This window comes from Acomys minous, assembly GCF_964271855.1.
Source record: "Acomys minous genome assembly, chromosome: 5".
NCBI lineage: Eukaryota > Metazoa > Chordata > Mammalia > Rodentia > Muridae > Acomys > Acomys minous.
The window spans coordinates 111,727,464-111,871,642 of NC_140494.1; the positions used below are offsets into that span (position 1 = coordinate 111,727,464).

A 144,179-nucleotide genomic window follows, 5' to 3' on the forward strand; every position below is an offset into this window, starting at 1 on the left:
TCTTTTAAAATGAGCTTTATTGAATAGTTAAACCTCACCTTTCACATCTACAAATTAATTCACTTCAAAACTGAAGGGTTCTAAGGCATTTGTAGACCACAAAGTGGCAACACCGTGTGATTCTTGAATTCCAAATTTGATGCTGTTTTTTCCTCTTTAGGTGTCCTTTTATCTTTTAGACATATAACCTACCTGGCAGTAAAGCCTGTGTAGATGATAGAAATACATGTATCAAACATTGATAGTGACTTACTTGGTTTGTGCTAAAGACCACGTTGTGCCTTTCAAGAATGCTGGGAAGAAACGTGGATTCAGGGGCTTCGGGCATTGCTCATTGGTTGGGATGCTTACTTAGATGTATGAGGCCCTCAGTTTGGTTCTTAGTACCACACATATGACCTCCTGCATTATACTGAAGATTGTTTAAAGAATGAAAATTTGATAGTAAAGATTGATTCATAGGACTTTTAAATTTATGTAACTCTTTTGAGAGAATAGCTACTTATTGAATTTTCAATCTCATTTATTTAGGATGTATAATAAAGGTTTTAATGGTTTACATACAGAACTACTCAAAGAAGCACTGAAGAGTATAAGGGACATAGAGCATAAAGAACATAGAGCACCTTTTTCAAGACAGTTGCAATCAGTCATCCTAAGGCAAAGGACATCTAGTGTATTTGTTGTTTTTCTAATAAAGCTCTCCCAGGCTGTCCTAAAACCTACATGATTGTCTTGTAATTTGTCCTAAGTTCTCATTCAAGAATTTGTCATGATATTTAACCTGTAATGTTTTGGGGGGTTGTTTTTTTTAGGAAAAATTTCTATTTCATTATCATTTTCTTTCTTTTAATGTTTATTGATGCTATTGTTTCAAAGGACTCATTATATAGAACGTAAAAGGTAGAAGCAGGTGTTCTAGAACATCTTGGAAGGATTGGATACCTGAAAGATGCAGTTACCAGACTTACCATTCATTTGCTACTCTAATAAATATCAAAATGAGTTTGGCTTCCGTAGAACAGAGTATGGAAGGGAGTTGTGGCCTAGTGATTTTATTAATTGTGGCCACATGGTAAGCACTGGGTACACTATACTGGATAGATGTGGTCCCTGCTTTGATGCTGCATACACCTTATTGGAAGATGGAGCAGTACAAATCACTTCATGTAGTTTGAATTTCTGTGGAGGGGCAGTCAGTCAACATGATACTGTTGTATTAGAATCAGTGTTTACAATCAGGAGCAAAGCAGAATTCTGTCATTAAGTCAGAGTGTGACCATGAGTGCATCATATTAACATCTTAGTTCTTAGGTTCCTAAGTTCTGTAATGGAAATAATCCTTAATTTAGCATTCTGGAATTGTTTTTAAGTAGTTTTAATTTCTGAAAACCTAAACATGATCTCAGTGAAGTACCAACAGAGAGGTCTGTGTGTGCCTGTTAGGAGGAAGCCTCAGTAGTTGGTTTCAGGGAAGTTTATCCCTATACCATGTAAACTGTACACACTATTGTAGCTTTCCAGAGCCAGATAATGAACAATACAGCATTCTTCCTTGTTTACTACTTCCTAGTCATTTGTCATCCCTATATAGAATTGCTTTCATTCTGATTTTTGAGATCTTAGATTTTAGTCTTACTTTTTTTCCTCATAGTTTTGTTGAGATACAATTGACATGCTATAAAATTACACTTAAATTGCACAGTTTAACACTGTTTTAATATGTTCAGAGTGTCCAGCTATCACCCCAGCCAATTTATTAAATCTGTCATCTCTAAGAAGAAATTCCATACCTACCAAGTAGTCACCTATTTCCTCCCAGTAATCCTTGCAGCCTTGGGCAACTGTTAATCCTTTCACTGTGGCTACAGATTGGCCTTTTCTGGACACATGACCGATTCTCTTTCTTAGCCTTGTATTTCCTTCCTTTCCTTTCCTTTCTTTCTTTCTTGTTTGTTTTTCGAGACAGGGTTTCTCTGTGTAGCCTTGGCTATCCTGGACTTGCTATTGTAGACCAGGCTGGTCTCAAACTTGCCTGCCTCTGCTGGGATTAAATCCACCTGCCTCTGCTGGGATTAAAGGCGTGCGCCACCAGGTCCAGCTTAGCCTTGTATTTTGAAAGTGCATCTGTGTTGTAACATACACTAACATTTCATTCATTTTAAATTGTTCAGTGGCATCTTTTTTATTCATCAATTCTTGGGTATTTGCCTTGTTTCTGCTACTTTGCTGTGTTATGTATAAGTTATGAACATACATGTATAGGTTTATTTTTATGTTTTCATATTACTGGCCACTTTGACATATTTTGAGACACTGCCCAATTAATTTGAAAGTGATGTATGTTCCCATAGCAATGTGTGAATTCTCTCTTATCTTCACCAGGATGTGTTAGTGCTTGTTTTCCTAAATGATTTACAGTGCTGTGTTACGGTTTGATTTAGATACCTCAGTGCCTGTTGATGTTGAATATCTTTTCAGGTGCTTCTTAGCTATTTCTATATTTTGAGGGTGATGGTATTAAATTTTTCTGCCCTCTGGTCAATGGAGTTTCTTTGTTGTTGTTGTTGTTGTTGTTGTTGTAAGGATTCTTACATGTCTAGGGTGTAAATTCTTTATTAAATAAATGATTTGCAGATATTTTCTTCTACTGAAGCGAGAACCTAGATGATGACCAGGGCTTGTCTGTGTCGGCGTCAAGTGCTGCCATGTGACAAGAGACTGTGCTTGCTCTCCCTACACTAGTGCTACGTGCTTCCTGGTGTCTCACTTATGTGTACGTTTGGGGAATTGGCAAATATATTGAAGGAAAATAGCATATAGGTTTTATGAGGCTGCTTTCCTTGTTTGCCCCTATGAGGAACTTTCCTCCTAGTTCCTGAAGAGTTCTTCAATCCCAGGCTCAACATCTTTGTCTTCCTGGCCCATTTAGAACGCTAATCCCAAGCTGGGGTGTTGCTTTGCCATTATTCCACTATTGGGGAAAGCAGATACTTTTTTCTTTACAAAATATATACACAGCACACATGAAAATGTTTTCTTATTTGTCACACAGAGGCAATTGACATATATCCTGGGGTGTTTTGTTTTAAGAGGAGATACTGCATATTTTCCAGGCTGGCCATGAATTCAAGCCAACTGACCATTCTGCTTTCACCTCCGAAAGTACTCAGGACTACAGGTGTACACCACTGTGCCTGGCTCCGTGTGTGTGGTGTGTGTGTGTGTGTGTGTGTATGTGTGTGTGTGCGTGCGCCTACTGTTTTATTTAAAATATCTCCATATACTCTTCACAGAAATCTTCACTTTTTTATGGTGACATATAATAATTTTATCATTGCTTAGGTATACTGTAGAAAATTAATTTTTTTTCATTCAGTAATGCACAACCATACTGTTCTATGAGTTCTAAAAATTGTGATTATTGAACTGTTATTTTTTCTTCTTAGATTGTATGCTTTCCCCAGGAAACCAATAATGTAGTTGTTGACAAACCGTTGCTTTAGAAAAGAGAAAGAAATGCTTAATATTTTGGCCTAATTTGTCAATAAGACATGTAGGGTTTTTTGTTTGTTTGTTGTTTTTTGTTTTTATGTTGTTACTGCAATATGAAAGCTTCTAAACTTAGTAAGAAAGTATTTGGGTTGCAAAATCATGTAATGCAGAGTTTCAAATATGAATGAGAACGAGAAGCTTGTGCAACTTTTACTAGTTTGAGTTTACATTAATTCTCCCTGTCGCCTCCCAATTACATAGTATAACTAGCCACACTAGGCTGACACGAGTAGGGACAAAAAACAGTTTGTCTTTGTGACTTTCAGTAGTTGTCTTGGAAGTGTTGATTTTAAATAAGCCAGGCCACATCCTTTGCCGTTATGCTACACCGCTAACATGGAAAGTTCTAGATTGTGTATGAACCAGATGGGGGGGAATTGATGTTTATTTTTTTATCAACTCCTTCACCAGTTTTGACTCATTTAGTAAATATTTTAGATGTGTGCATGATCCAAATTTCCTTCAAGTGGCTGTTGTGTGAAAGTAGTCATCTGTAACTTGTGCGTGGGCGCGCTGGTGACGTCTCAAAGGATGAAGAGACTAGTCCTGGGCTTGGCCCGTGGCCGAGGCTTGTTCATTCTTGTTCTAGTGCCCTCTGCAGACAGCTTCTCCACGTAAGGGCATGTGACTCCTCAAGTCTCTCTTTATAGGTGAGGCTAGAATACTGTTCACTTTAACTTTTAAGATTGCACTTGTGATAGACTTAAGAATTACACAAAAATCTACTAAATCTACCATTTTAAAAAAATGGATAATGCAGAAAGCTGATAGAAAATAACATTAGGGAGTATTTATATTAAAATTTAACTTGTAATCCAAACTTGTAAGAATTTTGTTATGAGATAAAACTTTTTTTTTTTTTAAACTATGGCAAACATAAAAAATTAGTGTTCTGCTGATTTTGGAGAGCATGGTTTGAGGACATGAGGAGTTGCTGGTATAACACTTTCAGCCTGCAGTGCCAACCTCTGCCTGCTAAGCTGTAGCTCCCCAGTCACTTATGTGCCCTTCCCTGTCAAGGGTCTAAGCTGTTTTGGATAGTGAGGAGAGTCATGGAGTATCTTCTTGTGATTGGCTTCTGCACTTAGTGTAATACCTACAGGACTCATCCATATTAGGACATATTTTAGAATCTCCTCCCTTTGGGGCTGAGCATGTGTTGATGGGCACATGTCTCTTTGAAATCCTGCTTGCAGTTTTTTACTCACTTGTGTAGGCGAATGATAGAGCTGTGAGGTTTGTGGGCTCTGTCAGCCAAGTAGGATAAGGGGAGCTTACTCTAGGTTAATTTGACCAAATTTTAAATGAAAATTCAAAACGAGCCATCATATAACTAAGCTGTGATAACATTCTGTACTGGGTACTTTTATAATTTGTAGCCAGATAGCTACATAGAATTTGTATGCTGTTTTGTCAAGAATTTAAAGCTTAGCCAGACTTACTTTTCTTCTCTAATCCTCAAAATCTGCCAGATCTCTAAATGAAATTCCTCATACTTGTTGTGACCAAAACAAATAAAATTGAGAATGTTAACTAAAATTTTGTCATCGCAGTTGCTTTCACATCTCTCTAAAGGACACTTAGACTCAGTATCTTAGGACATTACACTCCGTTCTCTCACAGAATTCTTAGTAAGCATTTGCCAAAATAATGCTTAAATTTAATGTTTTAAAGCCATCTAGTTTTTTTTAAAATGATTTTTTGTGTTAGTAATTTCCTTTCTTACTCAGTTTACTGTGATAAGAAAAACTTATGCTGGATACACGCACAGATTATAGTGCTTGCCAATCGCTTCCTTGTATATATATATGTGTGTGATGTAGAGATAGATAGATATAAGTGATATGTCACCTAAGGGCTTTTGTGTCCAGGTGTTTTTTCAAACTTAATATCTACAATCAGAATTGCCAATGGGTTATCAAAAAATAACAAAATAAACATCTCAATACCCCCAAATCTAAATGTTTTAAACTTACATAATGTCCCAAATGAAAATTGCACATTTGAGGTCATGCGACCGGTCTCAGTCATTGCAGAGGCACACTGAAAGCACTGCATCAGATTATGTTCAGGTTCTGCACGAAAGGTGCATATAAAACAAATGAATGTCATGTTAAAATGAGTCTTAGCTTTAAATTCTTTCACTGTGTACATTAAATATTGAAAATCCCCACAAACCTGAAATCCAAAACACTTTGAATCCCCATGAATTTCAGATGAGGGTTACTCGACCTGTGCTTAGTTTAGGTAAGTAAGACAACATATTTTAAACATAGGTTATCTTATGTACTAGACAAAGGTTGTGCCACTAGCTAGCCCCATAGGTCTTCAAATGCATTAATTTATAGATTTCTGCTAAGGCAAGCAGCGCAGTCTTGTCTTTTGGACAGCTCTAGTGATGGTACCCTGGGCCTGTACATCCAGGCAAGTGCGCTCCTGAGTTATTCCACCCAGGTTCCGAGCTTTTCTAATTCCCTTCGGTCAAAACTTAACAGTAGATTTTCAGAAAATTAACTATGTGCTTCTATTGTTTTGACACAGCTTGAATTGTCAGGGGCTTTCATGTCCTTGCAGTTTTGAGTTGCATCATTTGTAGAACTATTAGTCTTTACCAGGTTAGACTTGAAGTGTTCGTGTGTTTAGACCCATGTTGATCTTTAGACACTGCACATTTTGGCATGTTGCTGTAATGAGGATGATGAACTTAACCCGTGTTTGTGGGCTGGGTGAAATGTTCAACAGAACTAGAAGAACAGACCCGGAAAGCTCTGGAACTGGAGCAGGAGCGCCAGCGAGCGAAAGAGGAGGCAGAGCGGCTCGAGAAGGAGCGCCAGGCCGCGGAGGAGGCTAAGTCGGCGATAGCCAAGCAGGCTGCTGACCAGATGAAGAACCAGGAGCAGCTGGTAAGGCCTGTGCGTTCCCTGGAAAAGCAAGCCCAGGTGTATAGTGCCGTCTAAAAGCACGCCATAGGAAAAGTAGCAAAGCGACAGAAAGAAACTGAACATGTTATGTCTATGTGAAAAAAGTTAAAGAACCAAACCTTAGGACCAGGACAAGATATGATAAACGGGTCCATGTGTTTTATTTCTTATGGTTACTTTTTTTAAAAAATGAAAATAGATTTTCTTTCATATAATAGATTTTAGTTATAGCTTCCTTTTAAGTATAGACAATGGCCCACGAAGGATTTTCATTCATTTAGACCACTGGTTCCATTCTTCCTAATGCTGTGAACCTTTAATACAGTCCCTCATGTTGTGGTGATCCCTACCATAAACTTATTTTTTGTTACCTACTTTATAACTAACTTTGCTACTTTGTGAAATGTAGCATAGACATCTGTTTCCTAATGGTCTTAGGTGATCCTCGGAAAGGTCATTCAGAGGGATTGCAACCCACAAGTTGAAGCATTGACTCTGAATAGTCCCTGCAGTGGGACGTGCAGCAGTTTGTGCTTTAGATACATGGGCACAGCACGTTTGGTTTCTGGATGACAGCCATAAGCCATAATTGGTTGGAGTTTTGTTTATCTAATTAATATACTTCCAAAAAATGAAACTATTCATGACACAGATGAGATTCTGAGTATATGTATTAGTTCAAGTGTTTATTTACTGCATGTCTTTGAATCCTGTTTGTAAATAGAGTTTTGCTACTAACCCAGGCTGGCTTTGAACTCTTGTTCTTCCCTGCCCGACCTAAGTACCAAGAAAGCTTGGATTCCAGGTGTATGATAGCATACCTGGCCTTTGCTTTTTGAGCTTTTCAGTTTTTTTTCCTCTTTGAAAAGAGGACTGATGAGGAATCAGATGAGAGCCTTGATAAAATACCTTTAACATTACAGAAAATTACATAAATTTTATCTGTTTAATGATACAAGTTTAAAGTATAGCTTTTACACGTTGTAAGTTCTTACTGCTGAAGCATAAGTAATTGCCCATCTATACAATAAAAATGTTTTAACTTTGCCTTATATTTTTTCACTATCTCAAGAGACCATTGGAAACAAGCAGTAGACCCTCAGGAAATGCTGCCTTTTTAAAGTGGAAGACTAAGAGACTTAAGAGAGCCCACATATGTACCTGAAAAGTTTTTGACTGACTGATTGAACATAAAAGAATTATTAAAAATACTGTCTATAGTATTGGTAATATATAAACATTTCAATTTTAGGCAGCAGAACTTGCCGAATTCACTGCCAAGATTGCACTTTTAGAAGAAGCCAAGAAGAAAAAGGAAGAGGAAGCTACTGAGTGGCAGCACAAAGTAATCACTGTTCTGTTGTGTGCAGCTCTTTACTGAATAACTGCTCTGTTAGCGCGCCAGCAGTGTGCTTGGGACTGTACAGGGCTGATGGGAGACGAGCATATATGCTCCGCCACTGGCAGATGCGTGCGAGAGGTGATCAGTGTGTGTGAGAGTTAGACAGACATCTGGGAGATTCATAGGGTCTTGAGAAGTAAATAGATTTTTTGGGAGTCAGATTAAGGCTTGATGTGTTGTTGGTTGTTCCAGATAGAAAAAAACCTGGATGACTACAAGAAGTAGGAGTGAGCTGGGCGCAGTGGCGCACGCCTTTAATCCCAGCGCTCAGAGCCAGAGGCAGGTGGATCGCTGTGAGTTCGAGGCCAGTCTGGACTACAAAGTGAGCCAAGGCTATACAGAGAAACCCTGTCTTGAAAAAACAAAAACAAAAAGCTAGGAGTGAATATAACAGATTTGAGGATAGTCAGTAAATAGCTAACAGTCAAGTGTGAGTTCACAAAAGCTAGAATGTGTGGTGACAAGTTATAGAAAATCGAGTTATGAGGGCTTCAAATAAATGCTCTACTGATGCAAATTGGTGGGATGTATGTGTAGACATCAGGTTCTGAAGATTTCAGAACACAATTAGCACATTCAAGTAGGATTTCATAAAAACAACAACAACAAAAATCTTACCAGCTTGAAGTATGGATTGGAATTTTGGGTCCTTAAATTTCCAAAAGCTGTAGCAATGAAATAAGAATGAAAAGAAAGAGTTAAACATTTTGTGATAGACTGAAAAAGTCATGACAACTAATTACCCGACATGAGGGTGAGTTGGGGGCTGTAGGTTTATTTATTTATTTATTATGTTTGTGTATGCCTGACCAGCAGAAGAGGGTACAAGATCTCATTATAGATGGTTGTGGTTGCTGGGAATTGAATTCAGGACCTCTGGAAGAGCAGCCAGTGCTCTTAACCGCTGAGCCATCTCTCCAGCCCCGGGGTTGTAGTTTTTTGCTACTAGTAATATTTTTTCTTTTTTTTTTGTTTGTTTGTTTGCATGCTTTAATTATACATGGGCATTATGTATATCTTATGGACTGACATGCAAACATATATATTATATAGTCTGACCATATTTTCCCAGTGCTGTTCCCACTGACCCCCTTGCTCTTCTCACCTGATATCTCCTCTTCTACTTTTCCTGGGTTGTTTTCTTTTTAGTGGACCAATGAGTCTGTTAGGATGAAATATTATTTACAGGAATATGGACAGCTGCTTGCCAGTGGCTACACCACTGAGGAACCATCTCACTCAGCAACCATTAATTCCCTGCTGCATAGCGAGAGGTGGGCCTCCTGGATTCCTTTCCCCAGCAACCTTTAACTGCCTCCAGCTCTTAAGGGAGCACTGGATACTGTTGAGCTTTCTAAAGAGAATTCACAAGTTCAAAATCAAGCTTGTAATTAGAGGGATGAGTTTAATTCAGTAACATCAGCTAGTAAATACAGTTACAATTTTTATATCTAAGGAAGGTACATGAAATGCAGTGGTTTTTCTATAATAAAGTACTTTTACTTGTTTTGTTCTACTTTTAAACTTCTTTGTAGAAGTGTGATTTTTGGTGGGACATTTTTGATATGTGTGTGTATGCAAAAAATATACATATAAATATAAAAAGGGTAAGATGTCTAGTCTCCTGGTTATACTGATTTTGTTGTGAGAATTTTATAGATCCAGTTTAAAGAAGGATTTATGAACTTTAGAGACGAAAACTATTTTATTTTATTTTATTTTAGAGACAAAAACTTAAAACATTAGAGCTACATCCCATGAGCAATATAAAAATGCACAAAGTCAATAAAAATTAATATAAAAAGAAAATTACATTCTTAACAAGCTAGGCTATTATTTAAAAAACATTAGTATATATCTTTTCCTATTCCTGCTATGTATATAGTTATATTAGAAATGAAATCTTTCTGTTCATATAATTCAATTTTATTGAATATTCATCTCACTTAATGTTAGATTATATTTAGATTTCAAAATTTAACCAATAAATTTGGGAACTTGTAGGTAGGCTGCTATGCCATGTGCAAAGCAGGAGCAATAGACTCTTTGTTTGCTCTAAATCTTAACACCCTTAAGACCCTCAACTGATACTGGTTTGCTGGAGGTGTCTGTGCACTGCTCTTCTCTGTGTGTGTGTGTCTGTTGCTTCCTCGTGGTGTCATTCATTTTATCTTCGTATCCTGAGTATTTCCTGTAAACTGAAATGCGGCTCTAAAAGCTTAAGGAATTCTCCTAGGAGACCTCCATCGTTTAGAAGACCTTAGAGAGTCAGATAGTGTGTTCTTAATGAGACATAGGACAAGACTGGGAAGTGGGACTTCTCCAGGCCATCCAGGAAGTACTATCCTCCAAGTCATCAGTGATTTGGCCAGTTTGAGTTGTCGCTTGTGAGATGACACTCATCTTAACTCATCGTTAGGTTAGTGATTTTAATTGACCATTGTATTAGAGTAATGTCAGTCTGATTACGCCATTGACCGGATTATTTTTCTGCTTGTTGCCCAGATGTTGTCTATTAGTGTGACATTCTTCAGCAGTGTACAGATTAAGTTGTTTTCCACCAAGCATTTGCACGGCAGTTACAGAAACAAAGAATAAACCTGTTGGTTTTTTGAGACAGAGTTTCTCTGTGTAGCCCTGGCTGTCCTGGACTCGCTTTCTAGACCAGGCTGGGCTCGGACTCCCAGAGATCTGCCTGCCTCTGCCTCCCTGAGTGCTGGAATTACAGGCGTGTGCCACCGCACTGTTTTGTAGTAATAATATTTTTAATCAAGAGATTTTTTTTTTAAATTCTGTGCCTCCTACCTGCTGGACTTCTATAAAAATGGAGTTTTTACTAAAAGGACTGATTATTACTTTGAAATATAGTTTTTGTCACTAAGACAGAATAAATCATTTTTTATTACCAGTTTCACAAACTTATTTTCAATGTTCAGGCTTTTGCAGCTCAGGAAGACTTGGAAAAGACCAAAGAAGAGTTAAAAACTGTGATGTCTGCGCCGCCTCCCCCGCCGCCCCCCGTCATCCCTCCCACGGAGAACGAGCACGACGAGCATGATGAGAACAGTGCGGAGGCCAGTGCGGAGCTGTCCAGCGAGGGCGTGATGGACCACAGGAGTGAGGAGGAGCGCGTGACGGAGACCCAGAAGAACGAGCGGGTGAAGAAGCAGCTCCAGGTACTCAGAGCGCGAAGCTGCCTGCACAGTGAAATCCTTTGCATCTCCATCTAAATCAGCCTCATGAGCACTGCAGTTCTTAACATGGTCCAAGCTTGTGAGTGGCTTGTGTTTGTCCTGCAGTGTGATGGTCCTTTACTGTTTCCATTATACAACCCTGTTAGCAAGGGGCTTTGCTAACTTGTGAGTTTTCAATTATAGATTGGCTCATTTTCCAAGGAAGTGTGGTAGTACTTTGTCAAATGAAATTAGTCTTTAAAACAGTGATGTAGGACTGGATACATGGCTCAGAGGTTAAGAGCACTGCCTGCTCTTCTAGAGGCCCTGAGTTCAATTCCCAGCAACCACACAGTGGCTCACAACCATCTATAATGAGATCTGGTGCCCTCTTCTGGCCTGCAGGTGTACAAGTGGGCAGAACACGGCGTAAATAATAAATAAATAAATCTTTAAAATCAAAACAAAACAGTGATGTAATACTTGATACCCCATCCTTGATCTAAAATATTCTGTCATTATTCATAGTTTATAATAAAAGTTCAGTTTATTAAATGTACATTTTTATGTCAGAATAGAAAAAGTTAGCAATATTTAATAGTTTATAAATTATCTAATTTTTAAGTTGGTAAAATCTTAATAAAAAAAAGATAGTTACCTTAGCTGTATTAAGATTTCTAGAGAAAAAGACCATTAAAAAAAAATCTTATAGTAACTCCTTTAAAATGACTGCCTTGAACTTGATCAGTTGTTTCAGTATTGGATTAGAAAGTTAAAGTAGTTCAGACTAAATAAACAAAGGCTGCTGGGCAGTAGTGGTGCACACCTGTAATCCCAGCACTCTGGAGGCAGAGGCAGGTGGATTCCTGTGAGTTGGAGGCCAGCCTGGTCTACAAAGAGAGGCCAGGGCTACACAGAGAAACCCTGTCTCGAAAAACCAAAAAAGAAAGAAAGAAAGGCTTTGGGCATTCCTAGCATCATATCACAATTACTAAAAAAAGAAACTTGCAAGGCTGGAAAGATGGCTCAGCAGTAAGAACACCAGCTGCCCTTGCAGAGATGGCTCAGCAGTGAGAACACCAGCTGCCCTTGCAGAGGCTCCGAGTTCAATTCCCAGACCCACATGGCAGCTGCCAACGATTTGTAACCCCCATTCCAGGGGATCTCATACCTTCAGACACACTTGAAAATTAAAAAACAAAAAAAGCTTGCATACCACCCAGAAAACGATCCCACAGTGGAAAGATTAATATATTAAAAAGTCAGATTCTTTAGTCTGTTGTCACAATTTTATAACTTTATGTAATGTAATAATGTTTTTAAATGCAGGCATTAAGTTCAGAATTAGCCCAAGCCAGAGATGAAACCAAGAAGACACAGAATGATGTTCTTCATGCTGAAAATGTCAAAGCAGGCCGTGACAAGTACAAGACTCTCCGACAGATTCGGCAAGGCAATACAAAGCAGCGCATCGATGAGTTTGAAGCAATGTGAGAGCTGTTCTTGTGATACATGTCCTTCATAAGCTGAACCACCACCAGAGAAAAGCAGGCCTGTGCAGATGCGATGGAACGCATCCCACCTTGCCAAAGCACACCAGTTGACTGTGCTCCAAAGCAGAACACTGAAGGGCGCGCTTCAGCATTAAGGCAGTGTGATGTCATGTCTGGTCATTTTTCTTTTGTCCAGGGAATAGATAATGGATTTTGTCATCTCTTTGTACATTTTTCATGTTTTCTTTGTTTCATCATTTTTTCAGTTGAATATTAACACTAATGACCATGTCTGACAAATGTGTATGTGTGCTTTGAGCACTGTGTACATTTTAGGATAATGGTGGACATTTCAATGCATGTTTAGTTAATGAGCTCAGTTTTATTTGCCCTTTCCATGTTTACCCTGCATATATCTCCATGTTCACTCTCATGTTTTGTCAGTGTGGCCTTCTCATGCCCTGTCATGACAGCCATAATTCTGGTGTCATACAAAGTACCTACTGGAGCTGCTTAAATGAGGTGTTGGGGTGGACAGACACAGGGTAGAGGAGACATGAGTCATTGTGTAGAAGACTGCATCACAAGCCGATGAGAACACGGAGAGCATGGGATGCAGCAGGTGCATAGTTATTACAGAAATCCCTTATGTGGTTGGGTGTTTGCTTTTCATTTACTTAAGTACAGTCATCTTTAACAGATGGGGTGATGAGTGTTTAATGTCCCATAAGCCTTTAGTGGTTTTCCTTGCCTGCCACTTCAGAGATGTAGCCAGTAGGCAGTCGCTCCTAGGAAAATTTATTGGTGAAGCACTGCCTGTGATTAAGCTGTCTCTGAAATAAATTCAGGTTTTGTTCTTAGGTTGATTTAGAAACACAAATGTCCAGTCAGAGATACTGCTGATGACAGCTGATTTTAATTGTAGTAAAAACAAACTTGAACCTTGAAATGAAAACATCAGTTCCAAGAAAGTACTACTACCTCACTCTACACCCGTGGTGACCGATTACATGCAGTGTGTGTGTGCTACATGTCTGTTACCATAGACAGTCTCCATCATGTCCTTCATTGAATACACTTTGGAGATTCCAGCGCTAATGTTGTAACTGCCTTTCTGTTGAATTGTTGAGATTGCATGTTCTCACTGGTATGTTAGTCCCGGAGGGGTGTTCTGTGTCTGAGGAAGTGGAGTAGCCCTTTGTGAGAAAGACACTGCCCTTGCACATGTGGAGCAGTCTCATCCTTATTTTTTGATGGGATAGGTACATCGTTTTCGCACATTTGGTTTCTAAATCATTGCTAATTTTATTTGCAATCTCTAAAAACAAATTTCATTTCAATTACGTCTTACTGAAGAAGTCTTTCCAGCCAGAAAGATGCTCTTATATTCTTTGATCATGAAGCACCTGAGGTCAAGATAATAGAAAGCCTTGTTTTCTCTGTGTGGTTCAGCTACTTCCCATTTGGTATTATGCCTCAAACTTCCATTTCTCTATTACAGTTGCCATTTTATTAAGCAAGTTTCATGCACAGTAGATTCAACTTGTGTCTGAAAATATCTCTTGTGCTGTTTTTTGATTTTTGCTGACCTAAAAAGGATTAATTTGGACAGACATTATGAAAAGGAAAGGTTTAATATATTTTTTGGACTCTGTAGGACAAATGACAACTGGTTAACCTTGAAGTGACTGTTGTACAGTGGTTGTGCACATACTGCAAAATCATTTGTCAGGGAGAGGGAGAGACGGTAAGCCTTACAGCTCATACTTTAAGCATGAGCATTCACTTTTCCAAAGCGTTAGAGCAATAGTCTGTATTGCTAAAACAACTGAATTCCCTTGGATTTTCGCTGATTTTTTTTTTCTATTTGCATTGTGTACATTATCATTGCTACACCAGTTGTTACAGTGTTGAGAGGCTACCAGTTATATTTGCTGTTAATAGTCTATTTGTAGATTAGGATTAAAGTGGGTTTAATCCATTTTTAAAGCTGTATGATTTTTTTCTAAACAGGAACAGCCATTTGCAAAATGGGTTTTCATAGTGAGTGCATCAAGTAACATTTATCATTAGCAGTTGAGAGCACATGTTCATATAGCAATGTAAAAACACACTAATGACTTTTTGGTAATTTCCCACTAGCATAATTTCATGTTGTACAAGTAAATTACAATTACATCTCTAATTTTGGATAATATTCATTGGTTAACAATAAAGTGACAAAAGCTCATGCCTTTCAGGTTCACTGTTGTTATTTAACATGGTTTTCTCATATATTTCCTGAAATTATAATTTGAGCCATGAACTATAGTGATAACGTAGGAAAAAAGCTTGAATCCTTGTAGACTTACTCTTTATCCCCCTTTTACTATGGAGGTCACAGTGACTCTTAAACTCTTGACATCCAAAGGGTAATTTGGAATTTCCAGGCATTGCTTCATTTCACCCTGCCCAGTGTCTCTTTCCGGAAGAAGGGCAGGGTGCTCTCACTAGTAAGGCTCAGCTGTTCTTTACACTCTGTGCGAGGTGCCTTTATCTGGACTTACCAAGGCTGTTTCGGAACAGGCACCATAACATAGTGTAGGATTGCCTTTCAGATGGCCTCTCACTAACACCTAGCAGACATTGTTACGTGAAGATTAACAGCTCTCCTCCAGAACACTTTAAAAGCCAACAATTGATACTTTAGTTGTTCTCCAAGAGTAGGTAGTGATTTCATTGATGTTGAAAAGCAGACATTTTTATAGAATGTTTCATATTTTATCCTAGAGAGTTTTGTTTTTAGAGCTAGAACCTTAAACTGCAGCCATTATTGGAGTTTTTCTTTATTATGCGTAGAAAAGTGGTGTGATACTACTCTTGTGGTTTAGAATAATTTCCATCCCCACCCCCCAATTTTCATCACTTGATGCTTTAAGAAACAAAAGAATAAACATTAAATCCACAAGTATATGTGCCCTTTGAAATCTCATCTTTTAAAAGTTAAAACTTGAACTAAAATATAAGGATTATTAATTTTTTTTTAACTTGTTAACTGACCAGTGAGGCAAACGTGGCTCGTCAGGTAGACTGATTGTCTACACACACTTTTTGAAAGTTGAATGGACTTTATGTGTGTTTGTGTTACATCATAAACGTGCCTAAAAGCCAGATATGGTGGCCAACACCTGTGATCACAGAATTCAGGAGGTGGAAGCAAGAGAATCAAGAGTTCAAGGTCATCCTTGGGCACACACTGAGTTCACGGGCAGTGTAGGCTAAATGCAGCCTTGTCTCTTCCCCCTGCTAGGTAAACAAATAGGCCATGCAGTCACATTCCTTGCTTTCTATACAGTAGAAAAGCCAAAACATGTACAAACTTAACCATTTTTTTCAACCCTGGCTTTCCAGTTAAATACTATTAACTTCTATTTTTCCTTAGTAGTAGACTTAACTGTTAGTAATGAGTCCACCTTTGAGGAACTGAAGAGCTGCCGTTTCCTGATGGGAAAGGCTGTGACTGAGCTCTTTGACCCTTTGAGCTCTGTGAGTCAAGTGTTCTGACTCACGCTTATCAACACTGCCTTGAGTGTGACATTTTTCTTCTTATACACGCTGCCCTTGGGGTTGAAGTGTTTTCTTCATGCATATACACACCGCCTTAAACATCGAAGCGTTTATCTCCTATAGAACTTGAAGGGAAAGCCCATGACTAAGAAAGCCCCTGGTCACTTCTGTCTATATGTGGAGCTCCTGAGCTCACACTGGTTCCACATTCTTCTTTAGTAACCTTCATTGAATAAAAAAAAAATGTTATTAATTGCTTGCTCTGTTTGAGAACTTGAAGCAAGATGAGAATGGCCATGGTCCTTCAAATACGAGACTTCAAACATTAATTTATCTTAGCTCTTACATCAGCTTGCCTTTCTCAATTACAGTATCAGTTTGCTTTTAAAATGTCAGTACCCTACTACTGCTTCCTGCTCTTTTGTATGCACAGATTCCCCCATGATTACAGCTAACCTGTTACTCCCATCTTTGAAGTTTACTTTTGTTTCCAGATTCTAATTGTTCATTTTTATTTAACCATTTTAACATTGGGGGTTTATATTGATATTTATACACGTCATCAGGTTTGGTCCCCCTCAAAATGATGACACTGGCATTCTTCAGCCTTTTTGTTTTACAGCTAAATGCCCAGTGGCTAACGTGCTGTGAGGATTTGGGCATGCTCAGATGACTTGGACCCTTTTCACACGGTCACAATGCATACAACCTTTCCATTTCCTCAGGCTATGTGTCATCTTAGACCTGGAAACACATGCGTTTCTTAGGCTCCTCAGGCAGCCTCCCCCTCCTCCCATTTATTTTATTCATACTGAAAACCTATGAAACTCAAATGTAGCATTTGAATCTTCTATGCTGTTGCTCCATTTATAGAATCAGCTAAGCTCTAAATGCATTAGCTAAAAGAAAGTAGTGTGGTGATGAAAACTAGCCGAGCAGCCAAGAGGATAAGTCCTGGGTGTGGCCCCCAGGGGTGCTTGGTCTCCTGCACATTACAATGTCCATCTCGTGGGTCAAGCTTTAGACGATGGTTGATAAAGATACCCTAAGGGATGAATCTCTGGGTGTAAGTGTGTAAGGTTTATACCATACCCAGCTGAGAAGCCAGGTAAATAGCATAATCAGCAGTACGTGGATTAAGTGGGAGCTTTATGGAGGTAGAGCTTTCAGTTGAATATTTGCAGGTTGGTTTTGCATTTTTTGAGCCTTGTGTAAGATGAAGCTTTCATTTTAATCATTTCAAAGGTGCAGTGTAGTAGTAGTGCCAGCCTGTCATTGCTGTGCATGCATCACCACACAGAACATCACCGTCCACACTGAAGCTGTACCCACTACATTGATAGCTCTTCCTAGTCCTTGGTAGCTACTGTCTCTGAAGATTGTGGTGTTCCTCGGCACCGCATCAAAGCAAACCATATTTGCCCATTTGTGTCTGGCATACTTCACTTAGTACATTTCAGTTAAGATGATATTCATATTTTAATGTGTTTTAGTTTTTGTTGAGGTTGAATAAATGATTCATGGTTTATACCACATGTTGCCTATTTATTGGTCAGTTGGCATTTGGGTTGTTTCCACATTTTTTTTTTTAAACCGTTGTACCATTTGATCATTTCCACAATTTTATCATTGTTATTAGTGGTACTGAAAATAACGTTAGACTCTCTAAATGGAATTGCTGGTTCAGCTGGCAATTTTATGGTTAATTTTTTGAAAAACTGTCATACTGTCTTTCACAGGAAGCAACAAAGGTTTGGATATTTTGTTTATTAAGACAGGCTCTCACCTCTTGAACCCTTGTCAGTACTCCTCCCAGTGCTGGGATTATAGGTCACTGTGCCTGACTTAGGAAAAGTGAGCTTTGGTGAAGACATTACTAAAGAAGAAGAAGGGGGAGGGGAAGGCAAGATGGAAGTTAGTCTGTAGACAGGAAAAAGTAAATGGGAAATGTGAGTCACCATGCACTGACTATAGGGTACAGAGCTAGGAAAGTTGTGCCAAGAGTATGTGCGTCTGGGAAACGTGTGCCAAGGGGACGTTGGTTTGATTCAAGGACAGCAAGTGGCTTTGATAGTTCGTGTTGCAATGTGCTGCATGACTAAAAAGTGCAGAGGTTAAAAAAGCCTAGAATTGCATTCTGAAGCTAGGCTGCAGGAAGGCTGTGGCCCTGAGGAGGACAGTGTCCCCTCCTGGACAAGTCTGTCTCAGCCTCGCTGAATGCAGCAGTACTCTCCTGCTCGTTCTCTTAATGACCTGTCTGGGGACTCACAAGACCCTTCTCTGTCTGTGACTGCTTGTGGGAGGATTCCTAGTGAACTAGATAGAACTAAGGACTCTGGGTTTTAACTCCTAGTCTAACTCTGTTCTGTACTGCTGTTCTGCTTACTGAGTTCATAATTTTGAATCCGATCGCCGTGCCAGAGCATTTCTCCAGAATCATATATGGATAAAGTTGACTTCCAGTGTATTTTTTTAAAAATGTATCGGCTAGCTTTGGCTAATCTCCATGTACTTTTCAATTCTTGCTTATAGTTGAAAAGCTATTACTTCAATATGGTGCATATTACAGTAATTTTGTGCTCTCAGATGACCCTAATGGTCATCAAATACGTTTCTAGGGACAGAAAGGTAGCTTTTGCAGGTCATTATGAAGAGTCATAATCAAGGCATGATCCAGTGGTGATTATCTTGGGGCACACAACTATAGTTATTTATTGGGTGCAATGTCTTTGGGCAATCCATTCTGGAAATTTCTATAAGCACAAGAGATCAAATAATATGCAAATATATCAAGACACAGACAGACGTGGAGTGTTGCAACTGCCTGTTCATATGGAAGCATTCGAGGCTGAGATTCAGAAAGCAACGTAACAGAAAAGTCATGAGTGGAAGCAGATTGGATGTGCGGTGTGGGCTGCTGATGGAATCCAGGGGAAATGCAGGAACTGGGGAGCACCAGCAGCTGCCAATCAGGGGAACCTGGCCTGAAGGGGGTTGACTCCCCTGAAGTTCCAGGGCCACAAGGCAGGGCACTGTCACAGTTGGGATCACACTAGCATGGGGACAGTGGCTAGAAAGGGCATGTGAAGTTACCATGTAGCTGAAGTGTACAGAGTTCTGGAAGGTGTCTCTCATAACCTCTATGTGATCCTTAAGCCTCACAGAACAGGGGAGTGCTCTTTGTAGCAGAGTCCTCTGCCATCTCCATGGGCCTAAAGTTGACACTCCAACATGAACTCCACCTGGCACATTTGCCCCAAATCCGCAGGCTTATCTCTAGTAAAGTGGCAGTTACCGTGTGAGGTAAAAATACTCCCTGTGCAACTTAACTTGATTCAGTGTGTCACCCAATCTTGCCAAGGCCCAGAGGATCCACAGATGAGTTACCACAGCACAGTCAGAGGAGGAAGCGGAAGTGTTGATACGCGGCGAGCAGATAGATTCATTCGGCTTCTGGCTCCTGTCAGCCAGGACTATGGGTGTCAGTGTGGTCACTCCTGATCCTCTGCCCTTAGGCCAGGCAACGCTGGTGGCTATGGAGAGCTGGTCTCCATGGGAGTTTGCACGGAGGCGTCAGAGTGTGACACTTGTGCACAGTCTCCATGCTGGATCCAAGGGCGTCAACTGAGCGTCATTGAATTTGGGGACAGAGGCCAGCTCTAGGTAAAGGACAGTGCTGAGTGGTAGTGGGCTGCTGTGGGTCGTGGCTAGTAAAGTTCGAGGTGGTACCTGTTTGCAGAGGCCTTGGAGAGATTAAGATAGGTCATTTATGGACTGCTAAAGGTCTTTGGTGGGAAGAGAACTTGCCTGCATTCATCCAAATATTTTAGTGCTTAGAGCCTTCCAGACACTGCATGCTAGCCCTTCAGGACATCTTGGGACATAAGGCCCTTTCCCTAAAGAGCTCACTTTCTGGAGGAAAAGCAAAAGGCTTCAGCGAGCAAAATTAAAATGCTGCACATTTCAGTACTAGGTTTAGTTGTGTGAAATGGCCAACAATCCTTGACCTATAAAAGCAAGTTTATTTCCACTTAAGCTATGAACTCACAGGGCCGAATTAGTGAAAACTTTGGGGCTGATAATCAGGATTCAGATGGTCATAAGCATCCCCACGAAGAGGGGGGATCGTAAGACAGGCCCGTCACTTAGGTCATCCAACCAGCATGTCTGGAAAAAATGCTAATGCCCATTATTTCATATAATTTTTAAAAAGCTTATCAAGCCCAGCAAGATACACCTACTTACCTGAAGGATTTCACTGGCTAGCAGTTGACAGTCTTTGCTTCAAGTGTTCCAGAAAGAATAGCACGCAGACGATCTTTAGGTGAGAAAGGGTTGGGCTGGCTTCAGGCAAAGAAGGGAAGGGTTATGACCAACGGCCGAACAAAGTCAGAGATCAGTGTACTATGAGTTGGAAGGGCCCAGACCATGTCTTTCCTGGTTCATGGTATTTAGGCCACATGTCCCCTGAGCAGTTTTGCCTTAGAGGCCACATCATTCCCAGAGTTAGGCCCAAAGCAGTAGAAGTTTGAGGGACAGAAGGGCAAGACAAGTGGTGTTGGTCCAGTAATTAGTGAGCCATGCACAGGGATGCGATTCCATGGAGGAAGGGCTCCTCTGCCTGATGCACAGAACTCTGTCAGGAAGGCTGCAGCTGGCCTTGAAGGTAGGTGGGTCGTTGTACTTAGTAGTACATAGTTTGTCCAAAGACAACCATCACGCCAGAGTCTGTATTTGGACTTTTGTTTGCACTGAATTGTATTTGTCCAAATCTACATCTATATGTTCTATGTCTGTATATGTCATGACTGTTCTATATTAAAATGACAAGACATGCTTGAATGCTTCTGTAGGCCTAGCTTGTCTGCATATCCTTGAGTGAGTATCCATCAATGTAGAGGCTAAAGCTGTGAATGCATTTCAACCCCATCCCCCACCCCCTGTAACAGAGAATTGTAGTGACTGGGAATTAAAACCGTCAGTGGATGGCTAGGTTTATCCAGCTGCTTCATCATCAAGATGAGAAGAACATGGCTTCGATTCACACTGAGACAGGTCATTGGTCCCACAGGGGGGAGAAGGCATCTTTTCATTGCCCTTTAAAACTCCCTAAATCAAAAGAAGCGCATGGCCCCAAGAGGTGGTCTTAATCTAGGTAAAGAGCTATAAGGCTATTAATTATAGGCTGTGGAGAGCTGGAGACTCAGTTTCTTCTAAGGATGAACCCTCTGGTAGGTTATCTTCCCAAATGGTCAGGCCTAAACAAACAAATACACACACACACACACACACACACACACACACACACACACACACACAGAGAGAGAGAGAGAGAGAGAACATTAAATGTACTCAGCAGATTATGTATATTACATATATATGAGCAGGACATGAGAGAAGCCCCCAGGAGAGGGAGGAATAGAAATGATGTAAATAAAATATTTACTTATGAAATCCCTCTTAAAGTTAAAAATCTATAGAAGAATACAGTTGGAGAAGTGAAGATGGAGACTAAACACAGGCTCATGCACATTCCCACCCCGTTCTGAGAAATGTTGCAGGGTTAGCAGAATTGGAGCATAGGGACTAAATTCCTGCTGGGGAAAATTCAAGAGGTTGAGGTTGGACGGAAGAGATGAGGGAGGAAGGAAGCCCAGGGGCCAATCTGAGAAGTGAGGTCAACCACAGCTTGAACAGGACGGTGCTTCCTGTAGCTGTGCAGTGAAGGTCTGTGGGTAACAACAGAATGCTAAATTAGCTCTCAGAATGGAGTGTGATTATTTTATTAAGAGTCAAGTTGTTTGTGCCTTACTAGAATATTTGAAAAGAGAAAAATAGCATAGTAACATTTTACAGATGTTCTGTGTCTACAGATAAACATGGACTGAATTTGCCTTTGTGTACCTATTAGACTAGAGCATTTATACTTGTGGGGTTGAAATGAAAAGCACACTCTTAAGGGAAAATCAGTAGAGATGTGGTTAGATTTTTAGATGTTAGTTATCAAATTAGAGCAAACATTGGCAAATGATCTTTTGTTTGAGACAAGGGCTCACTGTGTAGCCAAGGCTGGTAGTGCTCTTACTTTGCTTTCCTGGGTGCTGGGATTACAGGTGGGAGCCACCACACCTGGTATGGCCCATACTGTAAGTTTTTGCCTTTGTGAGCCAATTAGTAGTGACTGTCCCATGTGCGGCTGTGGCTTCTCTATAGCCAGCACGAGCTGTGTATGAAGGAGCAAGCCTAGGTTTCAGCATGGTTTATATTCACATCCAGATTTCGTGTCGTTTTCATTGTTGGGGAGGCTTTAGATTTGCAAGCAACAGGGCGAAAAGCTTAAGTCACCCTTAGAACAAAACTGCTAGGAAGACAGTGGACAGATTCACTTCGTCCACAGGCTGGCTTGCTGGATTTAAGAATCCTTGGCCAGGCAGCTTGCTCACACCTCTTATCCCACAGTTGGGGGGGCGGAACGGAGTAATTAGGGGGAAAGGAGGGGGGTGGGAGTGATAGGGGGTGGGAAGGTGGACGTTGGAGGTTGGAAGAGCTCCTTAAGTTTGAGGCTAATCTGTTTTACATAATAAATTCCTGGCTAGCCAAGGCCACACAGTGAGACCCTGCTCCTAAACACAACAAAACCACAAATGGCCAGTGGTGTGCAATTTCTTAGCTGTCTCAGGGGCTTGATGTGGTCACAGTGGAGGTTTGTTGTATTAAAGGGCACACCCTGCCCTTTGAAAACCTTTTAACATCGACTTAAACCAACATGCCCTCTGAGTCAACCTGGAGGTCGCTGACCTCTGCTCAGTACTCACTCTCTCTCTCTCTCTCTCTCTCTCTCTCTCTCTCTCTCTCTCTCTCTCTCTCTCTCTCTCTCTCCTGGTTCTGTTTACCACGCCATCCATTCTCCTGGTGAGGCTCTCCACTGAGCTTTGCGTTTGAGTTCTTGAATTCTTTTTTTTCCAGCACCATTTAAGTGTTTAAGTTGAGTCGTCTTCAGTGCTTCTCTTCTGCTTGTCTCCTATTTTTGTATCTTGGACTGATTTCCCTATCCCCTGCCCCTTCCTCTCCCCCTTCTCTCCTCTTGGTGTGTATTCATGTCTTGAGTAACTGTAACAGCTATAATCAGTCTTTGGAATTCTTCGGTAGTTCTTCCACGTCATGTTTGTCAGGCGTCATTATTATGGGGTTAGGGACTTGTCTGAGAGCCACATTGTCTTAGGTTTTCGGATGTTTGCACATCTGGAGTCGTTTGTTGGCTGTTCCCTCTTGTGTCCTTCAGGGGACGTGGCTTGCAGTACCCAGGAGAGGGCTGAGTCACGGTAGGGTTGAAAGCTATCCCCTTCCCCGCCGGGCTGCTGCAGCAAGTCCTGGAGTGACGTGGGCAGCTTCCAGGGAGGGGAGCTCAGGTAGGCTTGGTGGAGGAGGCCATGGCTGCTTAGGCCTCCCAGCGTAGGCAGGGATGCCCAGTCCCTTCCTCACCACAGGAGGCTCTCTTTGCAAGCTCCGTTCTGGTTGACACTGCTGCGCCTTTCAGATCTCACTGTGTCAGATCTCACTGTGTGGCTCAGTAATCAACAAGCTGCCATTACTCCATCCTGTCTTAGTTTGACAGGTCTTTATCCCTGACAGAGTTTACTTCTGAAGTTTCTCCTCTTCATTCCGATGCGAACTTGCTATGCTGGACTCCGCTCTTTTATGTTAATCTTGCAATTAGTGTAAGTTTTATGGTGAAAAAGTGTTTGATGAGAAATGTTTGGATTAGATTAGTCTGGGAAGAGATTGCATTGGTACAATATGAACGACTCCTAAGAACAATGACATCATCTTAGCTCATTAGCATCTTCATCGTGTGGTTAGGTGAAGTTGCTTAAATGTTTAACAATGGGACCGTGTATCTCTTTTGTTGGGCTTATTATTAATAGTCTTATCACACAATCATTTAAAGGTTGTGACTGAAAACATTCCGGGCTAGGGGAGAGAAATGAAACTAGTTTTGTCTGCTGGCTTTAGCGTTCCTGAATCCCTATTGTTTTTTGTTTTTGTTTTTTGTTTTTTTTTTAATAATTTGCAAATCCTTTTTGCAGTAATGATGGTTTTCAGTTGTTTTCCAGCATTCATAATTTCTGTCCTTTTGCTTATTGGATAAATTTTCCAATTTAGTCCTGAGAATGTTGGTGGCATCTCGTTCCTCTTGAGATCAGTATTTCTAACATTTTGCCACTCTGTGTCCCAGGGGTGGGAACATGACCTTTACCAGGTGAATGAAAATTCCTTTTATAGGCCTATTCATGCTTTGCTAAAAGGTTTGCTTACAAAAGAGGGTTTCAAACTCATGTCATGTAATTTGTGTGCATATTGAGATAACTGTGTCCAAGAATTTTTGGTTAATCTTCCGAACTAGATGAACATATATTTAATGTTAAAGTAAATGTATGTGTTTGGAATAACGCACTATAACATATGTCCTAGCTATGGCCAGTGCTCTCCACATGTTTCGAGTCACCTGCCCTGGGACTATCCTGCCAGTCTGGTCAGTATGTGCCTCCCTCTCTTCCCCTTCCAGGAGCTGGTCTTTTAAAGTAGTGTAATGTATTAGCGCCACCTACTGGCCGTCTTGGGAGTTTCTGCTCTCTTCACTCTGGGCTTGCTTTATTGGCTTAGTCTTCGTCCAGTAGCTCCTTTTTCTCTTTGCTCCTCATTCTCCTTTGTCTAAACGGTAACATACATATTAAATCATTCTTTTCCTTCCTTTGCTTTCCTTCTCTTTCTGTTTCTGCACCAGTCTGAGCCTCCTTCAACAGTGATTAATGATGAGACCATAAGAACTGACAACCAAAGGAAAAAGTACATTGGAAAGAGTGAAAAGGTCCTCAGTACCACAGGGTGCCAGCTCAGTACCACAGGATGCCAGCTCAGTACCACAGAGTGCCAGCTTCACTCAGCTAACCAGCAGCATCCTCCATGGGCTTGAAATCCCCTTAAAATGTCTTCAAGTTTAGTTGTTAATCGTTTTCTAATTAATTCTGCTCAGTATTAAAGAAAAAAATGTTAAACTGTTAGTAACTTTCATTATTTCTATTCTTGTATTACCAGATTTGACAAATTTGGAGTTTCTTCTGTGTTTTACTATAAGGGCTCAGGTTTTCGTTATGGGTTCAACGACCTGCCTGCAGAACCACCATCCACAGTAGCTTTTAGGGAGACAGCCCCCCCCCCCCCAACAGGTGTCTTTTGGAATCCAACCCACTTATAAGATAGAGACTTCTCTTTCTAGTTGCTTAACTCTCTACTGCAGAAAATGCCATTAGCACCAGTTTTGGGAGCTGGCTGGTGAGTAGGCGTGGCCAGTGAATGGGCGTGGCCGTTCAGTGGCCATGGCCGTTCAGTGGGCGTGGTTGGTGAGTGGGCGTGGCTTCACCTTGCTTTTGGTCCACACCTGAGAATGTCAGTTGAGTCCAATAAGGAAGGCACTGCGGCCAACAATGATCTCTGTAGCTAATGCCAGTGCAGCTGTGAGGACATCTTGTTGCTTCTCTTCACACACACACACACACACACACACACACACACACACACACACACACCAGCCTGCTGGGGGACAGTGAGAGTACATTGAGAATTATGGCTCATTCGGAGCCAGCAAGTCTTCAATTCTCAGTAGGCACCACAAAATCCTTTAGGCCCGTTAGGCTAGTTGTTCCCTGACAGATATGAACAGTTCTCTCCAATCACGGGGGAGAGTGTCACGGGCTGAGGATGTAGCTCACTTGGTATGAGTGCTTGACTAACTTGCAGAAAGCCCCGGGTTTCCATCCCCAGTGCCACATGAAACCAGATAGTGGCGTACACCTATAGCCCCAGCTCTTAAGAGGTGGATCAGGAAGAACAGAAGGTCAAGGTCACCCTCAGCTACACAGTAAGCCAAGGACGCCCTCCGTTAGAGTTCTGATGTGAATGGCCTTAGAGCGGTGATGGTTGTGGGCCCTGTCCGTGGGTGGCTGCTGAGGTCGTTAGAGACCCTCCAGCGCCTGCCTCAGAAGGACCCTCTGTCATTCTTATTTCTATGTAGAGTTTCAAAAGTGATTTTTAAGGAGAGTTAGAAAGGAGATCAGATTGGCAGTTGAGTTCCCCAGTTGGTCCTCTGATATCCAAGCTAAAAACAAAACAAAACAAAACAAAACAAAACAAAACCCAAGATTTTCCTTGCTTCGAAATGGCTGAGCATTCTGCATCGACCCCACCCCGCCTATCCTGTGCCCCCTCTGCATTCGTATTTTCTAACCTCTTGATGTCTCTCTCAAAAGGTGGGGACCCAAACTGTACGCACTGTTCCAGATGCGTTCTTGCCAAAGCAGCATAAAGCAGATGTAACAGGGCGAAGCCTCCCTCCTCCTGAGGTAAGTCTCGCTGGCAGCTGCTGCTGGAGCCCACGCTCCCAGGAGACGTGCACGGATCCTGGGGGAATGCCCCATGTCTGCTCACCTGCTGGCCAGAGGTTTTAGCTGCAGGAGCGGAGCCTGAGTGCACCGCAGCGTCCCATCCGGTCCCATCCCGCCCCGCCTGGACCTTCTCCACAATCTCCATCTTGCAGGTTCTGCACCAGCTATTCGTATTTTTTTTTAATTAATTCATTCGTTTTTATATCTCAATAGTTATCCAACCCTTGTATCCTCCCATTCTTCCCTCCCTCCCGCTTTCCCCTTACTCCCCTCCCCTATGACTGTGACTGAGGGGGGGCCTCCTCCCCCTGTATATGCTCATAGGATATCAAGTCTCTTCTTGGTAGCCTGCTATCCTTCCTCTGAGTGCCACCAGGTCTCCCCATCTAGAGGACGTGGTCAAATATGGGGTACCAGGAAAACCCAGGTATTCTTACTCCTGGTATTTGAACAAAGCTTTCTGCTGGGAACAAGTCCTAAACATTCGCAGATTGCAAGCAATAGTACCCTCCATAATTTTTTTACCTTGAAGTCCTGGCTCCTGGCATAGAAATTCCTTCATCCTATTTTGTTTGGTTAGTAAAAATTCCCAGATTCAAATAGGCTGGATGGTCTCCTACCTTCTCAGTGGCTCCTCCCACCTGTTAGTCCTGTGCCCTTCAGAGCGACCCCTCAGAAGGAGGCTGTCACCAAGCTACTGTAGTCAAGAGCAGAAAAAGAAAAGGTATCTGTGTGACCCCGCCCCCAGAAAAACCAAGCTCAAAGGATAGATTTTTGAATTATCCAGAGATGAATTCATGAAGTGAACAAGGGAGCTGGCAGTCACCGCGTCTTTCAGCCTGAAATGTCAGGTAGCTGTCAGCCTTGGGAGGGCTGCGGCCTCCACTGCCACTTGTCACTGGAAAAGGACTGAGCTGTCCTTTTGGCCTTCGTCCTTCTTCTCTTTTTAGGGCTTTTCTCCAGAACTGTCATCCTGCCCACCTGTGGGATTCTGCAGGCAGGAATTTAAAGGTGACATCCAAATCACAAACAGGAACTAGCTGGCCGGGGTGCCGAGTGGTAGACTCCGCCCTACAGTCTCAGAACCAGATTATAACCTCTGCAAGGCTCTGGACTGTTTGTTTAAAAGGCCAGGTCAGATGTAATCTCAGGTTTCTCTCTGCGGGGTACTTGAAATATGAAGTGACTTGAGGCGTGTGCAACACAGAGCTGCTGTCAGTGAGGTGAACTCACTGCTCAGGCTGTTCTCCTACCCACTCCTCCTTCCTGTCAGCAGTGTCTGTGCCTGTGACGTGACGAGCAGTGTTTAGATCGTTTTACTTCTGTAACGTGACGCTGGGGTCAGAATGTTCCCAAACCTGCCTTTCTGATTTCCTTTGAGGCCCCAAACAATTCCTGCCTCCCTGAGGTCAGGGGGCAGTGCCTCCTGGTATTTTCCTCAGCAGCATCCCACCCATGAACAGCCCCCAAACATTCTCAGAGTGCTGAACACGAGTCTTCAGGCCTGTGCCTTTTGCAACCCATCCTGCTAATATTTATGTCAAAATTTCTTCTTTCTCTCCTGACTGTCCCATCATCTTTCCATACAGGACCCTGGTGGCTGACCCGTGATGAGCTTTAAGTTAAGGATGTACTGAGGCAGCCCTGTGTCTTGGACGCATACACCCCCAAACTCTGGATTCTCCGTCAGCCAGGGCATTTGCTGACGCTTCTCTCCTCACCCCTGTTTGCTATTGGTTTTCTTCTCGCTGTTGTTATCTTCTTCACTGCCTTCCCTAGTACCAGACCTCAGGTGATGGACCAGGACTTGGGATGCCGCAGCCCTACAGTCCTGAGCTAGCATCTGCGGAGCTCAGCTCTAAGATGCCATTTTCTCAAACAGATGCTGGAAGGCATGAGCTTCTGGAAATCTGCCAGCTGTCCCTCCCCTTTTTGTTTCTGCATGCCTAGCTCCTAAGATGGAATATATGGGAAGAATTTGCAAGACTTGAAAACTTTTTCTTTTTCTTTTTTTCTTTTTTGAAAAGTATGCGACTTCATCTTTGGCTTTTCTCTGAGAACAAACCTGGTGGCGTGCATCTCCTTCTGTGTGTCCTCCCATGGAATCTGCAGAAACCGATGTGACATACCCGCTCCTGTCTGGGCTGTTTGTATAATTGTATATAAAATGTAGCAATAAATATATTCTAACAGTGTCTGGAGCCTGGATTCCCACTTCATTTTGCCCGTCGGTGGCAGGCAGTGGCTGTCACACTCACAAAGAGGTCCTGCTGACCATGGGGACCTCACCAGTCCATGTCTATTTCTCATCTTCTCTGATTTCACTGAGTGTGTGCTACTAAGAAACAGGCCGGTGTTTGGAGAAAGAAAGATGAGTGGGGTTCAGTGGCAGAGCTGGAGTGTAGCGCGGCGGCATTAGTAATCCATGCAGTGGCACCGGCCCAGCTGAGGGCGCTTTGCATTTGCAAGGACTGAAGCGCTGGGTGACGGGTTTGCAGTGTGACTCAGCCGTCTGACATGAGGGTGACTGTTCACATAGCTGAGTCACACTGCAGAGTGTCACCTTAAGAACGTGCTGTGCTGCAGAGATCTGTTGAGTGTGACAGGTACTTGCCAGGCACAAAGGTAGACTTTAAGAATTTTCATAAAAGTCGTGCAAAATATGTCACGATAGGATTCTTCACTGGTCTTCACATAGAAGCCACACGTATGATGAGTGCTCAGCCCCAGGCCTAGGATGTACTCTGCATTCCTTTCAGGAAGATGCAGGCATTGACTGGAGCCTTTGTGGATGACTCTGTTTTCTCATGTTTTCTTTTGGGAGAGCTGACTGGCTGCACAAAGCCCACAGTTACCCCCACCTCTTGCCTCACAGAGGTGACCACAGGGAGGGTGAGCCTGACTTCTTGGGATTCAGTGGTAGAGAGGAGATCCATCTCGCTGCCCCAGACTAGGTCTGCACACTCTGGCAAGGCACTTCAGTCAGGCTCAACGTGATGCTCCAGCCCTACCTAATTAATCCTTCGCTTTATTGCTCAGTCCTGTGTTTCTCATTAAACGGACATCTGACTCACCTGGACGGTTTGCTAGGCAACATGCTGTAATCATTTCTCAGACTTTCGGACAGTACAGACCACAGCCTTGCCTTGAGCATCTCCATTTACAGAGTCTGCCTAGGTGAGACCAAGGCTCCTTCACCAGGAACCACACGGAAGGCCCAGAAGCACTTGTCCAAGAGGAGGAGTTGGATTTATTGTTCTCCTCAGACACCACAGGGACCAAATGTTCTCAAGGCTGAGTCAGCTGGGTGGCATTTGCTAAGCGGGGGCCAGTGAACATTCCTTGGTCAGCATGAGTAAGCCTTACAAATCAATATCCTCTTCTAGCCATGGCCTTGGGGACAAACAAGTGGTTATGCATTACACTGGCTTCAGACTGAGTAGGACACTAAATGGAAGCCAGCTGGACTTCTACACTGACATCACAATTTAAGGACAGAATCCCATTTTCTCTCAATAAAACCAAAGCCATGGCCCTGTGCATGGATACACAAATACAAAACCAGGTTTTAAGCCAGGATGGGAGAAGTGGGTTGTATAATTCAGCTTTTCACTGAGTTATAAAAGCCAGACCGTCACATTCACAGATCAGGAGACAGCATGACAAGTGCTCACAATGGGGATGCATCTGAGGAGTCAGTTGAAGAGGTGACACCCAACTGTGCACTTACCAGACCCCAAGCCTTTCCCGAAAGGGGTATCAGCCCCGGGTTGCTGATTACACTTACTGGAGCTAATGTGTGTACACTCTGCAGTGTCTAATTTTACTCAACAAACACACTAAAGAATTCCTTCAAATGCCTTTCACCCCTTTGGCTGCAGTGACAGCCATATAAATGGTTCTCCAGTGTTTTCTTTCCATCAAGGCTGCTAGATGCCAAGCCAGAGAGGCCTTCCAATGTCACAGCCGAGCATGGCTTTTGAGTCAAGCCTCTGTAGGTTTCTATGCCTAGACCCCCCCAGTTTCTAGTCTTCCTGCAATCTGGTCCACTCCAGTGGAAATGCCTTCTTTGCTAGCCACTCCATTTGTATTATGGAAAGGCTCCACACGTTGCCTGCGGTGGTCCACCCACAGCCTCAGATACCCTTTTTGGGGGGGCCTTTTTCAGGGCATTTTGCCCCTCACCATTTCCATTGGAGTAGCACTTTCCTCTCCCAACTAATGCAGTGCTCAGAAATAGCCAGAGAACCTCTTCTAGGGTACACACAGGAAAAGAGTGAGCATGGGCACTGTTTGGTGAGGGTATGCTGGCTAGTTTTGTCAACTTGACACAGCTAGAGTCATCTGAAATGGAGGAGCAATTCAGAAAAATGCCTCCATAAGATCAATCTGTAGGCAAGTCTGTAGGGCATTTGATTGAGGTGGGAGGGTCCAGCCATCCACCATCCTGGTGGTCCTGGGTTCTATTAAGAAAGCAGGCTGAGCAAGCCATGGAGAGCAAGCCAGCAAGCAGCACCCCTCCATGGCCTCTGCATCAGCTCCTGCCTCCAGGTTCCTGCCTGGTTTAAGTTCCTGTCCTGACCTGTCCTTCGAGGATGGGCTATGATGTAAAAGTGTAAGCCAAGTTGCTTTTGGTAATGGTGTTTCATCACAGCAATAGAAACCCTACCTGAAACAGAGGGCCTTAGCCTATCTATTCTGCTAGACTATAGGACACAGATACTCGACAAAAGACATTTGACTTGTGAGTCTGATCATCCAAACGTCCTGGCTCTGTGGTCCTCATGAGGCCTGGGGTGCCCATCACTCCACCAGTGAAGAGACAGAAAGGGACTTGGCTGAGTGCGGAAGGGCTGAGAGCATCCCTCCGAAGCTTCCTGAGCTTATGAGAACTAAAACAACCCTTCTCAGGGTGGTACCCCGGGACTTAATCACTTTCCATGAAGTCCCACCTCTTAAAGGGTACACTGCCTTCACAATGCCAATTAGGAACTAAAGTTCCATCATCAGAAACCTACCATCACCAAACCACAGCGTGCTCATCTGATTGTCCCGGTATTTAGACTTGAGCTCTTGAGGGCCTCCATGTGATGGTCATGTCTGTGCTGTCATGCCTCTAGGTTGCATGTTCTATACACCCACTAGCACCAGGGGATATGTCTGGAGACACCCTTGATTGTTACGACTGGGTGGAACTGACATCTAGGAGGGAAACCAGGAGTGCCACAAAGCATCCCGCAACGTGTAAGGGACTTCTGTAGCCTTCAATATCCACCCATCATAGCTGTCACCTATGCTTTCCCTCCCCCGGTCTCTGTGCATGAAGGTTGAAATGGTAAGGAAAGCACTCAGCATGGACTGAGGCCAGGCTGGGCAGCAGGCTGTGGCCTACATGCCTGGCTCCTTCAATGGGGCCAGGACCAAAGTAAAGAAGAGATCAGGATAGGAAGGACAATTTGATACTCAAAATTGTCTCAAAACTACAGAAGACCTATCAGCGGGGCTCCTCACCCCAGGAGTCCTCCCTTCCTCCTTCCATGGTGGCCCCACTCTGAGCCAGAGGATGCCCCCGAGAGGAACGAGCAGTCCCAAGCATGTACACCAGGCTTCTTGGACCCTGAGCCACACATGTGCTGCCATCACTGAGTTGGACATCTGTGAGGTAGGAAATTATTCCATCTACAGTGGAGGGCATAGCCAAGCTTCATGATCAAAGATCAAAGTCTTGTTCACATGGGAGCACTGCTCCAAAGCTCACACTCCTGTCACCGTGTCCTTGCTCCAGTCTCTTCCCAGGGAGTCTGTCACAGTCTCTGTGCTAAGGTCTTGTAAGAGGAGATGGAGAAACTTTCAAAGCTGGTCTTCCTACAATTCCTGGCAGCTACCCTATCCCAATATCTGTTACAACTTTGGTTGGGTTGTTTCCCAGATGCAAAGTTGAGAATGCTTTCACCTTTGTCTCAGAACGAGGGGAAGACAGGAGTGTGGCAAAGGCCCAGGTCCAGGCATTTTGTTTTGAATAAACTCAGCATTACAGTTGCTTTTTGCGACATTCCTCTTTCACGTGTGTGTGTGTGTGTGTGTGTGTGTGTGTGTGTGTGTGTGTGTGTGTGTTAACTTTCCTCTTCAAACAAGAAGACTGGATCTGAAAGAAATAGAGTACTATATGCAGTTAACACTGTAGTAGTCTCCTGTTCCGGGCTCAGGTAGTCCTGGGAAGACTGGAAGTCTCTCCCACTAAATGTTGCTTTTGGATATGTTGAAGTCTCTGACAACTATGACAGCACCAATATTCAAATGCGCATGTGCGGCTTGAGCCAAACACAGTAAGTCGGCCAGGAAGTTCTTAGCTCAAGCTGTTAAGTGGATTGGCCAATGCAAAGTACCAATTTTAGGGATGTCAGCTGGAAAGCAAAGGTCTGCGAAGTGAGAGAGGAGGAAAATCCCACTAGAATTTAATCAAAACACCATCAGAACATCTTGTTATAATGACCACAATGGAAGTAGAATATTTCCACTGAGCAAAATAAAATTGGGTCAGGAAGACACAACTCTGCAGAACAGCAGGGATCAAGAGACGTTTCCTGTCTCAAGGCTCAAAAGCAGGGCCAGTCAGCAGTGGACTTACTTGCTCCTACCCTTGAGCTCCCCTCCTCATCGCGTCCTGGAAACAGGAACCCGTGAATCTCATTTTACAAGGGAGTTTGGGAACGACTAGAGCTGATTTCCTTGACTTGGCAGACTGTGTGTGTGGTGTCTCTTACTATTACTAACATGTGCAAGATGGATTCAAGCACATGAGTTTCACATGTTAACCTCTGCCTGCTGTCTCTTCTAATCTCTGGAAGAAATGAAACGTTTATCTACAGTGATCTAGGTTTTTGAGCCTCAACTATCAACAAAATAAACTTATTATTTGTTTGGTCTGGTTTTTTCTTTTAAAGAACTTACTCATGTTGACTGTATTGCTTTTAGACTCCAGCTTAACTTACAAGAAAGAGACCCTGAAGGATGCATGTGGAGCCCGTTTGGGGTTCACATGCATCAGTTACCCCCCTTGGTTTACCATCCCAGTCCATACCTCCCACCAAGAGAAGCCTTCTCAGCACCTTTTAATTCCATGCTGGCCTTCATGAGAACAAGGACACCTACAGCAGTCAGCCTTTCTGTAAACTCAGCGGACAAGGTCCCGATCCACAACCACATTGTCTTAGCCACACGAACAGACACTTCAGAATCACCAGACTTAGAGACAAACAGAAAGAAAACACTCACCGTGTTTTGAGTCATGACTAGTTGTTTTTGATATTTAATTGCAGTTTAATAGGGATTAATTGTGGTTCTAACAATTACATCAATGCTTAACATGTGCACCACTTACAGCGGAGCCCAATGTCATTAACCACAGAATTCGGGAAAGCCAGGAGAACAGAGAAGGAAGTGCTTTGTTTATTTAGCATCTATGGTGTTATATGAGACCTTTTTTTTTTCATGAAACAACAGCCTACCATAGGAAAAATGAATATTTTAGTATTTACCCCTCCACGGCAGAATCATATATAGCTGTTTCCACTGCTTTTGAGATTGTAAAAATCCCATTACAGAAAAACACAGAACAGACAGATACTGTTTATCTGTTAACATAACAGAACAATATGTTTATAAAATGGTTGCTCTAAACATATTCATTACCTTATTTTTTCCTATAAGAAAAGCTTGAAGGATCAATAAGGAAATTTTCTACCAGCATACAACTATAGTTGGGAGGAAAAGGAAACTTGACAGAAGGGTACACCATGTCTGTAGTATTTAACAGAAGGTTGAAATTGATAATTTAAAAAAAACCCAGAGGAAATATATATATACACACACATACATATACAGATGTATGTGTATATACCTTATAAAACAACCGTTGTACTTTGTTTTCTTGTGAGATATGAGCTGCTCTAGAGAGAAGTGGGGTAAGCTTGGCTGGGAAACACCTTGTTCACCTGAAATACCTGGACAGAAAGTTCAGTATGTAGATTAAGAAATGAACGTCTCAGGTTTATAAAGATTGAAAACATGCATAGACATTTCCTACTGCCAAATGGTCAAAACCTGAAATTGTTTAAATCTGAAGGATTGAGGATCCTCGGGAAAAAAAAGCCATATATATAAATATGTCAGTATTGTCATTACATGAGTAACAGGCAAGGAGGTGAGAGTATTATGGAAAAAAAAAACTGTTAAAACCAGAGTTGCATTCCAATTTTAAAAGAGAGTGAGACCACTTAAGTAGGTGGTGGTTTCCGTTTTATTTAACGATCCTATGGAGACAGTGTTATTGCTGTGACACCATGAAAGAAGTGCTGTGGTGAGCATGCTCAGTGTGCTGTACCTCAAGTCAACCAGACTTCCAGCTGATCATAAGAATGTCACCCCCGTGGCAGTCCCTAAGGTATCTAAAACCTCCACCGTGACATTTAGACAGAGAAGACATACGTGTTTCTTACTGAGAGAGAGACAATGTAACAAACACACTCATTATAGCTATTAGACTAGTCAGCTTTAAATATTACAGAGCAGTCCCAAACTGTTAAATTGTAATCTTTAGACCCACTGATAAAGGAGGGTAGGCCTGCCAAGTATCAGAAGACAAACATTCCCAGAAAAATGGAACTGACAAACGCCATTTTTGAAAAATTTGTGGCTGAGTTTTAAAACAGACTGGTTTTTGGTCCATGGGCCCACTGAGAAACAAAAGATGAAGGATTCTTATTCATAAATAGAAACTCAAGCAAAAATTCCAATTCTCATATCATCTTTACAATTTTTTTTTAGTGGTTAGACAAGTAACACCTCAAATGATGGGTATGATTTAACAAGTGCATTAAGGAGCTTTGATATGCTGTCACACAATCATCTTCTGAGGGACCCCAGTGACTACCTCTAGATGGTGGCTAAGATGCAGTTATTGTTTGTTATATTAACATACACCAGGATTCACTGCTAAATATGTCTGGCTTTCTACCTCAGGAACAGGGCTGGGGAACGGCCCACAGCTAAAAACTGGCCTGTTGCTTTGTGTCTGTAAATAAAATTTTATTTTAAAAAAGTCACATTTATATCTGTATGTTGCCTGTGGCTTCTATACTTGTAAAGGCAAAGGTGAGCAGTTAAGAGCCTGTATGATTCTCTGAGGAGCCTCAGTCATTTACTACCAGGTCCGACACAGAAAGAGCTGCTGGCACATCACCTAGGGCTTTCTTCCCAGGGCATCGAGAACAACACATGCTTCTTTGCTTTCAGAGGTACCTGGCTTCCTGCGTCCTGGGATGGGTGGGACTCCATCGTTATGCTTATTTTGTTCATTGGTGTGTATTCTGAAACTTTTCCATCACAGCTGGGGTTTTTCACTTTTAATATATTTGGAACATAATCATCATCTCTAGCCATAATCTGCTTGATGTCAGGCATTCTCTAAGAACTAGACATTAATAAAATGGAAGAACCATCCAGCAACTGAGACTAGAAAACTGTACCTCTTATTTTATCTTGAATAAGGAATAAGGATAGTAAAAGGAGGAGGAAAAAAAAATCAAATACACTTTAAATACCAGTAAGTCAGGGAAAAAGGGTTTCAACTTTCAAACACAGAAAGGCAGGCAGCAGATAGACACATATAGATACACGTGTGACCACGTGCATATATACACACACAGTCATACATCTAATACAAACTAAAAAATACAACATAAAGTATATTTGTTTTATAAATATATTACTGTCTATATACATATAGATACATCCATAAAAGACATGTTAAATAATCATTTGTATAATCAATACTACTTTTTGTGTATTTAAAAATTACACATTCTATTAAAATTATCAAAATAATCTTTAAAAATACCAAGAATATAACCAAGTGTTTGCTTCCACGTAAGTGGCTCTGAATCTCATCATTGGTCAAATCGACCCTAGACTTGGTCATTCACAACTCAAAGAAATAGTTCAGTCAGGAAAATGTTGCCATTAAAGGACAATCCCTCATTTTTAATACTTCATAACAAACATGTGTATATATAAAACACCCTCTTTAGGTATATTATATATTCTCATAAGTGTATTTTCATAAAAACAAAAATTCAAGTTTCCACCAGTGTCAAATGTTTCACACTGGTGACCATTACTTGCACTGTTTAGGCCAGTGACAAACTCCCATTAGGATAATGAGACTGAAAATGTCTGTATTACATGCAAGAGAAGAGGAAATTCTAAGGGCCATTTTGGCCAGTTAGGTACTATTCCCTCTGGACTAAGACACAGGGACAACGAACTGCTAATTACTGCATAAAGTACAGTCAACTGTCTATTATTCAGGGGCAGAATATTCCAGTCTGGGTCCTTTTTAACCAGCTGACCAATTCTGACATTTTTACTACTTATTGGCACATCATTTTCAGGTTATTTATTCTAGCAAGTCTGGTAAATAGAATTAGCAATTGGGAAGACAGATTTTTAGCTAAAATTAAGGTTTATGATCAGCTAGGAATTTGATAATGGACTCCTTTGTTTGTAACTTGAGATATTTGAGAATTTAATGTAGCTAAAGCCTGCCAATTGTCTTATTCTTTCTTAAACTAGGCAAGCAATGTTGGTGCTTCATTAAAGGGGGCAGACAGACTGCCCTCCTGTCATAAGAATGCTTTTCCTTAGCACACAGCTAATGGCACTGAGAATGTAGGTGGGGGTGGGGCAGAGCTACCCACTCCATGACACACACTGCAAGGATTATATTAAAGATGAAAAAGAGGGCAACTAGTCAGCTAAAACATAAGAAGGCCGAATTTTAAGACATGTCCTTTTTTTTTTTTTAAACATAAGATCTCACTTAAATAATATTGGTCATTTTGCCCATTTCCAAACAATCACAGTGCTAAAATGAAGCAAAAGTGATACGTTCATTTGAGGTGACTTCCTACTCTGGCCTCACGGTACAACTGCGTAGGCTGGGTAAGAGGAACCCCACATTTGCAACCTTGTTTTTGGCATTCATTTATCCTCCACATTTCAACCTGTCCTGCAGATAACCACAAGATTGAGGACAGTTTCACAAGTTGGCAGTGTCACTCTCAGACAGACACTGCTTGGGATGGCTGGTATGGCACCCTCTGTATCACACTCTGGGTAAAGATGTGTGCCACCCTCACTCAAACACAACAGCAGTAACTGTAGAGCATCACTTTCCTGAATTAAGTTTGCTGAACATGGTTCAGATTATTGGATATGCTAATATGCACAATGCCATTTAGAAGCATTTACTGTGTACCCAAATCCTACTCCATGCAACACACAGTGTCACACAAGTAGTGAAAATGTTATCCTAGTCGAAGATGCTTGGACGTTATTTTCAGGCAGCATTTTACCTTTATTTTAAGTTCACACTAGGTAAGTTTTAGGAGAAAGAAAATGCCAATAAATTTATTTAATATATTTTAATATATAAAACTAAGACAGACACCTTTATTTACCTTAATTGTTACTTTTATTTTCTACCCTATTCTAGACTTCAATTTTTCTTTAAAATTTTGTATTTAAATAAGGGATAAAATGTTGCCCAAAAGTCTAATTATAGTTACACATCTGTGTTTTTCACTAGATCTACAAATCAAAATAGCTCTTATTGTTAAAAAGATACAATTTGTATCAACAGTAAAAGGTACTTTCTGGTTTTCAGGGCTTTGCCTCTCTCAGACTGCAGGACCATCCAGACCAGAGCATCCAGGCTAACTACCGGAGCAGAGCTGGCCTTGTCCTTCACGACAAGCAAAATCAGAGGCAACTTCTGCCCATCACAAGACTGTCTGCACTGATCATAAATCAGTCTCCCAATCCTCAGGTCACTACAGCAAGCAAAACCCATGACTTTGCAACCAGAAATATCCCTTACTAATACTAGAACAGACTTTAGTCTGTATCTAAACTACACTATTTGTGGCAAGAGTCTGGCCTTAATAATATAACAGGCCCCCCCCCCAAAAAAAAACTACCTGCAGGAAAATGGAAAATATACAATATCTTACAAAAAAATTAAGTTACCATTTACAAGTCCTTTGTTGCCATTTCTATAGTGCAGTATCAGTAAATGTTGCATATCCTCAACACATCAGACCATCTCAGGTCAGCCTCGATAAATAGCAGGAAAGCTAAGTGTATTAAATATAAAAGTTGCATTGAGAATACCTAAATTCATTAAAAACAGGCAAGTACTGTGAATGGGTTATTCATCCAGCATTGTGCCTCCCACAAAAAGACAGACATTAAAAATACATGTTAATGGAAATCTAGGACTTCAATCCCATTTCTACTGTCAAAAAGCACATTTTAGCTGGAAAACAAAGCTTTAACCTGTAATAGTTACGGCTTTTGCCTTATTCATTAAAAAAAAGAAAGAAAGAAAGAAAGAAAATGGAAACATTTTTCCCGTTGATTGCATCTGCTTTCTTTTAAAATGACCACTTAAAGTAACTAATTTTATTAACAGGAAATATTCAAAACAAAAATAAAATAATAAAAAGTGCCACACTGGAAATCATTCTAATATATACTCTTACCCATTTTAACATAACTGGTAACTTGCATTTTGTTTAAAATATAAAGTCAGTGCTGTAGTATATCTTTGTTCCTATAAATAAGGATTATAGCACAAAGAAGCCCACTTCCCCCAAATAAAAATAACTTAGGAAGCTGTGAAGGATTCTAGTTAAGCTTGGCTTGAGGAAATAGTTTGCTAGGTCTAGTCCAGTACCTCCACCTCCTGAAGGTACTGCAATTGCTTGCAGTTGACAGACAAACACCAAGTTAATAAGACAGGAAACAAGGATAAAAAGTGCTGCATATAAACCCCTGATGCACCAAAGAGGAATATCAAAGATCACAGATACATCTATTAAATCAAACTGGAGAAATTTCCAGCCAAGTGTATAGCTTTAAAAAGAAAAGGTTAAAAAAAAAAAAAAGTTTGAATGTAAAACAATCCCGTGATATGTCCACCAAGTGGGGTTCCATACAGATTCCATGATGCAGTATTTCACATAAATGGATACTATATAACCTCCCCGCTGAGAAGGAGATCACGTGTGCTATTGTAGCAAACCTCCCTCAGCATCTGAGCTGAACAAAAAACTACTCAACACCACAAAGATGCATCATCTTTTCAATAACCCAGCTGTGACTTCTCCACTAAGATGGCTGCGGCCAGCTGCTGGGCGTCTGTCATGTGAGGATTCCTCTTCATGACCAGCCTCACAAGGTCAGGGGGGAAGATGTTGCACAAATTGATATAGATCTTCTCTCGGTTGTCCTGGTACCTCGGAGGATCTTGCGGCATCCCACAGTACGGGATTCGCCAGGTGGGCTCCTGCTGCTCAGGCAGGCTCTGGAAGGTGATCGACTCATAGCAGGGGGGTGTGGAATTGTCGGGTAAGGAGTAAGTCTGCCGATAGCCGTAGGCGTCCACACCATAGCTTGGCCTGTCCCAGCTTCCTAGGCCTTCCTGGCGAGAGTAAGGCTTTCTCTGTCTTGAAGGAGAGCTATCATAGAGGCGAGAGTCAGAAATGCTGTCTATTCTCGTGGCCACTAAGGACCTCCCTAGGTGTGGTGCCTTAGCGTGTGCTGAACTTGGAGGAGAGGGGTAATCTCCAGGACAGCTGGACCGGGCGCCCACAGCGGGGTGCTGCAGATGCATAGCCAAGTGAGGGAGAGGACGCTTGTGATGGAACTTTGGTTCTTCGTGACTGTAGCTCTGCACTCTGGTCAGAGGATCGTGTAAATTCTGCAGGAAGGGCTGGGAATTAAGGCGGCCATGAGGGTGCAGGTGCTGAGCCTTCAGACTCTCTTCCAGCTGCGGGTCAGGGGAGCTGACATAGGACCGGTCATTGTACCCCACATAGGAGTCGCTGCTCCCACAGCTCATGCTCCCTTCGCTGCTGCAGTCTGACGCTACAGAATTTACCCTATAGTCAGTGTCTAACGAGAAACGCCTTTCAGGACTTCGGGGGCCTGAGATACTCAGATTTGAATATGCGTTCAACATGGAATAATACCCAACGTCAACCGGGGAGTCGCATTTTGGATACTGTTCATAAGGCATTGGCGTTCCATGATTTTTGGTTGCCATCATCATTGGAGGGTATTGTCCCTGTGGTCTTTGATCCTGAGGTGGGAAATGAACTCCAGATGGAAGGCCATTGCTTAAAGATGTAGTGCTTTGGGGTTTTGCAGTAGAAGTGGCTGGGATGCTAACTAAGGAAGGTACAGACCTGGTTTCCAATTTGTTTTTGGTGGGAAGCTTTTCCTCTACGTCTTGGTAGACGTGAGTCCTTATGCTTGGGTCTGACTGCCTCTTTGGAGCACCTCGTTTAACGTCCGAAGTGCTGTCAGCCTTGGTGCTGCAAGGAACACTGTTGCTTTTCACCAGCCCTCCTTCGTTTGTGGTTTTGGCTGCTGTGTTCCTAGACATGGCACGGAGTTCATCGGCCACTGAGCGCTGAGGCTGGCTGCCCCTTTCTGGGTGGTAGTACTTGCACTTGTGCCCGTAGGTGCACTTCTTTCCTGTGAAGACAGAGTCAGTTAGGCCAAGGCGCACACCCCGAGACCCCGCCCGGTCGACGAGGCTGCCTATCTGAACTGGTCAAACAGGCAGGAATGGGAGCTGGGCTATGCCCTAGTCTGCCCTCGCTCTCCCCAGGCTTCTTGCTTACTAGGGAGGGCGCTGAGGAAGGTCTCAGCGGATATCTCTGATCACAGCTGCCTCTTCTTTCCCAGGCCTGTACAACTGGGTGGGGAGCTCTGCTAAGAAGAGCAACTGCACTGCTGCAACACCGTAAAGCTCCGCTGAGCTGAGTCGGACTGAGACGGAACGACTCCTCATTTTCATTCCCATAAACGCTAACTTCAAACAGAATTAACACTATTTTCACTCAGAGAAATTTCTGTATTGAACCCAAATAGGTAAAAACAATTTTGAAGGCTAACATACTTTCTTAAATTTAATTATAATCAAAAGAAGCACATAGTATACCATGTAAGATTTTCAATGTTTATTTATAGTAGCCAAACTTTAACCATATATAGTGCTGTAAAGGTACATGTTAAGTATTTGTAAAGGCAGTTACCATATGGACAAGGCTGCTTTTTGTGCTCAGGGACAATGGGTTTCTTCCTCAGAAAGTTATCCAGACTTGGGCCGTGTCTGCCAAGAGGGTCATCAGGGGGCATGAACCTGTCACAGAGATAACAATAAAAAAGAACACATAAAAAGAAGGTTAATTTAATACTAAAGATATAAACATTCACTCGCTCTGTTTTATTGAGACTTTAATCCAAATGTCTTGAATAGTACTTATAAGATAAAAAGAACCCTACTTTAAGCCAAGGTCTCCTGGCAAGCTCAGCTCTCACCTTAACTGTATTTGATTTAGTTTAAGTAAGTTTTGAGGTAGCATCTCCTGACACATTATTTTCCCCTCTCTGTCTTGGGATGCTTGTAAGGATCTGAATAATACTAGGGTATTTTAGGAGAGCTCTGTCAGCAGCAGTCTTGCAAGGGTGTGCAGGCCAGGTGGGGAGTCACTAGGAGCAGTTGAGAAGGGAAAGGCGGGAGAGGGGCAGCAGTGAGGACGGAGACTTGATCGACACCATATGTGGCAGATGTGCCTCACACACCTCTGCATTTCCAAGCACAAGCTCCATCTTATACATCAAGAAATAAATCTAATTTAGGTTCAGATGAATTAATGCACTTTGTATCTAACATCCAATGACAAAGCCAAGATGCAATTGTACATGACTCTGAAGTCTGTTTTCTTCTCATAGTTAAATGGCTTCTCACCTGAGAGGAAAACAGAGCCAAGGAGGCAAGCACACCTGTGGTCCCAGTTGCCTGAGGCTGAGGCAGGAGGACAGGACTCTGAGACTTGGCAAGCAGAGGAGGTTAAGGCAAGAGGATTGCAAGTCCAGGCTTCCTGGGCTACAGAACGAGTTCAAGGCCAGGCTGCATGAGTTAAGAGACCCTGCTTCACAAAGACTAAGGAGCAAGGCCGTTGAGGCTGTGCTTCACTGTGGCAGAGCGCTTGCCCAGCATGCACATGTGACGTCCTGGCTTTGACCCCTACTACTAAAAGAAGGAACTAAATCTAAGGACGAACACTAATCATTGGATTGACTATCAAATGGACAAAAGAAAAATTCGTATCATGCACAGAAATAGATAATGCTGTTCTACTTGAAATAAGCCCAAGTGTTTACCTGCAATAAGAATGTGAGCAATATAAAAACTCAAAGAGGACCAATCAAAATGGCTAAAGAAATCACTTAACAACAGCATTACTGTGACAAAAGCAAGATACAGAAAACAAAACAGAACAAAAACCCTAGAGCTGAGGGGTGTGGGTCAGCAGATGACCGGCCTGGCCTGAGTGCAACCGTACGTTCCATCCCCAGCATTGCTAAAGAAAAATACTTTCCATGTTTACTCCCTCCTTTGCTGTCCTTTTTATGTCCAGGTGGCTTTGAACTTGTGATTATCCTGCCTCAGCCTCTGCAGTGCCGAGATCACAGGTGTGTGCCCACACCCATTTCCCACATTTCTCAGGAGTCTTCGTAACAACCGAGCAACTGAGCAACACCGCAGCAGGTGTGCATTATAACCTGTCGGATTTTTCTATTGCATGCTTAGTCATCTTATAAGTCTTGTAGTTCTAAATACAGAAATTAGCTTATTTGGGTTTTCTTTTTTCCTCGTTAATATATTCTAAGAAATAATATAAAGCCGGGCATGTAAACATATTTTTGAAGCTTTTGCTAACTTTTGCTAATTATACAATAGTTTTCATACATTTAAAATTTTTAATTAAAATTTTTAAAAATTATTTATTTCTATGTGTATAGGTGTTTTGCCTGCATGTATGCTTGTGCAGCATATGTGTGAGTGCTCAAGGAGGCCAGAAGAAGGTGTTGGATCCTCTGGTCCTGGAGTTACAGTTGGCTGTGAACTGCCGTGTGGGTGCTGAGAACTCAGCTTAGGTTCTCTGGAAAAGCAGCCAGTGTTCTCAAGTGCCGAGCCAACTCTCCTGGCCTAGTTTTTATGCATCCTTAACAGAAAGCATTCATATTTTTGTGAATTAATCAGGTGAGAAAATAAACTCATTTCGGGTTTAGATTAACAATAGGTAAATTTCTTCCACGTGCTTTAAGTATATTTACTTCTTGTAACTTGTGTGTGTTTATGTCATATGCCCTTTCAGCAGCTTGAAGTCTGCAATCATGACCACAGTCTTCCTTGATGAAACAACTATTTAGATGTGTGTGCTTAGTAAGCTATTGTGCTCTAAGTGGACTTGACAGGAATTTTTGGCGGGACAGGGGAGGGATGTTTCTGTCAGCCAGGTCCCTCAGACAGTCTAAGAAGGGCACCACGTTTACGCTGGCCCTCTTACAGCACAAGTGTTCAGTTTTCGGCTCCCATGAGGATTAGTGGGAAGCTGGTGGTCAAAAGGAACCTGTGTCAGGTCAGGGCAGCGGCAAGCGGGAGGGGTACCACTGCAGCATCGAGGGACAGCTGGCTTGCTTACTTGTCATTGACAAAGGAATACATCAATAACCGCTCATCTATGAACTTCTTCCATTCCGGCTTCTCATTTGCCAAATCTCGGTAGTTGTCATTGGACACAATGATGCCGTCGGACTCAAAAGCCAGCTTCACGATGAACCGGTCGTCGTAGCACACCACCCGCCTGCCCTGGACGCGCCGCGACGGGGTGAATACCAGGATTTTCTCCTTCTCTAGCTTCCGTAAAATTTCCTGATCTGCAATAAGAACAGGGTGAACGTTCAGGAGTAAATACATAATTAAATACATGATGGATTTCGTATGATGAGAGCTTTTCTAATTAGCACACATTTACTTTATGGATAGGAGGGTTTTGCTTGATGTAGGTCTCTGTGGCCCATGTGTGTCTAGTGCCACAAGCGTTTGTTAGATCCCATGGGACTGTAGTTAGAAATGGTTGTGAGCACCATCCGGGTGCTGGGAATCAAACCTGTGCTCTTTGCAAGGACAAGTGGTCTGAAGCACTGAGCTATCTCTACAGCCTCACGCTCAGCGCTTTTAAAAATAGGAACTGGAATGCAGACAGTATGAGTCACAGTTGACAGACATAGCACAATCTATAACTCTCAACAACACTTTTAGAAATTCCAGTCTTAAAAGCTGTAGAGCTAAAGCCACAAGCTCTAGGGTGGCGACACAGCTTCTCAGGCGTTGCGCCACAGGGACAAGCCCACTCAGCTCTGCGCTGGTCCGCTTCTGAGCAGCAGGCACTTCCTCTCATCTGTGGGTGTATTTTGTAGGTTCCCTCCCCCCCCCTAAATAGAAGATGTGATGGTGAGAGTCTGAAGCTGTAGTAATGAAAGAAGCAAAGAAAACTCTGAGTAACCCATTTACTCCTCACAGCCTGCCCACTGCAGTTCAGAAACAAAGAAGCAGGCACAGCGAGACCGATTTCCCCGCGTGGACAGAAGCAGAACTTGAGTTTTATGCATAGATTTCCTTATTCTGACACCCACATTTCTTCCCCTAGTTCAGTCTTAACTTTAATAGCCACTGAACCCTTCACAAACACCACAAGGTGTGTTTCTCAAAACACAGGCTCACTAAGATGAAGCCAGCTGGTCAGAGTGCTGGGACAGACATCATACATTCTGCATCCTGTCCTCTGAAACGTGGTGGCACATGTCAGTTAACAACTTTCAAAAACCGCATTTCTTCAACAGACAGTTACCACCTGTTACCTTGTGGTATTTGTGATGAGTTCAGTGGCTTTGTAGACCAGGCTGGCCTCGAACACACAGCGATCTGTCTGCCTCTGCCTCTGGAGTGTTGGGATTAAAGGCATGTGCCACCAGCCCGGCTTTGCATTGCCTCTTAAGCAGCTTCCCTTTCCTCTCTCTTCTCGTGAGAGTTGGGCATATCCTAGTCTGTCAAATCTTCTCTGATTCATCACCTTTTCTGCCACTCAATTAGACATCACTTTCAAACATGGGTGCTTTCTTCTACAAACTAACTTTACCTTCATTTGTGATTAAAGGCATGTATCACTACACCTGGGCCTAAGCTTTTCTTTACCTGAAGCTTGCTCTATACCAGGCTGGCCTTGAACTCAGATCTGCTTGCCTCTGTCTCCTGGATTAAAGGCGTGTTTGTATTCCAGCCAGATCACACAGACCTAGAAGGTCTTTGGATGTGATCTCTTGCCAGAGCAGCCATGTTCTGAATTAAAATTCCTCTACGGACTGTGTTCTTCAACCTAACTTGAATGTATTTCAATCATATGTAATTGTTGATCTCTATAAAATTCACAGAAAACCAGGGCAAAGCCCAAAGCCCAGAGTCAATAACAAAACCCCAACATGTTATAATTATTCTACGTGTTATCTTCAACAACATTTGGAGGGCAGCAGGGTACCTCTGTCTCCATCAGTACCTAACCCATGAAGCACATGAGTAGACACTCAGTGAATGTCTATGGATGAACGAATAAAGGGAACATTAAATGATGCATACTATGCTGTTTCCAGCTTATTCCCTGTATCATGCCCCTGAGTAACTCACATCTGAAGAAACCATCAGAGCAAGCAACCTCAAAGTCACCATTTTTGTTTAATGTGTACTTAGGAAACAGCTTGTGAGGTAGAAAAAATTTATTGGAATGACACATAGATAATTCCAGCTTAAAAAGATACAGGTTTAGTATATAGCTAGTAAGTTAATATAGCCAGTACATGTTAAATATTTAAGTGAATATTAGATTAAAAAAAGTGCTAGTCTGAACATATGACTGAAAAATGTGGTGCATCTTTATTTATTTATTTACACCTAGTGAAAGAGACTGAACTATTCCATTCACCAGGGGTTACGTGGTTGAGGGCATTAGTCAGGAAAAATATTATGAGGGCAAGGAGAACCCTTGAAAGCTTATCATTCCTGGAGTTTACAAAGTAAGCTGTGTCCTGATGTCATCCAGGGCCTGGCACGCTGGACTAGCCATGCCCCCACTGGTAAATTATTATTTTCCTTCTTGATCTCACACTTTTCCTTCATCAAGAAGCACAAAGGTCACATGTGTACAATGGAGCATCATTTTTTTTTACCTCTATTTTCCAGACAGAGTCTTGCTAAGCAGCTCAGATTAACACGACATCTTGTATTTATCAAAATATTTTAAGGTACTTACAAAAAAATTAGGAAAGTAAAAGTACAAAGACATAGGGAAAAATGAACATCCCGTAAGAACACAACTGAAGGTTATTTAACTTCTTGGTATTTTTCCTTAAATCATTTTATATAAAATTTTCTACTGTTGATACACACACACACACACACACACACACACACACACACACACCACCTCCATTTTAATTTATTATTATTTATTTAATTTATACATGTAAATACACAATAAAAAACCATTAGTTCTATATAATACTATATTCTCTTTTAAAAATTCTGCCTATGGGAAGGGGAGATGGCTAAGTGGGTAAAGTGGTTGGTGCACAAGCATAAGGACCTGAGTTAACTGGCAGCCTCTAGACAAGAATGTGAGGCAGAAAACAATAGGGGAGGACACCCACAGTTGACCTCTGGCCACCAGATGGGCATGCATAGATGAGAACACTTACACACAAAGACACTCAAAAAACATTCTCAATTCTCCCTAAACACTGTAGCATTGAGGAATGTTCTAATTTATTGGCTTTCTTTCTTTCTTTTTTTTTTTTCTATTGAAAATAATACTACACTGAGTTTTTGGTTGTAGACCTTCACCTACACCCTGCTTATTTTCTTGGGATTTATTTCTTAAGAGGAACTAAAAAAATCTAAGAGCATAGTAATTCCTCCCACTTATTCACTGGGAAAGACTCCAGGACACCCCACCTCAGTTACAAGTGAAAACAGAGACAGTACAGATTCATATGTGTGTGTGTGTGTGATATATATATATATATATATATATATATATATATATATATATATGTATATCTTTGCATTCATACACACACACATACACACACACATATATATTTTTACATCATATCCATGATAAACCCAATTTGTAAATTAGGCACAGCAGAATTAACATAATAAAATATGTCTTAGTTAGGTTTTCTATTGCTGATAAACACCATGAACAAAAGCAATTTGGGGAGAAAGGTTTTAATTCATCTTACAGTTTATAGTCTATCATCCAGAGAAGTCATGGAGGAATGCTTATTAGTTTGCTCCTTGTTCCTCACAGCTTGCTCAGCACACTTGCTTATAGCACCCACAGGTCCTAAGTGAGCCCGGAGGCCAGGTGTTGGTGCTAAGAGACACCACAAACAGACAGCCTTTTGTCCCCAGTTCCTTTTGGACCAGACAGAGTCCATGGCTTTAGGCTCCACCAACACTTACCTACTCACCTTATGCTATTTTAACATAGCATTATGTTAATGGCCATGCCTTAATGGTCTTAGATTGAAAAAAACCCCTTGAAATAATTTTTCTCATTGGAAGCATGTAGTCTGCATGTCTGTCTATCTGTTTTATTCCCTCCACCCCCCCCCACCCCCGTCCCTCTCTGAAGTTCTGTAGTTCTGCTAACATAGATCCTCATGGTTTTGGTGATACGAGAAGGAGGCAGAAGACTGGATGCTGCCAACCAAATGTTAAAGAGGACATGTTTGCCCTAAACTCATTCCCCTAAAAGTGACAAAATAATGTGAAAAATAAGTATATTCCTGGGATCTGGTAATTTCTTCTTTTTGGCTGGATCATATATATCAGGGTCTGAACAGGCCTTTTATGTCCTGTGGTCATTACAACTTGACAGCTACCTGGGCTAATTTCATAGAGATATGATAACAGTGGTTTCTGAGGAGCTTAAGTGTGTTTTTCCAAATACTGTAGAGCAAATGTCTAAGCTAAAACGGATCTACTGCGTATATCTCAGAAAGTCAGCATTTTATAAAAGTTGATGTTAACATTTCTGCATAAATAAAAAAATATCTGACTTGTATAGCTTTGGTGGTTTAAATAAGAACGGTCCCCATAAGCTCACAGGTTTGAATTACTTCCCCCAGTTGGTGGACAACTGTGTGTGAAGGGTTAAAGAGGTGTGGCTTTCTGGAGGAAGTGTGTCCTTGGAAGTAGGCTTTGGGGTTTCAAAGACTCAAGCGGTTCCCACTGTGCTCTTTGCTTTCTGCTTCTGGTTTGAGATGTGAGCTCAGCTGTTTCTGCTGCAGTCACATTCCATCCTCATGTTTTTATCACAGCAAGAGAAAAGTAACTAATACAAAACAGTGTTCAGTTAACATAATTAGATCATTTTTAAACTGGCAAATAAAAACAATGTTTCATCCAAGACAACAGTAGTCCCATAGATTGAGTAAAGAGAAACAGATCAGGAGCCCCAGGGTGGAAGGCACCTGCGTGGGCGGCTCCGGGCACAGACAGCCATTTAGAGGGGCTTACCTGTGATAAGGGCATCAGGGCGGGATTGCTCTTTTCTCCAAGCAGGAACAAAAACTGTAATATCTTTGTGGCCTCTTTCCAAAAACCAATCCACTGCCAATTTTATTCCTCGGCAGGAGAACACTTCTTTGTTTCCATGGCTGAAAAATTATTTTATAATACTTAAAGCACACCAAAACTTAAATTCCAGTTTATACACAGAAACAGTTAAATAACTGTAATAGTAAGAAACTTGAAATTTAATGTAAAGCTACACAACTGAGAAAAATTAAAGCAGTTTACTTCAATTAACTTAGTTAAAAATAAGGATCTGTAGGAAAAAAAGAAAATTGAAATATTGTAGTCAATAAAGTAAGTTTTTAAACGTTAAGTTATAAAGGCTAACTAATCAAAAAGATACAACTTCTTTTTGTTGATGATAGGGTAAATAGAAAGCATTCAACAGGAAGAATGTCAATAAGAGAAATATCACACATAGACAAACATACATATACACAGACATACAAAGATATATACACATAAACACATAGACATAGACACAGAAAGACACACAAACATACTCACACTCAAATCAGCAAAAACCAGTGGAAAACACTATCATCTTCTAAAATAATTGTCTTTTCAAGGAATTTTAAGTATATATTTCATCTGATGGCTAAGTAATACATAAAGCTTATTAGGTGGGGGACATAAAATAATATTACATGCTTACCAAAAAGGAAAATATTCAAACACTTCCTATTCCACCCTGAATTCTGCTCAACACTACTATGTTGGACAAGATTAATGATGACTGCAGTGTATTCAAAACTGGACTAGCAGTGTCAGCGAGGCCAGTGTTAGCTTTTACCTGGCACCAGCTCAGCTTGTCCCTATTGTCCTAGTAATTAAACATGACACATTCTAATGTTTTTAAAGGAAAAGTTTCCTGCACTCTATTCCCTTCTTTTCTAGTACGAACACTGTAGGCTTCATTTCTCACATAGTTTTTCCCTTGGAACAAAGGAAGGCATAATAAAAGAGGTAAATGCTTTGCTGGCTTTTAGCGTGTATCAGATATTAGGCATGTTAATATAGTGTCCTAGTTGGAAGCGCTAGAACCTTCTAACAAATGGAGATCAATTTAGGATAAAATAGAAACAAAATCTACTTGTTTTGAAGATGTTGAAGGCTATGCTGAAGCGCAGATGTAGACTGTGTACAGTCCATGGCCTATGTTCATGGTCCAGGACAAAGCTAGAGGTGAAATCAGATGTCCTGACATGTTCAGAGGATGAAATAAGGCAGAGTCTGCGGTCACATTTCCTAAGTAAGCTGGGCTGCCAGACAGCCTACTAATACAATACCAAAAGCTGCAATGTGATGTTAGGTTTCGTGGGAAACACTGACTGAAATTTCATCATTCTTCTGAAAAAAAAAAAAAACTCGAAAAATTGCTGGAGAGAATATATACAGTAAGTATTTCTAAACACACCCACATGCTTAAGTAACTATAGGAAGTGTTCTGCTATTTGCACTTGAACATGTCCTTACCTTCCACTAGGCATACACAAACTAAAGAAAACTAGCATCACTATTAATTTTAGAAGAAAATGTACTTATAGGGGAAAAAAAGGATTTTAAAAAGCTATTACAAAGAACATACATAGAAAACTACAGTATTTCTGGATTCTGTCTCTGGATTTGTAAGCAGAAGAAGACAGGATTACTAGAAGAAATGAGGAAATCCACGTGCACAGTAAATGACACTTAGGAGACACAGAAGAAAGCCAGACGCAGTGGCGCATGCCTGTAATCCTAGGCTGTGAGTTCGAGGCCAGTCTGGTCTACAAAACGAGTCCAGGACAGCCATGGTTACACAGAAACCCTGTCTCAAAAACAGAGAGAGAGAGAGAGAGAGAGAGAGAGAGAGAGAGAGAGAAGAAAGGAGCAGCTATTTGAGTGCAGATCTAATGGACACACAACCCTGCAAAGACTAAACAGGAGAGCACCTCATCAAGAGCAAATGAGAGCTACTTGAACAGTCTCTTTATAGAAGAGGAAACCCAAATGACCAATAAACATGAAATGCTCAATAGTAAAAATGCAAATTAAAGCCAAAATGAGACATCACTTCACACCCATCAGATGGGTAAAAATAAAATCTGCAAACACCAGATGTTGCCAAGAATGTGTGAAAATAGGAACTCATACATTACAGGTGGGAGTGTAAATTGATGTAACTATTTGGGAGAACAATTTGGCAATGTTATAAAGTTGAAGGCGCACTTTCTTTAAAACATAGTAAATTCTACATCTAGGTACACTAAAGCCCTACCGTCTCTAAAGCTGAGTTTAATGCAGTTAGCCATTAGTTCCCTTCCTCTGACCAGTATTATAGTTCAAGCAGATATGAGCTAATACTCCAACCTCCGCAAGGAGACGTACAAGTTAAAGTCAAGTGGGGCTGTGCAGGTTAAGTCTCTGAGTGTCCAAGTTCTGCTGATCCAAACTCCATCTCATCAGGTCAAAAGATGAGTGTTGTCAGTAGAGCGCTGAGATACAGACAGCGCACCCATACCCTCCTGCATCCTAAGAACTAGGGACCACTGTACAAGATGGAGAGAAAAGATGGAACCAGCTAGAGGGCCAGTGGGGAGCACAACAGAACACAACAGGGCCTGCAGACTCACAGCAGCTACTTTTGCCTGCACAAGACCAAGCCGGGCAACACTCTAGCAATAAGGAGGAGGAGAGGGCCCACAAGTTCCCATCCCCGGGGAGCTGCTGACAGCTGATGGCTTCTGTGGGGAGAAGAGTCGGTTTGCCTTAAGGCTGTGGCCCCTGGTAGGTCAACCATGCTCCAGTGCATGCTTCTACACTCATGAGTACACGAGAAGCACAAATTGGACTCACTGGGTTAGTATAAGCAAAAAAGGACAAGACATTGGAAGTGGGTAAGGAGATGGGGTTGCCCCTTCGAGGAGGGGAGTGAATGTAATAAAAGTATGTAGGGAGTGAAGGAAGCCCCGAGTGAGTGAAATCCTGAGCGCATGTGAGAAGCTGACACGGGCACAGCATGTGAAGGACGCCATAGCCTCAGACCCATGAAATATGCTAAAGCCTTCCTTGGTGGTGGTTGTGGTGGTGATCTGGGTGCTGATACTGATAGTCTATGCAGAAAATTCCTGAGGACTGCTCCCCAACAAAGACTGCTCTTACTGAGGTTCGCTAAACTTGCCTCCTTGTTTGTCTGTATGTGATAAGCCCACCTCCTTATTCAGCTGTATGCAATAACCCTGCCTCTCTGTTCAACTCTACAACAAACATGCCGAGCTTCTGGGTAATAGGGTTTCTCTGTCAGAGCTCAGTCTACCCGAATCTAGCTTTTCTATGCCTATCTTTTCTTCAATCTTTTGTAGCCACTGGTCAAACCCATCCCTGGAGCAGTGATAGATATGACAAAAATATATTGTAGAAAATTGTCAAAGAATTAAAAAATACATGATTAAAAATGAATGGTCACAGCCAGGCGTGGTGGTGCACACCTTTAATCCCAGCACTCGGGAGGCAGAGGCAGGTGGATCACTGTGAGTTCGAGGCCAGCCTGGTCTACTGGTCTACAAAGTGAGTCCAGGACATTCAAGGATACACAGAGAAACCCTGTCTCAAAAAACCAAAAAAAAAAAAAAAAAAAAAAAAAAGGAAAAATAAAAAAACTAATGGTCATTAAGAAGTCCACAAAAATGACCTTAGGTAAGAGTCCCTATCAGAATTATCCCTAGTAACACACAAGTCTGAGCAGAAAGTGGTCAGGTGGCTCCAAACTGCAGAAGGACTTGAGCGGTGAGGAGAGTGTGGGCAGAATCCACTAAGTTTCTCTTCACTAAGGCATGTGGCAAGGTATGACAGCTCACATGCAATAGGTATGAGGGCAGCCGAGTGATTGCTGATGGAGAACCCAATAGAAGAATTCTGCCAAAACATTACAAAAATCAGGATCTAAAAGTGTGCTGCAGCCACAGATACAAACCAATTGTCTGTTGACTACTAAAAAAGCACTACATTTCCAATTCTACATATAAAGAACAGAAAACTTACAACAGCTTTGTAAGCCTTTATGAACTCTATTGTGTGTTCAGAGTGTCTTCCCTCTCAATTAAAAAAGAGCTGATCCTGTATTTATAATTTAATACATTCCTTTAGATATCAATTTATTATTTCACGTCTCAGTAATAAGTATAGTTGACATCTCTTATGCAAACCTTATATTAGGTGACTATGTTCAAAGATTTATAGTCATCTTGGATTAAGTAACAGCATGACTAGCTGCTCAGAGTGCACCCCTCCCCAACTATTTGGTTTAGTGGGATTGGATTTCCAGAGAAAATGTGAGTACTGAGTTTCTGTGGAGCAAAATGGGTAGATCTTGAGGGTCCTATTGGACTCGCCACTTGTTGATGGTTGGTACGAGAAATCCAGGCCTCATTCTTATAAACAGAAGGCTCATTTTACTCTATTCTGTTTGGAGTTGTATACGTAAGAGAATCCTACTGTGCAGTGGCCATAACTCATTTAAAGTAAACAAACTAATGTATTTGCAGAGAGTCTTAGAAAAACTCCACTCAAAATAAAAACAGTGATTTATATCTCTGGAAATTATTGTATTTCCCAAAGTAGAAAGGATGAACTGGACAGCCAGAGACTGAGTGAAGAAGGCAGGGAGGGTACTAGGCTCTTGGCCTCCTCTGCATTTGCTTCTCCTGATTCTACTCCCTGTTGCCTCTATTTGCCTCATTACCAGACCTAGAAGCGTGGGATGGACGGATGGATAGTTGCGCAGGCTGTGTGGATAATGAGCCTTTCAAAGGGGAAGAACTGTAACCTTAGATTATTCTAATATGGATTCATTTTCTCAAACTCCCCTAAACTGAACATTCACAGCACAGCTAGGAAAGAAACAATGAAGAGGAAGGAATGTGGAGTTTGACACTGTAAATCAGAGTCTGTTCTAGAATAAAGATGCTGGTTAGCATGTGGTTTCCCTGGTAACCTAAATAAGAGGACCCAGAAGGAGCCAGAACACCAACAAGCCTACCAGCCTGGAGCTCCAGTGACTCAGATGCTTTCTTTCGTTTTGAGACAGTCTATTTTGTAGCTCTGGCTGTACTGGAACTCACTATGTAGATCAGGCTGCCCTTCAACTCACAGAGATTAGCCTGCCTTTGTCTCCTGATTACAGGTGTGTGCCATCATGTCAGGCTCTCAAATATCTTTATAATGATCCAGGACTACCAGGAACTTATTCTATGTACGTTAAGCGTTCACAGGCCTTACTTCTTTTTTTTGAATATTTTATTAATTTATTCATATTACATCTCAATTGTTTTCCCATCCCTTGTATCCTCCCATTCCTCCCTCCCTCCCGCTTTCCCCCTATTCCCCTCCCTTATGACTGTGACCGAGGGGGACTTCCTCCCCCTGTATATGCTCATAGGGTATCGAGTCTCTTCTTGGTAGCATGCTATCCATCCTCTGAGTGCCATCAGGCCTCCTCATCCAGGGGACGTGGTCAAATATGGGGCACCAGAGTTCTTATGAAAGTCAAACCCCACTCTCCACTCAACTGTGGAGAATGTCCTGTCCGTTGCCTAGATCTGGGTAGGGGTTTGAAGTTTACTGCACGGATCGTCCTTGGCTGGTGCCATAGTTTGAGCAGGACCCCTGGGCCCAGATCTGCCCATCATAATGTTCTTCTTGTAGGTTTCCAAGATCCTCTGGATCCTTCTATTTCCCCATTCTCCCATGCTTCTCTCACCTAAAGTCCCAATAGGATGTCCTCCTCTCTGACCCACTTTCCTGGTAAGTGAAGACCTTCATGGGACATGCCCCTTGGGCTAGTGTCCACTGATACTACTCATCTTAAAAGTTAGTTTCCAGTGCTCTGGAAAACCTTGTAAAAACAAGGTGCGTTGAGGCATGTTTTCATGCCTATGTGTGAAGATGCTGCACGCAGTGACTTTGCCTGACTAAGAAGCTCTCCCCCAACAGCTCTGGCTGTCCCTGTGCTAGCAGCAGCCCATGAAATTCTCCTGTAGGAGACAATCTGGGAGACGCTGCAGTAGTGCTGCCCTGTCCCTCAAAGAGCTTAATCAGCAGACCACTGGAAATGGTTTCAAATTAATGAGGATGTGCTCAAGAGCAGATTGAAACACACACACTTTTTTACTCTTGGGCCACCATGTTACTGGAAATTCAAACAAAAGTAAGAGGAGAGGGAAACATGGAACAATAAAAAAAAAGGTAAAGGAACCATAATAATCGCCTTGTCTGGTCAGGTAAAAGTCTGCACAGGGGCTGGGAGTGGAGGCTCACGCCATTAATCCCAGCACTTGGGAGGCAGAGGCAGGATCAATGTGAATTCAAGGCTGGCCTGGTTTACAAAGAGAGTTTCAAGTCATCTAAGGCTACATAGAGAAACTGTGTCTCAAAAAGCCAAAAACCAAAAGTCTGCACAAGGGATGGTGGGGAAACAGATGCAGAATACTTGCCTAGCACAAATGAAGCCCTAGTTTGATCCTCAGCACCCCTTAACACCAGGAAAGAAACACACACACACACACACACACACACACACACACACACACACACACACACACACACACGGAAACCCGTTTTCTAGGGCCACTGTCGAGTAAGAGACTTTTAATAAAAAGTCCATAGGCCAAGATGAAGATGGAAAGAAGCCGGGGCACCGATAAGAGGAATCCCAAGGGAGACTGAAGACACAGGGCTGCAGCCCAGCTCCACAGCTCGGCTGCTCCAGACGACTCAGACCCTCAGGAAATAGGCAGAAAGCAACTGGCAAGTGAGCAATGCAACAAAACAGGCACAATGGCGGACCCTCAGGGTTGGCAGGGGAACCATCACATGCATGCTTGTGCTTTTTGCTTTCATCTTCCCTGTCTGTCTCATGAACACTGGGGGTAAAGTTCACCTTCTCCGGATAGTCTGCTTTCTTCTGGGATCCCTGAGTAACTAAGTCCTGTGGAAAACTCGCCATGCTCCACTCTTGTCTCTTATGAGAAATAGATCTGCTGTGCCCCAGCAAGAGCATCCACACTCTGAGGCTTCTGGGAGACAAGTCACCTGAGCTGCTGAGTATGTGCTCAGTTCAATGACAGTCTGCCATGCATGGGGTAACTATGCCAACAGAGGACCAGGGTTCCTACATTAATGGCCACAACACTATCACATGGGAAGTGAACCACTCATTTATTAGGGTTAATGACTCCCAAGCAAGTACAGTAGGATACATTATAGACCTTGCGCAGAAAGGAAGGTGAAATTAGTTTGCAGATGGGGACCACTGACTGCTGGGTTGCTTAATTTGAGTCTTATTTTCACAAGGGCCACCAAATCAGTTTCAGACATATGCAACTCCCTACACCTAGTAAATTGAAAATCAGCAGAAGATACAGTAGATACAAATTATCTTGACTAAAAAATGTATTCTTTATAAGACTTTCACTACTTTTTAATTATTCTGCAAGATCACATTTTCTTATAGATGTAAAAGGATTATCTGTAATTTGTTCACACGTACCACTGCAGTGTATCTGAAAAACACATCAATTCTATTTTTCTGTCCTCAACAAGGAGGCAATTTCATGAGAAGTCAAAAGAGGTTATTTATAATATTTTATATCATAATTACCATTAGAGAATTAAAGAATACTTGCTTGTTAATGCAATTAAAGTACTTATGAGGGTTAATAGATTATAAATGTCCATTTAAAAATATAGAGCAAAGTTCAGGGAACCACTTATTTAATTATTTGTGTAATTCAGAAAGGGAGATGACAGACCAACCATTATCTGCCTTATCTAGTTAATGCAATTCCCTATATTACATTATCTTCAGTCTTAACATTAACTAGGCTAGTCCAAGGAAAAGAAATCTTATTTTAGAATCATAATTCTCATTTTCCAATGAGACACAAGCAGTGATGAAGAAGAACTAAAATAGGATCAAGTCATCCACTGAGGAGGCTGCTGCTGCTTAATGATTTATACGGCAGGCACAGACAAGAAAGAACCAAGTGTCACTTTCCAATTATAGGTGACTTTTTATTACATAAAATCATTAAAATACACTAACTATATGATCAACGGAAAGCTATTCTTAAAAATCATTTACATAGGCCGGGTGTGGTAACACACGCCTTTAATCTCAGCACTCGGGAGGCAGAAGCAGGCGGATCGCTGTGAGTTCGAGGGCAGCCTGGTCTACAAAGCAAGTTCAGGACCGTCAAGGCTAACACAGAGAAACCCTGTCTCAAAAAACCAAAACAACACACAAAGCAAAAATAAACAAATAATTTACATAATATCTACAACCTAATTATAAAAATTGTACCCAGAATGGCATGGTTTAATACCTAAAATAGGGCAGGATTTTCATGAGTAAGCTAATTTACTAAAAAATAACAATAGTCTCTGGAATTAAACATGTCTTTGTTTTTAAACCACTTTTCTGTATGATCTTGGGCAAAATCTTATTCTAAGCTTCCCATATTTGAAACATTATACGATTGCGAGAATCACAAAAAGTAATGTACATGAAAAGCCTGTCTGGGTGCTCAGCAGACTCCGGTTCCCTTGGCGTCTCGTGAGCCCTGGGTCCTCAGGTTTGGAGAAGACATTTGGTTTAAAATGGCAAAGCAAACCCACAACTTCAATAGCTTCAGCGTCACCATACAGTACAGTGATTCTTAGATACCTTGGTCTGAGGACATCATTAAATAGTTTTACTTTTCAGAAGAAAGGAAAAAGGATCAAGAAGAAATCAACTGCTTTTTATAATCCTCTATTTCTTTTATTTAAGTAAAAACCTTGACCTACACATTTTCCGTATTCTAAAATGTGCGTTTATACGATACTCTTGCTGGGAAGAGTAAGTATGAACACACACGATGCCTCAGACTTTAATGGATCCTCATATCAAACTAGTGGTCAGCAAAGTGTCCAGGATCAAAGACAGAAGGGAGTAAAACGTTTTTAATGCGTGGAACCATGTTCAAATCTCTAGTGCTAAAAGTTCTTCATGTTGTAGATCTATATTATAGAAAGTTAAGATTTAGCGGAATAATCGCAGGGCAATAGCAACATAATAATATTAACTATTTGATGAACACTAAATTATTTAGATAAATCCTAGGTGTTATCCAAATTCATTTTATTTTTCTTCCATTTTAGACCTTATATATGAGCCATCTTAGACATATAAAAATAAATTAACAAATTTTTTTTAATTTAAAAAGATTTTTAAAAAAGCAACCTAAAAATGTCTTGAAAACCTTCACTGAGGCATCTTTCAATGTTTAATAAGTTTTAAAGGAGAATGCATTTCATTTATCCTGTGGCTTAGGTAGTAGGGATCACTAGCCCTTCAACATAGAGCAAAAGAACATTTTAGCTTCTGTTTTTGTAGCCCAGTTAAATGTCACACTGTACTTGAGACCCTACAATTAACTTCGGGGTGTAGCCTGGAAAGCATCTGGAGACTGTTTCCTTGCAGGGTCATATGCATGTGTTTTCTTATCTAGGCACGCTCACTCTGTTGCTGCTCTTAGAGCTAACACCACGTTATGTCCTTTCATCTCTTTTCCAACAGCAGCACATCACTGTGAAGCTCACACCAGTTTTCTGGCTGCTGCCCCTGACCATGACACCAAGACTCTAAACCCACGCTGTTACAGGTCATTCAGATCTATGTTCACACATTGTGCTCCAGACAGAAACTCCACAGCAGGGCCCAGAGGAGCTTTTGGGGAGAGGAGAAAGGACATTTTTGAAGTGGGCAACAAAGCCCCACATGTATGCCTCAAGTCGCACAGAATTCCATTTTGCTTCCAAGCAAGTTTTCGCAAGATTGTACTGCTTCCGAGGAAAAGAAGAGGTTGAAAGATCGCTGGCTTAGGAAAATAAAAATATTCAACCAAAACTGATTATGAATACCGCAAGAGAGCTGGTGCTGAGACTCGGGAAGTAGAGGAAGAGAAGGAAGATGTTCCTTATCTTACAAGGTCCATGACTTGAGGTGAGAGTAACATGGAAGCACACATCACTAGTCTAGATCTAAGGGGGCCGTGGGTCTAAAGATGACAAAACATATCCCCTAAGGAAAAATAAACATGCAAATTAGTAAAAGTAGATCATGTGTTTGACAGTAACGCGAGCTAAGTGAAAGTCTGTGGTTAACTTTTGCTAGCTTGCTATGCTTTAGGTTATGGTTTAAATAAACACACATACATCTTTTATAATGTGTGACAGCAATGACAAGTAGAATTATGCAGTTAAGGTGACAGGGGTATTATGGGGAACACTTAGGCCTTGTCTCTGTCAGGCTCTCCATACTGCTACAGTTAAACAGCAAAAACACATCCCACTTCTGATTCTTTCCATACTTTATAAAAACAGAAAGAGGAATGGGCACTGTCAACTGACTTGCATGTAATACCTGTGAAATACCAGAGGGAAATTATGTTGCCCTTGAGCCCATGGACTAAGTTGTACTTACAAGCATCTTACCGAGAGCCTGTCCAACAGAAACATGGGAATCACATATGTAATTTTAAGTAACCTAGCATGCCATATTACAAAAAGTAAGATCACTTAAAATACATTTTATGTATTTCAGTTAACATAATTATATCAACATATAATCAATATGATATAATTTACATATTATTTGTAATAAGCTTTGAAAATCTGTATGTGTTTCACATTTTGGCTTCTCAAGTCCAACTAGAGGTATTTTGAGTTCAGTAGCCACCAGCTGCTAGTGCTACTGTAGTGGATCAGGAAGGTCTCCTATTCACAATTTTGATAAAGTTTTGCTGAGGGAGCCAAAGATATCTAAATGAATTCTAGCCAGTTATTGTTTCTCCTGGAATCTAGTCAAAGCATCATGATTTTAATAACTGTAGGACACTACTATACTTAAATAGTAAACAGGCAACAAGAGAGAAAACTAACCCATGAGTAAAGGTAAATTTTAGCTTGAGCAAGATGGTGTTCACTACTGAAATGTGAGAGTTCTCAAGTTTGTGTGATTTTATAGAGCAGATTGCGTTCACAATTTTTAAAAAGTGTATTTAGAAATGATTCAGAAGCTTCAATCCTGGGTGTACAAACTGCTAAACTCTGCGTGTATTTTAGGAGTGCATGGCTTGGGTGACTTTTCGTGTAAAGGGTAGTCATCATGATTTCTGCATACCATTGTTCATATTAAAAATCTGTTTCTGATTTCTGCTCAGGCTTTAAGAAACTAAGATGATGATTCACCGGGAATACTTTTTTATAGGCCAGCTTTGTAGTAATAGCACTTGCTTTCCAAAGGAAGTCTTTGGGGGGGGGGTAGATAGAATATAAAATGTTAAGCAAACAGATTATTTTTTGTTTCATGCCATTTCATTGGCATATAAAATACTGATATTATCAGTGCATCTTTCTCTCCAGTTGTCCACGGTCTGTCCATATTGTTATCTCTTGTCTTAGTTCTCAAATACGTTCTCTAAATTTCTCTTTTTTCCCAAAGGCAGATGTACTGTATCACTCCTCCCTGGGGAGACTCATCTCGTGGTCCTTCAGCACTCACGGAGGTAACAGAAGACAAATCCTATCGGCAACAAGAAGCTATGTGGGAGGATTAGCCAACAAAATATTGATTCTGATGCTTGGCATAGACATGTACTAGGAACTTCTGGTCTACCTATCAGTCAGGAGATTTAGCCCAACCCAAAAACTTGAGTTCACTGACCAAGTCAGACTTACAATGATGGAGCAGAGTTCAATAATTTAATCATATTAAAAAGAGGACAGATGTCCCAGCTTTCTACTATATAACAGGAAAATATGTGCTATAGTGTTTTCTAGAAATAATGACAAGGTTCTTGGCTTTTTAAAATTTGTCACTCTTACTTTCTTAACAATATGACAAGCCTTCTAAACCTGAAAGATTTAAAATATTGGATTTGCTTAAAGAAACACACTGAACCAATGGGTGTATGGAGAGAGACTAATCTTATATTCCACTGCTGAGCTATCCTAAATTTAATGGAATCACAAATTTTGAAAACCCAGGAATCATTAACAACAGCTCTAGCAGTTATGGTAAATGTTATATTTTGATTTCATGTCTGTAAATGGGGTATACTCTTCATGACTATGAGATATTACTATTAAGGAAAGAGGCCTATTTGCTGAATGAATTTAATATATGAAATAACTTAGCTGTTTTTTTTAACAGTTGATATTAGCTACAGCCATTTGTCAGAGCTTCTCAGACTAACTCCACTAAATACAAATTCAATTCTGTTTGATACTCAGAAAGCAAGCACTTCTTTGGTTTCCATCACTTTACAGGAAAGTTTAGGGATTTCTCTAAAAATAGTTCACCCTTTTCTAGTTTTGCATACTAGGTCCTTGAAGGTCCTATACCTGCTTTGTAGTGAAGTGGCTATCACAGATTGCAGTAGACAAAGTGAATATTCACCTGTCAGTTTGTAGCAAACTGTATTCAACAGACTATTCAATTCCTATCATTGTAGTGCATTAAAAACAACAATAACAGCCTCCATCACTACTGAAAGAAAACCATTAGCCAAGCTCAAGGAAGAAATGTGCTCTATAAAGCAACAGAAAAGCTCTACAATTTTGGGACTCTAGAGGCTCCCTTATGACTCTGTGGAAACACATTGAAGGCATGGTATCAAAAGCAACACACTATTAAAATATATCATGCATGGCTCATAAGAACAAAACAGCTTATTAAGTTACTATGGTTATGACCTGCACAAGACTATACAAGATGGCATGTCAACATAGGTGGAAAAAGGTTCACGAGGCCACACCCCTAGCAGAAGAGCTATAGGCAACAGCTTCTGAGAAAAGGAAAAAGTTTTCTTCAGGAACAAGTTCCTTGATAGGTTACCTAAATAGTCATCACAAAACCCATGTACATAGGGTAACAATATTTACCTTGTGCATGCATATGTAAGTATATAAAACAATAATAATTATAGAATAAGGGAATATGAGTTTGAGATGAGAATGCAACTGGTGAAAATGACAGAAGTTGAAGGGGAGAAGAACAGGTAGAAATTATGCAACTATAGTATACTTATGTACAAAATTCTCAAAAAATAGTTCATGAATAAAAATAAATAAAACTTGGATAATAACTAACTTTAAGCTCTCTCTCTCTCTTACACACACACATACACATACACACACACACACACACACACACACATACACACACACACAGACACAGAGTATTTCTAATTGAACCTAGGCCCTCATTTATGGGAGTCAAACACTCTACCACTGAGCTACAGCCAGCCCCAGCCCAAATTCTTACTTTGTTTGCTACAATATTTTTGGTTAAGAGGTTGGTTCTTGAAGGCAAGAGTATCTGGAATTTACTGATTGTCTATAACACGTCAAGCACTAGTAACAATTTTTTCTCATCCTAATAAACACATAAGAATCCCCCTCGAGAACCTGAGCACAGAGTCTGAGGACCACACAAGCGGAGGAGCATCGGAGGGCACACACAGCTAAGGACTGAGAGGCCCACAGGGAGCTGGGGAAGTTTAGAGGCAGTTTGCCTAGCATGCATCAGGTGCTGTGTTCAATCCTCAGCCCATTTTGTATTTTTAATAAAAATAGTATTGCTCTTTTACTTTAAATTTGCATATAAATTGACTGGATATCAAGTCTGTGGTGAGCATTTAACTGAGAATAAAAAAAGTTTTATTTATGGAATCTGTTGGGAGATAAGATAGGAAAATAAGATCCATATTTACTTATTACATGTAATCTATTATATGTGCATATACATTAGCTACAAAACAGACTTGCTAAACTTAGCATGAGTAGATCATCTTAAAAGTGAAAATATATGACATTTAAACAGCATGAAATGGAGGCAGTCTCCCTGTACTTTTGTTAGAGAAAAAGTTTGGACCTGAAGTAAATATGTATTTATAAATGATTTTGAAGCTGAAGGTAGATTTTATAAATGGCACAATGTATGTTTCCTATAAATTTTCATGAGTTCTGGCACTTCCAAAATTATAGACATGATGAAAAATTTTATTGTGACTGACAGAATAATATTGCTATAATAAAAATTTCCTGTCAACTTGTTCTTTCCTGAAATGCCTGGAGCATTTCAGTTTAGGTATCACATTAAAATATGTGATGAGGAAAAGAAATGGATCTGCATGGTCCCATTTTTATAGCAAGGGCTACAGGATGGTGCCCGAATTAGGCGTAGGCAGAGGTTTGTTTGTATAATTATATAAAGCGATTGTTTGAAATGTTTTAATTATGCCATGTCTTGCATTAAAACTTTTCTGTAAGCAATTCTCACCATGTCAGATTAAAACTCAACAGAATCTTTCCCCAACTTTTCCTCCTTGCCTGTCCTTTGTCCTTTCCTGTTAACTTCTAGTGCAGTGGTTCTAACTTTTCTAATACTGTGACCCTTTAACATCACTCTTCATGTTACGGTGACCCCAACCATAAAATTACTTCATTGCTACTTCATAACTGTAATTTTGCTATGTTATGAATAGTAAAGTAAATATTTGATATGCAGGATATTGGATATGTGAACCCTGTGAAAAGGTCATCTGACACCCCCAAAGGGCTGAGAACCAGTATTCTAGCATACTTGATCAATTTCTTAACATTCAGTAGTTGAGTCTCTGGCTTCAATACTGTATGGCATTCTTGAAGACGATTTACTGCCTGTAATGTCCTGTGACTTTCTTTTTTTTAAGCACAACAGGATAATCTTCACTGAAACCCTTCCCCTTTGCTTTGTTTGATGACTTTTTTCTTTGTCTCTTGGTTCTTCCAATACTAGGATTAGCACTGAGTGTCCTTCACATCACCAACCCTGGGTCACCCTTTCCATCTATGCACCAGTCTCTAGATATCAATACTTTTAGTGATGATTCTCAGAAATGAACATCCATCAAAATAACAGCACCAAAAGTGAAGGGCGTTGGGCTTTCACTTAACTGCATCATCAGGCTCTGTAGGTGTAGAATACTAGAAGACGCATTTTTAAAGAACTACGGTAATTCTAGCAGGACGGCCATGACAGCAGGTGCTTCCCTAAGGATCTACAACTGCCCTTACTCCTTTCATCCTGGCAACTTCATGGCTTTTGGAACTATATATTATCACTAAGGTAATCATTTAGCACTTCTTGTTATTATAAGAAAAACCATCATTCTGCCACCAAGTTTGGCAAAGATCAAACAGCAGAGGGTTCTTACTGAAAGGCTTCTCAGAGTCACGTGCATGCTGCATACCTCTGTGGTACTTGTCAAGGTACTTCACCCATTAGAAGGTGCTGCTTACATAAAACCATCTCCTGCTTGCTACGCACCACTGACAAGTTGATGTGAACCATTCTTCTATTTGAAACCCTTCAGATATCTTTGGATTGCAAAGCATTTAAGGCCTTGCTGCAGTGTTGGAGGAAAACTCATGGAATTATAAATACTGGGCAAGTACACTACCACTGAACAACATTTCCAACCCCATTTAAGCCCTGTAAGATATGGCTAGAGCCTTTGTCACGTTTCCTCTTCTACTATATGATGAAAGGTATAAGTTTTGGAGTCAGACATATTCAGTTTTGAATAACACTTATCTATGGTAAGTATTTTAGATCTTGTAAGTTCAATTTGCTGATAAATGAAAGATCCTGTTGCCCCATCGGGAAGGGCTATCCAGAAGAGTGCAGGCTGGTTTTCTTCAAGCATTATGTGGCCTGCAGGAAACAGTTGCTTTAAGGTTTAAGTATAGATCATTGCCAAATAAACAGTTCTCATAAGTGAATGTCTAAGCTATCTTGAACTTTGGTTTGTTATATAGATCTGAGATGTTCTGGAATACTACCTACTACTGTAGTCAATGACCCTGTGCTACCGAGCACTTAAGTACAGCAGCTCCAAAATGAGATGCTCTGCACTACATTTGAAAACATTATCACACAAATAGTGCTGAGTGTCTTAGTAACTTTAAAAAACTGACTATATGTTGGAATGTAAGACGTAAAATAACATATAGTTTGCATTGTATTGCCACTGAAAACACTGCTAGAAAACAAACATTTCAACAATTGCTCTTGGCTAAGTGTCTCTAAGAAATCCTTTTGATACACAATAGATGAGGCTCTAAACTCTTGAAGATCTGATGTCTTTTTATCCTCATATACACTCCACAGTTTGGGCAGTTAACTAGGGTGACTGAATTTAGATTCACTTCAAACTTAGGGCATCAAATTCACCTAAGTAAAATGTTTTCCTTTCCTCAGATCCTAAAGAATTATGTTTGAATTGCAGTTCTTGAATAAAGCATAGAGCTAAAAAGAATACCTATGATTTGTTCTCAAACCAACAGAACAGATTTCTATCTTCTAGAAGAACTGAGTTTTCCTAAATTATTTTCATATAAAAATAGACTGTTTGATTCAGACTCCAGCATTGGCGAACACCATCACACTTGAGTTCTTTTAAACTCATGATCAACACTAAGCTGGTATCATACACTAATTTTTTTAAGCCATCACAATTTAGTCAGAGGAAGAAAAAAAAAAGAGACAGAGATGTGAAAAAAGAGTGTCTACTCAAGCACAGAGAGCAAATGTTTTCTAAAAGCTAGTGCTGAGACATTTAGTAATACTGCTGTTAATGACTATGAATAAGAAAACAGCCACAGAACTAGAACTAACTTTCAACGGTTTAGTAATAAGGATGTTAAAAAACTTACCTCATTGCCACATTGCTGCCGTCAATCACCACTGGTCTCAGATTTTCACCATCATCTGTCACAACCTCTTGCATTGGAGATTCAGACCTCTGAGATTCCAGGGATGAGGTTTCCCGCATTACACTGTTAACAGTACTGACTGACTGATCAGCTTCACTCTTATTTCCAAGTTTGACAAGTTCTCCCAATATATCGTTGATTAAAGCATCAGTACCAAGCTTGTTTAGCACGAGCTGGACCTGTTCTTCAGAATAACCTAACTTAAGTGCAAACTCCAGCTTTGTTTGGTATTCTCGGACTACATCAGGAGGTTTCTTCACTTCCCTGGACGGAGTCTGGGACTCTTCTGGTTTAAAGTCTTGCAAAATGTCACTGTGTTTGAGTGGGTGAGGCTCCAGGCAGGGAGACCGACACAACTGTCTGTGAGTCTTGGGCAATAAGCACGGCTCTGCTGAAATGCTACGCCGCTGTTCTGACTCATGCTCAGAACTCGTGCTTTCTTCAGAGTCACCAGAGCTCACATTCTCCTCCGACACCTCTTTTTCTCCCGTTGCTGCACCGGCTATATCCATTGTTGGCTTCTCTCCCATAGGCCAAGGCAAAGCTGCACTTACCTGTGGGTCAGTGCTCTCCATATAAAGGTGGCCAAGGTCATGCCCCAGGTGATCCTTTAAGCCCATGAAGCTGTTCCGTGCACCTGACTCCACTTTGCTGCTCTTCCTGTATTCTTGAATGCAAAGCACCCCGTATTCCTAGGGGAAAAAAAAAGTAAAATATGTAACATATTTGCTGTTTGACTCTTGTCTCAGTGAACAAGTCAGAACTGCCAAACCACTGGATGCCTACTTTGTATTTTGTCTGCAGCCTCTCCTCAGTCATAGCAAATTTGCCAAAACCCTTTCACACGAGTTACTCCAAGGCAACAAAGGAAACACAAAAATCAAACTCTAGTATTTACAAAGATTTGTTGGTTTTTTCTCTGTCTGTCTGTCTGTCTCTCTCTCTCTCTCTGTTGTGTATGCAGATTTGCAACAAAGAATAAGAGTTCATGAACTTGGGCAGGAAGGAGGCACATGGGAGGAGTTGGGCAGAGGCGGGGAGAAGTGACAGAAATATAGTACTCATGAGAAAGTCTCAAAGAATAAGTTAATTTAGATATTGAAGGGAAGGGGTACACATTCTAAAATGGTCAATAAGGAGTTGAGTAATAGCAAAGCTAATCCCATCCTTTGCCCAGGCATGTTGCTGTATGCCCAGGACACCGAGACATGAAGAAGGTGTGTTTCAGATCAGCTTGGACTACACAGTGACTTCTAAGTCAGCTGTGCTACAGAGACCCTGTTCAAGAAGAAAAGAAAAAAGGCTAATCACCTTCCATGTTGGGAAGAATATAATTTTTCATTAATAATTATGATGTTGCGAATACTGAACATTTAACAAAAGGATACTTTTAAATATTATGATCCTTTATTAAGTGGCAGACGTTGTCTATTTCATTAACGAAAAAAAGGTCTTGTCCATATACATTTATTGAGAGCAGTGAAATTAAATACTCTGTATAAAATTTGAGGCAAACAGGTACACTGTCCTTTCAGCATCTTAGTTCTTATGACGACGGGAAGTGTTTTTGTATAGCATCAGGCTATGTAACGACTGTGGCCATGCCACCCTGAGTGTGCCTGGTCTCAGGTTAACAACACACCTACATGTTGCTAAAACCTCAGCTTTCCTTCAATCCCCCTGCAGGAATATTTTTGCTATTTAAAATGGTTCTGTCGTAATACTATTTTTCCTTAAGACCTAGTGGAATTTATTTCTCTACTAGGGATAGGTCAGAAAAGCAGTGTTATTTCACTTTACACTATATTATGAGGACTCAATCAACAGCAGGAGTTTGTTGATTAAGGCAATAATTCTGGTATTCTACCATTAATTAACAAGTCAGGGATAGCTAAATACAAGGCTGTCATAAAACACCTAATAATGTAATAAAGAAAATTAGAGAAACACTTTCTTTTACACTGAAGCTCTTCAACAAAATATATCCCAGAAGAAAGGTATTATGTAAACATTAAAATAAAATGCTGGTTTTCTGTGAAATTTGAATAAACCCACTACAGGATCAAATATTTCTACACAGTGTAATGAACGTTATTAACTATGATAAATACAACAGGCAATCTTTAAAAACACAAAACTTCAATATTTCCTTGGGGTAGAGGTCCTACACATTTCTTTAGGAGTTTCTTCAGGGTTTGTTCTTTGAGAATGGCGTGAATAGCGCTGTTCTAACACAGCACTTGCTGAAGAAACACCCAATTTCCGAGACCCTGGGTACCCCACTGATAAAGAGCATCTGCTTCATTACGAAGCTGTGTCCATTTTAACTTCTTCTATTACTATGGATACGCATGGCCCAATTACTTAGAATTATGGGACTTTGAAAGTAAAACTGCACACCCTGTAATTTATTAACTACAGTAATGTACTAACACCATAATGCAAGTAACAGATCACAACAGCATCCTAATAATGGGATACAGTTAAAAGAGAGTCTACACTGTGGCCTTAGTAGAGCTCCCACCAAAAGTATCTTAAACAAGAAAAATCTATTGGAAGCTGGGCTGCCTGGCAACCAGAAGATGGTTGCTAAGCTGCACTCCTTTAACATGCCATCATGAATGCTAGCACAGTGAAAGAATAATTTGGTATGAACAAAAGCCCATAAAAGAGACTGGGACTTAAGTGCGTCTGGTTTACCCCCAGAGAACAATGCAGCTGCCAAACCAATCTGGAAGCTCCGGCATCATTGTTCTGGAAACCCCACAATCTGTTCTGACTGCAGGAAGTGCATTTAATGGGAAATATTTTTGATCTCCCCTGAAAAGTTTGGGTTCTGCAGTAGTGCTGTTGTGAGATAGTTCATGATAATGACTTGCTGACCAAATTGCTGAGTTGAACTAGGGACTATTACTTTAATACTGAGCAGTTTTATATTTTTGAGCTAGGGGATCTGTATCAGACATGATAAATACCCATGGAAAAGAACATTAGGTTGAAATTTTCTGATCGAAGGATATGTAGATTTTCTTATTTTTCACTTTTCAAAGTGACAAACCCAGATACTGTAAAGTTTGAAACAAAGAGCATTTCAATCAATTCTAGCCCCCTCTCAGTCTAGTATTTCCTGCTAGTCCCAGTAGTAGTTCCTGAATCTGTTTCCTATGTACTTTACCACATAACTATAGTTACAAGGTAGGGGAAACGGAAGTTTGGTTGTTTTTATAATATTAAATCATTTAACAGTTTTTATAGTAACATAAGTAGCTAACACTAATATTCAATTTGAGACAATTCATGTCATTTGTACATAATATTTAAATAACACTGTACAATAGTTTTTCAATAATATTCAATAACGTTTTTCAATGTTAAAAATAAATGCAGGCATGGCCTAGAGTTTAGATTAGCATTTGAAATAACTTGATTTGTATTGATTGAAATGGTAATGATTTGAATTTTAAAACTTCAATCTGTAGAACACTTCTGATCAAGTTGTAGCTAATAAAAAATTGCCTTGACTTAATATGGCACTTAAAAACAATGCAGAACTTGACACTATCTTAAAGTTATTCATTAAAAGTGTAAATATTAGCCCAAAGATTTAAAAAGAGATACAATAGTAGTAGTAGAATATACAAAGCTTACAAGGAGTTAACATACAGAGCTTTACAGAATAAAGAACTCCATGGTGTTTACATCTGTTTAGCATTTTAACAATGGCTACTAAGTTTTCAAAAGAAAAGGACTTCACAGAATGTGTTACTTATCATATGCAATAATATTTTTTTCTTCATGGTTTAGACTTGTTAAGTTTTGTATTATTCAGTCAAATCCAAGCTTACGTAAATAGTCATAAAACTCAAATAAATATCAACTAGTAGGGTAATTTTCCTCCCTTCATGCAGAAGCGGAGTCAAAGCATCACACACAAAGTAGAGCAGGTTGTACTCCCAGGGTTACTGGAAAACTCCGAGAAGAAACTGTAAACTTTGTATCACAAAGTCATTTTACATGGGGGCTTGTACATTACACAAGAATATAGTAAACATAGGTATTGGGTAAAAGTCATCCCCAGTTTTAAAAATCCATAGATTACTTCTGGATATTATATCAGAAACTCACTTTCTTCTTGATAAAAACTATCTAAAATTTAAACAATAGTATTTGTTGAAAAAGAATGAATTGGGCTAATTTTATAGATGATAATAAAGAGTAACAGCTTCAGCTGTCAAAAAATAACTCTGTAGTGGCTACACGCAGCTTTCAGGACATGAAGGGTACTGATCTGAAACATTGCATATACTGGAATTCCTCTATTTAGTGAAAAGATTTTTTTTTGAAAGTTTTCAATCGATAACTTGGCTAACAACTCACCTCAAACCAGGTAAAGCTTGTTTTTAGCATTCGAAAACATTACAGTAATCAGGAATATTAGATCATAAATGTGTTACATCAAATTATTTGGCTGTAAAGTTACAAAGACATGAAGTAGGTTCTGGTTATAGAATGAGAACAATGAAAATAAAATAATGACTATGTAATAAATACCTACTGTCATGGTCTTTGCGGATTTAATTACCATTGTATTTGAGCAAGCACTGTTTGCATCCCTCTAGCTAACAAAGGAAGGATGGTCCTTTGAACAGATTGGTTAATGTTCTGGGGCAACAGATGTCTACTGGAACTGCAGGAGACCAGCAACTGGTGGCCTGCCTATCTTCTAAAAACTTTCAATAGACTTATGCATATGTTCACACAATAGGGCGTGTGGGAGGAACGAAAACTTCGCTTTAACCCTTTAGGTTCTTTCTTTCCCTCCCAGCTGAGGGATGGAGCCTTTGTCTGCTCCTCACTTGCCCATTACAGAACTCTTGGTAGTAACTGCAATGGTATCTTCAATCTAACATCTGAAATTAACACAAGAGGAACAGAAGGGGAGAGGAAATCAGTTTTATGCCTATACTGAAGTTGATGACAAGGCAACCGAATGCTTAATCATCATCTTTAAAATGAGCTGCTGGAAATATCTATCAGTATCAATCCATGCCTGCAAAGTAGACTCTTAACACATAGAAAAATCTACTGAATCTGAGCATCATTTCACAGGAACTAGCCGTGGCAGTGATGCCCTCAGAAACAAGCATTTGACAAGATAAAAATCTAAATTTGTTTAGCATATTAGAACTTTTTTTTTAATAACTTGTCTTAAGCTCCAAATGATTGCGTGTAATGCCCATGGCTTACGAGCACTCACTGAACTACAAGTTAATTATTTGCAAAATACTCAGACACAGAAGTATAAAACTCCGTTTCACCGAGAAAGTCTTACAGAAAGAACTGGACCCACTTAGTATACTGGCACTAACATTTTCCTTTTCTTTTGTGGTGCTTCCATCCTTCGGAGCTGAAATTATAGCCTTCAGAGCACAGCCAACTTCCAAAAGCACCAAGTAGCCCAGATACTTACGTTAGCAGGAAAATACAAAGACATTGGTTTCTGTGGCAGCTTCGGCAGGAACAGCGCAGTCTTAGCTGCAGACTTGCAGGCAGGCAAGAACAACAATGAGTGGCTGAACAGATGGAATGGCAGTGTCTTTGCTTAACCTATTACCGAGTGGCACGGCAGCCAATCACAGGCCAGAAAGCTCACAATTAGGCAGGCAGGCAGATGCAAGGCAACCTCAGCACCCTGCGTCAGGTTGGTAGGTCTCTAAGATAAGCAAGTTGATGTCACTCTTGGGCCTGCCCCGGGCAGCATGTGCATTAACCGAGGGGTGTGCGGCAACAATGGGCCATAGAAAGCTGACTAGTAGGCAGCTGCTTTATGAACGCAGTCATTAGGGAGCAGGCTGCCAACAAGAAACACCTGGCTTGGGCAGGCTTCAGCCTTTCCTCCTTGTTTTTAATGCACGAAAACAAAGAAACCAATTATATTTCAAAGTTGTTCTAGAAGTTGCATGTTTCCTAAAAAGTTGAAGCTATATATTAGTCTATTAGCGTTTCATTTTTCTTTGAGAGAGAAAGAAAATGAGGTGTGTCAAAGTAACAATTAACTATTGCATCGCTTTTTAATAAATGAGTTACTGGTGAAATGAGGCAGAAGGTTATAGTTCATCTATTTCTCTGGCTATAGAGGGAAATCTGTGCTTTAAAGGATTTGTGAGCTGGGCAGTGCTGGTGCTCGCCTTTAATGCCAGCACTCGAGAGGCAGAGGCAAGTGAATCTCTGAGTTCAAGGTCAGCCTGGTCTACAAAGTGAGTCCAGGACAGCCAGAGCTACACAGAGAAACCCTCTCTTGAAAAAAAACCAAACCAAGCCAAACAAACAAACAAACAAACAAAAAAATTGTTAATGTGTTACAAAATAATAAAACTTATGAGTTTACAAATAGAATTAATTTTTTAAAGTTCTCTAGATATGTGGTAAAATAAAATATTAGTTTGGTCTAAGTTTATGAAAATGAGTAACAAAAAGTATACATTTAAACAAAACTAACTTCTACCGAAAATAATTGCACCAGACCAGCTGAGCTATGTCAAATAGCAACGTAAAACTCTCTTCTTATAGATACTGGTTAGCCATCCAATTAAGTAAAAACAAAACCTTTCATAACATACTTGCTAAAAATGTATTTCATAAAATTTGAAAGTTGTAATACTCAAATTTAAGTTCAGAATATGTTAATACTAAAAAGAACTACTGGGATACTTTTGAAGGGCATCTAAAGTATACTAAGTACCCTTAATCTACTCTCTGTTCCACAGAACGGTGTTGATGGTCCCACGGCCTAATTGCTTCTAAGTACTGCACTGGCTATTATCTTGAGTGAGCTGGGATTATGAAAACATTTAATCCAAATGTTAACACCATAAGACAGTGTGGTATTTCCTTACTGAGAAAACTTTGTGATGTAGACTACACTTTTGTGTACTACAGAAGCAATGCATACACGTGTATGCGCACACATGTACAGCCACACGTGCGCGCTCCTTTTTCACTAAAGTACAAATAAAATTCCAGTGTAGGCCATGAACTATTGACTTACACAGAGACTTTTAAAAAATTTGTATGATCTTAGACTTGAAAGATACAAAACTAAAGTATCCCAAACAACGTAAGTTGGCTTCTCGTTTCACACATAAATAGCAGTAATTCACAGTGGGACCATTTGCAAGGACTTAAGAAAAGAAAGTTCTGGTTTAGAACTTCTGCCCTTGTCCTTTTCACATTCACTCAAGCACAAATCAGATTTTTCTCTATTTGCAAAATGAAAAATCTATTTCATACACTTAAGAATTTCAGCTATCTCACCAAAAACATTGACCATGCTCACTAAAAACTTGAAATTTGTTTCCAGCAGGAAAAGAGATAGTAGGATATTGTAGGCCATCATGTCTATGGATATTTTCCCTCAGTAGAACCTAATCTTTTACTGAATTGTGTGTGTGTGTGTGTGTGTGTGTGTGTGTGAGAGAGAGAGAGAGAGAGAGAGAGAGAGAGAGAGAGAGAGAGAGAGAGAGAGAGGGAGGGGCTGTGTGAGTGTGGAGGTCAGAGGATAGGCTAAGTTTGCTCTTTCCTTCTGCTGTGGAGTTCCCAGTGATCAAATCCGGGTTGTCAGGCTTTGCAAGCTCCTTTATCCACTACGCCCAGTTTCAATATTTTTGAAGAAAACATAACTGCTAGGTTCCGGATGTCCCATTAATATCTGAAGAGAGAGCTATAATTTTTCTGCCAAGCATTGTAGTGATGTAGCAGAAGCAGTTAAACCTCTGGTCTGATTTCATTAGTCAAGTGAAAATCAAGATAAAATGTCTCTATCCTTGTCACAGTTTATTGCACATTACTATGTCAAGTATGCAGAATGCAAAGCCTCACTTTGGGGTGAGCACATGTGTATCACAGAAATGACAAAAAATTAGAATTTATCTGTCTGCATCCATTCCCACAGCTTTTTAAAAAATTCTGAAAGCAGTAAGGCCTACTAGATCAGATAAAAACGATGAACAGGGCATATATCTATGCAAAATAATTACAACCACAACCAAAACCCAAGTAGTAAAGCCCTGGCTAGAAGCCATGGTGAGAACAGTACTTAAGTACTTGTATTACGGCCTTTCCTTTTGTTTGTAAAAGAAAACTACCTAAACTACCTAGCATGAATGGACAGCCACTCTCCCCTTTGTCTTCTCCTTTTCTTTATCACTTGCTACCATAGTTACTACTTTAAAGCTTTATCTCTAGAGGAGGAGGAACCACAAAGAAGGGAAACTACCCAGAGCGCAGCAGGCGCCTGATCTACAGCACTGGATTAAGCTTTTTGCAAGCAGCAAATAAAGGCAGTGATCTGAAAAAGCTAATCAGATCCTGCTGCGATATTTAGACCCTCTGGGCTGCTAGTATTGGATAATGTTAAGCACATTAAAACATCTGTAGGTGAAAAGGGCCCAGTCTGGCATTTTTAGTCACATAGGCTGCCTCCTCCACCTCCCACTGCAGGAAAAATACAAACAGTGGTACCTCATGAGTTCTGTTTGGGTCACTGCAGAAAACAACTAGAAACAAAACAAAATAACCAAAGGAAAAGGAGCCAGCATAGCTTTTGGTGTTCCCTACAATTTGTCAATGCAAAGGATGGATCTAACATCTGAAAATCAGGCCTTGTACCGGTTCTGAGGCAGGGAAGTGAAACAAATGTGCTGTGAGGCTGTTTGGCACCGAGGCTCTTGGCCAGAGGTGATTCAAATTGACTTTGTTATCTTTCCCTTAATGCGTTACTTTTCTCTTTTAACACACAAGCACTCTTGATCCTCCACAGCAGTATCGTGGGAGACTATTATATCAAAATTCCCCAATTGTGCCTCCAAAGGTTACGAGATAAAGTTTTAGCCAAAACTTGTTATTTCTCAGGGTTTAAATAAATGAACTAACCAGCCAAAAAAAAAAAAAAAAAAAAAAAAAAAAAAAAAAAGATAACATTAATGGTGTACAAACAGAAACTGGGCATTAATAGCCACATCTGAGTTTTTCTACTAGGAAGGCATGAGATTGTCCATATATAAAACTATTTTTCTGAGTGTTATTTGAACTGTTGAGCCACAACACTAAGCATACTGACTATATGAACTAACTAGAAACTACCATACAGTATATCAGTTAAAAGAAAGGCACAGGACCAACTGTGTCAAGAGCTGATAAATATCACTTTTTGTATGCTGATTCTAAAACGTTCTGAAGAAATGTATGCTTTCCTAAGCTCTTTTGCCCAGTGAAAACCAGAAGAGGAGGCAGACCACGAAAATGTCAAACACGTTTGGATCTGGCCCTGAGTATAATACATCCAAAAATATAACAAAGTATATCTTTGTATTCAACATCAACTGTGAGAAGAAAATGAACTGTAATGAGACCCTCCTGTTAAAGTAAATCTTCAAATATAAGTGATTTTGTATTAATAATAAATACTGTGCTGTTTTAATAATAAAAACATCTTTCCCAATCCATACCAAGAATGAAATATCAAAAATCTTTAGTATAAGACTTATTTGCTCCTAAAAAGACCACAATATACCAACAGTAAATAAAAGTAGAAAAAAAAAGGAATAACAAACAAGGTGTGGTGACTTACACCTGTTGTTATAGCACTCAGAAGGTAAAATGCTGAGTTCTAGGCTGACCTGTGCTTTGCAATGAGATGTTTCAACACATAAGCAGACAACACAATAAGAAATAATGTATATTAATTTAATCTTTATCCACAGGAAAAACAGACTTAAAAGAAAATTTCAAAAGCTTACAGGCTTATACTGGCTAGTTTTATGTCACCTTGATACAGGCAAGAGTCATTTGAGAGATGGGAGTCTTTTGAGAAAATGCCTCCATAAGATCAGGCTGTAGGCCTGCAGGGCATTTTCTCAATTAGTGGCTGATAGGGGAGTGCCCAGACCACTGTGGGTGGTGCCATCCCTGGGCTGGTGGCCTTGGGTTAAGAACGCTTGTTGAGCAAGTCATGGAGTAAACCAGTAAGCAGCACCCCTCCATGGCTCTGCGTCAGGTCCTGCCTCCAGGCTCCTGCCTTGACTTCCTTCAATGCACTGTGGATTGGGCTATGTGAACCAAACAAACCTCCTCCTCCCCAAGTTGCTTTGGTCGTACCATTTCATCACAGCAATAGTAACCCTGACGAAAGCAAGGATCAATGAAAGAACTCAACATTTAAACGTTTTGGAAGGCCAAAGATCAGGACAGAACGCAGGGTTCAATTTGTCAGATTTCTAGAACGCTTTCATCTGATGATTTTGGGCTGGCTATCCAAATTCCTGAGACAGTCTCACAAGTGCAGTTTTGGGTCATATGTTCATCCTTTCACCAAATTAGTCTGGCCAGGGGTGTGTGGGGCCGTGACTGGCAGTTCCCTCAGAACTACAGGGCATGGGCTGAGAGTTATCCAACGAGGTGTTAGTGATAATATTAAATCAAAATGATAACCCATGGTTCAGGTTAATTTTTGTATTTCTAAAACAAAAATAAACATGTAACACATGTTCAGCCTTGGAAAACAGCACTGGTTTGCTTTCCCATCTGAGCTGTGTCATGGCTCCCACCTGATTAAAGGACTCTGAAATGCCGCAATAGTGCAGCCTAGAACGGTGGGCTCATGTCCACTTCTCAGCTGCTTCATTCATTTAAGTTCATTTAAGTTAAGTTCTAGTTAATCAAATCCCTCTTCTCAACTCCGTCCTCCTCACAAACATGAATAATCTCCAGGCAGGCAAAGCACACCCTCCCCTCAGGCTCTGAAGATTTGTCTCTTAGCTTATCTCCTTAGTTACCCCTAGGTGTCTTCCTGACAAAGCGTTTCCAATGACATCATTCTCAGGCTAAACAGGTAAACAGCTTCTAATCACAAGTTGCTAACTGTCTTTGTTTTCAAGACTCTATGACTTGGGCTTCCTCTGGCCCATAATCTTATTTCTCACTTTACTTATATAGGAAAGAGACAGCAAAAACAAACGTAAATATGCTTAAGGAGCTGCCTAATGTGTTCTCTTGATTTATCCTGATCACATCTGTCATTCTACATCAAATCCAAGGCTCACTTTTCCATAAGATCATAGACTAATGCTTAGTGATCCCCAGTTCCGTTGAACTTCTATAATGTGAGTGGTCTACACTGTACTTATTTATGGATCAGATGAGCTTCCTGAGAGCAGGATTATTCTTTCTTCAGTTACTCTTTTGTACAAATGACTTAGCATGTAGCAGTGTGCTTACACCTGAAGACCCCTCAGTAGAAATGCAATCACAAAAAAATAGGCCCTTGCCAATTTGAATACAAAATGCTACCCTGTAAGAGTTTCTCTCTATATGACAGAGTGAACATGTCAAAGTAGAGTTTCTGATGATGCTGACACCCAAGGAAGCCACGACTCCAAGTCCCGCATGCTCCCCTGGCTTCACAGTTATGCAGCCTCCAATGGCATAATAATGCAGCCTGTTTTGTTTGTGGAGTACAACTTACCTGATCATTAAGTCTAGGAGGAGGTCTTGGAGAGGCAAAGTCCAGTTTCCTATGCTACATGCATGTCTCTTATTCTTTTGTGTTAATTAATTCCACGTGGCAAACTAATTAAAGCTGCTTGGTGAAATAGGCTACAAAGAACAATCATAGCTATATCATAATTAAAGGAGGTTCCATCATTAGATCAATCTTTTAGATCTAATGACGTCTGCTCATAGCACGCATACAATCTAGAATCCACCAGGGTCTTAGAAAGTATCTTCCACAGACAATGGGACAGGACTGTATTTCCTGTGGGAGAAAATGGTTCAGCATTCTCTAATTGTTTGCAGGAACTTTTTATGACAAAGCGACAATGAATCACAAGAATCCACTTCATTTCCTTCTTGAAAATTCTTTTAGCCCTATAATTTGTAACACCAGCTTTCCTCTAAACTGAGTATGTCCTAGGTGTCTTGCACTAGGATACTGCAGCCTCAGAGTGTACCCTGCTACAGCATAGTGTGTATGGAGGGACAGGCAGGGGAGGTGACAAGGAACTGAACTAAAGCCAGAGAAACTATTATTAAAGGGCAGTGCCTCTGAGAACTTGACACTGCATTTGAATCAAACAAGGATCCTGAAGATTCTGAGTTAGGAAGTCCACATTTTAACACACTCATAGAGGCCCTGGGTCACCAGGTTGTAGGTCACAGAAAGAATTTGACCTTTATTCTGAGGTAAGAAACCCTGGGAGGGGTTTGATAGAGGGGGATGAGGCCAGTCCCATATGCTGTCTTATAGACGTGGGCTGACTTCTTTACTCCAGGTTCTGTTGATCTCTATTTCTGTACCTGGACTATAAATGAAGAACTGTAGGTTATAACAGGCCGGGCACACTGTAAGAGCAAGCCCTTCACGGCTACACTTTCCCTGGGTTCCACATTCAGAGCCCGGCCACAGTTTTATGTACATTCTTCCAGATATGTATTAGTTATTTTGACAGAATTTTCAGCCAAACGCTGTTGAGACTTTGCTGGGGACCTTGCAGCAGCACCTCTTTAGGGAGCCCGCTGGTGTCACTGACTCCTGTGGTGCGGAGCAGCATCACTGATGAGAGTCCACTCCAGCTCACTTCCGAGTCTTTTATGAGGTCATAGATTGCTCAAGAAATAGTGTCTTAAAATAATGTTTCTGTTTTGTTTTTTGCTACTGGGATACTGAAATATAAGAGAATATTTCTTTCCCTTTTATTTTCTGACTAGCTATTGCTGAGTCTTAGTAGACATGAAGCTTTAGCGAACTGCGAGTCAACTTGTCCTTTAGCATTGCCCCAGGACTCTTGAATGTTCTTGGTCTATATGAGAATGTAAAGGAATCACAGTGCCCTTCCCAACCAACTTTTATATCTGCACCATAACTTTTAACTAGTCATAGTAGTATTAAAGAACAGTGTGTGTGTGTGTGTGTGTGTGTGTGTGTGTGTGTGTGTGTGTGTGTGTGAGCACTTGTGCACATGCATGAGTACGTCCTGACCCATATATACTGTAAGAGGAATGACTGGGTTTTTAAATGCTACATACGATATGAAAATATGGCCACAAATATGCACACATTTGGTGGAAGATTACATTTACTAATAATTCACCAAGAGAGAACACGTGTGTGTTTGTCTGTCTGCTTACTCACGTAAAAATAAAGGCATATATTAGGGTTATTTTAAAAATTAATGATCAAACCCATAGAATAGTGTCAGGTGCATAATATCCAGTCAGTATTAATTGTATTTTTCATCTCGCATGTGCACCATACCACGTACAGCCTTGCAAAAGTCAGTTACAGAAATATATTCTCTCTTTTACCAAAGGTTTAGGAGAAAACCAGGAATGCTGATTGCATTAAAACGATCACATACTAGAGATGGGAGTAAGAGTGTCACGAGTTCCAGTACCCTAGACTACAGAGTGACCTCCTACCTCAGCACCAAACACGACCCTGTATGTTCTTACTTAAATCATTAATATGAAGGTTACTAGGCTACCTAATGTATAAACATGAGGGGAGGACTTGTCGTCTTCTGTAACTTACCCATTTGATATGAGCAGGCCCCAGGGTTTGGTGACTTAAAAGAGACGTGGTTTTATTTCATTCAACAGTATCTGTCAATGGCCAATATCACAAAAAGCAAATGGAATCCCTTGTTCCTATTCAGGTGCCTCTATTTCTAGAGATGATTCATGGGTTTTTGTCTCTGAATATACAGGTAACTACAGCATGAAATCTAATGAGCATGAACAAGGTGAGAATAAATTATATATTTATAATTTATTGATGTGCCCAGAGAGGCTCCCTATTCTCTTCCAGTTCCTCAGCATGACTTCTAGAATAGGGTTGTTACAAGATCAGTGGACTTAATACGTGTAACAACCTGTAACAGAGCCTGCCACCCAGGAGAGGCAGAGCACATATTTTACACTGTTTGTAAATGAAATACATTACAAAAAAGAAGAAAGCTTGACTTATAGTATTTATTTTATATTGCCAGTAAGATTAACTATAAAAGTTCTCTCTATTAATACAGAAAATAGCATGCAGACAAAAGTTCTCATTGGGCCCCACTCACCACTTTTTTAAAGAGCCAAGAAAAAAAAAAAGCTTATACTATTTACTTATATTCACGTGGATATAATTCTAGAGTTTTCTCCATATTAATACAGAAAAAGAAATCATTCAGGAAAAGCCTAATATTGCACCTCAGTAGCTGTTCTTACCACATTTACAAAATTGCAAAATCAAATACCTTCAGAGTTCACATGCCCTACTATATTCCTTTGTTTGTGATGTAGTACATGAACTTATAAAACAAAAATAATCTAGAATGATGTTTTTCAAGGGGAAAAGATAACATTTAGTTCACAAAAGCTAAAGATACAGTGTATTGTTTTGTAAGAAAAGCTGAGATTACATTGCCAGAAAAGACTTCAGCTAGAGAGGTTAATTAGAAAATGTTAGTAACTGGTAGAAAAAAAGGTTTAAAAATTGTTGACAAAGGGGCTGGAGAGATGGCTCAGAGGTTAAGAGCACTGACTACTCCTCTGGAGCTCCTGAGTTCAACTCCCAGCAACCACATGGTGGCTCACAACCATATATGATGAAATCTGATGCCCTCTTCTGGCCTGCAGGTGCACATACAGACAGAGCATTGTATACATAACAATAAATAAATCCTTTTTTAAAATGTTGACAACCAGTAATTTAGAAGAAATACATTGATTTACTGGTGATCAGGAGTAAGGGAGGTAATAACTGGACCAAGTGTGGTGGTGCACACTTTTAATCTCAGCACTAAGGAGGCAGAGGCAGGTGGATCTCTGGGAGTTTGGGGCCAGGCAGGTCTATACAGTGAGTTCCAGGACAGCCAAAGCCCACAGTGAGATCTTTTCAGAGACAGGGGGAGTAGGAATGAAATTACAATTACAAGACAGTAAAACAAGTGCCTAAAGAGAGACTGGTGTTCCCTTTTAAACTCTATCATTTGTTTCAGTTTATGATACAGATGGGAGATGTTAAACTACATGGCTGTGGACAGACTAAGAGCGGCCATCCCCTCCTGCAGTAACATCTCATTAACCTTGTCATCTCCACCTGCAGAAGTTTCCTAAAGCAATAAACTGCCACTCGCCATACTTTTCAGCTAGCTTTCTTCATAGCCTGACAAACTTACTATTGAAAAGTTAGAGCCATAATCATTTCCTCAAGATATCACTACTGGATAAAATCATGAATTTAAAAAATATCCCTAAGGAATTGTTTTGATTCGCAAGAAATCAAACAGTAACTAAAGCGTTTATTTTATCGATAGTCATTTAGCTGACATCCAGAACATATAAATTATATATGTTAGCTAGTTAACTAAACTTTATTGCAAGTCTGTACAAGTAATAATTTTAAAGGAATACTTTGAGGAAAAGTGAGAAAATAACATGGGTCACAATTAGCACCTCAGAGCAAGTGAGAGTTTAAGCCAGTATCCAATAAATTCATCAGTTCACTTATTTTCTTGCCTGTCATGAGAAAGAGATATGCTAAGTGACTGAGACAGGTTACATAGTTGAATACAGCTGCTGTAACTCTTTTAAAAATTTTATTCCCCCCTCTCTGTGTGTGATGTGAATAGAATTAGTTTATCTCAGTCTCTTGTGGAAGAAACTTGAACCTATCATATAAAAAATTAATGTGTGTTTACAAAGGCATGCAGGGCTAGAGTTTGCTAACCCCATTTCTCACTCTTAGAGGTTTTTAGCCCATTGGGCTCAGTAAACAATGGCTAAGGCTATGGGGGAAGCAGACTTAGTAAACGAGTGCATCTGTAAGGAGCCAGTATTAGTAAAGTACTAAGGGAGCACTTTAAAGAGGCAACAAAACCAACGTGGTAAGCTGAGGAAGAGGCCGTTACCTGTTGCACACAGAGTCACTTGCATCCCATTCCAATCACGCCATCAAGTGGTTCAGCAAGCACATTTTCACTGCATGCGATTTTTTTTTTTTACTTAGGGCATCATATTAATACTCAAAAGTGTTGCATTTCAGAGCAGTTCTGATGTCATATTATGGGATGGCCACATTACCACATTATGCATAACGAGAAGCTGTTCATAATAAATAATGATAGCTAGGGACTGCAGTGACCGATGGACCATATCATCAGTCCTTCCCGACAATCACTACAAGTGTTACTGTCACTGGTTTTCAGGCGTGAAAACTCGGACAATGGCGGGCACGTAGAGCCCGACAGTCACAGGCTGCTGATAGGAACACTAACTAGTGTAACGTGTCTAGAGGTCAGCCGCTGTGTCCACAGGTCAGAAAATGGGTTCACAATGCGGGCCAGAGAGACGCCTCAGCAGTTCAGAGACCTCAGTGCAGTCTCCAGCCCTCACTTCAGGTGACTCACGGCTGCCTCTGCGCCAGCTCTCAGACATCCGGCACTCCCCTCTGCTCTCGGAGGACACCTGTACACGTGTGTGGGTACACTCAAACACACACACGTAACAGTAATAACACACATGAAAAAATAACAAATATAAAAATAAATTCATATGTAACACTCTCTGGGCACAAATCTCTATACAAAGACATTCGTCCCTCAATTGCTTATTACAGGGAAAAACCTGGTCAAAATCTATGTGTCCAGAGATGTATCTATTTCTTAGGCTTTCCTAGTTGGTCACACAGCTTTTCATAATAGGTCACAGTAATCTCTTTTTGTTTGGGATATCGGTTGTAATGTTTATACATTTTTAAAGGTTGTATTTATAATGATTAAAATAACTTTAAAATGAAAACAAGGAAATTAAGATTTTAAATTATCTTTATATGAAAATTATAGACAGTTTTCATTATTATTTAAAACCTTTTCTATGTTTTATAAATGTGATAAAAATGCCAAAATATTAAACTTCAAATTGAAATTTAAAATATAGGTTTAAGTACTAGAAAAAAAATTGAAATGGCATTCAGAAAACATCCCATTTTATTTGAGACGATCTTCCCTTTGTGCAGCATTGCTAACTCTGACTGACTTTCCACTCATGACTCCTGCTACTCAAGGCAGGAGTTTTGTCTCAGCAAAAACAGGAATAACATATTTTATCTAAATATGTTTACTTAGATTTATTGTACATTTCAAGTTCTTTTATCTGTACTAGTCATCTTAAATATTATAACTAAAATCCCAGAAAGTAATACATACCTAAGATCAACTCAATCAAGCCAAAGAAAATGACATAAATATTTAAGAGGGTAGGTTACAATGAGACGACTTCAATTATAGGAGCAAGCCATTCAATGTAAGTCTATGAAACAATGAAAATAAATTATGAAGTAAAAGCCAAGATCTGAAACCGACTAAATTACAGAATAGGATAAAATTAAGCCCACATAATTTTGAATAGGAAATGAGTACCAGATGACTAAGAATAAAAAGTAATTTTAGCTTCATCCTAAAAGACATAAAGCAATAGATTGAAAGGACTTTTGAAAAGTCTAAAAATATAAGCTTAAAAATTTGTAACAATAAAAGCTTGATTTAATGGCACATACCTTTAGTCCCAGCACTCAGAGAGGCAGAGGCAGGCAGATCTCTGTGAGTTCAAGGCCAGCCTGATCTAAAAGCAAGGTCAGAATAGCCAAAGCTGTCTTGATACAGAGAAATACTGTCTCAAAAAACAAAAACAAAAACAAAACAAAAACAAAAAAAAACAAAACAAAAACAAAAACCCACAACAAACAAACAAACACCCTTGGTTTTACAGCTGGCAACTTCAGTCATTCTTAAAACAACTAAAAGCCAGGGATCAAGTAAAAACCAAAATGTATAAATAAAACCACCTAGTCAATCAAACCAGTAATACCGTTAAATGTTTTTTCTTATTAATTTAATGCCTTGTGTCTAACATTTTTCATTCATTAAAAATTTTTATTACATTTAGTGTGTGTGTGTGTGTGTGTGTGTGTGTGTGCACAAGGCATGAGGTGCTTGGAAGGTCAGAGGATAACCTGTGAGAGCTGGTTTGTAGGTTGTCATCTCGTCTTAGGACACCACGATTGGAAGCAAGCACCTTCACACACTGAGCCACCTTACCAGCCTTCAGTTATTATTTTGGAGCAGTAAAAGCAAGGCCACAAAGCAGATAGTGTCTGGTGGGTAGGAACAGAAGTTAAAAATAAGACTCTTACTTAGGATGAGAGCCAGAAAATGACAGGGCTAGGGCCAGCCTGCTGTCAGAGACCTCACTGGCCTTTTCCGTACAATACAGCCCCTCATTCTTCAGCTTTTACTCTCTGAGCATCCTCCACCAGATGTGTCAAAGCCTCTGACACACTGACAGCCTTATTTGCAGAGCTTGAAAACCACACAACTGAATTACCAAAAACAATCCAAAACAAACAAAAACAGAACCCCTCATGTTTGAGGCAATGCTACAATGTTGTGTTGGGCTCCGTTCTAAGCCGTCCTGGATCTCATACGGGTAGCATCAGGCCCTGACTTTTTAGGCATAAGGCTAACCCTGTCATTTAGTTTCACAAGGCAGAGTGAATATCATCTGCAAATTAGAGAAAGTGAGCGACAGCATCACTGAGGAGCAGCTACTGACAGAGACCATGACGTCACTGATGTGAGTCAACACAATCAACTCCTCATACTTCCCACACCTAACACAAACAAAACTCTGCAGAGCTACCTGAGAGTAAATCTCAGTCACCTGGATCAAACTCCTTATCGCCTCTGGTTATCTATTTCCATGTGCACATGTGCTCCCGGGAGGTCACAGGACAACCTGTGGGAGCTGGTTCTCTCCTTCCACCTTGTTGGCCCTGTCAATCAAAGTCAGGTCATCAGGCTTGGCAGCAAGCACAACCAGCTGAGCCATCTCACCAGGCCAACTGTCAAAGGCTTTTAAAGTTAATCTTTAATTCAAACCATGATGAAACTGGCCTTCTTACTCTTTGCTAATGGCTTTACATATCAATACAACTTAGGGTAAAAATGTATTCTTTTCCTTCACTATGTTTATAAATACACTCTCAAGTCACAGACACAAAATAAGTGTCTATTGGAATATTCAATAAAAGCATATTGATATCAGGAAACACAAATGTCTAAGGGCAGGAGGATTATTACATAAAACAACATTAGTAAAAAGAAACTATTTGAAGTATTGTCAATACCACAAGTGAATCCTTGATGCACAACCGGAAGGAGGGACCCAACTCTTTTTTTTTTTTTTAATTTTTTTTTACCATTTTTTAAATTAATTTGTTCATATTACATCTTGATTGTTAGCCTTCCCTTGTTTCCTCCCATTCTTCCCTCCCTCCCGCTTCCCCCCTTCTCCTCTCCCCTATGTCTGTGATTGAGGGAGACCTCCTCCCCCTATATATGCTCTAAGATTATCGAGTCTCTTCTTGGTAACTTGCTATCCTTCCTCTGAGTGCCGCCAGGCCTCCCCATCCAGGGGAGGGACCCAACTCTTTAAACAAGATAACTCCAAATATATGGGAAAGTGTTCTGCCTTCTTAAAAAAACGACTGTCTCCGCCTTCCCACTGGCAGGCAAATCCATGATGAAGTTGCAGAGACTTTAATACTGCCACACAGGGATATAGCATGGCTAAGTTTGAAACCCTCATCCTATCACCGTTAACTGTAGTTGGATGTTGCAGGCCTATGAGGCTTATTAGTCCTTAAAAAAAAAACAATGAGCTTTTTTTGGAGTATTTGTTACATTGCAGGACAAACTTCAGGCTAACCCCAGAGTCTTCCTTCAGTGAATGTTCACAGCTCTTCATGCACTCTTTTCTTCCGAATACTAACAATACCGTATGACCACCACATGCCCTGCACACTGGCCCACCCACTCTGCCTTCCCTCCAGAGTGAGGACACAACTCTCACTCACCATTATCTACTTGAACCCAATGCTGAAGCCTTACACAGAATCTGAATCTTTCACTTCCTCGATCACAGGATGAGCATTATGCTCTATCCATTAAGTAAGAAGTCCTCCAGAGGTTAGGGCCCTTACTCTAGACCTAAATAATTATTTAACAATAGAACATTAGTATACCAACTTCAAATGAACAATAACTGGCAGATCAGCATATAATTTTATAGTCTAACATTAAAACTATTTTTATAAACAATTCAATCAACATCTTGTTTCTTTAAAACTTCAAGTCAGAATGAAAGAACTCCTCTAAGCTTAGATAAAAAGTAAATCACAAAGCAGATACTGACAGCAACACTTTTAGATATATATAGTAGTTAACTGTAAGAACCATAGAACTCTGCTAGAGTAACAAGGTAATTCAATTTTAGACTAGAAAAAATGTTTTAAAGACGCATTTTATATTAACCACTTCGGGTCCTATTCGGCACTTGTTGTAACTCATGAAAGCGTCTCTACAGAAGCCAAAAATATAAAAGAGGATACTTTTATTGTGCTCATTTTGTTTAATGGTAAAAGGAAGTGACTAATAAAAGCTCCCCTCAGCACATAAACATCCCAAGTTTCTATTTTCCAGTATACCAAAATAGTTCTATTAGACTTTCATTATTAAACAGAAAAAAAGCATTGCTCTCTTTGTTGTCATTCAGCTTGGGTTATGGGATACAAATCCATGGCAGAAAACCTAGCATGCAGAAGGTCCCAAAGTCAACCCCAAATATCAAAGACAAAAGAAAATACTCATTATTTTGTTTATAACGTTTCCTCTTTCTGTTTTGTTGTCTGTTTGGAGACAAGGATGAATACTTTATAGCCCTGGCTAGCCTAGAACTTGCTATGTAGACCAGGCGGGCCTAGAACTCAGAGATCTACCTGCTTCTGCCTCCCAAACGCTGGGATTAAAGGCATGTTTACTCTTCTTAATGGTCAGATAATAGAAGAGTTACAACTTACTTTGAAAGTAAAAGCAATTCTGAAAGAAAAATACTCAAATATTTTAAATCATGAATTCAGATTCAATTAAGCAGATCATTTTATGTCTTTATGGTACCTTCAAGTAGACAGATTTACAATGGTGAGCTTCAAGAACAGAAGGAAATGTCTGAAAGATGGATGGTCCTGGCCATGGACCAATCTTTTCAGAGGTCAGAGAATACCCAGATTAAGAAACTGTAAACAGCTTGCATGGTGGCGCATACCTAATCCCAACACTCGGGAGGCAGAGGCAGGAGGATCTCTGTGAGTTCGAGGCCAGCCTGGTCTACAAAGCGAGTCCAGGACAGCCAAGGCTGTTTCAAAGAGAAACCCTGTCTTGGGAGTGAGGTTAGGGGTGGGGGAGACTATATTCAAAACTAGTTAATTATACAATGTACGAGACTAAATAAGTCATACCCTTGTACCCATAGTTTTCTTTGATAAATCCTCTATACAGCCATGGATAGCCTCGAACTTGAGATCCTGTTTTTTAAGTTGAGTGCTGGATCACAGGCATGGGTCCCACTGCTTCTAGCTGTGGTCTTTTATAATGGGTCTTGGAAAAACAAAAACCAGAAAACCAACACACACACACACACACACACACACACACACACACACACACAAAACGTGTTTAAGGCATGCCTCCTATTTTCTGCTCATATCTTAAGTAGAGACGAAAATCTCAATAAGAAAATGAGTGAAGAACTGTACAACTTTCTCAGATTTCTAAATATACGCTTAGGCCCAATTATCTCTTCATCTATTCTAAGGCGGTTTAAAAAAAAATCTGAATCAATAAGCGCCTGATGGAGCTGGAGATACTCCAAGACATTCCTGCAACCAATAGGAGAACTTTCCCTAAATGTGGATTACGGCTTCATCTCTTTATCACAAAACTGAGAACACAAACCCCCAGTGTTAACGGATACCCAAAGCAGCAGGAAACCCAGTTAGAGTAATCAGTGCTTGGAAGCAACCGCTGTTTGTAAGGACTTTAAAAGACAATAAAGGATAAAACAGTTTAGGGAGGAAAAGCGGGATCCATGTCTTCAAGTTAAGTAACACCTTGTGTCAGGGAGTTTAAAAAAAAGCTGAAATGGGCGCGGGCTTTGGGCAGGAGGCTGAGGAAGGGGACCAGGCGAGGGGTGAAGGGTTTCCCTAGGACCGCCAGAGGACGAGTGGAAGGATGGCTAATGGGAGCGAATGGCGGGGGCAGGATGGAGATGCCGGGTGATGCCTCACCCCACCGGAGCGCGAGGGTCTGAGCGGCAGGATCACAGTCATGGGTCCGTTTCCCTCGGCGGCGCCCGGGCCCGCCTCCATGTTCGCTGGCCCTGGCCCTCGGGCGGGCGGGAGCTACTGGACCGGCGTTCTAGGCCGCCGGGCCCGGCCTCCCCTCGCCGAATTCCCCGCGGGGCCGGCGCCGCCCGCGGGCGGGATGCGCTCAGGATTCCCGCTCGGCGTTCCGGAGCGGCGGGAGCTGGGCCACTCGACCTCGGGGGTCGGAGCCGCCTGGGCCTGGAGTTCCCGGAGCGCGGCCGCTCCGACCCGGGCGGATCCGGAGGAGCTCGGCGCTCGGGCGCGGCCTCCCGGCCCCGCGGGCCTCCCCACGCCGCTCGCCCGGGAGCACACCGCACCGAAGGGGCGGCGAGGAAGGCGAGCGCGGCCACCCCGGCCCACCTCACAGCCCGCGGGCCGCCGCCGCGCCACCCACCTGCAGTGTCTTCTCCGCAGCCATCACGGCATGCTCTGGAAGCCGGGCCGGCCCGGAGCCCCCCTTCCGCCAGGCGGCCGCCTCTCGCCTCGGCGCCCGGCCGCCGTGGCCGCCGCTAGGGCTGGGGCCGAGCGGGACGCTCCCTCATGCCGCCCGCCCGCCCGGCGGACCGCACGCCGGGGACGCCGCTCTCAGGCGCCCCGGGGCTCCGCCGCTCGCCGCCGGGCTCCTCGCTCGCCCTCCCCGCCGCCTTCCTGCCCCGAGCCGCTGCAGCCGCCGCGTGCCGCGTTCCTCCCCTCCGCTCTCTTGACTTCCTTCGCCGCCACTGGAGCGGAGCTTGGCAAACCAGCACCTGCTGCTGGAGAACGCCGAGAACTGAAACAGGAAACCCTAAGCCAAGGGGGGGAAAAACCCGGGAGGCGTGGAGCAGGGTGAGGGGAGCTGCTGGAACCTGTCGCGCTCTACCGGAGTCTCTTGTCCTCCAGCGCGTTCTTCTCCGTGCCCACCCTTGGGGTCCCTGATCACCCCATCCCCCCCCCCCCACACACACACACTCAGGTCCCCAGCTTTGCCCCCGAGGGCGCCTCCTGTACTGACCACACCATCTCCACCCTGTACCAGCCCAGGTCATGCCCTGGACAGTGAAGGAAATCGACGCATTGCTTTCTCAGGACATGCTGTTCTGTTGACTTATTATTAATACCCTGAAATGGGGAGTGGGGCGGTGGGGGGGGGGTGCGTCAAACAAAACACCACACTCTGCATAGTACAGATCACTAAGGGAATTTAAACAAATAAAGCTGTAGGGACTTCACCCTTTGGGAAGGGCTTCCTTCAGCTAGGAAACCGGCTTTGCTGGAAATGGCAATCGCATTGGAATTGAGGTTAAACCCAAGGTACAGGCGTACCGCTTTAGGCTGGGAGCTGGCAGCCCTGTACACCGAGGTAGACTAGTTTGAATAACCCCTGAGCACTGAGCATTCCTGTTTCAGAAGACAGGAGCAACACCTAGCACAATCTAGGTCAAGTTCTCGGAAATGCTCCCACCGTCTTACTCACCTGATTATGGAAATGTTACCAGAGCCTTGCTTCTTGCCCTTGAAGTCTGTATCTAATTCTGGAATGGAAGGATAAGTCACTAAAGGACCATGTGCCACCATCAGTAGTTTACTTATCTCGTGAAACTGCCACCACAGCCAGGTGAGCTAGGTTAATGATGATCCAATTGATCGTCAGATGATCGAAGTTCCGAAATTTTCCCACAACTTGAATAGAAGAAAGATCCTTACGTGTTATGTACAAAGCCGGTGCTTGTCTTAGGACTGGCTCGTGACGCCTTTGGTTACACGGCTCACCCTTCGTTAGAATTGTCTCTTGCCTTTCTGAATTGTTTTCAATAGGACGTAGGTCATTTAAGCCTGGCTCTCTGGCTACTTTATGTTCTAGCATTCATGATGTTTATTGAAGCTCAAACTCTATAGTTTAATGGTTCCTTTCTTTTACAAAAGTGAAATCTGCCTTCACGGCTTGGCTGAGCAGCACAGCCATCCCCATTGCTTCTATTTTACTTTAAGTAATTAAGGCCGTCCCAGTTTAAAGCATCCTCCACAGGATGCTATGGACACTTCTCAGCCTGAGAGAAGAAACCAGGATAACTTTGCCCATTCTCCACCTTCTGGAAGCAGACCAGTCTTGGGGCCTATTCAATAACATTGCAGACGGGAGGTTGGCATCTGTGGTCCACAGTTTTAGTATCGCATTGGAGACCCCAGGAAGACTAGCAATCTGCTCTTTGCAGCAGGTCAGATTTTTTTTTGGCAGGAAAGTTAAAGTACTCTGGGAAAGCAGCCCCCGTACACTCGGCCAAACCCACAGAAATCTCTGGAGCAGGGCTAAGAGGATGGCAGAGACTTCAAAAGAATTTGGCTGCTAGACAAGAGTAAGTCACAGGCCCTATGACATGGCTTTAGTGATGCCAAGAAGTTTCTCCATCCTACAATATGCTGCCCACACGGCCTTCTTCATGCCCTGTGCCCTACAATTGACTCAGGCAAGTTCTAGTGGATACTGACTGAACATAGCTGAAGGTCAGGGCACTCCGTCAAGTACTTTGGAGGTATGGTGAATATTAGTTGTTAAAACTAGCATTTATCGGATGATTACAATATCCCAAACACTAATCTTTGCATGTGCTTTCCTGTACATGCCCGCAAAACCCATACGGAGGACTACCTGCCATAGCTTCCCTTTCTGCAGATGAGAAAACTGAAGCCAGGATTACGGTCCATAGTTAACCAAGAAAGCAAGAGCCGCCATTTAGGTGGTTTGACTCTAGATTTAAGACCTGTTACATGAATCCGATGCACTAACTGCTCTTAACCACGTTGCTATTTAGCTGAGGAGATGAGGACACCCAAAGCTAATCCTGAGCTTTGAAGAGGGAAATCTGAGGCGGATAGCGATGGGGGAATGCTATTCTGGTGAGTTGTACGGAGGTAAGGAAGACCATATTCAAGGATGGCGTTGATGGACAGCCAGGGAAATCTGGGGAACAGAGATTCAAAGGAAAGGCTAGAGAGGAAAGAAAGGGCAGAATCATGGAGATTCCCGAAAACAGCAAAGGGGAGGAAAGAGGAATGAAAGAGGGGGAAAAGGAGAGAGAAGGAGAGAGAGAGAGACAGAGACAGAGTCAGAAAGAGAGAGAGAGAGAAGGAGAGAGGGAGAGACATTTGTTTCCACATAGCCCACAAAACAGCGGAGAATCTGTGACAGATTTCAGAAGATGGGGTCCAGAAATGTCTGATTTTTAGGAAGGCAAGGCAGCTGTATTGACTGGATAGTTGGACGGGCATGGGAAGCACATGTTGAGGCTCATGCAGCAGAATTAAGCTGAACTAACGGTGTAAACCACAAGGCAGGTGACAGAGGAACGGAAGAGAGCTGGTATTGCTCAGCGTGACTCAGGCCACAGAGGCCTTGTGGATATCTGGATATGCACTCGGGGGAATGACGGAGTGGAGAAAGGGTGCGAGCGGTCGAGTGCATGTAGGGTGAAATCTAAAGTAAAGGCAAAGTATAGCAGGAAAGGGACTACTGCTTCTACAATTCAGAATTATTCTATTTTACATGTGCATTTGAGGTAAAACCAGGCTCTGCACATAGGAATGACATAGTGTTATCTAAAATTGGGAGATAGTTTAGTAGAGGGTTTATCTGCCAGTGAGAGGGAAGGGAAGAAACTTTAACACGGTCTCCATTGCAAAGTATTCAGGTATGGCTGTTCATTTCTGTACAACAGCATTGAAAGAAACTTTCTAATAAAAGTAAAATGCTTCTATGACTTGAAGTTGAATGGGTTTCCTGCAGTGCAGTTTACATCGTCTCCTTTACCCCGAGCTATACTTCCTTGCAAAGAAAGGAGAATTTTCAAGGGTTCACAGGAAGTTTGAATGCTGAAAGGAGCCATTTAATCTGAACCCACTTGTACTTTGGTGAGATTGGGCATCAAGTCCTTGTCTGATAGTAAACCTTCACGGGGCATCAGGAAGTGTTGCTACAATCAGCTCTGGGGAACAAATCTGTATTTTAGTTATAAATTCTAGTCTGGACTTTGAATTGGAACTTGGGATGAACATAGTCACAGAACCCAAGTGGCCACATCTGTACAGTGGCAAGGCGCTGGAACAGCCTCCCTAGTTGGTAAAGATCCCTTTGCAAAGAACAGACAGGGGAGGGCGGATGGTAGGAGCACAGCTTTCCTTCCTAAAGTGTGTTCCCAGGTAGACTGTCGCACACCTAGGACTGTAGTTGAATCATAAAAGGTAAATTTCAGATGCCTGTGCCATCTCACTGCGGCTAGCCTTCGGCAAGAACGTCCCTTCGCCCCCTACCTTACATAAGAGCTCCAGAGGCTTCAAACAATTTCAGCTTCAAAACTGTCACATATTCCTGCCAAAAAGCTTCTATTTGTGCCCAAAGGTTTCCTAGTGGTGTCCTTGGGACTTTTCTCTATGGGTCATTTATGGACCTGTAGATAGACTTGAAGTTGCAGGGGTTCGCTTCTACTCTGGAGTCTCTTGTATCACACCGCCCCTATTTCTGCCCAAACTCTTACCTTAGTGGAGCTGACGTCAGCCGTTTCCTCAGTGCGCCTTCATCTTCAGCTCTTGAGCCAACAATGCTTTCCTCGCACTGAAGGAAGGGCTTCGTTCAGTTTCTATATTGTTTAGAAAATTCTGTAAGTCCAATAACCTACAAATAAAACCTAGCTTCACTCACCATCAGTACTCCACAAAAGCTGTTTGCTAGGCACACGCCTTGTGTGAGACACACAGGGGTACACTCTTGCTCAATGAGTCTCAGGGGTGGCTACAGTTGCTTATTAATGCTGCATTCTCTGGGAAGGAAAGTAGAAGACATGAGGTGTGCTGTTGGCCAATCCCAGGACTTCTTTTTTTTTTTTTTTTTTTTTTTTTTTTCTGATGGGTAACCACAAGATTCCATAGCAGCTGTGTGACTATTTCCTCCAGCATTTGAAGGAGGCCGTCAGGGGAAGGCCATGGGAGCAAAGTTTTCTATACGCCAATGCCATTGCCGCGTGCTGGTCTTCTCCCTCAGCCCGGAGTGGCAGCGTCACTCTTGCCACGTTTGCCAAACACAGGGGAATCTGAGAACGGCGGAAGTGCAGCTGTATCTCACGGAGGACAACGATTGCAACACTGCCGCAGTTTACACTGCCCAGCAGTTTTAGAGGTTTTCTTTTGAGATGGGATTTCAAGTGAACCCAAAAAAACGTCCTCCTCACCCCTGCAGCCATCTGCTGTCTGAAAAGGAAACACGTACTTAGAACTGTAAAGATGCAAAATCAGCCAGCTGATAACAGGTTAGAATCAAAGGCTCATATTGAGAGACCATTTACTAGCATTATTTGCAAAGATAAAAACAAAAACAAACCAAACCAAAACCAAAACCAAAACAGAGTCAGCTTAGCCGCACACTAATAGGAGACTGCTTAAATTAACATACTCTTCCCATTCATTGTTCTGAAACTCAGCTGGTAAAGTGTAGAGTTGCTTTGTGTCTATGGAATAAACTCCAAGGTACATTGTTTACTGAAAAGGGAAGGTAGAGGCTGCTTAGCTTTTGTGTAAAGGAAACATCTATGACTACATAAGCATATGATCCCTCTGATGAACACACAAGCCACCAGGGACACTGGCTATCTATGGGCAGAAGGACTGAATACAGGAGGGAAAGGGCAGAAGAGAGAGTCTGTTGTTCTATGTACCATAACTTTTGAATTTCAAATTGCATGTATGAATTAACAGCTTAAAAGGCAATTTTTATTCATAATGTATCTTTTTTGGTATATTTCTGTTGAATTCCACAAATCAGTGTTTTAAAAGCAATAGAATCATTCCAACTTTACTTGTCTTTGGTGTGGGGGTGTGTGTGTGCAAATTAGAGCAGCCACTATGGAAGTCAGCATGGAGGTTGCTCAAAAACTAGGCCTAGAACTACTAGATGGCAAAGCTACGTATGTCACCACCCAAAGACATGAAATCAGCACGGTATAGAAACACTGATATACCCGAAGAATCATCCACAATAGCCTAGATATAGAACTAGCCTAGGTTCCAATCACCAGATGAAACGAATAAAAAAATATGATGTACACACGGTGGAGTATTATTCATCCAGAATGAATGGAATGTAAGATCATTATGCTAAGCAAAACAAGCCAGACTCAGAAAGACAAATATTGCATTTTTCTCTCATATGCTGAACCAAGTTTGTGTGTGTGTGTGTGTGTGTGTGTGTGTGTGTGTGTGTGTGTGTGTGTGTGAGAGAGAGAGAGAGAGAGAGAGAGAGAGAGAGAGAGAGAGAGAGAGAGAGAGATTTTCAGGAAGAAGGGGAACTATATTTGGTGGGAAAAGGACTCGTGGAAACAGGCAAGGGGTTAATAAGAGAGGAAATTAGTAAGATCAGAGTACCTTATATGCCTGTATGAATATACCACAATGAAACCCCTTGTTTGATACAACTAATATACATTAATTAAAAAAGAAAGAAACTGTTCTCAGTGACAAGGAAGAGGAAGTGAAGGAGCCCTGTGAGTTGCACGTGTGTAGTCTGGGGCTTCCCAGTCAAGGGAAAGATTTCCAAGATCATGTGGAAAGGGAGATCCCATGATTGCTTAAGGATTCCCAGACAGAATTAACGGGATTACTCACAATGCTTACAACTTCGTTGTTAAAACTCTAACCTCAGGTTCTAGGAGGATTTCTGAAAGGAACTATTTTAACTAAGAGAAACATTTGGGGGATGTTCTCATAGCCAGAGACTGGAAGGAAGTGCTTATACATAAGCCAGAGCCCTCATGGAAAGATGGGGCAGATATAGGTAGAGGCTGACTGAAGATGTGATGTTTTCGTAATGTGCATCACCTAGAATCCTAGTTACTTTATATCACAATAGAAGTTCCACGGAGGCAGAGGCTCTGTCTTGCTCCCCTAAAGGTCTTCTTTCGTCATAGCAGGAATGTGACCCTCAGCTTGGCTCTAGACAATTGGAAGGCCCCAGCATTCCAATCTGTGGCTATTTGTTTCTCTCTGATCTGTTAGAAGGCAGTGCAATCACGTCTGTACGAACTAGGACTCAGGATTGTAAGCCTTTGAAAGAGTGGCCAAGGTAAAAATTAGAACCCCAAAGCGAATGGGAAATCAGAAAAAGACTCAAGGAAATAAGGGGAGGCCTTAGCGACTAAGATATCAACGGCCGTCTGTGGGCATGAGGAAGAAAGAAGAAGGGGCGGAGAGAAAGAAAATGAAGAGGCCTCAACCAGCCAACAAAGAAGTGAAATGAAACTGTCTTATAAACAGCAACAAAGTGTGTGGCAAGACATGAGAAGTCAGCCTTGTAAGAAGGCTGCGGTGACAGGAAGTGCAGGATTATCAGCACACTAACTGCTGAGTCACTGTGGGACCAGAGGCTTCTTCAAGAGTGGGAGTGTATCCAGTCACCCTGACTTAGGGCCTAGATCGGCTTCAGAGTCTAGGAGAGTGGGCTCGATGAATAAGCTCGGGGCTAATGTCAGACAGTTATGGGGAAACAATCTAGCTAGCTCTGAGCGCCCACTTCCAACCTTTGAACAAAAGTCAGTGGAAAGTTTACACTGCCAGTTATTTCTGTCTGAACATTGAAATTCCATCAGCAACCTGGGAAAAGAGTGTCTAGAAGCCAGGTATGGTGATCTATATGTGTAATCCCAGCTCTCGGGAAACTGAGGCAGCAAGCAGGCCAGTCCCCGCTACTCAGTGAGACAGTCTCCATGTAGGAGATGCTAACCATATCTTTATGAGTCTAGTAAAGCGAGTGTCACAGCCCTAGGTTGGAAATGATTAAAGCAGGAGAAAGGGATAAACATGTTGGCCGCATCTTGTAGATTTAATGGTTTTCATCAATCACAGGTCAGGGATGGGGTGCTAGTGATCCCAGAAGACCTTTTTATTCTGCCCTTTCTATTCTGTAGGCACTGAGTGCCCAGAGTTAAAGGTACAGACCGAGCCAGTCACTCACTTCTGTGTCTCTGGTCCATCACTGGTCTCCTCATCTGAACCGATGTTGGTGGTCTCCTGCAGTGCTTCTCCAGTTCTTCCGCCATCACGCCACTCCCTCTAGCTTTTTAGTTTTATACACAGAACCCTGACGGTGTACAAAGAAAGGCCAGGTTTCCCCGATTATCCTTACAATGTCTTTGTGTTGGAGTGTATGTGTTCCTGTGTGTGTGTGTGTGTGTGTGTGTGTGTGTGTGTGTATGCGCAGGAGCATCTGCTGGTGTAGGCATCTATGTGGAGCCCACGGGTCAAATGAGATATTCCTGCCCCCCTCTCTCAGGGATCTCCTTATGCCTTCCTTCTCAGAGCTGGGACTAAATGTGCACGCTGCTATGCCCCAGCTTTTCAGGTGAGTGATGGGGATCCAGACTGATGACCTCATCATTAATTTTTTTCCCCAAGTAAACATTGTTTGCCTTAGGCGATGTCTACTTTCTGATGAAGATCTTGCTCGAGGGATTCAGGAGCCATTGGTTCTCATCTGGACAGCTACAGTCAACAGATAAACACTCAAGGTGAAGACCCTGAGGGGACAGTGAGCAGCCAAAGCGACTCGTTTCCCTAAACCGTGCTTCGGTGGGCACACACGTGTTGGGAGGTCTTTCCAATCACTTGTGTTTTCTTAGTGGTTGATTCTTTGTGTGCAAAAGCAAGAGTTGGTACTTTCTGAGATCCTCTGGAGGAAAGCTGAGTACAGACAGTTGAGCTGGGTGGAACTGGAATAAAAGTAGGGGAGGCTTTTACTTGCTCCAAAATCTGGGAACATTAAGCATGCTAATGTTATTTTACATTGTAATGGGTACATGCTCCTTACAGAGGGGTTTACAGGCATGCTATTTCAAAAATACAAGTCATGTCTAATCTCATGACCCAGATCAGCAATTGCTCACTCCTTACTGCTTTTTCACTCTCACACTTTATGCCTGTATTTCACGGCCTTCTATACATCAAGCAAACCAGTCTTGAGCAGCAGTGCTAAGCTCAGAAGCACAAAATTAAAAACACACAGTCCATGCCCTAAACTATGGTTTTGAGGTCTGAGACACAAGTGTCAAAGCTGCCGGAAGCAGGGTCTCACTCACTTACTTGGGATCCTCAGAACTCACTTTCCAAAATAGTCTGTATACATTGGGGAGTCATTCAGTCAATAAACATTTATTGATCGCCCACTGTGTGCCAAGTGCTGTTTATATCTACCATGACATCCTGAGGCCATCTTGAGAATTTCTAAGTGGGAGGAAGTTCCTTCTGTCTGTTCTGACAACGTGTTTCCTCATCATTCTTTGCTTATTATCTGCCAGTCATGTTGGCCTCCACATTCCTGCTAGTTTTCATTCTGAAACACCCCTTCTCAAGTGTCTACAAGACTTTTCTCCCTAATATTCTTTATTTTCTGTTCAAATATCATCTGATTAGAGATGGTATTCTCTATAGCACCCTATTTAGAGCCTCACACATATCTTTGCACTATATACATTCTGGTCACTTTCAGTCCCCTTCCGTTAGTGTGAAAACTATAGGTCATGATATGCCCAGGATTTGAGAGCTCTGGAATATGAAGATCAGAAGATAAAAGTGGTAAATTCTGTATTGATGAAGACAAAATAATTTGATAGGAAACTGAGTGGTCATATACTAATATAAGTTTGCTTGTCTGCAGGTGAAAATGGAAGAAAGCTTATCCAGGTATGGTAGAAAGAAGACAGCCATGCTATTATGATTAGGACCCATCACAGGAAACTCAGACAGATGGAGATGTGCAGGCGCTCTCTTCAGCAACGTCTCCCAGGGGCCTAACAGTGAGGCGAAGCACTGAGACACGTCTTAAGGGTGAGACAAAGGAATGAGATAATAAGCCTTGGGCTAGCCAGGTGTCAGCTGCCCCTCCCCCCTCTCCCCCAGCAAGAAGCAGGCTGTCCATCAAGTCTTGGTTTGCACTGTGAACTCTTGTTTGGCTTCTGTGATGTAACTTCCTTACAAAGTCACATCTTCTAACCTTTTGTCTCCAGGCTAGTCTGTTTGTTTTTGTTTTTGTTTTCTTCTACTGCCTATTCCTCTAAAGAATTTTTTTTGTAAACTATTATTGTGTGTGTGTGTATAAGTATGTGTATGCATTTTTCTGCCAGTCTAGGTACCTGCATGCCAAAGGATAATATAGAACTCACTCATTAGGCTACCCTGGCCACCTGGCAAGCCCTGGCGATGCAGCTGTCTCCACCTCTGCAGCACTGGAGCCACCAGCGTGCGCCACCACTCCCAGGCCTTTTGTATGGGCCTTGGGGATTAAACTCAGATTCATATCAACTAAGCAAATGCACGGAGTATACAAATAAACACAGCTAGTACTCTGAAAAACAAAAACAAAACAACAACAACAACAAAAAAGAGAATACTATCAGGTTTGGTGGCTGGCTTGTGGCTAGTGGTGACAGGTCGTTTCCAAATCACACAAAGTACACTGGGTGAAGCAAAGGGCTAGTGAAAGAGACTCCAGGGAGTATAAACTTGTTAAGGATCCTTTGTAAGAAGCAGTATATTATGGTAAGGAACTTGACTAGAGAGAGAGAGAGATCAAAGAGAAAAGTGACGTATGGTCAGTAGAGGGGCATGGTCTAGGAGGAAAGGCTTTTGGCCCAAGCACAGGCTGGCTGCTTTAAGTGGGTCATATTTTCTCCCGTTTGCCTTGGCTTTCTTATCTTCTTCTTGTCTTATCTTGGCCCCACCTCCCTTCTCTATCTGACAAGTCTGCCCCTTGCATACCTTTTATGTTCTTGGTTAAAAACTCTTCTGGCGTTATCGAAAGTTGTGGACCCTTGCTTATGTGGACCCGCTGGTCTCTTTGTCTATAACACCCTTCGCCTAATAACTTTGTGGGGCAAGATTTATGTCAGCATTTCATTCTATCCTTGTTAAGCTCATCTATCTGTCTTAGATGTCCCTCTTCTAAACTCTCGGAGTCCCATGTGAAAGTTAAACCACAGAAAAGTTGAATGTGCTCCCCCAAATCATACAACAAAGCTAGGATTTAAACCTCTGTTTGTAACCGCCATGCCTCACGGGCATGCTGCTCGCAGCACTACATAGTGTGACACACATACAGCACACAGGGCAAACCTTGACTTTTAGAAAAATGCTCAATAAATACTAGACGCGATGATAGACAGTCTTGGTCACTGAGTAGCTTCAGGGTAGAAGAGGGCACGATAAGTTTAGTAAATGAATACGTCAGAAAACAAATGTAATACTTGGGAGGATCTCAGCTGTTGTGTTTCTCAAAAGGCTCTTTTGGTAAATTACCAGGCATTTAATAATAGTGATGGTGACATCCATTAAAAAACAAATGAAGAGGAAGAGCAGGCATTTTGGAATAAGTGATAAATTCAGTTTTAGACAGGGTGAACTTGAGGAGCGTATGGAATGTTCGGCTGGAGTGAGCAGTAGACTAAACGATGGCAGCACAATTCACTGCACTAGGCATCTTGCTTGATAATTGTTTCAGCCTTTAAATTATCTCTATACTACAATGTGTTCTTCAGTTGTCTGTTGCCGTGACAAAATACCCAAGACTCTTACAGGAAAGATTTGCTTTTCTTCATAGTTTCAGAGCGTGGCTGGCTGGTTCCTTTGCTTTTAGACAAAGCAGAAAACCATACAGGATGCATGTGACAGAGCAAATCTGCTCAGTTCATGACAACCACAAAGTAAGGACAGAGAGAAGAAAGAGGCTGGAGTTCCAAGGTTTCCTTCAAGGCTGCTCCCCAAATGACCACTTCCTCAAAGTAATGCCCATCTCCTAAAATAGTCACTACCCCCCAATAATACATTACTTTAAAGAATCCAACAATGCACACTGGAATTGGTAAACTCAGAGCCTTTGTGATCCAATCACATACAAAATCCCATCTAAGAACTTAGCTACATTGGGGGATGATGCCTCCAATGCATGAACTTGCCACATTGGGGACAACGCCTCCAATGCATGATCTTGTTACATTGGGGACAAGGCCTCCAATGCAGGAACTTGGAGGAAACATTTCAAATCTCAACATACGGCTTCTTCTCACAGACTATCACCTTGATGAAAACTGGGTCTCACACCAGTCACAGGAGTATGCAAATAGTGCTTATCTTTTGAGTTTTCTCTGTGCCTTAAGGTAATTTATGTAAAATATTCAGAATGCCCTTTACAGTGTAGATTAAGGAAAACACAAAAAGTAGAAAAAGGAGCAAGATTGCCCCAAGGTAATGGAGTCCAAGGAACAAGCATTTCTAGAAGAAAAGTAGCTGTCAGGTGGTAAGTTTAGACGAGGAACTTCCAAATATGTGATGTTTTTCCTGTGAGGACATGTTTACACAGAGTGGGGAAAGAAAAAAAAAAGAAAGAAGTTGATCAGGGTTATTCTAACCAGTGAGTAATCAAAACAGTGCATATAGCCGCAATGTAGAGAAAGGCTGAGTCAACTGGAAGCTCCTGTTACAAAGAACAAGACAGAGCTAGAATCTGCTTTACATAAATCACCTCTGTTGAGTCAAAACTGTTTGTGTCAGGCTGCTGACTGACTTTCTTGTCCTTGCCTGCTCCTGTTCAGTCAGTGGGAGCCAGAGAGATGCAACCAGTCCATCCTGAACACAGAATATTGCTGAGCTGGGGACTGTGCCCATAGCCATCTCCGTCACCCAAAACCTCCCTGGTGACTCTGGCTCTATAGGTGGCAACATCGCAGTTAACATTACAGTTAAGGGATACATACAGTTAGTTGAGGAAGAACAGAAGGTCTGAGTTCTGGAAGCTAGCTCTGAGTCTGAGCAACCTAGTTTCACTTGTGATAAGCTGCGTGTTTGAGCAAGCTAGCGAATCTCACTCATGCATGAGGTTTTTCTGCTAAGTTGGTGTGTTCATAACTCCACAGGCGTTAGGCGTCATGCTTAACGACATTTACCCCAAATCACGTGGGGCGCAAATAAGCTTCCTTGCTTGGTAGATGAGACAGTTATAATTGAGTCATCTAAATGAATTGCTAACTCTCTTGAAGATGCTGCTGAAAAAGGACACTACTCTCTGGGACTAGGACACACATACAATTCTCACCAAAGATTGTGTCTTCTGTCAGAAGTACAAAAAGAAGCTGGGTGTGGTGGTGCACGCCTTGCATGCCTTAAATCCCCAGTACTCAGGGAGGCAGAGGCAAGTAGATCTCTGTGAGACTGAGGCAAGGCTGGGCTACAAAGTGAGTTCAGGACAGCCAGGGCTACACAGAGAAACCCTGTCTCAAAAAACCAAAGGCAAGCAAGCAAGCAAACAAACCAAAAACCCAGAAGTATAAAAAGAAAGAAAATTCCTTCCAGCCATTGACAGAATATGGAACAATTGCAGCAAGAAGAGCCTGCACTGTCCCGTTTTCTGACAAAATGTATGCAATTTATTGTATGATTTTTATCTCCAGAGACATAGGATGACATAGAGTATACTAGGTAAGGCTCTTCTTCTTCTTCTTCTTCTTCTTCTTCTTCTTCTTCTTCTTCTTCTTCTTCTTCTTCTTCTTCTTCTTTTTCTTCTTCTTCTTCTTCTTCTTCTTCTTCTTCTTCTTCTTCTTTTTCTAATTAAATGGAAGCAATGATAGGAGAATCATGAGTTCAAAGACAACTTGAACTAAATAGTGAATTCCAAGCTAATCTGGGTTATATGGTGAGACCCTAATGGTTAGGGAAGAAATTAAGTGGCATAGCATAAGGCTCAGGCCTTGTGTTTCAGCCTCAGCACCACAAAAATATGACTATCAAAAGTATACATACATACACACATACATACATACACACATACATACATACACACATATATACATATACACATACATACATACACATATACATACAGCATGTAACTCAATACTTTGAGCTATAAACGCATCCATCACTTCACATACTTCTTACGAATGTAGTTAACAGCATTTAACTTTTATTCTCTGCAGTTCTCAAGCACAGAATATTTATCAAGCCTCTTTTTAAAAGAAGTAGGACTTTGTGGTAAGGAGCTTGGACAAGAAAGTAGGAAAGGAATGAATAAATAAAGAGAAGTCCAATGGAATGAGAAGGTCAGCCTAGAACCCCAGAAGTTCTCAGTGGACGAGGAATTACCCTCCACACCAAACTCCTTGAACTGGCCAGTAAGTGGGGGAAATATACAGGCTAGAAGCCACAGGACAGTGGAGACATGAAGCTTGGTAAGAGAAAACTGCCAAGTGGTGATGCGTGTTGCATGTCAGAAGCCACTACCCCTTGAAAGTACGCAGTGGAGTCCAAAGAGAAAGTCCCCAAACTGAAGCAAGTGGACACTGCTTTATTTCTTAAGCTATAACACAGTAATGTATTCTATATATTTTTAAGAAAGTCAGGATTTTACTCTCATACAATTAACTAAATATTAGATATATTTTATAACCACTAGAAGTGGTAGCGAATCAGGGCTGGAGACCATGGGGCCGTCCACCATGTCCAACACCCAGAAGCGCAAAGATCCCAAGCAAATACAAACACGCATAGATAGTGAAGCTGGTCGCACCTCCAACCTGATGCCGCCCTATCTGGAGGAGGTTTGTTTCCTTTTTATGACTGTCCTTAGAACCTTGCTTAAAACCTATGGTGTGAGGCTCCGGTCAGAGGAGTCTAGGCAACATTCCAACATTTGCTCTAAAACAAGGTGGGCAATTAACACCTAGTATGACCAGTGTCTATAGTGCCAGGAAGTACCTGGCTCAGGATGCTTCCCATATAAAGCCACCAGGGTTAGAGGCCATGAAATAACAACAGTACACTCACGCACGCACGCGTCTACATTCACACAGTTTGTAAGAATCCTTTAATTCCAGCGAATAAATACGAGATATTTTGACACACAACTCCTAGACTGTCCGCTTTTAGCTCTGAATTCTTGTAGGAAGTTCTTAAGGAGTCTCCAAGGAAGTAAAGGCAATAGTGATTTCATGATGCTTTACTCAACAACAGACAACCCATAGCCAATGGTGATCTTGCCAGCCGCAGACAGAGATCCAACTCCGCGTCTGCTGCTTGCAGCCTGATGTGGACGCTCTGCTAAAGTACCCCTGGGATCTCGGCTAGCAGCATGCTGAGTCAGCACGGAGCAGGGTTGGCTTTACTTAGGAAGTGACAAGAGAGCGATAATGCACATTTTAGTGTGGGCATTAGGAGAGACATATGGTAAACATCTCAACGGGAGCTGAATCTGCAGTTCTGTCACTTTTAGAAGCTACTGTGGCTGAAGGATGTGATTTGTAACCAGGTTTAAAGAGTAAACAAAGCGGGATGGGGAAGGGAGGGTGGGACTGGGAGGAGAGGAGGGAGGAGAGGAGGGAGGGAGGGAGGGGGCTTTGACCAGCATGGAGTGTGAATAAATAAATAAATAAATAGATAGATAAATAAAGAGTAAACAAAGTTTAAAAACAAAGTTCAAAGGTTAAGTGACACAGTATGAACTGGCTTACTTGTTTGTTTTATCTCAAAGAATTTCCTTTTGTAAATAAAATTGTAAATGGAGTATAAGATAGATTATTCAGATGTGGGGGTGGGGGTGGGGAACTCTGACACTATTAAGTTCAAAGGTCCCATTCGAGCTGGCTTAAGTAAGGTGGCCACTCGATGATTTAACACTTTCTTTGACAGTGTCTCAGGGAAACGGGCAGCCATTTTCTGTAGGCAGCCTTCAGAGTGGGTTTCTGTCTGCTTTCTGCCAATAGTGTTGAGTTCTTGACTCTCAGCTAATGAGCAAGGTAGACCAGATTCCAAAGGCGAGTGGTTCCATTTTGTTCCCTTGCCTTCCTCTTTTCTCCAGTCTTTCTTCTAAGAGTTGGATCACCCACGAACCTTGTAGCCATCCCAGTAAGCACACAAAACACAAGGTCACTTCACAGAGCGGGTCTCAGGGTGTGTGTGCAATGTCGAAGGATGGTGATTGCAGTTTTCTCCCTGAGGGATGTTATCTAAACAGTATTTTAGTTCAAAACCTTGAACATGGTAACAAAAATCAAGGCAAGATGCCTAAATGGGCAAGCATAAGGACCTGAGTTCGGAACCCAGGTATAAAGCCAGTATGGCCATGTACTGGCCTGTAACCAGGGTGCTGTGGAGAGCAGAGATAGCAGGGTCACTGGGGTTTGCTGGCCACCCACCATAGCCCCAGGTTCATTGAGAGACTCTGTGTCCAGATAATTAGGCAGAAAATTGTTGAGCAGGATGTCTGATGCTCTTCTGTAGCCTCTGTGTGCACATACAGACTCTACATACAAACACACTTAAAAAATCAAGGTGTCACTTTGTTGCACAAATATATACTTATTAATATTAACAAAGGCATAAAATACCCTCTGAAATAAGAAATTGATTTCAGGCAAAGGTAATAGGACTCTTTCATACTTCAGTCACACCAAGATCAGGGAGCCCTGAGTGACGGGTAATAATAATAATAATAAACAAGGAAGGAGTGAAGCATTAGAGAGTTCCTCTCGCTTTAAATTTTCCCTTTGGGTTTCTGTCTAGACCTGAGACAAAATATATTTGTAGTGACGGAGCTCCAATTTTTTTTTTTTTTTTACTGGTAAAACTCATATCAAATGCACCTAATAGTCATCTTACAGTTGATCTGCAATGCTGGCTGTGACGCAGATGTATGGATGGCACATGCACAATTCTCCGGTGTCTCTGTGGCATCTCTGCACTCTCTCCGAGCACCTACAATGGCTAATTTATCGTAGGAAATCTAATGAGAATTAGACTTTCCTCAAAAGCCTGGAGACCTTTTTTTTTTTTTTTTTTTTAATCCATGCATTTAAGCCTGTTTCCATCTGGAGACTGTATTTCCTACGATGGTGATGAAAAGATGGCTGGCCTTTCGTTGGTGCTTACTCAGTCTTTGCCCTTCCTGTGAGTCATTACTGTTCTCCAGCCAGAGGCTGTGGCCACAGGGCTCGCTCATCAGTGTGCTCTTTTCATTCATTTGGAAACTTAAAAAGGTATGCTGTGCCACCATGTCCTTCATGTCAGCCACCGGCTCTGCTGGGCTCATCAGCCACAGAGACACAGTCACAGGCAGCTGCGACAGGGAAAAGGTCACGTGGGGCTTGTTAATGGTATGCTCAGAGGCCTTTGAAGGCTGGAAGCCTGGTGCTAGTAACACCTCATGGGCTTGAGAAGGAAACAGCCTTTATCTCTGTGACCGGTAGATGAAAGTAGGGCATGTTAGAATTCCGTACAACATAGTGCTAGGCTATCTATCCCCAGGTCCCCTCTGTGACACTTGGAACAGTGCTTTGTTATTAGAGTAATGAAAGGTTGTTTTTTTTTTTTTTTTAAATAAATGTTGTGTCATGCAGTCCTTTTTAGTTTTAGTTTTATGAGACAGGGTCTTGTGGAGCCCAGGCTGGCCTTGAGCTCATTTTACAGCTAAAGACAATCTTCAGTTTATTCCACTTCTGCTTCTACCTCCAGATGCTGAGATTGCACGTGTGTGGGGAGGCCCTGTTTGTGTGATGCTGGTCGTGGAACCCTGGGATTCCTGCATGCTAGGCAGGCATTTGACCAACAGAGCTGCATTCCCATCTCACTGTGCAATCTTTACAGCAATTCCACCTCTACCAGGAAACTGGCTCCCGAGATGTCAAGGAACTTGCTGTGGATCACGCAGCTCATCAGTCGTGGAGTCGAGTTCAAACCATACTGTCAGCATCCAATACTCTCAGACTTTGCCAGTAAAGCCACATTTAACATTTGGAATCACATGATATGGGTGACAGAGACGAAACATTACATTTCACACTGAAAGGGAAAGTATAAATGCAAGAGAACCGCTTGAGTGTAGTGTTGAGATAGAAGGAGAAACCTCTGACATACTCCTTGGAATATTAAGTGATTGGAGTGAATTGGGTCTGGTCAGAAGCTGCTTAAAACTGATGAGAGGTTCTATAGAGTGCTGCACTCTTCAGAGTATTAGCACTGCCCCCAAATTACCTTACTATATAAGTAACCCTCCCAAGTGCAACAGTGAAGAAAGGAAATAAAAGACTTGAATATCCTATGTCTGCTCACTGTTGAGCTAGTAATAACTGCCTCGCTATATGTTCAACAAATGTTTTATTACTGAAAGAATGGAGAGGCTGACTAAGAATGCTGTGTATGTAGAGGCTACAGGGCTTTTCAGATCATCATCATCATCATATCATCATCATCATCATCATCATCATCATTTATGGGCACACAGTTTGACAAGTGTTTAGAGACAACATGGATCCTGTAATTAGATGTGTTGTTACATGAACTAAATTCTAAGAGGCCAAGGAGGATCTAGTTAGCAATTCCCAGTATGCTGGCAGGTTTTGTGTCAACCTTTCACAAGCTAGAGTCATCAGAGAGGAAGGAGCCTCAGTTGAGGAAAGGCCCCCACGAGATCCAGCTGTAAGGCATTTTCTCAATTAGTGATCAATGGAGGTGAGCCCAGCCCATTGTGGGCGGTGCTATTCCCTGGGCTGGTGGTCCTGGGTTCTATAAGAAAGCAGGCTGAACAAGCCATAGGGAGCAAGCCAGTGAGCAGCACCCCTCCATGGCTTTTCCATCAGCTCCTGCCTCCAGGTCCCCGCCCTGTGTGAATTCTGTTCCTCCTGACTTCCTTTAAGGATGGACTGTGACGAGAAAATGTAAGCCAAATAACTCCTTTTCTCCCAAACTTGCTTTTTGGTCACAGTGTTTTGTCAAAGCACTAAAAAACTAAGACAAGTTGGGACCAGTGTAGTTGGGTATTGCTGTGACAGACCTGACCATGTTGTGGGGAGGATTGTGGAAGGACTTTGAAACTTAGGGCTAGAAGAGCCGTTAGTATTAAGACCTAAGTGGGATGTTCTGTAGGAGCTTGAAAGATAAGAATGTTGAGAACAGTGCAGAAGATGGAGGCCTGGCTTGTGTTGTTTCAGAGGGAAGTAAAAGACTCTCTCAGAACCATTTGTTATTTTGATTTACTGTGCTGTGGCTCTGGTTAGCTGGGGCTGAAGAATCAGCTGTGACTAACAAGATACCAGAGCTACTAAAGTGGCATTGCTACGGCAATTAATACGAGGTAGCTGTAGCTGAGAAATTAGTGGTAATTAAGAAGAGACCAGCATCACAGAGATGAAATCTTCTGGGAAGTGTTTCCTGAGACCACAAAGAAGCTGTGTTTAGAGGCGACCATGGTTGTACCTCATGTTGGCAGCTTGTTAATATGTAAGAATTGCCCGTGTGGTACTGGTTTTGAAGTCACGAAGGGGTCATGGAGAAGAACTGAGGCTTGGCACAGTGAGAGACCATTAAAGGCCTTTGGTGAAGGTACGGCCTCTGAGGCAGTTGAAGGGGTCTGAGGACTAAAGGGGTCATACAGAGAAGTTGAGACTTAGTGCCATGAGGAAAGCCTATGAGAGACTATTGGTGAAAGTTCTGGCCAGTTGCAGCAGAAGACCCAGCAGTTTTGGAGATGCCAGTACCGTGGGATGACCACCAAGAACAGCAGCAGTGGAGTGGAGGCAGCCGGAGCCTAGAAGCCAGGCTGTGTGCTACAGAGGGCAGAGCTGGAGAAGTGACCAAGTTCTTTGGAGGAGTCTAGAAAATTGAGTGGATCCCAGATATTGGACAGTTGGAGTTTGGTTTTGCTTTGCTTTAATTGTGAGATTTTTTTTCCTCCTGAAGTAAGAAAGTATTTGGTTTATTTTTATTTTTTTTTATTTTACTGGATACCACAAATTACTTTCAAATGACTAACTTTGGATATTTAAAAGAAATTAGCTATTTTAATGCGTTTGAATTTGTAAAGATGTTGGAACTTTTGAAGTTATTTATGATTTTTGGTGTGAGATCTTGAGGATAAATAAGAAAAGGAAGGTCGTGGCTTAATAATGAAGCGCTTGTGTGTCAAGTTGACAAAGGGTCAGTTGTACTGGTTGGCTTTGTGTATCAACCTGACAGAAGCCAGAGTCACCAGCAGGAAAGGAGCCTCAGTTGAGGAAAAGCCTTCATGAGATCCAGCTTTAAGGCACTTTCTCAATTGGTGATCAATGAGGTAGGGCCCAGCCCATTGTGGGTGGTGCCATGCCTGGGCTGGTGGCCCTGGGTTCTATAAGAAAGTAGGCTGAGAAAGCCATGTGAAGCATGAACTTGTTTTTTTTGGTCATGATGTTTTGTCAAAGCAATGGAAACCCTAACTAAGACACCCAGGCATCCCATGGTTTTAAAAACACCTTTATATTTAGCTTTATCAGCTTTAAGAAATGAATATCCTTCAGAAAATTATGCTGCAAGAAAACCAGGATTGCCCAAGACCCACAGCAGTGCTGTCCAAATACCTGGTGTCTTCCTATTGGCAAGGGAAGGGTTCCTCTGGGCCGGGGTTGCTGGGCAGATGATTGATCTGTTATTAGCACAGTAGACAGAGAGTACGTCTTCGACCCATGTGGTTTTAGTTTCAGGTAGATTTTTTTTTTCATTCCTTTACCTCAAAATCTAAGTTAGTTGTCTCCTAAAAATTTCCATGGTATTTTGGCTATTATCCCATCATGACCCTTCCATGTCATTAAATTTGACTTCTCCAAATAACTGCTTCCTTATCTTGGTTCAATGTCTGGCGTATAATAGGCCATTGATGGATAATCAGTGGCTGATGGCGAGCCAAGAGGAATAGGACATGCTAAAGAAGGCATTGGAAGAGGACAATGATCTCCAATTGCACTCAATACAGTTGCCCACACACGTTGTAATCAGCAATACCTTGTATTGCAGTGTAGTGATTAAGCCATTCATTCTACGTTTTATTATGGGGTTTAACTTGAAATTCACGCAGTTTGTGTTTACTGGGTGCTGGGTATTGTGGAATGGTTCCAGTTCCTCAGAAGCAGCCAGTCTAGTGGGAAGAGTGAACCTGGGAAAACAACTATAATCCAAGGTCACATGATAACTGATAAAAAGTACTTATTGTTAGAAAGTGTGGGGCAGTCTTTATGTTGCTTAAGTCTAACAGTATAATGAGACAGATACTGTTACTGGCCTTGTTTCAGGTTGGGAAACAGACACAGAAAAATAAACAAACGGTTGAGTATCTTAAGGTGACTAAGTTGGTAGAGTCAGGTTAGATAAGCTAAGATTAAATTGCATTAAAAAAAACAAAGCTGGGGACTGTTGCACTATAGCACCCAGTACAGAAGAGGGGGGATTGTTGAAGGGCAATGACAATGGTTGTCAGGGAGGTAGAGGAAGTCAACCATGGTTTTGATGACGAGTGGGAGAGCATGTTGGATTGAGGGGCTGGTAAAGAAAGTAGGAGAACAGCATTGGTAAAGTCATGAGGGATTCAGAAAAGCATGCGGTCAAGGAGATGGGGGGGGGGGGAGTTTGATATTCATTAAAGAAAAGAAGCAAGAAACAGAGAGGGTAGAGAGACAGACAAAAATCACATCATGGGAATTAGAATGTCTTCAAAATTCTATAGTTTCTGAAAGAATTTGTCCCTCTGAAAGGAGCTGCAAATGAGGAGGAGAATACTTGCTGCTCATGTGCCGGTTGGGTGGATGTCTGGCAACATCTACAGGATGTCCCAGAAGAGTCAGGTCTAGGGGTTGACAAGCAGAGAAGAGCCAAGAAATTTTGAGGTAGAAATTCTGCATTTGCCCAAGAGCCCAAACTAGCCAGGCATGAATTGACTCCCAGCTTAGAATGAACTCCAGTTTGCATGCTTTCTGTCCCCTCAAAGGCTTATACATTGGGAGCTTGTCTCTAAGTGAGGGGATATTGGGAGGTGGAACCTTTAAGACATGGCACCTAGTCAGGGAGTTTTGAGTCAAGGCCATGTCTTCAGAAGAGCTTGAAGGACCTGCTCTACCCTTCCCCACCCCTTTCCCACACTTCTAGTTTTGAGAACTGATCTCTCCTCCTGCATGTTACCATGTGACACTGTCTGCTGTGATGGCCTCTTCAGTGCTGAGAAAGGCAGTGCCTAGTCTTGAATCTCCAGAATGGCAGGCCTCTTTTCGTCATGACAGAAGCACGAACTCACGTAGGTTACTATACCTGGCGTGCAGTGAGCTCCCAGGACATCTTAAAAAAAATTTTTTTTTAGATAAGTGAATAAAAGAGGATTTACCCCCAGAAAGACTCAAGTCTAACAAAGTTAGAGGAAACAGCTAAGAAGGACTGAAAATAGTTGGCTTAGAAAATTGAGCAAAGCAAGCAAGGTCTAGAATGGGCGTTTAAACTGATAACAGCCAGACAACGCACTGTGAGCAGGGCCGAGTGCAGAAAGCACAGCAGGCTTCTGGCAGGGGATTTTGTTTGTCCTGATTAGAAAAGGAAAGAAGACACACAATTTCCTTTAGGGTGCTCCAAACTTTCTTAGACCTGCCTTCATGTTTTAAATAAAAAAGAAATATCACGCATGAAACGTCACATGAAGCATAGTCTTTAATGACTCCAACTGTATTGTATTTAACATAGGAAGTCAAATAGCAAACTTCTTGGCTGTTTCTTGTCAGTTTTGCTGAGAAATGTTCACTGACTTGGCTATTTGATTTGACTCAGACTGTAGCTCAGTATCTAGAGCAGACGGTTTACAGACCTTAAGGGATACTTTGTAAGCAATTCCCCTCAGCAAAAGGCTCTTGGCGGGAGGCAGATAATGCTGAGGTGGCCTTCACTCTCCTGGGTCTGATGAGCCAGTGGTCTTTGTGGCTGGTTGATCGATGCGTGCCTTGAAAATAAGAATAGCAGAGGTCAGACTGTCATTGTATTATTAATATACAAGAGCTTTCAGTTCACCCTCTCTCAGATGGCTGCTTTTTTTTCTGTTCGTGGAAATGCATTGGGTTATTCCAAGTATAACATCAAAAGGATGCGAAGCTCGGTGACAAGAGCCTGCTCTCTCCTCTGTCTAAGTTACTAGACTTAAAACAATCCAATGGAACCTGGCAAACCATTGAAAAGCTTCTGTGTTTACTTAATACTTAATACAATTCTACATTAAGTTGTAAAACAGACCATATGGGTTTTCTAATTCTCAAATGTTACCCACAAAAAAACCATATAACTTCTTCTTACAATAGAAAACACACAGAATGCCAGTCATGAGCACCTTGCTATAACCCTATGATTTTTTTTTCTGGCATCCTCTTTTCCTGGCTAACATCCTGCCTGCTGACCAACATTACTTCCCTCACAGCGTCGCTTACACACATGGCTGTGTTAGGTACTTCTCTGTTGCTGTGATAAACTACTCTGATCAGATCCAATTTAGGGAAGAAGGATTTACTCAGGCTTAGAGCCCGTAGGGCATGGCAGCAGGCAGCTGGAGAATGAATCTGGCTCATTATATCTCATCCATGTGCAGGAAACAGAACAATCAGAAAGGGGGTAGGGCTGAAAACATTCAAAGCCATCAATAGTGACATATTTCTTTTAGAAAACCTGCATATTCTACAGGTTCCATAACTTTTTCCGGCTAACACCATCAAGTGGGGACCAAGTGTTTAAAAACAGGCGTGTATGGGGCACGTTCTCATTCAAACTAGAACAACCTTCTGTCATCAGATGCACCCTTTCTCTCTCGCCTAATGAGTTTTCCTGTTGGTTATAGTTTCTTTCCTTGTTTCTCAGGTACTTCAATTAAAAACAATTTCAAATCAATCATTTCTATTTTTAATCTGCCCAAACCATCACCCTTCCTTCCCTTTTTTCCTATCATGGCATTTGCTATTTCAGAATTCCTGGAGAATGGATAGGAATCATAGCGACAGTGACTTTCCTGACAGGGTTTGAGCTGAAAGCTACAGAACAGTTGCTTCTCTTTCGATTCTTTAACCCAGAAGTTTAATCCAGTTTAATCCAGAAGTTATGCACCCAATGGTAACACTAAAAATTCCATCCATCCATCCATCCATCCATCCATCCATCCATTCACTCATTAATTCCTTCATAAAACAATTCTCCTCGATCAGATACTGTGTGGGGAACTAGGGATTAAAAGCAAAAAGATGATTCTGTCTCTTGAGAGTTTGTGGGTCACTCGGAAGACTAACATTAAAAGCGAGTACTCACAGTGAGCTAAAGTAAGGCTCATGAAGAGCACCACAAGGACACTGAAGGATGAATTGGTATGCTCTGCTCAGAGAAAGCAAGGGAATTTTCTAGAAAAGAGATGGCATACTTTCTAGAAAGGGATACACAGCATTAATTTTGAAGATTTAGACTTCACTTCCTACGTGATACAAGGAGTGTGTATAGGTATGAAATGTTGGTCAGGTTGGGGAATGCGAGTATAGCGCAATGCTTAAGACAGGAGGTGAACATGGATGCTTAGCAGAGGACGTTGGGAAGGATGCTTAGAACGCAAGGAGAGTCTCCCACATTCACCGATACAGTTAGACATGTCGGCAGTCATAGGTACCATGAAGAATTGCAAGCAAGGGAGAGATAGTGTACGAGTTTTGTTATAAGAGTCACAGAGCTTCATCTTAGAGGACAGATTAGAAAGAGATGTGGCTGGCAGCTCTCTGACTTCCATTGGGCAGGTTATTAGATGCCAAGGGACCAGTGGGAGGAAATTAGGAGCACCCCTTACCCAATGACTATTCTCACGATGTTGGAAGAGGACAGCCAGGATTATGTGCAGAGAGATGTGGGGGTGACAGGATAGACTGCTTAATGGGAACTGTGAAAAGTGAAGGAAAAAGAAGAGATGGGAACAGAGTGACGGCTTGGAAAGCCAGAGGCAGGAGGTGAGTGGAGCCAGCTCTGGGAAGGGAAGCTGCACTTGTCACAGACCTCTCTCTGTTTCTGTGGCATGCCTGAATGATGTCACAAGTTCAGGAAGACAGGATGCAGCTACCGGAAGGAGCTACGGCAGGAGAAGCACACGTTAGACTCCTTAACACACAGGTTCAGCTGTCCAATCAAGGTGCTGGCAGAACTGATGGACGGAGGGATGGATTTTTAGCTCTTTCAGTTGCCTTCCTGGGTTATTTTCCAGGGTAAATTAATCAGACAACGTGCCACCAGGACACAAACTAATGTGCACGGGATTATTTCACATTAGACTTTGCAGTTTAATTTAGAGGACCGTCAGAGACAATGTTTTTAGTGTTTGCATATTAATACAGAGGCTTTCTGGCAGTAGGCACAAGAACAAATTATTTGTGGACTCCTTATTCATGACAAAACTATATTAATATTCCTTGGGAGAATTCTTACTCCTACTGTCTATGCTAAGGGACATCCTCCAGATTGCCTGCAGTAATTTTAAATTATGACTGCGTGAACGGGAAATAAGTGGGGCTAGAACATATGGAGGTTAGTGCCTAACTTCTCCGGAGCGCACTTGCTCCTACGCTGGCTTTGTGTGAACATAAATATCCAGAGCCTATATTGAGCTCAGGCTGGTTAGATTAGAGCCACTTCCTGCCTCAAGAGGAGAAGGGCATGACAGGGCATTAGTAGAGAACAGGGGTTGTCACGGAGGCCCTGTTCTCTCCTCCCCGTGCTGGCTATTTGAACCATTACAAATCCTGGTATGAGAACGTCTTTTTTTCCCATCCCAGTAGTCACACAGTTTTCTGAATGTGACAAAATGTTTTCATGTGTGGGACTGAAATACTTAGTGGGGCAGAGGTCACTCCATTAAAAAAGCAAAACCAAAACCAACCAAACAAAAAACCCACAAAAAACAAAAACAAAAACCAAGGACCCAAAGAACCTGTGCTAATTGTTTGCTAATTTCTTTCCTTTAGTCTCTTAGTAGTTTTCACTTTAACTTCCCTAATGGGAGGACTTGGGTAAGTTACAGTGTCTTCAGATCACCTTAGCACATTTGTTGTGTATTTCCCTTGATCCTTGTGTATTAGTGAGCTTTCTGTTACTATGACGAATTGCCTGAAATAGTGAGCTTAATAGTGAGGAAAGGTTTATCTTGTTGCATGCTGTCAGAGGCTTCGGTCCACAGTTGCTTGGCTCCATTACTTTGGGTGTGTGGCTGCATAGAGCATCATGGTGAGACTATGTGGCGTAGGAGATCTTGTTGGTCTGAGCCTTGTTCGAGACAGGCTCTCTTCACTGCTGCTTATAGGACACTACCTGAACTATGAGCTTCTTCTGGTGGTTCTCCTGTCTCGGCCTCCATCTTACTCTTAGGAATGCATAAAGAATTAAAGAGAATGTGTAGTTTGCCTAAAGTTCCACTGAGGGTGACATTAGTAAATTTTGCTAACCATTTTTAAACTATATTAAGAGCATAATTAAAATATATTATGTGTTAGCTAAACTAATACATTACTTTATATGTATATTTTTAATGACTATAGAGCTTGTTTTTATCGTGGGTGCCTGCTATCTCCATCCTACCTCATTAAGATTTCAGTATCCCATTTATGAACTGGGTCCATCTCAAATGACCCATGTTAAGACCTATTGAGTTCTTCTACATGTCTGAATCCACGTTTGTCTGTAGGCCTGTATATATAGTATCCATCCGTCTGTCTGTCTATCTATCTATCTTCCTATCTATCAATATCATCTACCTATTTATCATGCCAAGATTCAAAAATAATTCTTTAGAGAATGGGAAAAATGCTGTGGTTATCCCCCCCACCCTTCTACCCCTAGCATAAGACTGCGATGCCTGTGAAGTCGGTAAAGGGTATAGAAATGAACCACTCAAGAGACAGTGTCAGGGAGCAGCGTCTGCTTTATTGCACACCAACAACCACTGTATAAGGGAAGCCTGTCAACTGACTGGTTAGCACATTACCTCAGATTGCATAGTGAGGGCTCATACTATCAGGATCTCTATGGAGACACACATTAAAGGAGACATGGAGGGTGCAGACTGGTCCACAGGCTAGTTACTGCTACTTAAGTTACTTCAGAGTTTAGGGTTCTGACTTCTGGGAATGTTCAGATGGTGTGCCGAGCTTTTTATTTAGAAGTGCAGTGTACCAGGTAGTCTGGCTGCCAGGTCATGACTATATTTTCTCCTCCAAATAGAGTCAAACACCCTTTCTCTGCAATTGCCCTGCCCTCTGAAGAAGCTAGCTCATGGGGCTCTGGGAAGGCCATCTCCATCACTCTTTCCTAATATCTTTCTGGAATTCTGTGGCTGGACCACTATATGTTCAGCCATCTCCCCCGTTAATGGGCTTCTGTTTTGTTTTCCACTCTTGGGTCTTACATGTGTCCTGAAGTCTTGGCACTTTTCCCCATTAGGTCTCTGGACGTGAGATGAGATGAGGCATTGATGAGAGCATAAATGCATGAGTTTGCTGTCCATAAAAGCTGAAACACCCCAATTTCACCTTCCATATATTTTCATAATTTCTCTTTATCTCTCACCAAACACAAGTGTTATAATCTTCTCAGGTTTCTCAGTTGTAGTAGAAAGTAGACATTCTGAATATTTTTATTTTAAATTTACCAAACTCTGAGTGACTTTAAACCTTTTTACATGGTTGTTGACAATTTATGCTTGCTTTTCTTTGAACTGTATTTATCCATATGTTTTCATTAGTTTTAATATTTTATTTTATATTTTCCTATTCATCTGAAAATGATTTTGTACATTACAGGAGATCAAAATGGTCATTTTCAATGTGACTTAAAATATGTATTATAAGAATGGTAAAAGGGATAATGACTAGGAAATTATGAAAGAAATATATTTATATTATACTCATTTCAGAGCCTTCCTTTTTTCATTTCAGAGTCTTCTGTTCAGCAATGTTTGGTGAAATGTACAGGTTAGATTGGAGACTTTTTCACTTAGGTTAAAATAGCTTTCTGTAGAGAAGCAGCCATGCCAAATCGAAATGATCCTGTTGGCCCAACCTTCTGGAGGAAACACTTTGGCAAGACTGCTGTAATTTTCAGAGATAAATATCCCAGTTGCTAGAGATAAGACACCTGAGCAACCAGCATGCATCATGGTAGGAGAATAAACACTGAGCATATTGTGTTCATCTCATTAAGGAGAAGAGTCAGTTATTACATTATGCTCTTGGAAGTGGAGTGACAGTCCATTTAACAAGGTTTTAAGCTAGACAGGGTAGCTTTTTCTTTGTCATTTTTATCTCTAAGGAAATTTAATAGGCTTCGGTGATTGACGATGAGGTCATTACAAGTTTGTATTTGTTAGTAGAATGATATCTTGAAGCACACCTAAAGAGAATGAATGTGTTTGTAAGATGTTATCTGATGGCAGATATTCTAGGGAAATCCCTGCTTAATGGAATGGTCCTAAGTTCATCATTGTCTGTCTATCTTCCTGTCTCTAGATCTGCCTACCTACTTACCATCTGCTAATCTCTCATCTGTGTATCCGTGTGTCCTCTCCCTGTCAGTCCATCTACCTCCATCCTTATTGGGGATGATTCTGGCCATAGCTCATTCCTCTTTGAACATCAATTTTGAAGTAAAGGGGGTGGAAGACCACTCAAGGACGGAACTTTTATGCCAGACTTGAAGAATAGATCAACCACATTGGTTACAAATAAGTGGGGAATGTTTACATGTTGGAGTTTGTGCTGCGTCTTCAATGTGGCTCATTTTGGGGAAAATTAGTATAATGTTTCAAAAAATCCCTTCCCTGAAATATACTTGGGGACAGTGTGAAAGGAGCCTGCCCCTGCCACAGAGATCCTTCAGGCATGGTTTCCACACACAGAGGGACCATAGACTTAAGAACACAAAAACTTCAACAGAAGAACACGATGGATCACAGGAGAAGAAACAAAGACTATTGTAGCTACTGTTCCAGACGCTGGTTTACTTGATTAATAGCAATCTCTGTGGAGTCGGGCAGTCATGCTTACCCACCCTTGGCAGCATGGGAAATTATTATTCAATGAAAGAACTGTGTGGCTTTGGAAACTTTCTGGGTTAAAGGGGTTTTTGAAAATTCATTAAAAATGCATTTACTTCAGTGTGTATGAGTGCTTGCTTGCATATGTTTATGTGCATTATGTGTGCTGTGCTTTGCCTGTGTTCCTGGTACCTGAGAAGGTTAGAAGATACAGTCCTCCTGTAACTGTAGCTAGAGCTGATGATTTGGAGCCATCATGGGGGTGCTGTCAATCAAATCAAGGTCTACTGCAACAGCTGCAAGTGCTCTAAACCACAGAGCCATCTCTCCAGCCTTTGGGTCAACGGTTTTGACTGAGAATTTGGAAGCTGGAGAAGATTATAGACCAGCTATTAAGACTGTATGAAAGTTGGTCTTGGTTGTACATACCTGTAATCCAGCACTTCCAGAGGAGCCCATGGAAAGGGGATTAACATAAGTTAGGGGCTAGCCTGGGCTACTGAGTGAACTTTAAAGACAGGTAGTTGCCAATGTAAAGTTAGAAGCTTACTACCACTAGCTAAAGAAAAATTTGAAAATATTAAACAAGTAAATATGTCTGTCACAGAAAGTAGTAAAATACTTAAGTACAGAAACTTAGTTAAATTACAGGACTTTTATTTGTTTATTTATTTTTTTAATCACCTTTTTAATCAAGACAATTAGTGGATGCAAGGGGTTGGTAGAGAACACCCCCTCTACCCATCTATACATCTGTGCTGTCTTTACAACAGAAGTACAGGACTTTTAATATGATCAAAATGTAAAATTTAAATAGTAAGGGAAAAAAGGCTAAAGTCTATTAAGATAAGTTACACATAAAGAAGATATTTAAGATGTACATGTGTTAATGAAATATGCTAATACTGCCATGGAATTATTTACCTCTGTAAATTAAAAAATTGCCTTGGCAAGAAGAATCATGACAATTTCAGGAACTATATAAATGTTACATTCTTAGTGTTCTGGCTATTTGTATTTGACAGCCTTGAAGAAGACATCTTTCCTATCTCGGTGCATCTAAATTTCTGAATGTAAATCAATCTCCATCACATATTGTCATTATCAACTTAAAGCATCTATGTACACCTAAAAACATCTTAACCCCTAAACAACTAAGCTTCACTATAAAACTAAGCTACCTGGTCTTCAACTCCCTCAGAGACTTGAGAAGGAATAAACTTGATTACCTGAGTATGCCGGGAGTGCAGGTTAGTAGCTTTCTAAATGAAGGCATGACAGAGACAGTTTTCTACCTGAATAGTCACCCAGAACTCTCTATAACGTTGGAACGTCTTCTTCAGCCTTCTGGCCCAATATATCTTACAGACATATTTGTGAGGCAGGAACTATTGAGGACTTGCTTACCCTGTCTTTGGCAGAGTTTGGCTGTTGACTCTGCCTGCATCCAAGCTTGTCGTTTTTTAAAGGCAGAATTCTGTCTGTGGTAGAAATGAGGACCTTTTGCCCAGTGGCTGGTTTGCCACATTTGAAGCCATCTCCATAAGGAGGTTCTTTGATGCTCATCATCCTCTTTGAAGTATGCTGGGTGTTGCCAGGATTAACCTGTCTCATTGTCCATGAATCTTTAAAGTAATAAAAACATTTTTAGATGCCATATTTTGCATGTCTCTGGGGTTTTTGAAGACCTTGTCTACCTATCCTTCCTTATCTTTCTATAGAGTTTATCTATCTGCTGTACCTAAGATGTATATTCTTGTGATAAGAGTAGACTAGCAATTGACATGACCATGATTTAACCTACTAACATTTAATTCATATAACTTATTTATCCTAAACAACTTGCGATAGCACTTTCAAAGCATTCGAAGTAAACCTTATATTATAATTGACTTATATGGGTACAATACATTATATTAGAGTGGAAACAGAAATAGGTTCTAAAGTTTCTAAATTAATGCACTGAGAAAAATAAGAGCCAATTTCTTGTAACTTGCGTACACTGCCTCAAATGTTTTCATGATTTTTTGTATAATTTCACCCATCCTGGGTTACCAGCTCTGCTTTTTATGTTAGGCCTGGTCATAACTGCTCTGAGCTTTGCTTCCTAAAGTGCCTCAGTAGAAGCCACCTATATGGGTGGGATATAACAAATAACATATAGTGACCTAATTTAAGAAGACTGAAGTTTCAGAGACATAGAAAGTTTGATAGATGCACTAATGTTCTTTACTTTTATTAACAATACCATAAAATATTGTAATATTCTTAAATGTGTCTCTATATTTGAATTTAACAGTCTTTCTTAATTTATCTCACGTGTCAAATGCTATACCATTCCAAATAACATCACTGTATCCACACTCCTAGGTTAATGATACTAATTTATAATGTGTTATAAATTCTGTCATGTCAGGACAATACATATTACAGAAATGTAATAAATGTGCACGTTTAGAAATAAAATACTCTTTAAAGATTACAAAAAAGTCACACACACACAGAGGGAAAGAGAGAGAGACAGAGAGAGACACATACGGGGGGGGGAGATCCTATAGCTAATACTTCAAGATTTGAATTTATCTTGAAAAAAAATCGCAACCCATGGAAAGCACCATTAGTATCATGAGCAGCTGCGGACAGCTGGAACTTCCATGTGCTGCTGACTGGAATCTGACATGGTGCAACTCTGGAGAACTCCTTGGGCTTTTGCTATGGTGTTAAATATGCGCTTACCATGCAGCCTTCCAAGTGCCCTCAGTTACTATCCAACGGAAACGAAACCAAAAGACTTCGTATTCTTCACACCAGGCCTGAGCTGCAAAAAGCTCATATGCCTATCAAATGGGCCGGTGAGTAAGCAAGAGTTTGGTCGATGAAATAGAGCAAGCCTTAGGAGTTAGGAAGGAGGGAATTATGGGTGAACGTGATAGCATAGTGCTGAGGGGAAAAGCCGGAACCAAAAGGCTACATCCTGCTTGACTCCATTTCTATGAAATTCTCGAGCAACTAACTCCAATCTAGACTGTAAAGTACGTAAACAGGAGTTGGTTTGGGAAAGGAACGGATGGAGAGTTCTGTGCAAATAGACCAGGGGCCTTTTAGTGGGATGAAAATGCTCCTTAGCTAGACACCTAGTTGGGTTTATATGCCAGTCAAAACCTATCAAGTTATAGTGATTTTAATGGTTGCAATTAAAAAAAAAATTACCTCCAAAGAAGTTGAAAATAGAAAACGCATTAAAAAAAAAAAATCCAGTGCTCCAGGAAGGAACAAATGTTTATGGCTTTCAAGGGAAGGCCACGGCCAAGCACGAGGACCATGGCCTCTCTGTACCTGGCGAGCCGGTTCCCCCTGTTTGGTTAGACAGACTCCGTGTGTGGGACAGTCAGTCACATCTACCCACTCCTGACACCAGCTCAGTATAGCAGAGCCGAGCCAACAAAGAGCAATTAAAAGCGCCAGGCAAGATTGTCAAGTGCTGGGTAGCAAACAGGTCTGCCAGCAGATCATAGATAATGTTTGAAAACACTTCAGTTTAAAAATACTCCAAACAACAAACCCGTTTGCAGCTTTCGGTTCACCTTCGTTGCTTATATGCGGCACTGTGGCATTCCCTTGCCCGGGTGATGAAATCCAGTCAGGAAGGCAAGGCCGTCGTCCTAAGCGGGCTTTCCCGTTGTGGAGAATGTAGGCTAGGCTATTTTACCAGAGGAGAGAAGGCTGGAAAAGTCTCGAGAACTCCGAAGTCCCAGCAGGGCGATCAGTTAGAAGGAGGGAGGTGACTAGAGTTCAGTAGGCAGCATGAGACACATCTCCTCACCAGTGCGTCAGATGGTTGACACACGTCACCCTGCGCACGGTCTACACTCTGGCATTTTACTCCTAACGCAGTGACCTAAATTTAAATGACTTCCAGGAACAAAGAGATAGCTGCCTGAGTCAGATCTCAACAGCGCTTAGAGAACCGACTTGCAGTTTTTTGTCATGGACACCTGCCAAAACCATGTCACTTCGTTTGTACATGTTGCGGTATTCAGATGGCTTTGCATATGCTGTGTGTGTAAAAATGTTTTCTGGTCTTTTTTGTCTGAAACTCGGTCTATCCTCAAGATTTCAACTTAGGAGTATTTCCCATGGTATTATTTAAAGAGGCGTCCCCATGTACAGAGGGTGAACTTCCCCACAACACTTCCCAATCCATCTTTTCTCTAGGCCTTGCTTCCTACTTCTGTGAAAATTTAAGGCCGGTGGGAAAGACACATGCCAAGGTCCTGAGACTACCTCTGTCTGCTGCGTTCATGAGTTTCCTTTTGTGCCTCGCTCTCAGTTGGGAGCTAGAACCTCGTCTATTCAGAAGCTTATTTCTAATAACGCAAGGATCAAATTATTCTTTCTGGTAGTACATGGCTTTCTGCTAACAGGGACGAGCACCCTGTTAGGATTTTTGTATTGTTACAAACTCCAAGCCTCCCACACCACCTCTCTGTCACTCTGTATCTTCTCACGCAGAAGTCAAGTTACAGTGTGCTTTGCTCCGTTAGAGACTTTTTTTGGGTAAAATCTCTATGACTGTCTTCTGACAGTCAAAGGCAACGTCTTAATATTGGTTACGCTCCTGTGTGCTTCTTCTTCCCATTGTGTCTCCCTTCTTTGCTCACTTTCTAGTTATTAAGCGTGGTATATTGCTTTACATACCACTGTGGTGCCTGAGGTTTATTTGGGCTCACAGTTTGGGGGCAGGGTGCATCCTATTATGGCAAGGGGAGTCATGGTAATGGAGTGACACGGTCTGTTTCTGTGAGTTTGTGGAGAAATGGCCTGGAAAGCCCCGGAATTAGGGGCTTCTCTAAGTGGCCTACATCTGCCAGCTAGGCCCTATGTCTGGAAGGTTCTAGAAGCTTCCTAAAACAGCACCACCTGTTAAGCACAAAGTGTTCAAACACATGAGTCTGTGGGGGACAATTTAGCTCCAAACCACTCCACTGCCAAAGTTGTTTTTACCTCATGGCCTTTCCATTTGCTGCTGCCATCTGTGTGCAATGTTCTTTCCTGCTCCTATAGCACTCTGCTACTAAGCAACTTTCTCAGTGATTTATACCTTGACAATGGTGCCTAAAATTATACCTCCATCCACACTTCCTGTCTGGGTTTCTTTGTTTTTTTGTTTTGTTTTGTTTTTTTTTTTGTCCTCTCCCACACATTTCCTCCAAGATTTACCACCTTCCAACACATCATGTAACTTACTTATTTCCATTTTTCCTCCATTAGAATACTAACCTCATGGAGAAGAGGATTCTCAGTCGGGAGCCTGATAACATAATAGTCTTTCAGTTAATACCTGCTATTTGAATGAATGAGCGCAATCACAGAGAACTCATTAGCTTGCTCATTGCTGTAGCTCCCAATGCCAAGGATGTTGTCTGGCTCGTAATAACTTTTCAGTAATTATTTTAGTGGATAAATGAACCGAGTTAGAAACCAAAAATCATACAGTACATTGATGAGGTGGTCACTGATCCCCAAACACATTTCAGTCAGCTAGCCAAGTTATTTGAGTTTGACTTTTATTTGAATCTGAGTTAACTCTAGATTAGTTTCTGGTCTTCAGCCTCAGTTGAGTCCTCAAATGTCTCTAAAGGATGCAGTGAGCCTATAGAGAGGGGAGGCTACAAGTTGTATAGGGAGTTGGGAAGTCTTAGGAATACAACTACAGGGCCAGTCTTCTTCTCTGGATCCTACTGGGTGGCCAGCTTACTTTTTCATTTAAGTAATATTTACAGATGTTCATCAGTGTGCTGGGCACTCAAGATACAATCCAGTCATTGATTCTCCCATGCGTAGTGGCCTTTGTATAGCACTAACTGTCCAGATATAGGGTATGGAACCTTGACCTCAGGAAATGGTACAGAAACTAGGTATACCCCTTCCTGGAGGGAGGGGGCAACTAATGGAGCTCCTTCATCTCGACATTGTTTTTTCCCCCCCTGGACATTCTACATGATCCAACACAATATTTGAGCACAGTCGTACCAGCAGAACTCAGGACATCCTGTGTTTTATGTCTTCCTAAAAAGGAGAGGTAGATTAACCTTTGACAATATAAGAATTAGGTCTTGAATTCATCAGGCAGACATTTCTTATTCCTCGTCCTTTCTTTGTTGATGACGCCTCTTCTGATCTAGAAACCTGAAAGATTATCCCTGTGTGTTTTTACAGGCAAGGGAAAAAAGTCTGTCTCACCCCGTCATCCCTGTCACTGTCCTCAATTTGTATCTCTGTTCACTAGACACCTACAGAAAACCCAAACACTGGTTTAAAAAGCATCGGTCAGATAGCCTGAAACAGTTATAGCTTCTCTTCTCTGGGGGAGAGTGGGTAGGAAGGTCACTGAGATAGGTTCATCTTTAAAACCATGGCGTGAAGTCAAGAAGGTAATAAAGAAGTAAGAGCAGGCTTTGGGGAGAGCACACGCCTACATTTATCACATGTTCAGTCAGAGAAGGGTCAGTTGAGAGGAAGATATTTGGAATAATTACAGGACAAAAGGAACGATCACCAAGTGATTAAAGAAGAAATGAATGTGCTGAGGAAAAGATGGCTATTGCAAAGGAAATGGAAGAAGAGGGCTTGAAGAGACGGGAGGATGCTTAGACTGTCCCCTGAAGCCACCACATCAGGGTGGGACACAGGCAGACAGAGCAATGGCTGAATAACATGCTCAGCAGCACAAGGTTCTGTGTCACACACCTGGAGGGTAGCAATGTTCCTTGAGAAAGCCAGCGGCTATAGGCTATAGAGAGCCACACAGCGACACTTCAGCGAACTGAGAAGTAACTTTTGGAGAAAATATTTTATCGTTAAAAGTTGCAACAGTGTTATAGCTCAGTGGTGGATCACAGTGTGGTGCTTTGAATGAAGATGGCCCCCAGGGACTCATAGGGACCAGCGCTATGAGGAGTAGGTGGGGCATTGTTGGAGAAAGGGTGCCACTGAGGGTGGCTTTGAGCTTTCAAATGTTCAAACCAGGCCCAGTGTCGCTCTCTCTGCCTGCTGCCTGCAGATCAGGGTGTAGGACTCTTGGCACCTTCCCCAACATCATGTAACCTGTGTGCTGCCACACTTCCCCTTTCCCCATGATAATAGTGCACTAAATCTCTGGACTGTAAGCCAGTCTCAGTTACGTGCTGTCCTTTATAAGAATTTCTGTGGTCATGGTGTCTTGTCAGAGCAATAGATGCCCTAAAACAAAGCGCCTTGGGTTTGGTTTCCCAAAAGAAAGAACAAAATGAAGATGCTGGTGAGGCTGAGAGGTTGCAAAAGTGATGTAAACATTTCTCTTTACTTTCTCTCCACATTTCCTATGGTTCTTGACATCACCGTGGTTGCTTTATGATTCATTTATAGTTTCTTCTTTCTATGTGTATTCATATAACTTTTTCCTGATATGGTTGAAAATCACAGTATAATGATAATTTACACACGATACTTCAATGTATATTTCTTTTTTTTTAACACATTTTTATTGAAAATTAAAAATAATTCCTATTACATCTCATTTTCTATCCCATCCCATGCATCCTCCCATTCCTCCCTCCCTCCCACTTTCACCCCAATCCCCCTTCCCTATGACTGTGGCTGTGGGGGACCTCCTCCCCCTGAATATGGTGCTAGGGTATCAAGTCTTTTCTTGGTAGTCCTCTATCCTTCTTCCGAGTGCCATTGGGCCTCCCCCACAAAGGGACATGGCCAAATATGGGGCACCAGAGATCCTGTGAAAGTCAGTCCCTATATATTTCTTAACAAACAATAACGTGCTCTTATAAACCTATAGTAGAAATATTAAAATTAAGAAAGTAACATCAACCAAATGTGACTACCCAACTTACAGGCTTTGTTCAGCTTTGCTTTGGTTGATTAAAAAGTGAAATGTTGTCTTAGACTGGAAGAAAAATTAAAAACCTTTCACTCAGATTATACATTCTTAGTAAATCAATGCAAAGATGATTTGAAAGCATGACTTAAAAAAACCTAAATGAAACTTTTAACAGCTGTACATCCAATTACGGAAAAAAAGTAGATTGATTTCAAACAGTTTGTAATGCTTACAGGAAAAAAAGCTTTCTCTATTGAAATAAAACTGCTAATGGGGTTTTCGGTAATGGAGGAAAAAATGCCTGGGTCATTATTTTTACAGTAATGTGTGCCAGAAATCAGGATTATAGAACATTACTAATGGGAGCGCAGGACTTTACCATTATCTTTCTCAGTGCTCCTTGAAAATTGTGGAATTTTTATTTCTAGCTTGTAGAAATGCCACAATATATTCAGGGAGAAGCACAGAATTCCAGGCCGTGATCACATTCAATAGCCAGGGCTCCAGAGTTGAGGAGGAGGTGGGAGGTTTTGTTTCTCTAAGACTGAAGAAGACACATTGCAACTGACATTCCTGGACAAAGAGGAGAGCAAACTGGATGTGCAGCAGTCATAGGTGGGAAATGGTGGAACGTTGCCTTCTCTTTGCACAGCCTCTTATGAGTCCTTCAGTTCTTGCTTACTGCTGCTCCTCTAGCCTTGTCTGAAGACTGTGCACACATTCCATGTGCATTTTCTCCCTCCTTTATTCATTTATTTAAGTGTGGACAGCAGTACACAAAATAATCTTACCCTTTTGAAATTCATCTTAGGAAATTGTCATATTTGTGTGTGGCTCAAAACAGGTGACTAAGTAGCCATGCCACGTAGCCCAGTTTTATGGAAGAGGTACATCCCAATGAGAGATTAAAATGATATAAAAGCCCACTAACAAAATGTTAAGGTTAGATTTATACTCAGTTACGTTCCATTCTATTCCTGGAAGTAACCACTATTCAATTTTTAAAGTGTATCCTAGTCTTCTCCTAAATGTTTAGGTAGTGATATCTAACTAGACAACACACACACACACACACACACACACACACACACACGCTTGCGCATGTATATACTAGAGATGTGCAGGTAGGGTCATTCGATGTGAACTGTTTTATAACTATTGAGTGTACGTGAGAAACTTTGTGTGTCTCTGGAAGTCTGGTCTAACTCCTGGCAGTTGTTGTATAGTTCCATATAATGGCTTCATGGCTTATGAAATCATTTGTTTATAATTCCCATGTCAAAGTGTTTCCCCCATAATTTAAGTGCTTTAGTCAAAACTAAGAGCCCAGTTACATATATTTGTGCACACAGACAAACTATCAAAGTTTCTCAGAAATTGAATAGCTGGGCCAACAGCCATATATAGCCAAAGTATTATTAAATAATGCAAACTTCCTTCCCCAAGAGTTTTCCAACTGATTATTTCACAGTGCCCATTTTTGTGTTGCTGCTATTCTATATTATAAATGTATTAAGTCCTATTTACTTGATGGGACATTATGGTAATATTTTTTTCTTGATTGCTAGCAAGGCCATGCTGCTTTTAGACAGTGTCTAGGGACCACTTTCTGTTGCTTCTGTCATTCTTTTGTAATTGTTGATTTTTTTATATTTAGAAGTATAACATTAACACTTTTTGAAGTTTAGAAACTTTATTTTGGTGAAATCCAATATTCTTAGTACTTTATTAATGTCTTCATATTTTTCCTAAGAAACACAGGCATGTCCTCAAGTCACAAACATATTTTCCTGTCCTCATCTAGAAAGTGTATAGTCCTGGCTTTCATGGCCCCGTTATTGTCTACCTCAAAGTAATTGAATATGCAGTGAACAGGATAAAGATTAATTTCTCCCATACACATATACTAGTGTTGCAGAAACATTTATTTAAAAGTCTTTTGTGACCCATTGAACTGACTCAGGGCATTAGTTGAAAGTGAGTTGAGTACCTAGGTAAGGATTCATCTCCTCCATTGACTTGTTTGTCCTTATGCCTGCACCAAACTGCCTCACTTAATGTTGCTTTATGTGGGCTAGGGCACTGTAGGACCTGGCATGTCTGTGGGATACTGGTTCAGAGCAAGAGTGGGATCAAGGTGTGTTCAAACCCTGGAAATCTCATCCTGAGATTATCAAGAATAGGACCACTCCTCCCTGCCCAGGTCCCCCTCACTGTAGCCCTGTGTCCTAACCCTTGTCCTCTTGAGGAGGTCATGTTGCCTGGCAACCAGGTTAAGCTTCCTTTCCCCTTATAAAGCAATACCAGCAGCACCTGGAATTCCTCCTTATGGCAAATGGGGCATCATCAGCACCCTGGCCCTGTCCAATGATGTAAATTCACCCCATGGCCTCTATTCACCCCCAAAGGCTTAAATAGCCCCTCACCCCAATTTAATGAGCTGACTCACTGAAGCTGACTCTGGAGACAGCCTTGAGATGGAGAAGTCTGTTTCTTTAGTGCTCACTGCCACCTGACGCCTCCATCCCAAGGCTGTTCCTGCCTTCCTTCCTCTCCTAAGCTTTCAGGGGCGAGGAATGGCGGCTTTATAATAAACCTTTAAAGCAAGAAGTAAAGTTTCAGTGTTGTTTTTAGTTCTTTTGCATTTTTGGAATCATCTGGACATCTCTACCAAAATGTGATTAATTTTAATATAGATTATATTGAATCTACAAATCAATATGAAATAATGGGTATCTTTATAATATTGAGTCTTTAAACACTTGTCCATAACTTTTAATTGTCTTTCCACTAATTTCTTTTAATGCTTTATAGCTTTTGATTTAGTTAGAATCTTGTATGTTTTTATTAAGTACAATTTTAGCAATTCATTTTTTATACTTTTGAACACATTTTTAAGAAGTTTTAATTTCTAACCATTTGTGAGGGGAAACAGAACAATTAGATTTTTCATATGTTCTAATAGTCATAATTTTACTGATTAATTCTAGTGTTTTTTCTTTTCTGTAGACTCGCTAAGGTATTTGTGTTCATAATCTTTCATTATTTTCTTTCCAATACTTCTGTTTCTTGTCTAAATTTCCTCATTTCACACAGTAGCTAAGCCTTCCTTTATTATATTCTTAGTGCTTGGTTTTGCACATTTTAATTTAGACTGTGAGACTAATAAAAACTCCACAACTGGTGTTTTGCATTGCGTCAAGTTGGATGACAGCTCTTTAAGATGGCATACACGTAGAGCATAAATGTGTCCATTTAAACCATTTTTAAGTGTAGAGGTTTTTTTTATATAATGTACATTCATATTGCTGTAAGATGATTACCATCGTCTCTGTCTTCCAAAATTTTCATCTGTACCCACTAAACACTAACTTCTCATTCTATCCTCCCCTCTCCCAGCCTAAGGGAGGCACTATCCTACTTTGTGTCTCTGTGGCTTGATTGCTCTAGGTTCTCTAGGTAAGAGAAATTACACAGTAGTTTTTCTGTTACTGGCTATTTTACTTAAACATGAGTGTCTCAAGGTTCAGGCTTCATTTTGCTTAAAGCTGAATAATACTCCTCCAAATGTGTATGATCTGTTTAGTTATACTTCTTCAGTTATTGACAGACACTTGAGTTGCTGCCACATTTATTTATTGTGAATAACGCTGCTGTGACAGCTGGTGAACACACGTTCAATTCTTGCTTTCAATTATTTTAGCATTATGTGCAGGTGGAATTGCTGATCGTATTTTCTTTCTTGAGGATTTGCGATACCGTATTAAACAGGAGCTGGGTCATCTTACACTTCCCCCGGCAATGCCACGTATCTGGTTTCTCCATGCTTCCTGGCGTGGTTTGTTTGGTTTTGTTTTTACTATCAATCATCCCAGTGGGCACGAAGTGGCATCGTATTGTGGTTTGATCTGCATGTCCTTAATGATTAGAGATTGTCACACATTTTTTTTCATGAGCTTAATTATTTTTTGTTTATCTTTCAAAAGATGTCTCTTCAAGCCCTTTGTTCATTTTGATCACATTGTGTATTTTTGTTACATTGTAGACTTTTTTTGTTGTTGTTTTGTTTTGTTTTGTTTTGTTTTTGAGTCAGGGTTTCTCTGTGTAGCCTTGCCTGTCCTGGACTCACTTTGTAGACAAGGCTGGCCTTGAACGCACAGAGATCCACCTGCCTCTGCCTTCCTGAGTGCTGGGATGACAGGTGTGCACCACTGCCCCTAGCTACATTGTGGGCATTTTATATGTTCAATATGTTAAGCATTAACCACATACAATTTTCTCCCATTCAGTGGGCTGCCTTCTATCTGTTGATGGTGTATCCTTTGATGCACGGAAGTATTCAGTGTCTATAAAGCCCAGTTTATGCATTTCACTTTTATTACTTATATTTTTGGCATCAAATCTGAGGAATCACTGCCAACTCTGTTTTCATGAAGCTTTTCCTCAGTGTTTGATTCTAAGACTTTTACAGCTTAGACTATCCTCTTGTAAGTATGGTGACTTTATTCTGATTAGCAATTTTGCCTCATTTTCAGCTTCCTTTGCCTTCTCACAGGATAGAAATGGATAAAGTATAGTTCAAAAATTATGGCTGCTAGAAGGAATAAAACACAGGCAGATGGTAGACATTCTCTACTTGAAGTGAAGGGTCCAAGAAAGCAAAGGAACAGGGGGACAGGCTGAGGCCAGGTTGAAGCCAGGAAGAATTACCAAAATTTCTTTGGCAGAACTCCACTCCCTGTTACCCAGTCTCAACTTTAACAAATGTCTTGGGGGCTCTTGTCCCTCTAAAATAAAACATGGTCATGTCTATCACAGCAATAATCCAGTCCCTGGTACCAACCTCTGTCTTAGGGTTTCATTGCTGTGGAGAGACACCATGAGCATGGGTTCTCTTTTAAAGGAAAACTTTCAAGTGGGGCTGAATTATACAGTTCAGAGATTTAGCCCATTGTCATCATGGTGGGAAGCATGGCGGCGTGCAGGCAGACATGGTGCTGGAGAAATAGCTGAGAGCTCTACATCTGGATCCACGGGCATCAGGAAGAGATAGTGAGCCACTAGGACTGGCTTGAGCGTCTGAGACCTCAAAGGCCACCCTCAGAGACACACTTCCTCCAACAGTGCTGAGTATCCTAATAGTGCCAGCCCCTATGGACCTGTAGGGGTCATTTTCTTTCAAACCAGTACAGACTTCCTGGTGAGTTCTGCCATAGACCAAATTATTTTGGAGCAAGGAAGGACTTTGCTGGCTAAGCCTACGACTCCATTGTGTAAGTACCCTGAGTTTAACTCACAATAAAATCTTTGCCACACAGTGCTAGGGCAGCTGGGTTTCCTACACACCATGAAGAAAGAACAGAATAACAATGGCATTGTGGTAATGATGGAATGGCAAAAAAGAACAAGTTTAAGACTCACTAAGATTGGTAAAATATCCTCTTACCCAGAAAATTAGTTAGCCTAGGGGAGCTTCTCCAAAGCCAGGACTTAGTAATCTTTGAGAGGTACCTGAGTGTTCTAGCAACTGCAAGTTACTAAACACAGGAATTTCTTAAAGCATTCTATTAATATCAATAACACACATATTTTGTCTTAGGGAGTGTTGGCTGTCTACTGCCCCTTTACTATGTCTACCAGGGTTTATTCTGTGCAAATCTGCAACATGTTTTTTTTTCTTCTATTTCTGACTTCAGATCCCTCATGAGATTGTCATCAGTGTCACAGAACAAGGCAATTGTTATGGCAGGGATCATAACACATGCGTAGAGGTCTAACCCAAGACAGAGAGCTAACTGAAACAGGGTAAAAATCAAAGGCTACTTGGAGATACAGGTTATTATCTCATAACTAAATGATAGTTTAAAAGAACAGACAGTTTAATTTCAAAGCAAATACCAGTCTCAGTATAACAAAATTTTCTCCCTTCCTCTAGGTATCCTTAGCTCACAGCGATGTTGTGATAGCTTCTCCCCGGTGTCCACTTCCCCACCAGGGTGGCATGTCTTTTGTGACTGATGAATCTACACTGTCACTTGATTATCACTCAAAGTTCAAAGTTCAGACCAGGGTTTCTCTTATGTTGTGCACTCCATGAACTTGGACAACAGTATTGTGACGTCTGCATTGTCACAGTACTGGCACCATTTTCACTGGTTTGTGTTCCCTCTATGCATATTTGTCTTTACACAGACCCCTAGCAATTAAGCTTGTTACTCTCTGTAGAGTTTTGCCTTTTTCAGAAAGTCAGATCATTGAAATCATAGAACACACAGATTCTTTTGGATTGACTTCTTTCACTTAATAAAATATATTTAAATTTCTTCATTTTTTTTGCCCGTGGAAAGATAGCTCATTACTTTATAATGTTAAATAAAATCCACTGTTTGTATGTGAAAAAATTATTTATCCATTCATCAGTCAAAGAACATTTTGGTGCTTCTAAGCTCTGTCATTTATCAATAGAATTGTCTCTTTTAAACTGGAATATTTTTAAAGTAATGCATACATGTTGGATTTTATAATAGGCTTTGATTATTGAATGTAGTTTTCTTCTTTTCTTTCTCTATACAACATATCCATGTTGAACTCATGTCATGTCACTGCTTATGTACCATTTATATGTTGATTTCTCTTAAATGTATATCTCATTTTAAATTCCTCTCTTCAGAACTGCAGACTCACATGACAAAGCCCAATTGGATGTGCAATATTAGATTCAGCATATTAAAACTGAACCCCTGTTCTTCACCCTGGGGGGATTTCAGTCTGCCATACACACAACCTTGTCTGTGACTTTGTGATTCTCTGGTCTTCCTAGTCGCTTGGGATCCGAACCCTGGAAGCCTTGGGAGGCTTTTCTTTCTCTGCTACTCCTCATATGACTTGGCAGTAAGGCAAAGGAACCTCACCCAATATGTCAGTTCTTTTTCTGATCACTTGACAGAGCTAACATTGCTTTTAAGCCACCACCAGTTCTCATTTTAGGAGGCTGAACAGCCTCTTCAATATTGCCTCTGTCCCTATCATTAGCATCAATACAATAGCCTTGAGCCTTCATTTATATTATTTTACTTAGAAACAAGCACAAAATTACCGAAGAACTGCACACTCAGTACAAAGAATTTATTTTTCGGGACAAGTGGACCATAACTGGCTGCTCTGTTCTCTCTTACCGTCCACCAGTCAAATACTCCAGTGTACATTTCCTACCCAAAGAGCACTGTCTGTGTGACAGCAACATACTGTTAAACTCAGCAACCTCGATCCTCAGTCCCCTTCAAATCCTTGCTGAAACCTCACATTTTCAGCGGTTCCTACTCAACCCCAAATGAATACTTCAAACTCCCCTTTGCTTTGATTGATGTTTCTTTAGCAAAATGCACAAATGGGTCGGTCAGAAATGGATGATGACTGACACTCACAGGAGACAGGACTGCGAGAAAGTGGAAGCGAAAGACACCCGAGCATCCTTGTTCAATAAAACTAAGTTTAAGGTTCTCATAGGCAGCAGCTGAGGGAGGGGGCAGAGACTTTGGGAGCAGTCAAGGATGCTGGGTGAGATTAAGATACAAACAAGATCCAAGGACAAACGTCCAGGAACACTGAGAGACAATGCTGTCTCATTCATGAGTACACTGTTAGCTTGGCATTGCAGTGGTGCCACTGGTGTGTGCACCCAGAGTTTGACTCCCAGATTGAGAATCTAGCGGAAAAGCGTTCTGTGGTGAAAGGTGGTAATGAGGAGGAATTAACCATTTTGGGGCGAGGAAGCTGATCATCCCACAGTAAAGGGGATGATGAGCCAAGCTACTGACCGTGTTTTTATAGAGAAGAATAAACCTAGAAGCCCGGAGGCCTTAGGACCTTCTAGATAAAGGTGAGAGAGCCTCTGAAGTCTCGCTACCTGTTCCTACCCAGATGATACCTATTACATGCTCAGTGAAAGTGCTCACCAGTCAAAGAATTCCATCTGAAAATTTTAGGCATGTTCTGGGCCAAAGAACATCCTGGATTGAGATGGAACTTTTTTTTTTTTCTTAAGCTAGAAAAATATTGTATTATGCTGGACTGAGCACAGAACAACACAATAAAATTCTGTCAGGGACCATGAAACACGTGAAACATTCTCATAAACTGTGTACCTAAAGAGCACATGCTAAAGCACACGTGTTATGAAACAGTCTGCAACAGTAACTGATTTTAATCTGCTTTCTCATGACTGGCTTTTTACCTGGTCTACTGAGATCATCTCAGCGTTTCCTACCTTCTAATGGGCCTTAGATTTCATTTTTTTCTTTATTTCCAGTGACTCATTATATTAAATTCCATATGACTCATTCTTGGAGAGGACTCTGATGAGCCTGGCTTGTTTCCTTGAAACAGTTCCTCCAGTTCATAGGATACGGGCCAGTGAGTACATGAGGTGCCCCATGGCCAGCTGATACCACTGGCTGAGGTCAGGGTAAGCTAGGATGCTATGGCAGAACAGGTGGCTGTTACATCTTGGTAGGGTTTTAGAAAAGCCACACGGGTATCCAGGAAATGAAGTTCCTTATCTCAATTCTCAGAGTTTACAAATCAAGTCTCAGAGCAGAGAATCTCAGGAGGAGGATACTGGCTTGTTAAGAAGGCTGATAGACCTAGTTAAAAACACATCAGTCGCTGGGCAATGGTGGCACGTGCCTTTAGTCCCAGTACTTGAGAGGCAGAGGCAGGAAAATCTTTGAGTTTAAGGCCAGCCTTGTCTACAAAGCCAGTCCAGGAAAGGCACTCTCAGAAAAAACAAAACAAGGAAAAAAAAAAAGACAAAAAAGAAAATAAGCCCCACCCCCAATAAATAGGATTTTATGTGTGTCGGGGGGTGGGGGTGGGGGTGAGAGAAAAAGTCTTGCTTTGTAGTCCAGATGGACCTTAAGTTCATGGTTTCATGCCTCTGCCTCTTGGAATTCTGGGCTTGCCCCACCAGGCCTAGCTAAAATAGTTTTGTTGTTTGTTTGTTTGTTTTGAGATGGAATTTTGCTATGTAGGCTTTATTGGGCTGGAGCTAACTTGTAGACCAGGCTGGCTTCACACTCACGGAACTCTGCCTGACTCTGTCTCCTGAGTGGTAATGACTAAGGCGTGCCCGCACCTAGCCAGCCTCCAAATAGGTTTAATTTGAACTGAAACAGAGGGTTAGACCTATTAAAATCAAGCATAAACAAGAGATATTTCTGCAATACAGTCCTTGGATTGCCATGGTTGAGTATCAAGTCCCAGAGTATTTTCTTGTAATCTATGAAGACATGTCTCTATCTGTTTGGGAAACTGGAAAGCAAAGGCTTTTTTTTTTTTTAACCCACATGAAATATCTTGGAAAGGACTTCTAACACAAGGGTGTAGCAGGCTCTTGGCATACTGGCTGTCTCTTCTGCACAGTGCTTTCTGTTTCCTTCATACTCACAGAACATAGCAAAAGACCTTCAAGGCCAAATGAACATTTACAAGTGAATCATTTGCTGCCAGGAACACAGAAGGAAATGCTGTTGTTAAAAATGGCATCTGAGAACCACGCAGGGGAAATGCCATGGTGCAGGAAGGGATGGTCAATCTTGCAACAAAATCATGACAGATGTGTGACAAGGTGGGTCATGTCCGAGAACCACATTACAGCTCAGACTGAAGTCTACCATTCTCCGTCTTTATCAGAAAGCGTTGGAAGCTATGAAGACACATTCCGAGGTTACGTCTGGGCAGATATTTCCCAGGCAGGGTGGAAAAAAAAAATCTAACTCTCAGGGAACTAGGAAACAGAAGACAGCACACATAAATTAAAAGAGAGAAAGAAACCTGGAGGTACAAAATTAAGTGCAAACACAAGCTTTTAAGCCCTTTGACATATACAGAAAAAACAAAGTGACTGGGAAATAGAAGGAAAGCATCTAAGGACCTACGGCAAGATGGGTGTTTCCAGTACTACTCTGATAGGTGACTGATGGTTGAACAGGGCAGGCCGGAACAGGGTACAAATGAATGTTTACACCTGAGACTATTTACTCATGTACATGCACATGTGTATACATGGTTCAGAATACATACACACACCCCTCATTTGAATGAAAGTTTTACGAATTGTGGAATCTTGTTGTCTCTCCTTATATTAGCCTCTGGTACCTAAGGCATGTGAACGTACAGGTTTCTTCAAAGTAATGAGGTAGACAAGAAAGAATTAAGAATTTATCTTGCCTTCTAGTTCAATTGTGTTTTGTAGGAGCCAAACAGCTTCTTTCTTTTGTTTTTTTAAGAAAAACATATTTTAATTAAAATATGATTCCATCAATAATTTTTTTGTTTTTTAAAAAAACATTTTAGTTAAAATATGATTCCATCAAATACCACGTGTTCTCTTCTTTCTGAGGGTCCTTGCTATAAATCTTCACGTGTGGGCATACAACACAGAGTAACCGCAGAAACCAGCCAGGGAAGCTGTTCTTAGTGCAGGGAGAAGGAGCTACAGAGTTAGATGATCACTACTTTTTAACCAATTATAAATAAATTGAGGCTAGTTCATCAATAGTTACTAACACTGCAAGGCAGAGAGACCTGTGGTTCTTGAGGGTGGCTGTTCACTGATCTCTCCAAAGGGCTTAGGAAGCTCTGGGCACCTATCTGGTACCCAGAGAGATTCAGAGGGAGTTAACCTGGGGCATCAAGATGCAACATCCCATAAACTGCCAGGCTTTATATAAACTATAGCATTTTCACTTCGGGTAGTCATATGCACAAGTGACACTCCACACTGTCCATTGTTTAGCTTTGTATTTTGCTAATCACAAAGTAAGATGTGTACTTTACAATGAAGAGGGCTACTCCCTGTCACTTTAACCCAGGAACCAACTTGAGCCTCCTTACGCTCAGAGTGACCAGATATTATGTTCCTTTTGATCTGATATAATGGCCGGGGAGATAGCAGACATAAAAACAATTAAAAACTGCGCTTAATGACAAAATAAACTCTATGAAAAATCAAATTGTGACACAGGCAAACATACTTAAGGAAAGCCATATGGTTCTAGAAAGGGTTTCATGGGGCCAGACTGAGGCTGAAGAGTTACCCCATGGTGCAATATGGGTGACACAGTTGAGCAGGAAGTTCACACGCTTCCTTGGCTTACTTTTCCTTCACTACTGTCTGCCATGGGAACATAGACTACAAGGAGAGTCCCTGTTCCTGCTGATGCCCACACTCCCTGGAAAACACTATGGCCAGAACACCTTCCATGGCTCTTCAGGCCAGCCCCTCAGCCGACATTATTGCCTCTTCCCATGGGCATGCAGCAAGCTGGAAGAGCACTGGGTTTGGCTTAAACATGTCCCTCCTTTGAATTTTGTCTCTGCCACTTAGCAGCTCTGTCACCTGAGGCACCATATGGCCTCAATAGGCCTCATTTTTTCTTCATCTATGAAACAGGAACAGCAATGGCTCCTTTATAATGCAACGGTTGTGAAAATGAGAGTGAAACAATGTAAGTGTGACATGCTTAGGGGAAAGTCTAGGTGTTCAGTGGATGGTCACCCTTATGCTTCAAGTTATCATTACATTTTGATCAAATTGGTGAGAAGAATGGCTTTCTTGTAATGGATGTAAACATGTTTCTGTTTTGGTCTCAGGTGTGGGATATGAAACAGATTTGTGTGAGGGCATGTGGTGTTTGTCCACCGGGAGCAGACTTATGAGAGGACATATGGGGTTTGTCCACCAGAAGAGGAACTGCCTCTTTTGGGAGCATGGTCTTGGCCAGCTAATAAACATCCTAGTATGGATTCTGAGAGGAGTCCAGAGGCTTGGATTTTTGGGTTTTACATCACTTCCGATTGCTTGGCTGTTCATTGCTCAGCTTCAAGATTCTCCCAGAGAGCAATGCTTCAGAGAATGCTTTGAGGTTAAGGTTCCAGGTTCTGGCTTCTCCACCAGGTTCCAGCTGCTGCAGTTGCCATCACTTTTGCTGAATTACTGCTTTGCTGTTTAACTGGTCTCGTGGGATCCTGACTGCAAAGAATGGAATTGGAGTCTAAAAAGGTCTATTTCTCCTGTCCCCATTAACCTCTTTTCTCTCCTATCTAGGGTAGGTGGGTTGGAAGGGAGGTATAGGCATTAAAGAACCCCAAATAAAGTAGGTTTGTAAAAGGTCAAAGCCAACACTTTCTCCTGCCTATACTGTAATGTGTCTTGTGCCCTCAGTGTGCAGCAACAGGCCTACATAACTGAGGGCTCTGCATCTGTAGATTCTAGTTAAAAAATAACAAATTTCTACTGAACACCTAGACACTCATTTTCTTTGTTAGCAGCCACCAAAAACGCTCTCTAGAGATGACTTAAATAAGCAGAGGGACATAGTTGTAGATGCTGTTTACACTATCTATCCATCAATTTTAGTATTTTTAGGGTCCTGGACCAAATCCCTCAAGGATAAGTATAGATGGAAGGATGACAGTGCGGAGATGCTGGTATGTGCATTTGTGATAGAACCCTTGTCTTGGGAGGGCTTCCCCAAATTCCAAAATTCAAATTGCCTGGATGGGAAGATAATGTCAAGATCCATGCATTTGCTATGTCCTGAAAGGTCCACTTCATCCATAAATTCTGTCTCTATGCGCTGTGAGTTGCCATTCACACTGAATCTCTCTCCTCACTTCCCAGCATCACGTGTCACTGAACAGTCTCTCTCTACACACTTGTAAATGTTATTCTAGCTCTGGAGAAGCAGCAGTGGGAACAGGATTTATTTTCATAAAAATTATAGCAAGTGGAGCAACAGATCACGAGCTTAAAAGTAAATAAATATATAATCCCAGATAAGCACCATTAGGAAAGTAAAGAGAGGAAGGGCAGGGAATGTGTTTTCTTTAGCGAGATGATCAGATGCTTTATTTTATTTTCTATTATTATTTTTGTATAAGAGGTTTTTCTCCCAAAGAGAATAAGGAGATGGGAACCACACAAATGTTATAGGAGAATCTTTATAGATGGAAGCAACAACTAGTGTAAGGACCAGGCTTGATTGAACTGGAGATGTTTGAAGGATTGAAAAGTGACTAAGGCAGAGCAGTGAGAGATGACGTCAGAAAAAGAAGCAACATGGTGTGTGTGTGTGTGTGTGTGTGTGTGTGTGTGTGTGTGTGTGTGCATGCCTGTGCAAATGTTTGTATGTATATTTAGATCATGCAGCACCAGGCCAAAGAGTTGCATTTTATTTTGTTGAAATGAAAAGTGATAGGAGGCAGCAGCAGAAGTGAAAGGGATCAGCAAGTGTTGTGAAGTGCTTTGGAACTTGTTGAGAGAAGATCTTGTGTATTATATGGATGTAACACCTGTCAATAAAAATCTGATGGCCTATAGCTTAGACAGGAAGTAAGGGCTGGACATCTGGTAGGCAGACATGATTCAGGCATGTGTATGGGTGGGGAATGAGGAGGAAAGACAATGGTACCTGAACACAGGTAACCAGCCACATGGTAACATGTAGATTAGTAAAATGGGTGATTTTTAAGCTATGAGCTGGTCAGAGAAGAGCCTAGCGATATGGCCTAGGCATTTATAAATAATATTTTGAGTCTCATGAGTCATTATTCTGGGAGCTTGGGGCTGGGAGGAAAAAACACTGTGCCCCACTACAGAGCTGAACAACAGAACTTGTTAACTGGGTTGGATGTAAAGGAAGGAATCAAGAGCGACCCTAGGTTTTCAAGTTAAATCCACTGACCAGTGGTAACATTTACTCAGATGAGAAGTAGAAATACTTTGGAGTGTGGTGTTTTACAAAGGGAAAAGAAAAAAATTCTGTCTTGATTGTTAAGTTGGAAATGTTTATTCGTTAACCATTTGGAAAGAGCAAGTACACAATAGAGGTAGAGTCCTGGAACTCGGGGAGAGCTGCTTGAGCTATAAACTTCAGCATTCTTAATCGGCCAGATTAGTTAGTATTAAAGCCACAGGGAAGAACGCAGACAGAGAAGCAAAGACTCCAAGGACAGATAGACAATTGAAGCATTCAAACACGTGGAGGGATAGATGCCATAACCACAGTTTTGGATTGTCCTCATTCCTGGGCACCCCACCTAACACTACTCACTTTCCCAGCTCAGTGCAAAGCAGGAGGGCTCCCAGCGTTGGCTTTCCCCAGGCCCTGACTTTGCCTTATCTTTAGCCCAGCTATCTTCAGGCATGCCTTCCTCTCTGAGCCATTGTGCAAGCCTGGTCACTGATCTCTTCCGTGTGCATTAGTCTTGTCTCCCCAGGCAGCTTGCTTCCTTCAGGACAGGCAACACATTTGTTATGCCCTTGAGTCCCCTTAAAAAAATCTAACAAGCAATTACTATGTGCTCAAAATGCATGCTGACTGATAGGGTAAACTACTGGCAAATGTCCCTATCTGGCCATGCTGGCAGGGGCCTGTGATTCACAGGTCTAGTGCATCTTCCTCCGTGTGGTGCTGCTCAGATGGGGATTCAGTATTTGTCTACTTGAAAGATTAAGTAAGCACCAGGAAAAAAACAATTTTCCCAACAGGCAGCTGGGCACAGCAAAATACAAAGAAATGAGAGGACCTTGGTCACAGATAAGCACAAACAAAGCAAAACAAAGCATCATGATAGAAGATCAGAGTGGCAGGAAGAGGAGGGGGAGGAGCAGGAGGAGGGCGGCTTGTGCTCGGAGGATGGCTTGGTTGGTAGAGCGCTTTCCATGCAAGCATGAGGACCTGAGTGAGTTACATCCTCAGTTCCATATGGAAAATCTGGGTTTGGCAGCATCTGCTTGAAATCCCAGCTCTGGGAAGGCAGGGTCAAGCAGACCCTATGAGCTTTGTGTCTAGCCGTTTCAGACCACTCAGCCCTCTCTGGGCCTCAGAAACAAGATGAGATTCTGTAGAAAAATACTGAAGGTTGAACTCTGCTTTCTGCCCATACATGCATGCTTGTTGCTCTAGTTTTCTTTCTGTTGTTGTGATGAAACAAAAGCAATCTGGAGGGCTTACATTTCCAGGTAACAGTTCGTCACTGAGGGAAGTCAGGTCAGAGACTCATGCAAGAACTGAAGCAGACACTGTGGAAAGATGCTGTTTTCTGGCTCACTCATAGCTTTATTATGTAGAGAAGGACACAGTGGGCCTTTCTACATCTTCATAAAGCATCAGTCATGACAATCTCTCACAGACTGTGGCCACAGAGGCTGATGTGACCTGGGCAATACCTCACTGATATTCCTTCTTCTCAGCACACTTGTACATGCACACACACACACGCACACGCACACGCACACGCACACCCACATGCACATGCACACGTACCCACATGAAAACACATGCAGAATAAAAACAAAGAGTGCCGAATGTGGTGTTGCACTTCTATAATCCCTGTAATCTGGAGAATAAAGCAGGGTTGTCAATCTGGGGCCTGCTTGGGCCACATAGCGAGGCACAAAAGACATCAGCCACAGCAGTAGCAACAACGACAACAACAGAATAGAAAGAAAGAAAGAAAATATAAAGAGGAAAGGTCTTTAGCAGTCACTCCAGGAGCTTCACCGGTGACAAGTCCTGTCTGCACACACTACAATTGGCCCTTGTGCTTCTAGAACGCTGACAAAGGTTGCGGCGGAGTCTGTTCTTTGTGTTTCTCTTTTCTTCCAGAATATTGTAAGTTGCCTACCACTTAAAGAACAGTTAGATCATGGATAGCTGTGCCCCAAATGCCAACTCCAGGCGGCCCTCTCAAAGCCTGTGTAGCCTCTGATCGGCAGGGCAGAAAGACAAAGAGCACCCGCCCACAGGCGCTGCGGACAAGAGGTGGGGCGAGGCAGAGGGAGGCCGTGCATTGAATCCAGGGAACAAAAAGAGAAACTCATAGCAGCAGGTGTTAGCTGGGGCGAGCATGAGAATCAGGACAAGTGGAATGGAGCTGGGACTATCAGAAACAAAGAGGAGATGGGGATGTTGGGAAGGGAAACACAGCGGCCCAACACAGCGTGCAAATCAGAGCAGAGGGAGTAAAGGGAAATACAGAAATCATAGGTGAAGTGTGTGGCTCACAGGAAAACTGTACACTAAATTGGAAGAAGTAGCTCGGGTAGGGTATTCTTTGGAATACAGGGGATCTTTGGCAATCTTTGGCCAGGAATGAGAAATAGCAAGGTCTTTAATAAAATTAAACTTAAAACCGTAGTGTTTTTTTTTTTAAATTATCATAGAGGTTGAACATACATGGAAAACTAGAACAAGGCACAGCACACATATTACGCAGCTATGATCCATAAAGCACAGCATACATGGTACTTAGTACAATTCCTAATTCCAGAGGAAAGGGTTGTTTTCAGTTCCTGAAGGTGATATTTTTACAATCTCACTGGTATTTCTTCTGTTAATGAAAGCAGTCATCTGGATGGTGTGGTGTACCCAAACTAAAGTGAGCACCAGAATGCAGAACGGGGAGGGATGGTTCCTTGGGAGATTTTCTCCGTGGCAAGGAGACCTTTCTTTATACTTCATTGTAGTCACATTCACAACCCTACAGCATGTGGGCTTGGGAGGTGTCCTGAGAGTGTAGTTTACCGATTCCCTTTGACTCCATGTACAAAATTAAGGCCTGATTTAGTTGGAGTGGTCAGACCATGGTCAAATGTAAGTCTAAAAAGTCAAATGTCTTGTCACTGTTTTTAAGAGTCCCGCCCAGTTTGGTGACAGACGAGCACTGGAGTATCCAGTCTGCCTCATGATGGTATCAATCCAGAGAGCTGTAGGGGCTCCACTCCCTCTCCATCTGGGTTGCTGGGAATGGCCACTCCTTTAGATGTTTTCTGGTTTATCACAAAAAGGAGAGCGAGTAAAAGATACAGAGTCTCCTGTAACAATTTGGTTGTTTTGTTTAACCCAAATATTGCATTTGGTTTTTGCTGGAACTGGGATGAAGAAAGCTCTCAGTACCACAGTTGAGATTTTAGATGATTGTCTGCAAATGGTTTGCCTACCTAGAAAGCCAAGGGGGTTGTTTAACGGCCGCTTCGAGACACCATGATGCAATTACGTAGTCTCTATTTTTGAGGCTCTTGGAAACTCTTTTAGGTCTTCATGTGAGGTCCAGTGTGCACTGTAGGTAAGATCATCCTAAAAATAAAAAAAAAATTTCCATAGCTTTCAAGTTGTTAAGGAAGCCTTGTTTGTCTCCAGGGAGGGTGTATTGATAATGGGGCACATAAATGAATCCAGAATAAACCCACACAAAATCTAGAATAATTTTATCCCCTTTGTAGCTCTGGGCTAGATCTGGGAAAGACCCCAAATGGGACTCCTACATGTTTGAGGGTCCTAGGTACTTCTTAACTGTGGTATTCACTACTCTGGTCATTTGTCAAAATGAATAATTTGGGTAAGGGAACTTACATATTTTGTTCCAGAATTTGAAGAGCAGTGTGTCTGTGCCAGAAGAAATAATGTATGTAAATGTGACCTCTTGCCCCAGTAGGGGGTCTGTGTTGCATTCTTTTGGCTGTAGGCTAGGAAAAAGAATTATAGAGAGATTAAGGGGTCTACTCAAGGATACGACCAATCAGAGATGAAGCATTATTCTTCTCTTCTCTTTTGCACTGGACAAACTATTCCATGCCCCCATAAAACAAAAAGGGACCAATAAAAGAATGACCCTAGGCCCAACCCTTGACCCTTGGCAGGTGGTCACTCTATAGTGCACTTTCCTTACAACATGTCTTTTCAGATATAACCTCAACTCCAGCTCCCAGGGCATGTGGCAGTACATGGGGCAGACCCTGTAGAGAGTAGACAGCCCACAAGGCTTTTCATCAGAGGACAAGGACACCATACTTGTCTTAATAGCAATGACCCCTACTCCTGGGATGCATTTCTCACTGTCAAGTCTGCTTGGCAGCCTACGTCTAGGCACTGATTCATGTGAGCTTTCTCACGTTCTCCCTTTCATTAGTAGGAGAGTCCTTGGCTTGTTTATAGGTTAGACTTTGTTTTTGCCTCTCATCTTTTATCACAAAAATCATGAGCACTCTCCCTGTTCAAAGGAGGGCTTGGTTCAGTTTCAGCCATTTCCTCTTGTTCACCAGGTCAGCATTTTTGTCTTCTGTTTTCAAACAGATAACTTTTTATAAGTGCCATAAAAAAGGGAAGTTCTTCCATGATCTTTAAGGGCCCCTGGCATGCTACAGCTTGGTAACTGTCAATATAGTAGGTCCTTTCCCTACCCACTTCTTACATGGCTTGAAGTGCCTGCTGAGTGCCATTACGTACAATGAGTTTTTAGTGTCTGTACAAAGACAAAACAACAGAAGATCCATCTATCTATCTATCTATCTATCTATCTATCTATCTATCATTTATCTATCTATAATCTATCAGTCTACCATCTATCATCATCATCATCATCATCATCATCATCATCATCACCAGTCTATCTATCTTCATTCAAAATGAGCAGTTGTCTCTAGAACTGAGGCGCTTCCTCTGGTCTGAGGTGGATACTGAGTGGTCAGCGGAAAGCGACTGTGTGTCAGAGATTAGTAGGGTCCCAACAATGCAAAATTTTGAGTATTTTTCAGATAGGAGAAACAGAAAACAAGAAAAACAAAGCTGTCTAGTAGAATTAGAAACTCCTTTACATACATCTCTTTCAACCATATACTGTAGCCGCATGTACGGAAGCATAAACCAAGAAAGGACACAGATACAGGTTCAAGTGAGGTCTCCTATAAATATTATTTAAGCTTATGAGCCATATTAGTACAAAATCAATTTTATCCAGGCTTTGGGAAAGACTGGGTCTCAAGAAAGCTCCAAGGGAACAGCTGGGTGAACTGTGCTGTGGAGGCCTTCTCCTCGCACTGTGGCTCTTCCAGCGCTGGGTGTTTGCTGCTTGTATTTACACAGATCTCATGTTCTCAGCTTGCCTCCAAGCCCCCCTTTCTCCCCTCATCCCCCCCTCTGTACTCTGGATGTCAGCTCTTTGGAATTTCTAGTCTCCAGGTTATCACACATTTTGTTACTTCTGCCTGAGAGATACTTCTGGCTCGTCAGCTCAGACAAATTCTAGATCTCAGGCTGTAGATGGGTATCTTCTGGGAAGTCACTCTCCACCTCCA

At 41.6% G+C, this 144,179-nt stretch overlaps 2 protein-coding genes and 1 long non-coding RNA gene across 7 annotated transcripts in view; 2 read left to right on the top strand and 1 right to left on the bottom strand.

Annotated features, from left to right (window-relative positions):
- RDX (radixin) overlaps nucleotides 1-28,727 on the top strand; it is a 58,952-nt gene extending 30,225 nt beyond the window's left edge. For 2 of the 3 annotated variants that reach the window (XM_084781881.1, XM_084781882.1), the window contains exons 11-16: nucleotides 6,298-6,458; nucleotides 7,729-7,821; nucleotides 10,815-11,054; nucleotides 12,381-12,541; nucleotides 26,398-26,490; nucleotides 28,122-28,727. In XM_084781881.1, the coding sequence (XP_084638007.1) occupies nucleotides 6,298-6,458; nucleotides 7,729-7,821; nucleotides 10,815-11,054; nucleotides 12,381-12,541; nucleotides 26,398-26,464 (722 nt within the window). In that variant the 3' untranslated portion in view covers nucleotides 26,465-26,490; nucleotides 28,122-28,727. Of the gene's footprint in view, nucleotides 1-531; nucleotides 726-6,297; nucleotides 6,459-7,728; nucleotides 7,822-10,814; nucleotides 11,055-12,380; nucleotides 12,542-26,397; nucleotides 26,491-28,121 lie in introns of those variants that run through there. The other variant, XM_084781883.1, reaches the window with a different exon arrangement.
- An 8,463-nt stretch (nucleotides 28,728-37,190) lies between these two features.
- Nucleotides 37,191-89,189, bottom strand: ZC3H12C (zinc finger CCCH-type containing 12C). 3 transcript variants are annotated; one of them, XM_084781669.1, is made up of 6 exons: nucleotides 88,690-89,189; nucleotides 65,930-66,681; nucleotides 49,091-49,230; nucleotides 44,154-44,388; nucleotides 41,697-41,803; nucleotides 37,191-41,133 (listed from the first exon to the last, which is right to left on the bottom strand). In XM_084781669.1, the coding sequence occupies exons 1-6, from the start codon at nucleotides 88,711-88,713 to the stop codon at nucleotides 39,737-39,739; spliced, it is 2,655 nt and encodes an 884-aa protein (XP_084637795.1). In that variant the 5' UTR covers nucleotides 88,714-89,189; the 3' UTR covers nucleotides 37,191-39,736. The 3 variants fall into 3 exon arrangements, with proteins under 3 accessions (XP_084637795.1, XP_084637794.1, XP_084637796.1); XM_084781668.1 differs by lacking the exon at nucleotides 88,690-89,189 and adding an exon at nucleotides 88,218-88,345; XM_084781670.1 differs by lacking the exon at nucleotides 88,690-89,189 and adding an exon at nucleotides 79,578-79,808.
- On the top strand, nucleotides 54,101-60,891 carry LOC311598605. Its single transcript, XR_014779600.1, has 3 exons — nucleotides 54,101-54,311; nucleotides 58,746-59,171; nucleotides 60,672-60,891. It is a non-coding gene; the product is annotated as an uncharacterized lncRNA (long non-coding RNA).
- Nucleotides 89,190-144,179: the final 54,990 nt, after the last annotated feature.

What these genes read in the sequence shown, in the direction of transcription:
- ZC3H12C (XM_084781668.1), bottom strand. Translation starts at nt 88,298, where the DNA reads ATGGAGGCGGGCCCGGGCGCCGCCGAGGGAAACGGACCCATGACTGTG. An exon ending in CCCTGATGCCCTTATCACAG is followed by an intron (nt 44,389 to 49,090) that starts GTAAGCCCCTCT and finishes TTCTTATTGCAG; the next exon opens with ATCAGGAAATTTTACGGAAG. An exon ending in TATTCCTTTGTCAATGACAA is followed by an intron (nt 41,804 to 44,153) that starts GTAAGCAAGCCA and finishes TCTCTGTGACAG; the next exon opens with GTTCATGCCCCCTGATGACC.